The following is a 144,179-nucleotide window of genomic DNA, read 5'->3' as shown; positions in this document are numbered from 1 at the left end:
AAATTAAAAATGGAATCTTTTGAGTGCCTCCTGTATAAGCACACCGGATTTTACATTGGCGCAAAATCTTGCCACCATGGCGGTGACATATGGGTTGGAATCTGAAAGGAGCCATTTTGTTTTGAATTCTTCGAATTGCCCAGGGAGCTCTTCAAGTACCTTTGAGATAGATTCATTTCACAAGTCTCTATAAAGAAAGCAACGGAAGAATATATGATCAATGGTCTCAACTTCTCCAGAATTGCACGGGCAGAGTGTCTTCTAAGGGGACCCGTCTAAACTTCCCGTATAAAACAGCTGAAGGCAGAATGTGATACGTGGCCAGCATGAACGCCCTTCTGTGAGATGGTATTTCTAGTTGAGTTAGATATTCAGCTGGAAGCGACATGTATCTTCGTTCTTCCCGAGTTGGAAAAAGGGGGACCTTATTTAGGTCATTTTGCCTCTCAATATCAATTATCCTCTGTTTGGTGGAACACCTTTGATAAAGCAGGTTCTCTCCATAGGAGAGAGCATGGGTTGCGGCAGGGCTAACAAAACGACCCAGGGCCTTGGGGGTGGGTCTGATATTTGGCTTTGATTGGTGGTTTAATTGTTGCTGGGGATTTTTCCTTGTTGCAATTTGTTGATTGACAGCCCTTGCTTGGTTTAAGCTGAATGAGCAGTTTGTGCTACCTCTTTGCTGCTCGCTTCAAATCTCCCGCCCACCCTCTGCTTTATTTAGGCCCCTTTGCTTGACCTTGCAGTGCCTGTCTAGGTGGTCGCCTGTATTCAGGGGCCTGGTAGGAATTTTTCCACTTGACTGATTGGCTGGTGTCAGGTGGTTTTTGCTTACCATACTGCAACTAGTCACAACTTGTAAGGTTGCGGTTAGTCATTGGTTCAAATAATTGGTCGAGGGGTACGGATTTTGGCTGGGCCTGACCCTCATGTGATTGCTGCTGCCATATAGAAGTATTCCGTTAAAGGAATCCCGGGCTCCACATGTTTGTCTGTTTATCCCCGCTAGGGGTCAGGACCACGCATGAGCCTCGGGGAGCATCTGGGGAGAGGACAAAGAAGGGCTTGTGCCCCCTGCCCCGTCCTCTCTCAGGGGGTGCTTACTTACTGACTCCCCTACTAGGCTAGAGGGAGTCAGATCTGTCCCAGGCGGGAGACAGATGGCTGGGAACCAATGACTAAGCAACCACTCACATTTAATTGATTTTATTTTAATAAAAAAGTTGTGGCCAAATTTTAATGCCAAAAACCTTAACAAAAATTATGGTGTCTGTGTGAGTTATTGGGGGGTCCTCTTGGTGCCTCGGCACGCAACAAGAAACCAAGACTTTATCAACTTCTGTTTAAGCTTTTAAACACCCGCTGAAAACTTTTCCATAATAGCCAGCTGACTTTGTATTTTAATTTTTTATACGTGATTACATGCTTTTGTGTACAGTTGTAAACCTCTCTGTTTTTTTTCATGAACAGCAGTATCTAAATACTTTTTAAATAAATAAATAAAAACTCATACTCCTTCAACTGGATTGGTGGGGCTGTTTTGTTCTGCATTCAAAGCAGGTGCTCGATCTGTTGGGCTGCAACATTTCCAAACAAAGCAAGAGGGAAAACACGCCAAGACTTTGTATTGTGGTTTGGGGATTTTCTTATCTCCCATATGCATAGTTTGCATTGGGTCAACGGTGGAGTTACTCAAAGAGATGGAACAGAACTAGGAGAATTCCGTTTTGAAAACAGCCACGCCTCCTCCATGAATCACAAAGCAAAGAGCAAAATGAGAGAATATGAAAGGCGATCTACCAATTAGTAGAAGAGGCAGGTGCAAAGCTTGAGGGAATCAACTTGAGACACTGAACAAAAGGAGACAAGCAGCAGGGCGGGTCTGGGTGGTGGTGGTTTCAGGTCCCCTAGTTGCCTCCAAAGCTTCCCTTGAGGTTCTTCAGCAGCAGCAGCCCTGCCTAGGATAGCAGCAACAAGAACTGCAGCCACAAGAGCCAGAACTACTGGGACCACAGCAAGGGTGGCAGCCGCAGCAGCCGCAGTTGCAGCAGCAGCAGGGAGAGCAGCAACAATTGGAACCGCACGACATCTTTGAGATGAGGATGGAAAGAAGAGAATTTTTGTGAATTTGCCTCAAGAGACCCAAGGGAGCTTCTTCTTGCAAAGGATGTGCTCTACCACCGAGCTATGGCTTTTCATATTCCAACCCCACCTCCCAGCAGGGGCGGAGGAAGGGGTGCCCCGGGTGTCACCACTGGGGCTGTGTGACAAAATGCCGGGCGGCACTCACCGCAGGGCCTGTAGTACACCCGAGCCACATGTCTTTCCTGGGAGAGCCGCAGTAGCACAGGTTCCATGCTGCCCCAAATGGTCCACCCGCTGCCTCCCCCTCAGCTGTAGGGCGGGAGGAGGCAGGCAGACTCTGAGGAGGACCCGTGGAGCATCCTGCCCCGGTTGGCCCTGCCCCTGGGCGCAGGGCATGCACACCATGCCAGGCTCCCAACCTGCTTGCTCCACCACTGCCTCCCAGGCCTTAGGTCATGTAAGGGGAAACTGCAGCCTGCCATATGTTGTTGGACTTCCAACCCATCAGCCACAGGCACTGGAGATTGGGGGAATTGGGGCCCAGCAACATCAGGAGGGCCACAGCTTCCTCGCCCCTGCTTTATATGAAGACGATGGCTAATCCTATCACATTCTATGTTTATCCCTTTACTGTGAACAAAGATCTGCTGAGCAAAACACAGACCTTATTAAGCAGCTCACAAAGATTCCTCGAGCTGGACTTACCTTGTTAAGCAATGGGAAATGGCAAGGAGGGATGGATCCTATTGAGTGAATGAAGAGTTTTGCCAAGGGGGCGGGCAGCTTTTATACAGCTCTGTGACTCTTTCCCTTTGGAAATGAGACACCACTATGAAACGGCAAGGTCTTCGTTAAACATCAACACACATGGTCACCTGCCGTGACGTCTAATGGTTCATGGCGCTTGACTCAACCCCCATTTCCCATTCTTCTTTAGAAGTGTGTTTGTACTATGTATGATTAAAGCTTTGTTTAGATAATAACACAGTTATTCTCGGTGCTTACCAGGAGGCACAGAGAGGAGTATTTTCTTTTTTAAAAGGGCACACTATGGAGTCTATGGATGTTGAAGGGTCTGCTTATTGGGAACATGTGACTCTTGGCTATTGATTATTATCCAAGGTTTAGTGAGGTCACATCTCACCCCTGGGCCAGAGGTTCCCCACCACGGCTGTAAGGGGAAGAAACTTGAGTTTTGTTTGTTTTAAGACTTGAATAGTAATATAATCAATAACAATATTCACATAGTCTAATAGGGTTATATCCAACCATGAACTGTTCATAGAAGAGTGGAGACACTTTTGGACTATTTGAAGAATTGTTACAGTCAAAAGAAAACATAGGCAGATTGGAATTATGAGCAGTGGAATGAAAACAACAATAAGTGAAATAGATGATAATTGTATTAGATAAAAGTATGTTATATAAAGCAGAAGGTATAAGGTGGAAATAAGAACATCATAGAGGTAAGGGTGGGAAGTCAAAATTTTAAGAAAAACATTCACTGAAGTGAATGACCCCCCCCCCAAAATATATATATATATATTCAGTGGGTCTACTCTGAGTAGGGCTAATACTGGATACAACCAACAAACAAAAAGCTAATGAAAACTTTAAAAGAGGAACATAATCCAGATAATTACAAAGCATTCCTAAAATTTAGGGATGCATCCAATGTAAAGCCTACTCAGAGTAGACCTAATGGAATAGATGAGAATGACAAACTCAGGTCCATTATTTTAAATGGGCTTACTGTAAGTGGGTGTTAGTTGGCTGCAGTCCTTAATTTTGACTGCAGCTACAACCCCTAAGCAATGTCCTGCCATGATTATCCATTTGGAGTCCAATAACATATGAAGGGCACCATGTTTTTCCACCTGCTTTAGACCTTGCTGGTTGCATTCATTATGGAAGCAAGAACCTTTACCACCCCCAGATGTTGGCCACTGGCCATGCTTGTTGGGGTTGATGGCAGTTGTAGTTCAGCAACATCTGGAGGGCCGAGGTTCCCCATACCTGTGATAATCTGATGATGCATCAAAAGGACGCAGAGTCCAAAGAATTTGGGGGATAATGGATATTTAGTCATATGGTCCCCACGAGGAGAGCATTGTAGCACTAATGTTCCTCCTTAGGTTTCATATTTTAAAATCATTCATGTGCCTCCTGGTCTTGGAATTGCCACGTTGCTAACTCAAGATCCCTTTAATCACACACCACGGGGAAGTGCTCTTTTAATGAGAAATGGGCATTCCTTCGAGGAGCATGAATTGGATGATGGCATAAGGAAAGGAAATGTGTTTTGATGATGAGTGAAGGCTCTGCCGTTCCACGGCGGTGCCTCACTTCCTACAGGAAGGTTTGGGGAAAATATATAAAAGGTGCCCCCATCCCCAAAGATCTTCATTATCTCACTTGGGTTCATTGTCGTTAGACCAGCTTCAACCTCTCCGAAAGGTAAGTTGAATTTGACAGGTCATTAAGGAAATGGGAAATGGTTTACTTTTAGATCAGGGGACGGTAACCTGTGGCTGTCTGCATTTTGTAGAATTCCAGCTCCCATCCAGTGTGGAAAATGTTCAGGGATGGTGGGAGCTGTGGTTCTTCAACATCTGGAGGGCCGCGGGCTTCTATTGTGGCTTCTAATGCCCAAAGTAGACTATAAACAGTAGTGAATGTGTTGTTTGCAAAATATGATGCTTTTAAAAATTACTAAATACTGGATGAGGGTAAATAAACTCAATCCTGATAAGAAAACTGATTATGGTAGAGGTCTAAGTAAAATTGAGCAATGCCTCAATAGGATCACATGCTTCTATAGGAACCGAATTAATTGCTAACAGGTTACTATTGGAAGCATCCTTACTCCAGGATTCCTTGTTATTGGAAACATCCTTGCTCCAGGAATCTTTGTTTGCTTGCTTGCTTGCTTGCCTTTTCATATAGTTCATAAAATTTATATAATGCTTGATTGTAAAAACAACAACAACAAACCTCAAAGTGGTTTACAAGAAGTTGGTGGCTAAAGTCCAGGATACTTTTATCAGCACTGGCTTATTTGTTGGCTATGCCCAACACTGAATGACAGAAGCCAGGACAGTGTCATTCATGCTTGTTGACGTCCAGATTAGACTACTGCTGTGTGCCTTATGTAGGGCTGCCCTTGAAGGCTATTTAGAAAGTTCATTTAGTGCAGGCAGCTGTGGCTCTCTTGAGCCACCTATATTAAAACAGAGCCATAGATTTCACCCCCCCCCCCAAGTCATTTAAATTTTAAAACCCTTAAAAGTATATTTATTTTATTGTCTCAGAGAAGCACCTCTAACATGACTGTTCCGCTACCCCCCCAAAAAAAATGGCCTCCCAGAAGGTTCGACCTTATGGACTTCAGTAACATTAAATGACCTGTTCTGTTGAAGCCCCAGAAGTCTGGGATTCTTTATTGTAGGAAATTGGAGCCTGCTTTTGTAAGGACACCCACCCACTCTTACACGTTTGCTTAGGAGACCAATTGAACCTTGGTGCTTCCAACATATCTTCAGTGGTTCATGGTTAATGTGCTTCCGACTTCAGCCAGGGCTCTGCAAAAGGTGCTGTCTCAAAAGTTACTGTTATAAACACGGCTGAATTTCAAAGAGCAGTTGTCCCCAAAGCTCCGAGTTGCCTGATCTATGTATCCAATTTTTGAAAACCACATCGTTCATCTAAAAAAAACTGGCTACCCTACTAACCATGGGCTGGATTGTAAAGAGTGCTATTCTCAAAAGCTCAGAATTTGCTAAGTTTTTTATAACACACACACACACACACACACACCATTTTCTATCAATAACCCATCCCCCCTTTGCTTTACAGAAATGGGAAACGGTGGTTCTTCCTGCTGCGATTGCGGTGGTGGCTCCGGCAGTGATACCATGATTGTCTGCACACCCTCCTCGGGTTGCCAGCCTTGCTGTGCTCCCTGTTGCTGCGCCCCAATGTGCTGCTCACCTTGCTGCTCTCCCTGCTGCTGCCGCCCAGCTTGCTGCTCGCCCTGCTGTGCTCAGTTGTGCTATAGGAAATGCTGAGCCCAGCCCAGTGCTACACCGTGAGGTGCCTTCTCGTGGGTAGCCATCCCCTTCCCCCATTACTACTCTACGGGTAGCCACCCACCCACCCCCGGCCTCCACCCTTGTTGCATCCACTTCCCTGTTTCCATCTCAGGTTCCTCCACTCCCCCATTGCTGTCCGAGGTGTGTCCACTCCCCTCTGTTTCCATCCCAAGTGCAGCCACTTCCCCCCTGTTTTGACACCATGTGGAGCCTCTCTCTACCCTGTTGTCCTTCCAGATGCAGCCACTTCCCCATTGCCATCTAAAGTGTAACAATTCATCCTTGTTCCCACACCCTGGCTGCAACAACTCCCCCCCCCCCGTTGCTATGCTTAGGGTGACCACTCCCCATTCTGCCATACTGAATGCAGACATTCTCCCCCCACATTGCTGTCCCAGATGCCCCCTTCCATTTCCATTCCAGGTGTTATACACTCCCCTCACTGCCCTTTGCTTCCATGGCCAATCTTCCCTCTCCCCTGTTCCTGTAACCAGCCATCCCCACTTTGAATATGGTTGAGTTCCCCGCTGTCCCTAGTCTCGTCAATCTGCCTGTTCCGGCCGCTCCAGATACTTCTCCAATGGCTGCAGATCCAAATGCTGAAATCCTCTTCAAGTTGCATGCCAACTTCAACAAAAGGAGAATCTGGCATGGAAGCTCAAGTCTGCCATCTGCCAGAATAACAGCGGGGAATGAACTTCAGCAACACGACGTTCCATGGTGATTTGAAGACTAGTTGATTCACTTCCATGGCCTCCAACTTGCTAATTCGCCTGCCTGAAGCTCTTTCTTAAATGACAGATCCCTCTTTGGCCACAGGGACATCTGGGAACGATACATCCCATGGTCTATTAGCTGTAATTTGAGAGGCTCGATACAATAAAATATTGGAATGATTGAACTCGTGTCTTGTCATAGAATTAAGGGGTCATGTGGTGGTGAGGGTTGTTGGCAGCCGAATCCCACCAAAGCAACATTGGCTGGGATTCTAAGGAGCTGCTGGCTGCTGTTGGATTAGCTCTTTTGATCACCTAGGGTGGAGATAAGGGGCAAACAGAATGGCTTACAGCAGGGTTGGGGAACTTTTTTTCAGTTCAAGGGCTACATTCCCTTCTGACCAACCTTCTGAGGTTCACATGCCAGTGGTAGGCAGGGTGGAATAATGACTGGAAAATTTCTCTTTGTACAGTAGGCTACTTTCTACAAACACAGACACCCCTCTCTAACCTCCATAAAGGCAAGCAAGAGTTTAAGTATACTGTACATTCTAGTCAGGCAGCCCCCCCCCCACAACGCACACATACACACTTGGGAGTGTGAATCAGGGCCAGTGATGTATGTGGCCTGAGGAGAGAGGGGATGGGTGAGGAGAATTCCTAGATTCAGGTCTCAAAGCCTGAGATTCCTCACCTATGGGCGTACAGAATTATGGGTTGGAGAATCCACACAAGGTGAAAAGCCAGAGTCTGGAAATGGGGAGAAGCCTAGTAAGTGTAGTATGGAGGAGTGTGAATAAAATGATGGGATGTGGGTGTGGTCTGGAGGAATGAAAGGCAAAGGGGAGGATATCAGTTTCCTCCTGTTGCTGCATTTTTTTGTCCATAGGTATCCAAATCCACTTGCAAAGGGGCTATGTTCATCAACCTTGGTCCTCATATCTTGTTGGACTACATAAGAACTTAAGAACATAAGAAAAACCTCCTGGGTCAGGTCAATAGCCCATCTGGTCCAGTATCTTGTTCTCACAGATGCATTTGGGTATACCTTCAAGTAGGACATGAGCCGAACAACACTGTGCCTACCTGTGATTCCCTGAAACTGGAATTCAGAAGCTTTACTGCCTCCGAATTACTGAGTACAGCTCCCATCTCCTTAACCCCCCCCCCCAGTGTTTAGCTAGTGTTCAAGTGTAATAGGAGTTGTAGTCCAACAACCTCTGTGGACCCAAAGTTGAAGAACACTGACCTGTGGAATGACTACGCTACAGATTCAGCCTTGTTCTTGGTGAGGGATAAACTACCTTGGCTTTATGAGGTACTTATGTTTGTGGGTGTTGGAAGGAGGAAAAAGGAAACGAGGAAGGAGGACATCTGAAGTATGCAAAATAGCATTTATCTGAGCCTAAGGCCCAGAAACTCCTGTGCTTATATATTTGAAAGGATGTTTCAGCAGCTTGTTGGGACAATGCTCCATTTTGGGAGCCCAAACTTGTCAGTTGTAGGACAATGCAAGAAGCAAATGGGAAAGGATATGTGTGCCCTTGTAAAAGGTCTCTCCTCTGCCGTGGAAATGTGTTTGGCTTATAATAAAGGCCATTTTATTTTTAGCCTGCCAGTTCTGCTATCCCAGTTTTGTGCTTAGAGTGAAGCCATTCTTTAGATGGAAAACTTCTCCATTCATAATAAAACCCACTACATGAAATATAACCATATTATGGGACCTAAAGTCCATATCCGCCAACATTTCTCTGATAAAACAGGGGCATCCTATTTCATAATAGTTACTTTATTATTTATACCCTGCTCATTTGACTAGGTTGCCCCAGCCACTCTGGGCGACTTCCAACATATATAAAAACATAATAAAACATTAAACATTTTTTTAAAACCTTCCCTATACAGGGTTGCCTTCGGGTGTCTTCTAAAGGTTGTAGAGTTACTTATCTCCTTGGCTCGGGGGTCGCGTAACTCCACACCCACCATCCTTTCTCTGATGGAAATAGGGACATCCTAAGGAAAGGGGGTACATTCCAGGATCAAATCAGAAACAGGGATGGGTTCTGTAAATCCGGGACTGTCCCTGGAAAATAGGGACATTTGGAGGGTTGGAAAGTCCTCTTTCTGACGTGTACATTTTCTACTGAGTCCAGGCGGAAATTGCTAAAATGTTCAGTAAAATTCGGACATATGGCATCTCATTTTGGAAGTGTAGATTTTGGCGGTTTTCTTTAAAAATAGCTGAAAAATTCAAACAACAACAACAGCTAAACTCTCAACAACTTTTGCATCCAGATTTTCACTTTTTGAAATGGCAACAACCACAGAGCCTAGGGCTTGCTGATCAGAAGGTCGGCGGTTTGAATCCCTGTGACGGGGTGAGCTCCCGTTGCTTGGTCCCAGCTCTTGCCAACCTAGCTGTTTGAAAGCACATCAAAGTGCAAGTAGATAAATAGGTACCACTACAGCGGGAAGGTAAAACATATTTCTGTGTGCTGCTCTGGTTCACCAGAAGCGGCTTTGTCATGCTGGCCACATGACCTGGAAGCTGTACGCCGGCTCCCTCGGCCAATAATGCAAGATGAGCGCCACAACCCCAGAGTCAGTCACGTCTGTACCTAATTGTTAGGGGTCCCTTTACCTTTACTGTTAAGTATAAAGTCTTCTCTTATTTGAATTTCATGAACCAGAGTTAGAGAGGTTTCAACAAAGGTGTGACCCCAGATTGCCAGCTAATAAACAGGGAGGGTGACCCTCCAGATGTTATTTGACTCCAGCTACCATCTTTCCTGTCTATTGGCTGGAGCTGGTCAGAATTGGAGACCAGCAACAGCTGTCGACAAATTCTGTTCATAAGAAGAACCTGCTGGATCATGCATCCTGTTCTCCCAGTGGTTGACTGGATACCTGTGGGAAACTCACAAACAGGGCCTCAGAACAAGATCACTCCCTCCTGTGGTTACCAGCAACTGAAATTCAGAAGCACTGATGGCTTGGTTCGTGGGGACAGAGTATAACCATAATGGCTAGTGATGGTTCGTAGCTTTCTCCTGCATTAATTTGTCCAATTAAAGCCATCAAAGTTGTAGGCCATCACTGCCTCCTGTGAGACAGAGTTTCATAGTTTAATTTTGTGGTGTGAAGAAATACTTTCTTGAATCTTCCCACATACAGTTTCTTTGGATGGTTACAGGTTCTAGTGTTTTGAGAGAAGAAGAAAAGCCACGGTCTGTTTTATGCATAGTTTAATGAACTTCCATCATGTCACCTCTTAAGTGCCCTTTCTCTAAACTAAAAAAAAAACTCTAAATGCTGCAACTCTTTCCTCAAAGAGGAGTTGCCCACCAGAACAGCCCTGCTGAATCAGGCCAATGGCCCATCTAGTTCAACTTCCTGTTCTCACAGTGGCCAGCCTCATGCCTGTGGGAAACCAGGAATTAGGACCTGACTGCAACAGAATTCTCTCACTTGTGATTCCCAGATACTGGTATTCAGAAGCATATTGCCTCTTACAGTGGAGGACGGACATTGGCTACCGTGACCGACTCTGGGGCTGCGGCGCTCATCTCGCATTATTGGCCGAGGGAGCCGGTGTACAGCTTCCAGGTCATGTGGCCAGCATGACAAAGCCGCTTCTGGCGAACCAGAGCAGCACACGGAAATGCCGTTTACCTTCCCGCTGTAGTGATTTAACCCACAGTGCCACCCGCGTCCCCGGGTGGTTACTTAACAAGAAGGCTGGAAATACTGCAATGAAGGCCCAATAACCTAAGCCACTCGTAAGTCAGAATCACAAGCAACCTGAAGCACAGTCACCAAGATACTCAGAGTCAAAGCACCCCAATATTAATCTTTTAAACACAGACCTGTGACTGCCTTTGGGGCTGGCCTAAGAATAATCCTGTTATTATCCAAAGATAGCTTAATTGCCTACCCTACCAAAACAAAAAGTAAATAAATATTTGCCTGGTGAGCTGTTTGAGCATGGGGCTGAATTATCATGAATATAGGGCACGGGATTTTCCACCTGTTGTTTATATCTCTTTTGTTATTTTATTTCATGATTAGTTTTGTTCTAACAATATAATCATCCAATATTGCCCTGAAACATTTCATTCCACAATATTGTACACATGTAGCTCATCACAACACATATTTAAAGCACATGGACTTGTCCCAAAGACTCCTGGGAAGTGTAGCTCACCGCTCATTGAGCTACAATGTCCATAGCTTCCAAGTACCCCATTTTCTCCGGGAAACCCCCGTTTTTACTTACCTTTTCCCGGTGGTCCCCCGTATCACTTCGTCTCCCATTTTTCTCTGTTATTTTCTCCTGCCGGTGGCCTTTTTTTTCTTTCTGATTTGCCCTTCTATGGGCACCAAAAATGGCCGCCGCCAGCTTCAAAAGTCGCATCTACGCATGTCCGGAAGTGCATAGACGCGACTTTCGAAGCCGCCACCGGCCATTTTTTGTGCCCATAGAAGGGCAAAACGACACCGGAAGTTATGTCGACGCAACTTCCGGTGTCACACGGCTGCCGGTCCCGGGTTCTGCAGTCCGGGACTTGGAAGGTAAGAATTCCTAGCATCCTAAACAGTTCCCAAGATTATTTGGCTCAGTCATGCATTTCAGTTGTTTGTTATTTGAACGTACAGTGTATCTACAACTTGCATAGGATCAGCCTGCAATATTTTGAGACCTACATCTAGACCTGGGGTAATCAAGAAGGTGCCTTGCAGGACAATGCTACCATTGAAAAGTTGCTCTAGCACTTCAAATGTCTATGAATTAACTCACCTCTCCTTTCCTCTTGAGATGGTGAGGGTAGTTACCGTGTTTCTCATATTATAAGACATGTCTTATATTTATTTTTTCTTCAAAAAAACACACTATGGCTTATTTTCAAGGGATGTCTTATTTTTTTCCTCCTCCTCCTGCCGTGCCCGGCATTGCTGCTGCGCTTATCACTATGTCTTATTTTCGGGGTATGGCTTATATTCCTTGAATGCTTAAAAATCCTGCTATGGCTTATTTTATGGGTATGCCTTAAAATATGAGAAACAGGGTACCTCCTCCCTCCTACCCATTGAAAACTACTTACTGCTAAAGGAGGAAGTTGGGAAACTCTTCCTGTTTCAGCTCTATGTGCCTTTCAAAGCTCAGGCCTATACCTGAGAAGCTGAACAGAAATAGCAGCCAATACAGTATAATATCCATACTGAGCTGGGTTGGTTGTAAGCAGGAAGTCAGGTGGGTAGGGACTGGCTGACAGCTGGCTGAGGTTGGTGGGATGGTACCCCATTCACCCTAATGAACCAACCTCCACTATTGTAAGCCAAGGGGAAGCACATTTGATGGCGGGGCAAACCATGTGTTATGCTAATTGCAACATTTGCAGCATTCAGTGGGAAGTTCGGATATAGTTTTAACCATTTCCCTCGAGACCACAATGCACAGGGAGGGGAGACTTGAGCCTTCCCTTGCTGGCCATGATCTTGACAAAAAAAAACAACAACACTTGGCTGCCAATCAGCTCAATGTCTTCTCCTTAATATATAAAGTCCAGAACAACTCAGGCCAGGTTACCTGAAACACCACTTGTGTCTGTGTTGACCTGTAAGTTCACTTAATTTTTCTGGGAGAATCCTACTCATAGCACCGTATCCTACAGACTGTCATCATGTGATGACCTGGAGACATGCTCTTGTATTGCCCCTCTTCTGTTGAATGCCCATCCCTCTGCCTTATATGAAGCAGTCATCACCAGCTGCCTCAGGTATCTTGTGTGAAGGCTTAGCTTTTCCCATAGGCTTTCCCTGAACTCTTAAATTCAGACCCTGTTTTTATTTGTTCAGATTATTATTGCACCCCAGGGAGGTCACTTTGGTGCTGCTAGTACAGCAGATTAACTTCACCCCCCCAGAGGTGCACTCTATTATCTCTCAAGACAGACAGACGACGACAACGACAACAACAGCAACAACAACAACAACGTCTGCCATTCACTGATCAGAAAATAAAGGTTTCTTTGTTGTTCTTCCTGAAGCATATGGAGAGGGGGCAACACAGTCAGAAGAATACAAGCAGATTTCCCCATCCACATTCTTATACAACCCTGTACTTCTAGGGTGGTGAACCTTTTGCAAGCCTTAGAAAGCTGTCACATAAAAAGGGGAAACAACTGGCTATAGGGGAAAAAAAGTCCGCTATCCACTCAAATGGCAGATTTAAGAGAGAGTCTTCTGATGGATTCTGTCCCAGATTTTGAGGTTATGTTTTGTCAGATATGTCGCTGGCACCCATAAGCTTTGTAGAATTCAGCTGTGGAGATCCCAATGAGCAGAGCCAACAGCAGACATTCACTCCAATATTCTGTAGTTGAATTTTGGGCTAGTTTGGAAATTATTATTTTTAAAAGATTTTTTATTAGTTTTTACAATTTAATATCCAACACATCATATAAAAGAAAAATAATAAAAATCCACATCCAAATCCCCACCCTGTGACTTCCCTCTACTTCCCCATCTGGTTCTTTAAATATTTGCTACTTCTGCTTAATTTGTTTTTCCTTAATTTTGTAATCTTTTAAATAAATGCTCTTATATTCTTACCATTTTATACCATGTTTTATTTCAAATTGCATCTTACACTTGTCTAATTTCCATATTATTGTTTCTTAACCTTTACATTTGTTTTCTTAGTTGTAAGTGTTTACTCAAACCGTGCTAGTGAGTCCATTTCTTTACAATATTTCTGTAAATATAGCATGAACGGTTCCCAATCTTTTTTAAATTCTCTGTTGTTATTGTCTCTGAGTCTTCATGTAAGTTTTGCCATTTCTGCGTATTCCATAACTTTAACTTGCCATTCTTCTTTCTTTGGCATCTTGTCATCTTTCCATTTTGGGGCTAGTAGAATCCCAGCTGGGCTAGTTTGAAAATTATAATGTTAGCTGATGACTGGTCTCATTAACAGCACCATTAAAGGAGCATAATTTTTAATGGGAGTTGAATTGAGCCAGGAAATATAATCAGGAAGAAATAATGATGCCTTGAAGGTTAATGGAAGAATTTTCAACTTTTTGATGATGTGTCACTTCCTAGAGGAAGGACAACTTGAGATGTATAAATAAGGTCCGCCATCCTGCAGAACTTCATTCAATCCACTTGGGTTCATCGTTACCGGCTGCTTCTGCTAACCAAGGTAGGAAATATTCCATTGATGTTCAACTTTGGGTGGTTTTCTCATTGGTTATTTACTGATTGCAGGGAAAGCTATTACCCTCATGCCTAGCTTGCAGGCTCTGACTGCCATGGGGAACTTTTATGATAAGACTAGATGGATCTTTGGTCTGATCCAGCAGGACTCTTCCTGTGTTCTAATGAAGGAGGATGAGGTTAGGGAGGTGAGATGCAAACCTCCCTCTCTCTGGTTGAAGAGCCATAGCTCATTGCTATGCAAACCTCCCTCTCTCTGGTTGAAGAGCCATAGCTCATTGCTATGCAAGCCTCCCTCTCTCTGGTTGAAGAGCCATAGCTCATTGGCAAAGGACCAGCCTTGCATGCAGAAGGACCCAGGTTCAATTCCCAACATCTCCAGCAAGTATTAAGGATTTCTGCCAGAAACCCCAGAGAGCCACTGCCACTCAGTGTTTTCAAAATACCACAAAAAGAGGCAACACGTCAACCGATTCCAACGGGCGAAATATATATCTATTTTTATCTTTATACACTATAACGATATGCAAGACAGTGATCCAAGGTAATCGTACTGTTTCGGTTTGGTCTTCTTCAGTTTTTTAACTGCAAAAAAATAAATCAAATAATTATATATCATTAATTATGTCATACATTATATTAAGGCCAATGGCCAGCATGAACGCGAGTCTATACAGTCCATAATATCTTAACACAGAAAAAAGTACAGAAAAATTCAACATACCTTAGTGTTTGTATACAATCTGCGGAACAGGGTTCATACACATATGTAACCCCTGCTGCCTGATACAGGAAATGGAAAGCTTAATATACAGTTCCACCATAGGTAACACCCTAGTTAATCAAGGCTATTGAAATTTTAAAGTTACATGCAACCTCAAGATCCTGAAAGTAATATAATTAGATGAAACAATTCAAATCTAACTCAGAGTTCAATCCTTCTGAACAGGTTGTGTTGAACAGGTTGAAGAAGACCAAACCGAAACAGTACGATTACCTTGGATCACTGTCTCGCATATCATTATAGTGTATAAAGATAAAAATAGATATATATTTTGCCCGTTGGAATCAGTTGACGTGTTGCCTCTTTTTGTGGTATTTTGACTCAAGTCTGCAACACAGGGGTTGTTTCATTAGCATAGTCAGTATTTTCAGGCAGTACTCGCTAGATGGATCAATGGTCTGACTCAAAATGAGGGAACTTCATATGTTCCTAGGAGACCAAAGTGTGTGTGTGGGGGGAGGGTGTGTGGATTCCACCCTCTTCCTTCTCCTCCAAACCCACTTGATCCCAATCTCACCATTTGGTCCTTGAGACTTTTCCCAGCCACACCCCATCTTCCCCACCACACTCCTCACCTGTCCTATTTTAAATCCTCGAGTGTTTTTACCTGGCTGGAATGTGTCCTTGAACTTTGATCATGCCCCTTGCTTGTCTGGATGGAGGACAAAGAGTGTGTGAGCAGAAATAAACCTGCTATACAAAGCTGTGTTGCTCCATCCACTTCTCTCATTCACCCACTGTCATGTGGCCCCCATAAAGTTTCTCAGAAGGGTATGCGGCCCTTGAAATGAAAAAGAAATAGTTCCCCATCCTTGAACCGGAAGGATACCCATTTTCAACCAGCAAGTATCTCTTTTTTGTTTCTTATGGTAACCATACCTAACTGAGGTGTATTGATTTATCTTCCAGCTTTTCATTCGCTCAACAAAGATGAGCTGTTGTGGCTGTGGTGGTGGTGGCTGCTGTGGTGGCAACGGAAGTGGGGCAACCATCATTTATTGCCCAATGCCCATGGCACCCCAGCCTTGCTATACACCCCAGTACATCCCTGTCCGAAGCTACTATCCTTCCATGCAATCTTGCTGCCAGTCTCTGCAATCCTCCGGCGCCCCTGTGAAGTCCTGCTGCCAGTCTCTGCAATCCGCCTGCGCCCCTGTGAAATCCATGGGTGGTGCCATTCCCCTTCAGCAGAGCTCGGGTTCGGCCAAGATTTGTTAATGGAACACCTGTGGATATAAAACCCAGCCTCCAAGTTGCTCGTTCATCAGATGGATTTGGAGTATCACCAACTGAAGACTTCCTGGTATATCTCCTGCCCGCATCTGGCAACGACTATCAGCTTTCTCACCCTTCTCTGCTAAACATCTCTTCTTCTCTTTGCTGGAATCAGTACAATATTTATCATAGCTGTTATTAAGAAACAGAAGCTTCACTGCTGAATAGTCTTCTTGATATTTTCCCTTGATAGGTGAGCTAAATTGCTTTCATATTCCTCTCCTCTATAGCTTCCTTCTTGTATGAGGTACCTAGAGTGCAATAAAGCTTACATGTAATTTGCACAATTTCCTGTTTGTTTTGCTGCAAATCACTTTGCTTGAAATGGTCTCACTTTCCTTCCAGATGAATTTCTGTTCCTCGATGGGAATGGGTCAGGGTAGAGTTAATTCTGGAGATAAAAGGCCCCTACAAACTAGTGTTTTATTACAGTGTATTCTACAAAATGCTATTGACATAACAGCATACACACAATCTCCAATCTTGTGGATACAGTCACACCTCTAGTTGCAATAGGTCAGGCATCCCCAAACTTTGGCCCTCCATATGTTTTGGACTACAATTCCCATCACCCCTGACCACTGGTCCTGTTAGCTAGGGATCATGGGAGTTGTAGGCCAAAACATCTGGAGGGCCGCAGTTTGGGGATGCCTGCGATAGGTTCATGTTGTGGATTTTCGGGTTGCAAACGTGGCAAGATTTTCGGGTTTCACCACGCGCATGCACAGAAGCGTTCTGCGGGCTTCGCGCATGCGCAGGAGCGCTCTATTGCGTCATGCATACGCACAGAAGTGGCACTCTACTTATGGACTTTTCGAGGTTTTGAACGGCATCCCGGAACGGATCGCGTCCGTAAGTAAAGGTACCACTGTATTCTAAATGCATTGTGATTTACCAACGACATTCATTTTTTAAAAAATAACAATGGATACTGAGAGACCCGCCAACACCTGGAAGGCCTTGAACTGAACTCGCAGCAGAGCATTAATCATGGATTTATTCAGATTTAGTTTCTTCTGTGATGCTTCCCCAATGCTGTACCGCATTATTGCTGCCTGGAAGGTCTACAGTGTAGCAAAAGCAGGTCAGAAATAAACCAGAGTATTTGTGGCATAAGAACTCTCAACAGACAGTGTGGTATAGTGGTTAGAGTGTCAGACCTGAGGAAGACCAGGGTTCAAATCCACACTTGTCTGTGAAGCTCACTGGGTATGATATTGGGCCAGTCACTACTTCTCAACCTAATCCACCTCACGTGGTTATGGTGGGAATTACACGAGGAATGGGAGAACTATGCACATTACCTTGAGCAATTTGGAGAGGGGGAAAACATAGGATGTAAATGCAATAAATATGTAAAATAAATAAATGGATTCAGCTTGACATTTGTGTCTAGGAAAGAATAAGGATTCTATCTCAGTCTGAATAGTGCTTCTGTGAATGGCTTGCAATTTCTGTGGGAGAAGAGCTAGAATTTCTAGTTGTCCAAATGATGTTCCTGTCCCTCAGACCAGCTGGGTAATGGGCTCTTAATTTCCTTAAGCAATTACAACAATCAAAGGGGTGATCTAATTGGCCGAGGATGTTCCTTAAACCCATTGGTCACAAATAAAATTAAAAAGAATTCTCCACCAAGAATCAGGGGAGGCCTAAAGGAAGGATGGGGGTGCTGTAGCCGTCCCTATGTTGCTAGACTGAAACCCCAGTCATTCCTGATCATTGGCTAGGTTGGGAGAGCCGAGAGGGGAGAAAGAAAGGCGTGACAGGGCCTGGAGACTGCCTCCTCTCAGCACATGTTTGGCCACCCTAAAAGTGGAATAAAAATAATAAATAAATAAATAAATAAATAAAAATAGAAATAGAAAAATAAAAAATAGAAAAATAAAAAGTAGAAAAATAAAAAATAGAAAAAAAATAAAAATAAAGCAAGAGTTCATTGGTTGTTGGTGAGGGGGAGGGGTAAAAAGCAGTCTCTTTACCTTGTCAGCTAGCGGCCTTCCCTGTTTCTGGCGCGACCTTCCCCTGACTCCTCTGGAGCCCGATCTCAGTGCGCTAGCTGCTGGAGGAGTCGGCTTGAGTGAGCGAGCAGAGAGGGCACCTCCAGGGTCGTCCTTAGGCTCGAGCTGGGTGGCGCAAGTCACCAGGGCGCCTGGACATCAGGGGCACGGAAGGGGCGCCGAACTCAGCGGCTTCAGGCTGAGAGGCGCGGCGCAGCGGCCCCAGGCTCGTGCTCCCTGCGCACCTCTGGAGAGCAGCCTGAAGCCACTCAACAGCTGAGAGGCGCGGAGGAGGCAGCCGGGCCCCAGGCTTGCGCTCCCTGCGCGCCTCCAGAGCTTTGTGTGAGGAGCGCGAGCCTCAGGCCGCCTCCACTGCGCCTCTCAGCTGTTGAGCGGCTGCAGGCCGCTCTCCAGAGGCATGCGGGGAGCGCGAGCCTAGGGCCGCCTCGCCTGCATTTCAACTCTTCAGTGGAGGTGGCCCCAGGCCCACACTCCCTGCGTGCCTCTGGAGAGCGGCCTGAAGCTGCTCTACAGCTGAGAGGCGCAGTGGAGGCGGCCCCAGGCAGCACTGGGGGGTGGGGGCGGCAGGCTGGCCAGCGCCCCCTCCATTTCGGCGCCCTAGGCAGCTGCCTAGTTCGCCTTAATGGATGTGCTGGCATAGCTGCCAAGTTATCCCTTTTTTAAAGGGATTTTCCCTTATGCTGAATAGGCTTCCTCGTGAGAAAAGGGAAAACTTGGCAGCTATGTGTGCCGGCCCTGCATCCCCCCGCATGTCAGGATCTGATGTGGGAAGTCGCAGGGACTGTTTCCCAGACATCAAATGAAGCCTCTGTGCTAAGGTTGCTATCTGGGTAAATTACCAAGGTTCATGGTTCTTACGGTACATTCCAGGTTCCTATGCAATATTTTTCTTTACAGCATTGGACTTTCCTTTCGCTTCCAGGCATATCTGCAACTGAGCGACTTTTCGGCTTTGGCCCAGCCGCTTCATCAGCTCTGAATCTGCTTGTACTTGTCCTCCGCTCTTCCTCAGTAGCATGTTGGACGCCATCCAACCTGACGGGCTCATCTTTCAGCATCATAACTTTTATATGCCTGTTGTCTTTGTCCATGGAGTTTTCTTGGCAGGGATACTGGAGTGGCTTGCCGATTCCTGCTCCAGATGGATCATGTTTAGTCAAAACTCTCCACTATGACCTTTCTGTCTTGGGTGGCCCTGCACAGCATAGCTCATAGCTTCTCTGAGTTATTTAAGCCCCTTCACCACGACAAGGCAGTTATCCATGAAGGAGGCTGAAAATCCTATCCCTGTGCAATATCCAAATTAGATTTGTACAATTAGTTGGCTCACAGGACAACAAATGAAAAGTGTGCAGAAATTCTAGCCAGATCCGTGCCATACATTTAAAGCAGGAACATAGCACTTCAAACAGACAAAGCTTTCCCTCAAAGAATCCTGGGAACTGTAGTTTGTTAAGCATCCTGAGAGTTGTCAGGAGACCTCCCCATCCTTTTCAACAGAGCTGAATTCCCAGAATTGTTTAACCATAGAACCCTTTTCACAGAGATCTCTGAAAGGGATTCAGATTGATGGATCTGTGCTAGTTAATAATCTTTATAAAAGTCTATTGGGTGGCATTGGCAACAGAGGGGGCAGGGGCATCGTGAACCATAAAATGTCCAGATAAGACCCATGAGCTGCAGAGTTACCCTCCCCCCATGTTGCTGCTAGGGCTACCAGGAGTTGCAGTCCAACAACCCTTAGAGGACAACAGGCTTCCCATCCATGTCTTAGACATACACCAGGATCTGTGTATGTCAATCCCTCTTCCCAGGGAACTCTGGGAACCCTACCTTTCACAGAGGTAGGGTTCCCAGAGTTCCCTGGGAAGAGGGATTGATTGTTCAACCAATCTGAGAGGGTAATCAGAGCTGGAGTCCGTGTCAGACAATGCTGAGCCAGGCAGTCCAATGAGCTGACTCATTAGAACAGGCTTCCTCAACCTTGGCCCTCCATCTGTTTTGAGACTACAATTCCCATCATCCCTGACCACTGGTCCTGCTTGCTAGGGATCATGGGAGTTGTAGGCCAAAAACATCTGGGGACCAATGTTGAAGAAGCCTGCAGTAGAAGGTAACTTCCTTCAGTGATGCCTAATTTGCATGATTTGCACAGTGCATTGGCCATACCAGTTCACACACACACACACACACACACACACACACACACAGCATTTCACCACAAACCAAACCACAGCAGCTAAATCAGCTCATTATCCATTCAGCTGTCATTTCAATGATAGCATTATTAATATTCACATCCATATTATTACTATAATTATTGGTATTATTTCTGGCATTTCTGTCGATCTAATTGTTGCAATTTATTAGATTTGTGTTCTGCTATTCCTCCCAAAGGAGTCGCTCGTGTTTTTTCAAAAGCTGAAAAATCCTGACCTTGACAGTCAACTTCAGACTCGGTGACAAATGAGAAAATTAAAATTTGTGAAGTACATGGTTTTTGTTATTTTTTTCATTTTAACAGAAGATGTTAAATCCTGGAGTTTTGAATTGAAGTCTTTGAATTTATGATGTTGGGATGCTGCAGTGCTTGAAATGGTAGTTTCTTCAGCCTTTGGTATGACCGGATCCTGGGGAATACATGTCATCGTGTTTATAATGCATGGGTGCTGAAGGATAAGGTTGAACAGGGTAATTCTGCCTTGCTGGAGAAGGTCCAGAATGCCCCAACTCATGGTGAGCAGGTTGTGGTCTGCTGCAACAGCAGCAGCCGCCGCCGCTATGATGGTCTCTGGGCTGCTTTGGCACACAGGCTGCATTTCTGCGAGTTTCATGCCATTTTCTTTCATCATCCCTCCTCATACCACTTCCACAACAGCCCATCTTTCCTGTAGCTGTGGTGGTGCTGGAAAGGGATTAAAAGCATTTGACAAAGGAGCAGTTATGACACTCAAAATCTCCCACATGACTCTTCCCTGTCTCTGCAGAAGTTGTCGTGAATTTCACCACTGGCAAAATTTCTATTAAACAGAGGCTGGCTGGCCACCTTTGAGGGACCTTCCAACTCAATTAGATCTCATGAGTCATGTAGATGTCTATCTGAATGTGGTGCTTGAGCTGTTTCAAATAGGTTTGCCATCCACAGCCTCACATATCTCCACTGGAGGTCAGTCTTGTCCACCTAAAGGCTTGAGATGTGGAAGACTAATTCCAGCTTCCTCCTCCTCCTCCTCTGCTCTGTCTTGCTACTTCAGAGGTGAGGGAGGGAGGTGCCTCACCTCCTCAGCCACCTCCTACTAATGACCATATCCGGCATAGCCAACATAGTGCCCTTCAGAAGTTGTTACAGACTATCAGCTCCCTTCAGCCCCAGCCAGCATGGCCAATGGTCAAGAATGATGTGAGCTGTAGTCCAATGATATCTGGAGTGCACCACAGTAGGTACTCCTGGGCTAGATGAAGGTAGTATGAATAGGCAGGCCAGAGTCTTCCAGCCACTCTAGCCATCTTACAGAGCTGCTCAGGAGCTTAAAAGCCACTCATTCTTTTTACAGAAAAGTCCCTTCCACCATAGAAGGAGGAGAGATTGTGGGCACCACGAGCCCAAGCACGTGCTGGGGGAATGGTTGCCATCCTCCCAGCCCATTGGCTGGCTCCTGGACGCAGCGCTCCTTTGGCATGTCCAATCCGGACGCTCCAGGGGGTCGTGGCTCGTCGATTTAAGCAAGTGCATGGCCGGGGGTTCAGCCTTTCTTTCCTGACCCCCAGCCGCTTCGTTTTCCCCCACCCACCCTCCCTTTATGCAGGGCTCTCCTCTTGACATTGCTATGGACCTCGGTTGGTCACCGTTGAGGGGCCTGGTAGGAATTTTCCCACTTGGCAAATTGGCTCTGGCCTGGTGGTTTTCGCCTACCTCGTAGCAACTCGTCACAACTTTGGTTGTTGGCGGTAGGCATTGGATTATCTCTGAAAGGGTACAGGTGGGGGGGGGGAGGTTGCTGCCATCACCTCCCCCAAAATGCTGAAGGGTACTCCCTTAAGGAGTCCAGGGGTATGGCCATGTCCGAAGCCGTGGTAGGTGAGGGCCTAAGGCACACCCCCTGGCGGTGGCCCCAGGGTGAGTTCCTAGTTGATCTGCATTGCAGGGCTCACCCAACGGTGGTTAACCTTTCACAGACTGCCAGCAGAGCGGGCTGGAGTCAGATATAGACGGTTAGATCCAATGCCTAAGCTAATACCTCTCTACACCCGTAATCAATAAAGTTGTGGCCTTTTGCACCCATTAATCTTATGCAATGTGTCCTGTGTCTTTATTTATTCTGGGAGGGATCGGGGTATCGCCACACAATGCCATTTTGAAACAACAACAGCCATTGTTTCCTGATACAGTAACACACCAAAACAAGTTCAGAAAGGAACCTAGTGTTCCCAGTTGAAGTCTTACACCTATTACTTTGAGCATTTAGCATGGTGGTCTCTCAAAACCAAACCAAGCCCCTTGACTTTTCATAGGGCTTTCTCTCTGCATATAAGCCCAAACACAAATTTGCATTCATGGCTGACAGATGGAATCCATCGCTTCTCGTTTTCCCCGAACAGAAAGTGCTATTCCCTTAGAACACAGTCAATGCTATTTTTCTAGAAAGAGAGGTACCAGAACTCACCATGAAAGTCTCCCTTGTTCTCTTATATTGGCAATGGTGACCGCCTAAGAGGTGCTAGAACTGAGTTCTGGCGTGTTTTGACTTTTAAAAAGCCCTGGAACACACATAGGGGGCATCTATGTCCTTCCAGGTGTTGCTGAACTTCCATTTCCCAACTCTCATAATCACTTATAAGGCAGGGATGGGGAACCAGTGACCCTCCAGACATTATTGGATGACAGTTCCTGTCATCCTTCATCATTGGCCATGCTGGCTAGGGCTGATGAGAGCTAGAGTCCAACTACATCTTGAATGAAAAAGGTTCCTTGCCCTAGTGAATGGTCAGAAGTGTCTGATGAGAGTTGGAGCCCAGCTGCATCTGCAAGGTACACCAGGTTCCCTGCCTCTGCTTCAAAAGAAGACTCCTACCAGAAACAGGGATGCGGGTGGTCTAAACCACGGAGCCTCTTGGGCTTGCTGATCCGAAGGTCAGTGGTTCGAATCCCCGCAACGGGGTGAGCTCCCGTTGTTCAGTCCCAGCTCCTGCCCACCTAGCAGTTCAAAAGCACATCAAAGTGCAAGTAGATAAATAGGTACCGCTCCGGCGGGAAGGTAAACAGCATTTCCGTGTGCTGCTCCGGTTTTGCCAGAAGCAGCTTAGTCATGCTGGCCACATGACCCGGAAGCTGTCTGCGGACAAAGGCCGACTCCCTCGGCCTATAGAGAGAGGTGAGCGCCGCAACCCCAGAGTCATCCGCGACTGGACCTAACGGTCATGGGTACCTTTACCTTTTTACCAGAAACAGAGAACCTTTGGATCCAATCCAATGTACATTGGGTTGGATGCAAACACATGTAAGCAAGCAAGCAAGCAAGCACAAGCAAGTGCAAGCAAGTGTGTGTGCGCACACACACATGGTAGGGGCTTCCACCCTTGCTTGCCAGCACCATCTACCCCTCCCTTTACACCTCACTCAAACCCTATTTCCTCAAAGCTTCTCCAAGCCTCTCATCCCCCAACAGCAGCTTTCAGCCTCCCCCACCCCGTATCTTCAAATATAACAAAATCCATTCATGCTCACCCTTTATGGCAGCTGTGCAGCAGAAGGCCAAAGTGATCTGAGTGAATTATTTGGACCATAGGACAACCATCATTTTATATGGCGCCATGTCCCTCCCCCAGGACGTGAGGCATAGCCCCAAATTGGGAAAGCCTTAACCCGAACCACAGCAGTCTTTTTGTGTCTTCATCCAACATCTGATCTTGGGCTCATTATTTTAAATGGAATGACAATTCAGACCTTATTATGAACAAAGAGATTGTTTGTACTACCTAGCACTGAGAATATTCATACTTCGTGCTACAGAATGCTAATGGTTTTGTTTGTTTGTTTGGGTGTCTGTGAAACTTGCGAGAAGGTATGGAATCGCATATCCTGGAAGAAGGCATGGCTGGGGTACTTAACACTCCATCCTGCAGCACTGCTGGGAATCACAATTTGGGAGAGTTGCTATTGACCTGCTCCTGCTTGTGGACTTCCCATTTGAGCACCTGACTTGCTGCTGTGAGAACAAGTTAGTGAACTGGACAGTCCTATAGCCTAATTCAACAGGGATGTGAACATCAATCAATCAATCAATATACTTTAGTCGACCGATAGTCAGAACAAAAACATTTCTCAATACAAAGATAAACATATAAAACTGAAGGCATCAGGGGGATACATAAAAATATAAAAATATAAAACTGAAGACATCAGTGGGATACATAAAAATATAAAAATATAAAACTGAGGGCATCAGCGGGATACATAAATGGGGTATGACCGCACTACTAAACCTCCTACAGGTAACCCACATCAAGACATTCGATTATACGTTTCCGACACTTGAGCGCCAGGAAGAGGAATTTAGCCACAGAGAAGGTTATTTTCCCAGTGGGCTTGTTTAGCAAATATGCTGCCTGCCGTTCTCTTAGTCGGGAACTAAACTGAGATAAATACGGGGCTATAAGACATTGCCTTAAATTATTATAAAAGGGACAACTCAGTAGAATGTGTTCTGTAGATTCTGATGTGAACATCATTTCTTGGGATTCACAAGTGGGAAGAGTTGCTGTTGCGCTCACATCCTGCTTGCAGTCTTCCCACTTGGCCACTGTAAGAACAGAATCCTGGACTAGATAGGTCACCCTTGTGTTCCTATGTTGAAGGCCCTATTTGTCTCAGATAATGCATCATTTGCGGGACTGCTGCCCAGAAAGGTTGGATTTGGGGGCAATCTCATCACATGTGGAGGTATGTGCCTGTAGAGGTCCAGCCTCTCCAGCATTTTGGTGAGCTTCCTGCGCATATCAGCACCAATTTTCATGGTGCTAGGTACCAGCTATAGGTAAGTTTCAATACTACCTCCCTCTGCCCCCTCTCCCCCCCCCCACCTTATACAACATCAGTGTCTCACATAGAATGGAAGTGATCTGTAGAAAAAAACCTCTACGATCTGAAAATAGAGACTGTGTGTATGTTTGTAAACCAAGAAAACCTTTAATAAAAACCATTTTGAAAAAAGAAAATACAGAAGAAGAAGAAGAAGAAGAAGAAGAAGAAGAAGAAGAAGAAGAAGAAGAAGAAGAAGAAGAAGAAGAAGAAGAGGTATCTGGATTTGATATCCTGCTTTATCACTACCCGAAGGAGTCTCAAAGCAGCTAACATTCTCCTTTCCCTTCCTCCCCCACAACAAACGCTCTGAGGTGAGTGGGGCTGAGAGACTTCAGAGAAGTGTGACTAGCCTAAGGTCACCCGGCAGCTGCATGTGGAGGAGTGGGGACGCGAACCTGGTTCACCAGATTATGAGCCCACCACTCTTAACCACTACACCACACTGGCTCTCTACAACATGAAAATCATTCATAGGTACAAATCACAAAAGGTCTCTGCTTCAATTCCTTGCATCTCCAGGTCAGGCAGGAAAGACCTCTGTCTAAAATCCTGGAGAGTCATTTCAATTTAGTGTTGACAAGGCTGAACCAGAAGGACCAGTGGTCTGACTTGGAATAAGGCAACTTCCTGTGTTTGTTATTAATAAGAACGAAGTAATTGCCCTGTTAACAAGCCCAGCAAGTATTATATTGGAATTCAGGGATTTATCACATCATTCGACTACCAACTCACTTCTTGATCATGTTGGGATGAGTCCACATGTCTTCTAAAAATTTATAGAAAAGCATCTGAACTTAAGTAATTATACACACATGATAAACACAAACACACCTGTTCTATTTTCTAATCTTACATAATGAGATAAATGGTGTGAGAAAAGGAACATGGCAGAACAGCTGGTTTACCACAAGGGCACAAGCCAGGAATGGTTGGATTCCAAACATGGTCACCACATCATGACCACGTCACGAGAGGTGGTTCTGAAACCAACGTGCCTCAAATTTGATCACCTCCAGTGCTAAACAAACATGGTTGCTCCCAGTATCACCATGGAATAAAACACACATAAAAAGACAATGTAGGTTAGCTCTGGGTTTTTTTATGGTGCTCAGGTTGTCATTATGTAGGAATGGAAGCAGATTGAAAATGTGTGAGTCAATGTGTTGAATGTTGTATCAAGGGAACAACAAATTACCAGGGATGACATGAGGAATGAAAGGCTCACATACAGCAGAGTCTCTCATTATTGAGGATCTCCTGAACCCTATAAAAAGACCATGGGTCCCTCATACGATCGCCCTTCATCGCCTCACAGAACCTTGACTATCCACAGGGTAAGTCAGACCACACCAAGAAAGCTTTAGTTCAAGGACAGGGAGTCTTTTTGGACTCCAACTTCCATCAGCCCCAGTCAGCATCGCCAGTGGTCAGGGATGATAGCATTTGGATGTTCCATAAATTGCTCACCCCTGTCCTAGAAGCATGACCCAATCAATCAGGGAACATGTCTAATGCACTTGCAGAGTTGGGGAACCCATGGCTCTCCAGAAAGTGTCTGGCACACTAACAAAGCTGAGTTTCGTATGGGAACAACTGAAGTAAACTTTATTGGCATGGCCAATGGTCAGGGATAGCGGTGGCTATCTGGAGAAATGAGGAGAGATGTTGAGAATCTCTGTAGTTGGCAGATTCTGGGTTCCTGGACATGTGGCAGGATGGAAGACAGAGAAGGAAAGCTTGTGGCTCTTCAAGATATTGTCTGGAGGGTCCTTATACAGGAGCTCCATAACAAGATCAAGCATCTATGTAGGATCTTCTCCCCCAAATTCTCCAAGTCCTGACTCTAAACTTCATCTCATAACATGCAAACATGTCTTCCAGTGAGGTTTAAACTGCTTCGAGAGGTTCACAACAGAGAGTGATTATAATCCAATGGGTGCACAGAAATCCAAGTGGATTGTTTTGCCAGAGAAATAAGACAATGGCTTCTGAGTGTCAGAAAAAGCTCTTCCAGAAGGGAGAAGGTAGGGTTAACTTTCAGCTATGCTCAGAGTGCTGGCGAATGGAAATCATTTTAAGACACTTCTTGAAAGTAGCATCACAATTAACTTTCCACACATCAAAGTGTTGCTGGTAATTATTGTAGCAGACGTGAGTCATATGCAGTTATAACAATCTATGGGAGATGAGGATAGCTTGGACTTCATGATTCAGGCATAAGGAAGCTTTTTCTCCCTTTCTCATAAAGCTAGAAGTGCTTTCAGATTACCTGTTTATTGAGGAATATACATTCATTGTATTTTTTATTTTTATTTTAAAAATTAACACTATATATTATAGTTTGTTGATATTATTGTTGGCATTTGTTGATCTCTTCTGGCCATGGGCTAGAAGTTTTTTTTAAATAAATCATCTCTCTCTCTCTCTCTCTCTCTCTCACACACACACACACACACACACACATCAGACTTGGCAGGTTGTGTCACCACCAATAGGTAGCCTTGCCAACTCCAGCATGACAAATAGCAAGAGTTTATGTGTGTCTTTCTTAATGGAGAGGGGAGAGCACATCACTGAATAGCTTAGCATGCCATTCTTTGAAGCAATCCTCAATCAAGTGTTGCTGTGGTGACGTTAAATGGAAGGAGAGAGACACTTCACACAGCGGTTTAGGAAGCCACTGTGGGAAGCACCTCCTCCCTCTTTGAAAAGGGGCTGGGAGGTAAGGTGAGCTGGGAGAGGAGGGGCAGAGGCTTGGGGGAGCAGTGGGCAGAAGGGATGGGACAAGCTGGGATGCAATAGGTGAAAAGTGGGTGAGGTGTAATGGGAGGAAGACGGGGAAGGGGCATTGGCAAAAATGTTGGCAGGTAGGGAGGGTTGGCAAGTGAAGAGAGCAAGGGCAGAAGCTCCTAGTATGCGTATATATAGATATATGGTGTAGAAATATATGGTATTCAGTTTTTTTGTGTTTTTTTGCACTTACTAGTTCAAAATATCTTCAAGGTTCATTGTGTCTATTGAGCACCCAACCAGATTTGTTTGAAAGGAGATTAGATGCCATGTTGGCTAGTGGATGTTGTTTGGGACAAGCAATGGTGGAGAAATTTGCTTCAGCTTGCATTGAAAAGTCAACTTACCAAATTTGCACTTTCAGAATTGATACATGAACTGAAGCACTGCCATACAGTACTTTGAAATTTGCACTTTTCTGAATTTTGTAATGCGATTCTCCATTCTAGTAATGTGCACCAAGAAAGGGGGCATATGCTGGGAGAAAGTATTTCTATACCAGAGGTGCCAACTTGAATCAAATATTTTTTTGGGGGGGCAGGAAAGCCCCACCTAGCATAATCAATCACATGATGCAGTGCAAGCACGCCATTTGAATGGCAATGCCAATCAACTTTGCTCCCCCTGGCCCCCTCAAATATTTCATGGGGGGGGGCAAAGACCCCCTCAGCCCCCAGGAGTCGGATCCTATGTTCTACACATTTATATCTTAGTAAAAATAAACTCAAATAGGAAAAAATGCTTTGGAAAAATGTACACATTAGGGGAAAATGCATTAAAATGTGTGGTTTAGCAGAAATTCGCACTAGAATGCTGATGAATTTTCAGAAGGATTCTTTTTTAATAATAAAAAAGGAAAATGGAAGTTAGCAATTTACCCTAATAAAAAGTGTTTTGGTGTGTTATTTTCACCAATACATGCATTTTTATGTACACTGCAGTCTATGCATTTTTACGAACTGCATTGCAAAGTTCAGAGAGGTGAAAATTTCAAAGGATCGTTGTCATTTGGTTTGCATATTGTTTTAGAAAATGCAGATTTGGCAGCTTTGCCTTTAAAGACAAACTGAAATCCATTTCGTTCCCACCCCTACATCAGCCAAATGTCCACCAGTGCCTTGTGGGGCAGAGGCATTGCAAAATGTGAAGCAGAGGGAGGCATTGGCCATGCAATAAATATGTTGGCCACTCTGAGAACAGGATGCTGGACTAGGTAGGACTCTGGCCTGATCCACCAGGGCTCTTGTTAGATATACAGTGATCTATCGTTTAATTATTTCTGTGGTTTGTGGAAGCAAAGCTATGCTTGACCACTTGCTAATTTGTTTTCTATTCTTCCAGCCCCACCCCACCCACTCATCTGGATACATAATGACCTGCTCTTCTGGAAGAGAGTCATACTTCAACTTGAACTCAGTATGGTACGACCCTGCAGGTTCTTGGCTGGATACCCGCCGCACGCCATTTTGCTATGGCAAAAACACAGCCTGTATGACTTGCTGTAACAAAGATCTGCCCATCAAAGGAGGCCACAATTACCGCTGCTATGGCAGTCAACCTCTCTGCACTGGTACAGCCACAGAGTACTGCTGCCAAAGAGGGTCATGCTGTGTCCGCAGGCCTTCAGGAGGCTGTCGGGATTATTGGGGCCGCCCTGCTGGAGAATGCCAAAATGGCGGGGGATTTGCTTGTGCCGAGAGCTGCCATGGAGGCTGTTGCAGCACTGCAGGACCAGTTCACGAAGAAGAATGCAACAGCAAGGCATAATAAAAGCCCTTCTGGATCAGGCCAAAGGCTCATCATAGTCCAACATGTCATGGAATTCTACTCAGTATTGATCCAGGGTAGATTCCAATGTGGAGTTAGCAGAGTAACAACTTAAACATATTGCAAGATTCCCCAAAAATAGACCAGAGGCAATTAATATTCCATCTAGCAGAGCTTTACTGCAACTGAAGGCAAATTAGCATAATGGTCACAAATCCAATACATTCAGGATTGGTACTGTCTATAAGAAATCCAGTTGCAACAGACTTAAACTTACAAAAACTTATAACAAGTCTAAACCTTAACACTAAGCACAATATGTACAGAACACCACACCAGAAGGAAAAGAGATAGAAAGAGAAAGTGAACCCCAGGCTCCTTCAGGCCCTACGTTTATAGTCTGCATGACCTTGAAGAAGAGATAACAGAAACAGAACCAGTTTAAGCCAGCTGTACTAGGCTTCTCTGAAGGAATAACCCAAACATCATGAACCTTCTGCTTGTTTCTTTCACACAGAGAAGCTTCCAGAACCCTTTTGAATTAATTAGAATAGGAAAGATCTCTACACATCAGATCAATACTTTCTGCACTAAGAAATGCAAAGTGGCACATCTCATCCAGCATCGTGTTCTCAAAGAGGAACTGTGCGAGAACTATGGGAACTCTGCAAGCACAATCTGAACGCAACAGTCCTCTCCCCACATGTGATTCCCAATAACTGGTATCACACTGAGAGGCTTCATGCTTCTGACAGTGGAAATAGAATGTAGCCATTGTGTCTAGTAGGCACTTATAGCCTTATATGCCATGCATTTATCCAATTCTCTTTAAAGCCAAGTTGGTGGTCATTACTATCTTTTGTGGGAGTAAATTCCATAGTTTAACTGTGCACTGCACAGTTTGTTATTGTTTGTTAATTGTTTTTGTGTTTATATTGTAAGCCACCCTGTGATCCTTGGAGAAAGGGCAGTATAGAAATTTTAGCAGCAGCAGCAGCAGCAGCAGCAGCAGCAGCAGCAGCAGCAGCAGCAGCAATAATCCATTCTTAATGGATGACTAATCCAGCCTCTGCTTAAAGGTATTCAGCAAGGGAGAGTCCTCTATAGGCCATTGGTTGCATTGCCAAACTGCTGTGTCTGACAATAGGTTTTCCTGTCCATTGTGCCAATCAGACCTAGTCTCCGCCCTCTGGGGCAGTAGAGAATATACATTTGCCCTGTATTCACCATGTATTTCTATGGTTTAAAAAAGTTTCACCGCCACTGAAGCATAGGGGATGCCTAAGGGGAAAGCCACTTGTATTCTTATTGTGTTTCCTCCTGTCCATATACCATTCAGGAACAGAAACAAAGCATTGTTATTTCCTGATCAGTAAATGGCAGACTAAATATAGGCAATGAAAACAGTGCTGCGAGTGACATTCAAATACTGCTGATGCCTCAGGGTGATTGCAAGCAGCTCAGGGTTTATTACAAGCAACCAAAGGTTATAGGCAACTTACTTTACAGGCTGGAGCCTGCAACACTTGGATATCAGCAGGCCAGGCCAGATCTCTGGCCCAGTTTTCAGTGGTGCTGATTTTACCATGTCTGGGTTCATGCTTGCCCCAAAAGGGAAATAGGACTCTCTGTGAAAGGTATGGTTTTGCACCCCAAGAGATTGTATTGAATAAACATGAGGCCCACTTAAATGTGGATGGGGAAGACCATGTATGTCATCTTGAGCCCCTTGGATAAAAGGTGGGATATAGATGATATACTATTAATAATAATCACAATCAAAGTAATAAATATAGAGAGAGGCCCACTCCAATTGCATTTGTGATTTGTTTTAAGCTGTTTTAATGCTGTATTTTATATTGCTGTAATCCACCTCAGGACCTTCTAGTTTTTGTTGAATGGTTTAAATATTAAGGTTCATTATTGTTTCACAAGATGTGTATCCCTTTAAAAGCCAAAAATAAATATCATGACCTAGTTGTGCAGCTGTGAGGCAGTTCAGCAGGTGCTGTTAAGGTTGTGTTAATTAAGCTGTGTCAGCAATTGGATATCTATCTATCTATATATAAATGTAGGCATTGCGCACGCGGATGTAACAACCTTTCTCCGTAACCGCTGAACCGTAATGTAACAAATTTGGCCACAACGTTTCATGCCCATCAGTGAGGGATCTGGCATAATTTTCCCCCCAAAAAAGCAAAGCTTTCATACCTAAAATAATGATTAAACACAAAAACTGGTGTCCAAATTAGACATCACCAGCAGAAGCTCTGAAGACTCCAGCAGCATCCAATAGAAAGGCAGATCGCCCACTGCTGCCTTGAAAGCCGCACCACCAGATGAAATCACAAAATTCCACAGCAACCAACTGAAAACAGACCTTTTGCAGCAACAAGGCCCAACCAACTGAAAACAGACCTTTTGCAGCAACACGGCCCAACATTGCCAAGTGGAGGTAGGGGCCTGCCTGGGGGATGGGGGGGCAAATAGGGGGCAGGGATAGGTAATGGGTCAGAACAGGGTGGGGGGAGACACAGGGATTAAACCTGCCCTCTCCACAGTATCTCGCCTCGGTTTTGCAGACTAGGCTGAGTGGATTTAGGGGCCTGCCTGGGTGGGGGTGGGGGGACGAATAGGCCGCAGCATAGAATCAACTGAATATGGGCCTTTTACAGGGCCATGCCTTTGGGTAGAATAAATGTTCACATAACACACGTGGGTAGGGGAGTCAGGGTTGGGACAGGGCAAAATTTTACAGAACACGTGCATTGGGAGAATGATTGTGTGCAAAATGAACGGGTCACAGGGATAACCGGGGGGGGGGGTTGGATGGAGGAGAGGAGGGAAATCACAGGGATAAACTGGGGTGGGGGGAAGAGGGGGCATAATAGGTCATGGATCAGGACAGAGTTGGTGAATTCACAGGGATGAGGGAGGGGGATGAGGGGGGAATCACAGGGATAAGCCGGGGGGTGAGGGGAGGAGTGGGGGAATCACAGGGATACGTCATGGATCGACACAGGGTAGAGGAAATCACACAAATTATATTTATTTATTTATTTATTTATACCCCACCCATCTGGCCGGGTTCCCCCAGCGACTCTGGGCGGCTTCCAACAAAACAGAGATTCTAAAATACAGAAATCCATCAAACATTAAAATACAGAAGTCCATCACACATTAAAAGCTTCCCTAAACAGGGCTGCCTTGAGATGCCTTCTAAAGGTCTGGTAATTGTTGTTCTCTTTGACCTCTAGTGTAACCCACAGCAACGCGTGGCAGGGCCAGCTAGTAGTATATAAGGAGTGTTGTGTACCTCTCTCAGGGCCTCTGGTGGGTGGGTCAATGGATGGGTCATGTTTTGTTTTGTAGAGCTAATGTAACTTCTGTTATTCTCTATAATTAAAACCAAGCGGAAGATTTATTTTTGCATTCTCTTAATTATGCACAGAACATGTAGTCTCCTCAGCCCATTTTCTGCAGCGCAGTTACTCAGTTTAAATTTCATAACAGTTTTTACTACAGGTAATATATCATAATCATCTCACCAGTATTATTTTTCTAGCATCTGAGAATAAAATATCAATTAAAGAAGATTGCTGGCAAACTTCCAGGAAACAGCATAAGCAAACGTCAGGGGCACAGGAGTTGCAAGCTGCAAAATTCAGCATTGTTGGCATCCACAAATGCAATATATTGTAGGGGCTGAGTCCATCTATTCTTCTTGAGTACACTGGAGGAGGCAAACAGTCATCCTGGCTACATTATTTTACAGTATATTCCTTCTCACCATAGGCAAGTGGCAATATGCAATATTCTAAAGCCTCAGGGCTGTGGTGGACACACTTTGGAGATGCATAATGAGATGTGTGGCTAGATAGCACATACTTCTTGCATGGTCTATGGCTCCCTCTCCTCCATACTGTACTTCATAGTGCTGCCTCCTCACTTTACATGGCACCCATGCATATGGATAGATTTTTAATTATTCTGAATGTAATGGATTGGTTTATATGTTTTCTAATATTATTGGAAGCAATCTTGGCATTAAACAGAGCAACAACAAACAATGTTCTGTGAAGGGCTAAATTGCAGGGTTATCCTCCTTGAAATCCAACCACTCAAATACTAGAGTCTTCATGTGATGTACCCATCTTCAGGGTACAGCCAAGGTTAACAGGTCCAGGAGCTCAAACGAAAAGCTGTTTTATCTATCTATCTATCTATCTATCTATCTATCTATCTATCTATCTATCTATCCCCTTTATTTTAAAAAGCAAGGTTCATTGGAGAAAGAGAATTTCAAAGGACAACACAAGTTAAACCAACTCAGAAGCAAAGAAAACAACAAAACTATCTGATCAGGCTAAAGACTAACAACACTTACACAAAATACTGGAAATTGAGCAGGAAGGCGAACTTCAGTCTGGCATCATGGCAAGCAACTACACCTTCATGATGAGAACTACCATACAATAGCCCAAACCCCAAAATGTAAGGGAATATTGCATGGGTGTAGACAGGGGGGGGCAGGAGGGGGCAGCTGCCCCCCCCAGAAGCAAAAAATTATTGTATTTTACAGACCATAACCAATACTTTGCCCCTCCAAAAACTGAAGTGGAAAGGGCTTTGCTTTAGCAAGAGCAGCTCTCCACTTGCTGGGGGCGGGAACACAGCTGTAACAAAAACACATCAAATAAATAAAGCAAAGTGGCTACCAGTACTTAATATCCCTTCAGGCAAGGTCCACCCTAGTCACCCTATTGTTATTCAGTGGGAGTTGTTAATGGGCATTCAGGGATCACATTAACAGTTCTATTGGCGATTTAATGAGGGTGCAGAGGATTCAATTTGACTAAGGTGGCCCTGCAAGGCTAAAAGGAAGTGAATAAGAAGGGGGGGGGCCTGTAGCTTTGATAGACACAGTGATGTTTATAAAAAGCATTGGTGTTCCAGTCTGCCCCTCCTCCTGCATCTGTATACTGTAAATCAGGGGTGGCCACCTCCCAAGAGACTCTGATCTACTCACAGAGTTAAAAACTGGGAGTGATCTACCCCCTTTTGGGGGGTTCAGGTCAAAGCTGTTGAGTTTTTTTAAGGAAGGGAAGCCCTGTTTTGGGGGTTTAGGTCAAACTTGTTGAGCTTCTTTTAGGAGGGAGGGAGGCCCATTTTTGTTTAGGGCTTCAGGTCATAGTTCAGCTTTTTTTAGGGAGGAGGAAAAATTTGGGTGAGCTTTTTTTAGGGGTGCCAGTGATCTAGCAGTGATCTACCACAGACATCCAGTAATCTACTGGTAGATCACAATCTACCTGTTGGACGTGCCTGCTGTAAATCAAGCAGAGAGAAAGCTGCTTACAAGGCTCCTGTACAGGTGTACCGGTATCTTCCTCTTGCTGCAGAGTTCTAGCATCACAGCGTCACCCAGAGGCACCCACAAATGTGAGTTATCCCTCTCTCTATTTCTTCCTTCCTTTCCTCCCTCTTCCATCCTCAATAAAATACTTGGGGGGGGGAAGATAAGCCCCACATAGAAAGCCCATCAACATGGGGGGGGGGGAGGACTCTTTAAAATACAGTATTTACCAGTAATTTCTTTTGGGAGGGGGGAGGCACCCAGGCCTCTAGGAGTTGGCTGCTATGCCTAGGACAATTCAAGAAAGCAGAATCATGCATATGCTATGGTAATATATCAATAGAATCATGGAATTGTAGTCGGAAGGGACCACAAGGGTCATCTAGTCCAACCCCCTGCAATGCAGGAATTTTCCCCCAATGTGGGGCTTGAACCCACAACATGGTTGAAATATTATGCTGATATGCAGCAACGCCTCGGAGCCATCGAGACTGCGGCCCTGTCTTGCCTCGCCCTCGCCTGCCCTGCCACCCCCTCTCCCCTGCCCGACCCTCCCATCCTCTTGCTGCAGAGTTCCAGCTTCACAGCATCACCCAGAGGCACCCACAAATATGAGGTATCCCTCTCTCTATTATTCCTTCCTTCCCTCCCTCTTCCATCCTTAATAAAATACTGGGGGGGGGGCAGATAAGCCCCACATAGAAAGCCCATCAAAATGGGGGGGTGACTCTTTCAAATACGGTATTTACCAGTAATTGGGGGGGGGGGGTTAGGCACCTAGGCCTCTAGGATTTGGCTGCTATGCCTAGGAGTAGGACAATTCAAGAAAGCAGAATGATGCATATGCTATGGTAATATATCAATGGAATCATAGAATTGTAGTCGGAAGGGACCACAAGGGTCATCTAGTCCAACCCCCTGCAATGCAGGATTTTCCCCCCAAGGTGGGGCTTGAACCCACAACATGGTTGAAATATTATGCTGATATGCAGCAACGCCTCGGAGCTGTCGTGACTGCGGCCGTGCCTTCCCTCGCCCTCACCCGCCCTGCCACCCCCTCTCGCCTGCCCGACCCTCCCGTCCTCTTGCTGCAGAGTTCCAGCATCACAGCGTCACCCAGAGGCACCCACAAATATGAGTTATCCCTCTCTCTATTTCTTCCTTCCTTCCCTCCCTCTTCCATTCTTAATAAAATATGGGGGGGGCAGATAAGCCCCACATAGAAAGCCCATCAACATGGGGGGGATGACTCTTTCACATACGGTATTTACTAGTAATTGGGGGGGGGGAGGCACCTAGGCCTCTAGGAGTTGGCTGCTATGCCTAGGAGTAGGACAATTCAAGAAAGCAGAATGATGCATATGCTATGGCAATATATCAATAGAATCATAGAATTGTAGTCGGAAGGGACCACAAGGGTCATCTAGTCCAACCCCCTGCAATGCAGGAATTTTTTCCTAAGGTGGGGCTTGAACCCACAACATGGTTGAAATATTATGCTGATATGCAGCAACGCCTCGGAGCCGTCGTGACTGTGGCCGTGCCTTGCCTTGCCCTCGCCCACCCTGTCACCCCCTCTTGCCTGCCTGACCCTCCCGTCCTCTCCAGCCAAGCAGGGTAGCCGCCGCCGTTGCCAGCCCCAGAAGCACAAGGTGGCCGCTGCCGCCGCTGCCGCCACCACGATGTCGCCAGGCCAGCTGGCCCTGTAGCCCCGCCCACGTTCCCACTTTGTGGCCCCGCCCCTGAATGATCATGGCTTGCCCCCCCCTAGTTTTGATCCTGGCTACGCCCTTGGAATATTGGCCCAAGTCTCATAACCTGAGGCAGTTAATATGGCAAAGCCTTCAAGAAAATGGGCATTCAGCCCTTCTATTGTAAAGAACTTGCACCACAAGTTCTTAATTAACTAATTTTCTTAGTGTTGCCCTTGAGCACCTCATAGGGAACATCTGCACTTAGATTCAATACTCTAGAATGTCTAGCACAGACATCCCCAAACTTCGGCCCTCCAGATGTTTTGGACTACAATTCCCATCATCCCTGACCACTGGTCCTGTTAGCTAGGGATCATGGGAGTTGTAGGCCAAAACATCTGGAGGGCCGCAGTTTGGGGATGCCTGGTCTAGCAGCTTCTAACACAAACTAACAAATTAGGCTTGAGGTGGGGGGCTGTTTCTCCACACTTCATTGGAATGTTCTCCCCATCTCTGAAGGTTGAGCTGGTCTGTTTCGCCTGTGGTGCAACAATTTGTGTTCACTGCATCTGTGTTTGGGTTTAAAGAGGCAAGGTAAATCTATTCATTTGTTTCCTTGTGTTAGAAATTTCCAGACGAGGTTGTCTCTAAAAGCTGTTTGCAATCAAATAAGCATATTACATTTTTAAGCACACACACACACACACACACAAGCATTTATAATCTCCTATTATGCCAACCTAGCAGTTCGAAAGCACGTCAAAATGCAAGTAGATAAATAGGTACCGCTACAGCGGGAAGGTAAACGGCGTTTCCATGTGCTGCTCTGGTTTGCCAGAAGCGGCTTTGTCATGCTGGCCACATGACCTGGAAGCTGTACGCCGGCTCCCTCGGCCAATAATGCGAGATGAGCGCGCAACCCCAGAGTCGGTCACGACTGGACCTAATGGTCAGGGGTCCCTTTACCTTTATTATGCCAGCAAAATAGAAAAATCATTAAAGACCAAGTGGCCCGCTGAAATCTATGGCATGATAAAGGTAAAGGTAAAGGTAAAGGGACCCCTGACCGTTGGGTCCAGTCGTGGACAACTCTGGGGTTGCGGTGCTCATCTCGCTTTACTGGCCGAGGGAGCCAGTGTACAGCTTCCGGGTCATGTGGCCAGCATGACTAAGCCGCTTCTGGCGAACCAGCTGTAGCAGTACCTATTTATCTACTTGCACTTTGACATGCTTTCGAACTGCTAGGTGGGCAGGAGCTGGGACCGAGCAACAGGAGCTCACCCTGCCGTGGGGATTCGAACCGCCGACCTTGTGATCGGCAAGCCCTAGGCTCGGTGGTTTAAACCACAGCGCCACCCGCGTCCCTTTTCTATGGCACAATATGGCACAATATTCACCATTGGGGGGAGACCAATGAACTGGAGTCAAATCCATTTGCAAGAAAGGTGTCTGGCTGAATGGCTAAGTAAAGAAAAGAAAAATGAAATTGGGAAAAAAGACTTACTGTAAACACTGTGAAGGCACCTCTGTGGCTGAAATCAACTGAATGGGGAACACAGTGGTGGGATAGGTTTATGTACCACCTGCCAAGCCCTGTTCCGATTCTGATATCTAGTCACGACCAGCATCTAAACAAAGAAATGCTTCCATTCAATGTTTTCTTCAGTCACCACAGTTCTCTTCTGAGTCATCTCTTCTGATGTTTATCTCATCTTGTATGCCATTTGTCCTCTGCATGTTAGTCCAAAACTAATTAAAGGGCGGTCCCCGCCTTTGACACTTTTAATAGTGCTCTAAATTAATTTGAGGCTTCTGCTTGCAACTGTGTACTTTATTGGGACTGAGAATATAACTTAGGAGGGCAATTTAAATTTGGTGAGATTTTGGCCTACCTAACCAGTCACACTACTGGCTCCTAGTACGTTCCCGAGCACAATTCAAAGTGTTGGTGGTGACCTTTAAAGTCCTAAATTGCCTCAGCCTAGTATACCTGAAGGAGCGTCTCCACCCCCATCGTTCAGCCTGGACACTGAGGTCCAGCTCTAAGGAGGGCCTTCTAGTGGTTCCCTCACTGTGAGAAGGGAGGTTGCAGGGAACCAGGCAGAGGGCCTTCTTGGTGGTCACGCCCACAGTGTGGAATGTCCTCCCAGCAGATGTCAAGGAGACAAACAACTATCTGACTTTTAGAAGATATCTGAAGGCAGGCCTGTTTAGAGAAGACTACATCACAGGATTGTCATAAGCCAGTGTAAAGCCATCTCTCCATCTCTCAGCCTCATCTCCTCCACCCTGCAAAATGTGGATAATGAGCTTCATTAGCATTGGGATCCACACAGGGCTTTCTCAACCCCTGAAGTGCAATCTCTAATGACAAAATAATGTGCATGCAAATGTAAATATTTCTGTTCACGTCTCCCCAAATCCTTTGCAGTGCCAAGGAGGATATTGGCATACCACGAAGAGAGCCACCATTCCTTTTCTTCACAGGAAAGGCAGGTAGAGGCATGTCATCGTCCTCATGAGAGATTATTGGATGAGGAGACACCTCAGTTCATTTCCAGTTGCAGACGCTTTTCGAATTCAGGTATTGGTCCCAATGTGCAGATACCATGATATTCTGTGGGGACGTTGTCTTGCCCAATTTCCTTTATTTGTAAAAAGAGTAAAAAATAGTTTGGTTTTGGTTGTCTCTTGAATTTGGAGAGCAATGCTATCAGTTCTAGGGTTGTCATACGTCTGGAGCCATACATTAACAGTGTCCAGGTGAAAATCGGCCAAATGTCCGGAAAAATCTGGACATATGGCATCTCATGTTGGAAGTGCCAATTCCCCCTTAAAATAGCTCAAAAATAGGAACTTCCCCCCCCCCAAAAAAAACCTCAACAAATTTCATGTCCAGATTTTCCCTGTTTGAAATATGGTGACCCTATGCAGCTAGCCACTATGGATGGCCTCTGCCTCCACTGTCAAAGGCAGTAGCCCTTTGAATACCATTTGCTGGGAATTGCAGGTGGGCAGAGTGCTCTGGTACCCATGTCTTGCTTGTAGGCTCACCCCAGACATCAGGGTGATGGACTAGATGGGCCATTGGCCTGATCCAGCAGGGGACCTCTTATGCTCTTTCCAAGATGGATTAGCTCTCACCCCATCTGCACCTTACATTTAAAGCAAATGTGATCCAACTTTAACCACTTGTGTTTCCCGTCAAAGAATCCTGGGGACTTAAGTTTGTTAAGGAGTTTGTTAAGGAGTTGTTAGGAAATCCCTTGCCCCCCCCCCTGTACAGAGTTGTATTTCCACACATCTCCACACACCAGGAGGTTCTGCTCATTCCTCTGGCACTCAGAGATTTCTTCAGACACTGCTGGTTTTTAAATACCACATGGGGTCACTAGACTCTTGATTTTATCTCATTTTTAGGGCATAGCTGTCAAGTTTTCCCTTTTCTCATGAGGAAGCCTATTCAGCATAAGGGAATTTCCCTTTTTATAAAAAGGGAGAACTTGACAGCTATGTTTTAGGGTTCCCTCAAGATGCTAACATAGGTCTGGAGAAACGTTGGCCCTTGAGATGCTGCAGAACATCTGGAGTGCCAACAGTTCCCCTTTAACTCACAAATGCACACACAAAGAAAATGTTGAGTTGCAGCAGATGTAAAAAAGGAACACCAGTGTAAAGAACTGCAGCATACAGTCTTAACTTAGCATATGATTTTATTGGTTACTGTTGTCTAAACAGGGACCAAAGCAGAAAAGGGATATATATTTTTCTTTTTCAGATCACATTTCAGAATGAATAAAAGACGCTGGGATTTCTGTTCCAGACAGAGAAACTATCTGATACATTTTTATGCAGGGAGTAAGACATGCAATAGGTTCTGGGGGATGTTCCGCTTCTTTCAGCCAGAGGCAACTCACAACAGAACATGTTGGCCCTTCAGACACCAAACTGGTCTTCCTTGGGAGACATGTCTCCTTTACTTCATCTGGCATGGCCACTGGGGAGTTTGCTTCATCTGTTGCTGGCAAGGGGGTGGGATGACCACGGGAGGTTGTTTTGGGCACGGTGATGGGACAACCTCAGGAGGGTTGCATGGAGGTGGGATGACCACGGGAGGTTGTTTTGGGCACGGTGATGGGACAACCTCAGGAGGGTTGCATGGAGGTGGGATGACCACGGGAGGTTGTTTTGGGCACGGTGGTGGGACAACCTCAGGAGGGTTGCATGGAGGTTGGATGACCACGGGAGGTTGTTTTGGGCACGGTGAAGGGACAACCTCAGGAGGGTTGTGTGGAGGTGGGATGACCACAGGAGGTTGCTGTTGGCAGGAGTCCTGTGGTTTGTTGTGGCATCCTTTATCATTGCGGGAACCCATCTTGATATTGGTCAAATCTGGAGTCCTGTGAGAAATGAAACAGCCTTTCAGAAAAGGTCTAGCACAAGCATGCTTTTCTTAGTCTTCCACTCAAAACAGCTCACAATATAGTGGCCTTCCTTCCCTGTAGGAGGCATCTATAATGTTCTGTTTGTGTTAAAAGCTCAAATCGATTTCTAAATGGAGCCAGTGTGGCTTAGTGGTTAGAGCACCAGACTAAGATCTAGGAGACTTGAGTTTAAATCCCTACCCAGTCACCAATCTTACTGGGTGACCTTGAGCCAGTCAAGTCCTCTTAGGCCAAGCTACTCCACAGAGTTGTGAAGATAAAATGTATAAGATGAATATTATGTATCTTGAGCTCCTTGGAGGAGGAATGATGATGCGATTCAAATGTAAGTAAATAAATAAATGGTTTATGTGTTGTGGGTCTCACCCAGTGTACACCCAACGTACACTGGATATCTAAGTTTGTAAAACAGGAATGTATAAAGCTTCCTTTTTCTGAATCAAACCATTTGTCAATCTAGCATCTCCTGGTAGATTTGGGATTATCCCTTTTTTGATCCCTGGAAAACCACTGCCAATCAATGCCAACAGTTCTAATCTAGACTAGTCAGTTTAGGCAGCTTTCTGTGCTCCTGGTAGCTGAGGCCAACGTGTACCTATATTGAGGTTCATAATGGGGGAAACCATCACCCCCTTTGTTGCTCCTTGACTGAAGATACAGTATGCTCATCTGGCAAAGCAAGTGATTTAGACCAGGGGTGGCCAACTCCCAAGAGACTGCAATCTACACACCGAATTAAAAACTGGCAGTGGGGTTCAGGTCAAAGTTGTTGAGCTTTTTTTAGGGAGGAGGAAGGCCCCGATTTTTGGGGATTCAAGCCTAAACTCCATGGAGAAAGGGGAACAGCCACTCACCAACAGATCGCTGGGGAAACAAACAGTCTCACTGAGTAGACTCCATCTTCCATTCTGCAGATTGTGCAACAATGGAGGGCGGGGCAGGATTCTGTTTTACCAATGCTAAGAAAAGGGACCCAGAGATCAACCGTGATCTACTAAAAACCCCTGGGGATCTACCAGTAGATCATTGTCGACTTGTTGAACATCCCTGATCTAGACTAAATGAACTCCTGCCTTAGGTGACAATGCTCCCTAATCTCTTTAAGGGAGAAAATCTGCCTTGGACTTTAGTGCCTTCAGGGCTAACCTATCCGTGAAAATAGGAAGTGGCCACATGCTGAATCAGATCATTGATCATTGAGCCATTTCTACATTGTCTACAGTGATTGGCAGTGGATTTCCAGGGATTCAGGCAGGGGGTGATTTCAGCCCTACCTGGAGATGCCAGGAGCTGAACCTAGGGCCTTTTGTATGCAAAGCAGGTGCTCTACTACTGAGTTAAGAACATAGTCAGAGATTCTCTTGACTCCTTCGTTCACCAATGCCTACAGTCCATCAATTACTTGCTAGCAGATTTCACTTAAAATCTCTGCCCAGGGATGGTTTTCAAAGCCAATGCTAATTGGAGACAATCAGCGTGGCTAACATAGGTTCATTCATCTCATTGTGTCTACTCTAAGTAGAATGTAGATAGATGCAACCCAAGGACACCTAATCTGGAAACAAGGTTATCCTCATACATCTTGAAGATTCAAAGTTCAGACCTCCCACAAATATATCTCCAGACTTACCCCAAATACCAGCTGGAAAAACTGCAGTACCAAAGATCAGAAGTGTATGTCTGGATCCTTGGAGGGTGAGACCTTTTATACGGTCCCCCTTGCCTTACTTCTGGAAATGAAATTCCTCTCTTGAGCAAGTGTGAGCAATGTTGTCCTTCAAGCCATGAGCAAATCTTCGATGGATGGGCCCCACCCCATGGAAAAGTGTCACCAGGAAATAATAGGATCATGTATGTAATACAGCAGGCGCCAGATCACGTTCCAGGGGGTGATTCTGTGCCATGTAATGTAATTAATTGCCTTTGTCGGAAACCAGCATATCAACAAACATTGGGCAACTTTTGGGATAAAGAAATACAATGCCTGGCAGGACAAACCTTTCAAAGGACGTCTTACTGGATTTTTTTGAAGACAGATCATGGGGAAGATAACCATCAGTGATGAAGAAAGGCAATATCCGGTAGGACAACCACTTTGGGTGACGTTTTACTGTATATTTTTAGACACATCATGGAGGTGATTGTTTCTTTCAATGTTTCCACACACTTTTTGCCTTAGAACTATGTCTGACTAATGCAGTTTGCTAAAACAGCTAGTAAACCCACAGACCTAAGTCTAGTGTGCACCTGCAACCTGCTACAGACCCTCTGAGTGTCCCTATTTTCCAGGGATAATCCCAGATTTGCAGAAACTATCCTGGTTTCTGATTTGATCCTGGAATGTCCCACTTTTCCTTTGGACAACACCCCTATTTTCATCAGAGAAATGTTGGAGGGGATGGTGCTAGAGTCCCTGACAGTGGAGGAGTCCCTCATTACCCAGAATAGGGGCATATCCATAGCTGCCAAGTTTTCCCTTTTCTCGCGAGGAAGCCTATTCAGTATAAGGGAATTTCCCTTAAAAAAAGGGAAAACTTGGCAGCTATGGGCATATCTGATGCCAAAGCACACTAACATTATTACAGGAGAGTTTGGTTGCTGTGAGAATACAGCAGTGGGTTCTGGGCATAAGGGTTTGTAGCCATTGTTTTTAGTTCTGCTTCATTGCGCTTTTGCGTGTCGAGGTACCAATCTGAAGAAGTGTGCATGCACACGAAAGCTCATACCAAAATAAAAACTTAGTTGGTCTTTAAGGTGCTACTGAAGGAATTTTTTATTTTGCTTGAACCCAAGAAAAGTAACACTATTGTCAGGGGATTGTTGTGTCTACTCTCGAGTTAAGACGCTCCAGTCCGCTCTGTCTTTCAGAGTTTGATTGTGCATATTATTTACAGTGCAGAGATATCAGACAACATGATTGCCTAGTCCGATTCAGAACCCGGCAATGGCTGCTTCCGGCTCTTTGGTCAGCATAAAAGCCTGGGCACCCCAAAGCGCCTCCCCCTAGCCCTGCGTGTGGGCGTGCCCTCAATTTGGGCACCGGAAGGGGCTGCGTTCCTTCTCCCGTCCTTTGGCTGGAGCGTTGCAGAGGCTCCGGCACCTCGCTGCGTTGTCCTTCCCCCCTCTGGCCAGCTGGGTCGGTGCCTAGGCTCTGACACGTCTGAGAGCCCCCTCTCCACTCCGCTCCATTCCTCATTCCCTCCTCCTGACCCGCTGCTAGCGCTGTCACTGGGCGACGTGCTGGTCAGGATGACTGGGGGAGGGTCCCTGTAAGGAGTCCCCCTGAGAACTATTGAGATGGTGATTTTCATGATAAGATTTATGGCCTGCCCTTCACCAGAAGGTCCCAGGGTGGGTTCCCACAATATAAAAAATACATCGTTAGAAGCAATTTAAAACAAATTACTAGCTCAATGAGGTTGCCTCCCCTCTATATATATTCTTGTGGGGTCAATCTGAATCCCTTCCAGTTATTGGGGGTCATGTACCCAATGTGGGTTAGAATCTAATACAGGTTTATATATTATATCAGACAAGTTTCTTGTTAGACAATGACCACAACTCGGCACATGTGCCTTCATGAGCATCCCAAAAGAATGAACTAAATTGAAATAGTTACAACTAAATGATGACCCCACCCCCACCCCGGCTAATGGGTGCCCCCTACATCTAGCTGCTAGGTAGGAGAACAATAGTCAGAGATAATGTGTTTAGCTGAACTGAAAGCAGGTTGGAAGCTGGAGGCACAGAGACACACTTGATCCAAAGCTAAAGGTTATGAGAAGCAAGCTTTTGTGGGGTGTTAATGCTGTGAGCCCCTCCATCCTATGCTCCAGTTATGTACATGTGTAAGCAGCCCAGTCGCCACTGACGTTCATTCCAAGGAAACTGAACCTGGGTAAGCACCTAGAACCACGGGATTCTCTCACCACTTGCAGTTTGGGATGGTTTGTAACACCACATATCAAGTGAGAATGGCCATAGTCAAGAAGTGTTTCTTCAGCATATGATGAAAACTATACAATGAAGGCACCTCTGTGGGAAAGGAATCCCACAACTTAAAAGCTGCCACAGAGAATGCCCTTCCCTGGGTCACACATCCCCAACTTCTGAGGGTGGTAGAGCTACCACAACAGGCCCTCCTCTGCTGATCTGAACACCTGAGAGAGTTTCTAGGGAAGGGGGTGGTCTTTCTGGGGTCTAAGTCATTTGTGGCTTTAAACATGAATGTGAACACTTTTGAGTTGGACCTGGAAACAAGCTGGAAGCCAATGCAGCTGCTGGTCCTGAAACTACAAAAAGAACACAGCCCCATTAAGATCTCCTTAAATGTCTTCATCATAGCTGCCAAGTTTTCCCTTTTCTCAGGAGGAAGCCTATTCAGCATAAGGGAATTTCCCTTAAAAAAAGGGATAACTTGGCAGCTATGGTCTTCATGTTGGTGTATAGGTGGTCAAGATACTTTTTTGAATGCAGTGGAACTGCTTTTGCCTTAAGAGAAGCTTCTTCATTGAGGATCATCTCACAGAGAACCTGAATCCCAACTGAGGGCATTCAGAATGTGAGACGCTTTGGATTAATTTTGCCCTGGGAAAATGCCTCGCATTCCATTCCAGTTCACAAGTCAGTGCATGAACTGTGTGCGAGTAGTTTGCATGGGGAAAGTAACGAAGGAAAATAGGAAACTGCCTTGTACCTAGTTTTATGCCTCACAGAGATACAATTCCGGGGGACCCTTAACAAGTCTCCATTATTCTTTAGGGAAAGTCATATTCTTTAAAGATACTATACAGATCTCCCCACACTCAAACCAATTGATCCATCTAGTTCAGGACTGCACAGACTGACCAACAGCCCTTACCCAAGATTTCAGATGGAAATTTATGGAGACCTTGATATTTTTTAATAATAATAATAATAATAATAATAATAATAATAATTAGTTTTTGCACATATTTTCCAGCATAACATCCTTTTAAACATCGTTTTGAATTTTTTAGCTAGCACAGCCTAAGACTTCCTTCAACCTCGACTGATGGTTTTCTAAAGTCTTTCTAATTATATTCTATAAACAATTTCCAATTTCCCCCCGCTTTCTTCTTTCTTTATTCCTTTATATATAATATATTAAATGCCAGGTGGAAAAACCCAATCTCTTCTCAGAATATTAAAGGCCCAAATAAATGAGAGATAGAAAGGGGGAAAAGGAAAAAGAAAAAGAAGAAGAAATTGAAATTGAGGATTAAGAAAGAATCAAGGAGGATCAAAACTACCAATATTCAAAAATTATAGTGTGTAGATGAAAATAGAAAACTTAATGCATAGCGTAGTGAAGGCTGAGAAGTAGAAGGGGAGACAGTATGGGGGGAGGGGGATGTAAATAAAGACTCAAACAATGAATACACAATATGTATTGAAGTTTTATTTATTCATTGATGTTTAAATATTGTTTCATTTTTATTTATGTAATGTATATCTCGAAAATTAATAAAGACTCATTTTTTTAAAATAAAAAATAAAGTCTTTCTAATTATGCATTTTGTTACTATAATTATTGCTATAAACTCAAATTTCCAATACATCTATTCTTAATTCTTTTCACAATAATTTATAAATTACTGAGACCTGGAGATTCTAGGGCAGGAAATCATCTAAAACATGCAGGGCATCTGTAAACATCTAAACCTCTGAAACGCCACCCACCCTCCTTTAAACACTGCTTCAGTGATGTTTGATCAAGCCATTTTAAAGCCATCTCTTTATCGCTGAGCCTCATCTTCTCCATCCTGCAGTATGTGTACATTGAACTCCAATAGCACTGGAATCCACATGTACACAGCAGCAGCAGCAGCAGCAGCCCCATGCAATCTCTAACGATAAAATCATATTTCCTGCCAATGCAAATTCTTTTTTGTTTATGTCTCCCCAAATCCCTGGCAGCACCAAGGAGGATATTGTAATACAACGAAGAGAATCATCATTCCTTTCCTTAACAGGTATAACAGGAAATACAGGTAGAGGCATGACATCCTCCTTACGAGATATTATTGGATGAAGAGAAGTGAAGCTACAGGGAACCAGGCAGAGGGCCTTCTCGGTAGTGGCGCCCGCCCAGTGGAACACACTCCCATCAGATGTCAAAGAGATAAACAACTATCTGACCTTTAGAAGACATCTGAAGGCAGCCCTGTTTAGGGAAGTTTTTAATGTTTGATATTTTATCGTGTTTTTAATATTATGTTGGGAGCCGCCCAGAGTGGTTGGGGAGGTCCAGCCAGATGGTCAGGGTATAAGTATTAAAATATTAATATATTATTATTATTATTATTTCCTGGGTCACACATCCTCAGATGAATTTCAGCCTTTAAAATGATTTCCCTCCCCCATTTATTTATTTATTGATATCTCAATACATATACAAAATGTTTAAATAATATTACATATACACTTTACTTGTAAATTCACATTTTTCATTCCATTATCTATCAACATTTACTCATTTCTTACTTACTTCTTGGTCTCACCCTATGTCTTCCTTCCACCTGTGAATTCCTAATTTTTATTTTATAACTTTATTATTGTGATTGTATTCTTGTATCTTAATACCGGTAATTAAACATACATTCTTGTATATCTATTTAAATTCACTTTGTGAGATCAGTCTATACATATCAATAAATTTTTGTTGGAGCATCTTTTAATCATGTATTTGTCTACACACTTCCATTCCTGTTTGAAATTTTGGTTAGATTGCATTCTAATGGTTGCCGTCATTTTTGCTATTTCAATCATTTCAAAAAGAATTATGTTGCCAATCTGCCACGGATGGTACTTCTTCTGATCTGCAATTTTTAACAACCAATAACCTAGCAGTGGCTGTTGCATATAGAAAAATTCTCTTCACATCCCAAAGACTTTCAAAATGTTTTTTTAAAGCCTGAATTTTAGTCTCTCCCAAACAAAGCCCTTTTGTTCTCTTGCACTTTTTTTATTCTGAGTTATTGGAAGGTTTATCGCTCCTCTTTCCCATGCAACCAGGCAACATATATTTCTGAGGTATTTTCCCTGCTGTAATTTTGATTCTTTTTGGCATTTAAAAATTATTTTTACAATGGATTTTCAAAATCCCATCGCTGCTCATAGCCCCTGACTGCACAGACTGACAGACAGTAACTTTAGCCAATGGAGTCATTTCTTGCATCAGACAGGAACAGCCTAGTGATGATGAAGCATTAATATGCAAATGGGAACAGCAGGATGATTCAGCTGTTATTACAGATAGACTTTCAGACTCTCAGCTACTTCAAACCAACAATTGTGAGACAGCTGCTCAGATGATTGACAGTTTACTGGAAGCCTTTGGATTTACAAGTAAGTGTTTTCAGTGACTAGTCAAAGTAATGCTTGAACCCAAGAAAGACTGCAACAGTCGTGTGACACAGTTTTTAGCTATTTTTGAGAATCGGGAACTAGCAGATTTTACACTTGTTGATGAACTGAAAGTTTGCAATTGGGGGGGGGGGTCACTTGGACTAAAGTTTGAGACATTTGCCGCTCTCATGGCAACAGCCTATATTCCCACATTTTACTTTGCTGCCTTTTTTGTGATTTTAAATCTCCCTTGAGTTTCTCTCACCCAAGAGGACTTGCCCCAAACCTAGGTTTGCTATATTTTGAAGTGAAAAAAAGAGGATGCTATGACAGCCATTCAAAGCCAATAAATGCAAATTGGCTCAAATTTTACCCCTGAAAAAGAGGAAGCCTCCTTGAAAAAGAGGACGCCTGGCAAGCCTACACCTGGACCTTGACACCCAGAGAATTCTTCTTTTTTATATATATACCCACACCTGGGCAAACCCTTTAAGCCACAAATGCACAAATGAAATGTTGAGGAGTTAGAGATGCAGGCTTAAGCACAAATGTATAAAGGGACACCAGTATGCCCAGAAAATGCCTTTGGATAAGGTTGCCATATGCCTGGATTCCCCCGGACATTAGTGGGATTGCAGTGGTGGAAGTGATGTCCGGGTGGAATTTCCCCAAAAGCAGCAGTTCGTCCTGGATTTTTGGCAACATAACCAAAAACTTGAGCGGTTTGTGCATTTGGGAAACTTCTTTAAAAATCTCGACAATTTTGGTGTTTTTTCTAAAGAAGAAAGAAATGCTCAACAACTTTGGCATTTTTATATATAAAAAAGTTCTACAATTTGTTTGTGTCTGGATTTTCATACCCTCCAACATTTCTCCAATGAAAACAGGGATATCCTAAGGAAACGTGGACATTCCAGAATCAAATCAGAAACTGGGATGGCTTCTCTAAAACAGAGATGTTGCTGGAGAATAGGGACACTTGGAAGGTAACCCTATGTAAAACTGCAGCAAACAGTTAATATTTTACACATATTTTACATACTAAGGGGAGTAAAAGGCCAGAGTATTTCTGTGCCATTGAGAAAAGAAGATTTTTGTTTGAGGAAGATGTGTATCAATATTTTTCTTTCTTTTAGCCAAACACAGCTAAGAAGTCAATGTTGCCCTTCACCCACTAAACACATTGTTTAAAGTCCTTATGGACTAGAAGCCATACTTTCTCTTTAAAACAAAGAAGAGTTCAAGGTTCTCAATAGGCCAGCTCATTAAGCCACAAATATACAAAAGAAACAGTGCACCATGTCTTATTTTTGTATATGATTTTAATTATTACTGTTGCCCAAATAGAGGCCAAAACAGAAAACAGTTAACTTTTCTCACCAAATTATATTTCAGGATGGATAAATGACACTAGGAAGTGAGTGCCCAACAGAGAAAATATTTGAAACGATTTTATGTAGAGAGAAAGGCATTCAACAAGCTATCCCCCAGCCATTTCTTTTAGCTAACAATGACTCAGAACGGAAGATGGTGACCCTTCAGCCAACAAACATATCTTCCTGGGGAGTCTCATGTTCTCTACTTCTGCTGATGTGGCCACTGGGGGGTTTGCTTCGTCTGCTGCTGGCAAGGAGGGATGCATGGAGGTGGGATGACCACAGGAGGAATGCATGGAGGTGGGATGACCACGGGAGGTTGTTGTTGGCAGCCTCTGTCCTCATGGCAGGAACTTCCACCTCTGTGGCAGGAGTCCTGTGGTTTGTTGTGGCAGGAGTCCTGTGGTTTGGTGTGGCAGGAGTCCTGTGGTTTGGTGTGGCATCCTCTATCGTTGCGGGAGCACATCTTGATATCGGTCAAATCTGGAGGTCTGTGAGAAAGGAAGAAATAGCCTTTCAGAGAAGGTCCGGCAGAAGCATACCTTTCTTAGTCTTCCACTCAAAGCAGCTCACAATATAATGGCCTTCCTTTCCTGTAGGAGGCATCTATAATGTTCTGTCTGTGTTAGATAATGAAATCCATTCCTAAATGGAGCCAGTGTGGTATAGTCGTTAGAGTGTTGGACTAGGACCTGGGAGACTCAGATTTGAATCCCTACTCATCTATGGAGCTCACAGAGTGACCTCCGGCCAGTCCCACACTCTTGGCTTATAGAGTAGTTGTGAGAATAAGACAGGGGGAGCAGAAATATGTACACCACCTTGAGCTCCTTGGAGGAAAAGTGGTGGGATACAAATGTTAAGTAAATAAATCAACATTTTTAACTGTTGTGGGGCTCACTCAATGTACCCCGGGTTTGTAACAATCTACTCATCCTGCAAAGCAAGTAATCCGGACTAAAGAAGTGTCTGTCTTAGTTGACAATGCTTCCTAATATCTTTAAGGAAGAACATATACCTTGAACCCTAGTTCTTTCAGGGCTAGTTTCAGGCAGGAGGCCATTTCAGCTCTACCTTGAGTTGCTGGGAGTTTACCTTGAGATGCTCAAATTGTTTAATTCGGTTTTTGAATCATTGGCTCTGTTTCTAATTGGATTGTAATTTGGTATTGTGATAATGTGGCTTTTATTGGATTTGTATTAAAATTAATAAAAATATTATTTTAAAAAAGAGATGCTGGGAGTTGAGTGTGGGACCTTCTGCAGGCAAAGCAGATGTTCTACCACTGAGCTGTGACTCTTCATATGTCCCTGTGTGTGCCACTCAAACTGTTGGCTAGATGCATTCTCTTTAATTGAAAACTCAACTCTTATTTAGTCAAAGATTCTTTTGATTCCTTAGTTCACCAATGCCTACAGTTTGTTGGTTTTCAAATATTTGTACCCAATGCCAATCCTTCTCAGAGTAGAGCCAGTGAAGTCAATAGACATGGCTAACAAAGGTTCATTCATTTCAATGTGTCTACTCTAAGTCAAATGTAGTTAGCTGCAACCCAAATACACCTAATCTGGAAATTAGGTTATCCCCATGCATCTAGAATAATCAAAGTTCAAACTTCCCACAGATACAATCAATAGAGCAGGTGGTATCTCCAGACTTACCCCAAATGCCAACTGGAAAAGCTGCAGTAGCAAAGATCAGACGTGTATGTCTGGAACCTTGGAGGGCGAGACCTTTTATACGGTCCCCTTGCCTTACTTCTGGAAATGAAATTCCTCTCTTGAGCAAGTGTGAGCAATATTGTCCTTCAAGCCATGAGCAAATCTTTGATGGATGGGCCCCACCCCATGGAAAAGTTTCACCAGGAAATAATGGGATCACTTTTGTAATACTACAGGCACCTGACCATGTTCTGATTCTGTGCTGTGTAACTTAATTAATTGTCTTTGTCGGAAACCTACAGATCAACAAACATTGGGCAACTTTTGGGATAAAGAAAGGCAGTCTCCTTTTGAACAATGTCGTTCTGGATGCCTTTAAGATACATCATGGGGAAGGTGATTCCATCCAAATCTTTCCACACACCTTCCATTTTAGAACTATATGTGAGTAAACCATTTGGCTACAACACCTAGCAGACCCACAGGCCTAAATCTAGAGTGTGTGTGCTAGAGTCTCTGATGGTCCAGGAGATTGTAAAACCATGGAATATGGAGTTAGGCAGCTGTGAAGGTACAGCAGTGCGGAGGGACTGTGTGTAAGAGTCAACAAAGGGATTTAACTTACCATTTTTATCTCTGCTTTATTGTGTATACAGTCATACCTCGGTTTAAGTATGCCTCGGTTTGAGTACTTTCAGTTTAAGTACTCCGCGGACCCGTCTGGAACGGATTAATCCACTTTCCATTACTTTCAATGGGAAAGTTTGCTTCAGGTTAAGTACGCTTCAGGTTAAGTACGGACTTCCAGAACCAATTACACTCATACTTCGGGTTAAGTATGCTTCAGGTTGAGTACTCCGTGGACCTGTCTGGAACAGATTAATCCACTTTCCATTACTTTCAATGGAAAAGTTCGCTTCAGGTTAAGTACAGACTTCCAGAACGAATTGTGTACTGAAACCGAGGTACCACTGTATCGGGGGTTGTCAACCTGGTTCCTACCTCCCACTAGTGGGCGTTTCAGGATTCTAGGTGGACAGTAAGGGGTTCAACAGCACAAGCTGAATCCTCCTTCCATCAAGCACTGGTGGGGGTGAGGAAATTTTACCATCAAGAAAGATGCATTAGTGGGCGGTAGGTATAAAAAGGTTGACTACCCCTGGTGTATATGTTGAAATGTTGTATTTTAACTTACACAGTATGTTGTGTAGCAACACACTATGATGCCATTGGGATGATGGGCAGTTAAGAAATGTAGTAAATAATGGAGGGTAATTAATGAGCAATACGAGCCGGGGGCGGGGGGGAAGCCCCTTGTACATTTAGAGCAATATATTGCCATTTTAAATAACCATGGCTTTCCCCCAAAGAATTCTGGGAACTGTGGTTTGTTCAAGGTGCTGAGAGTTCTTAGTAGACTCCTATTCCCCTTACACAGCTACTATTAACAGAGTGGTTTAATAATCAATCCCTCTTCACGGGGAACCTGGACCTTTATACTGAAAGGCTCTCAGACTGATGGGTCAGTGTGTCTGGCTATTAATGAGAAGGTTGGTGGTTTGAGTCCATCCAGGGATGGTTGTGAGATTCCTGTGTTGCAGGGGGTTGGCCTAGATGACCTGACGCCCAGGTCCCTTCCAACTCTACAATTGTATGTTCAAGCCCGAGTTCTTTAATTTACAGGGTTGCATCCCACTAAAGCTATGGGACCCAGGTGGCGCTGTGGTTAAACCACTGAGCCTAGGGCTTGCTGATCAGAAGGTCGGCGGTTCGAATCCCTGTGACGGGGTGAGCTCCCGTTGCTTGGTCCCAGCTCCTGCCAACCTAGCAGTTCGAAAGCACATCAAAATGCAAGTAGATAAATAGGGACCGCTACAGCGGGAAGGTAAACGGTGTTTCCGTGTGCTGCTCTGGTTTGCCAGAAGCGGCTTTGTCATGCTGGCCACATGACCTGGAAGCTATACGCCAGCTCCCTCGGCCAATAACGCGAGATGAGCGCGCAACCCCAGAGTCGGTCACGACTGGACCTAATGGTCAGGAGTCCCTTTACCTTTACCTTTATCCCACTAAAGCTACATTCACATTTGCTAAGGATGTTGGGAATTGTAGCTCAGTGAGGGGGGAAATTCAGTTCCTATGATTCTTTGGGGGAGGACATGTGCTTTAATAGGGTTGCCATTAGCAGGATTTGGCTTCCCCCTCCCCTAAAAAAAGGTCCACAATTTGTTTGTGTCCAGATTTTCACTTCTTGAAATATGGCAACCCTAGCTTTAAACATGTGTTGGATGCAGCGGCGTAGCGAGCTGCCGTGACGCTCGGGGTGGCAAATTGCCATGCACCCAGGGGGGGGGGGGTTCGCCCGCTACATAATGACACATGCATCACTACGTAATGACGCATGTGTGCTACGTAGAGGGGGATCGCGCCACACGACTTTGAAACAGAGCCTAAATGGAGCGTCCAGGCTCCAGGTAGATAGCCCACTGACTCAGCACGCCCGCTACACCAGTGGGCTATCTGCCTGGAGCCTGGACGCTCTGTTTAGGCTCTGTTTTGAAGTCGTGGGGGGGGTGCGATCCCCTCTACGTTGTACGCATGTGCAGCATCCCACTGCACATGCGTGCTACAAAGAGGGGATCACGCCCCAGTGACTTCTAAGCGAAGCTTAAACGGAGAGTCCAGGCTCCAGGTAGATAGCCCACTGGCGCAGCGTGCCGCGCCGTGCCGAGCAGGCTTTTTACCGGGAGGCTGGAGGGGCTCACCTTGGGAGTCGCTGGGTGGGGCACTGACTGTCACCCCCCCATTGTGGAACCCGGGGCGGCCCGCCCCCTATGCCCACTAGCTCCGCCCCTGGCTGGATGAGCTTTCAATGTATGGTGATCATTCCCTTATTTCCCTACAATTGACTATTGGGGAAGAGGGAGGGAGGGAGGGAGAGAACAAGCTTTTGGAAGAAGTGGATGACATTTGCAAATTCTACTTTGGGACTATTCTCCATTCTTCTCCCAAAGATGTCTTTTAAGAATCCAGTAAGAAGACCCTGAAAAGGATTGTTCTGTTGGACCATGATTGGTCAATGTGTGTGATTGTTGATACATAGGAATTCTAAGGGCAATTACATTATGCAGTGCAGAATCAGACCCTGACTTGTCATGAGTTGCACGCTGCATTGCAAAGGTAATCTCATTATGTTCTGGTGATACCTTTTCCATGGGGTGGGGCCCATCCAGTAACACATCCAACTCATCTCATGAAAGTCCCGTTTTGCTCACTCTTGCCCAAGAGAGGAATTTCATTTCCGGAAGGCAGGTGATGTATAAAAAGTATCTCACCTCAAGGATCCAGACAAGACTCCAGTGACCATTCCTATCATAAGGATTCCAGTTTACATTTTCAGTAAGTTTGGGGATTCTACCTGTTCTGTGGATAGAATTGGAGGGCAGGGGTTGGAGCTGATCTTCTTAAATTGATGGATGGGGTGATTTATGTCAAGGGAAGCCATCTTGGTGTCCCCCAGATGACAATGGACAACAACTCCCATCGTTCCTGTTCATTAGATGAGCCAGCTGGGGCTGATGGGAGTTGTAGTCCAACGTTCCGGAAAGCACCACTTCGTCCATCCTTGGAGCTGTGCAACTCTGAGTCCCTTTAAAGGGGAACATTGTGAACCTAAGCCAAGGGTAGCCTAGGTGGTATCTTCTAGATGTTTCAGACTACAGATTCCACCAGCCCCAGATATCATAGCCACTGGTCCAGGAAGATGAGAGTCTATAACAGTTAGAGGATATTTTTCAAACTGTGTTTTTGTTGAACCTTCTTGTGAGATATTTTTTCTAGTTCACTTGAACAACGTTCTTTCTTTCCCCGCAAGGTCTCCATGCTTTTTTCTAGGAATTCTGTTGGATACCGTAAGGCACTGGTTTTTTGTTTCTTTCGCTTTACTTATTTTGACAATTTATATGCTTCTTATAATTACAATCATCTCCTTAGGTGATTATTGCTCAAAATGCCTAGACGGTTTGAGAAGCCACCCTAATCTACTTAAAATGTGAAGACTTAAGAAATAGACATTTGCATTGGACCTGTTCTCCACAGGACTCCAGATCTGACTGATATCAAGATGTGCTCCATTTAGGAATGGATTTCATTTTGTAACACAGAACGTGATAGGTGCCACTCACAGGGAGGAAAGGCTGCTATATAGTATGCTGCTTTGAGTGCATAGCTGCCAAGTTTTCCCTTTTCTCGCGAGGAAGCCTATTCAGCATAAGGGAAAATCCCTTAAAATAAGGGATAACTTGGCAGCTATGTTAGAGTGAAGGAATAAGAAAGGTATGCTTCTGCCGGACCTTCTCTGAAAGGCTATTTCTTCCTTTCTCACAGGACTCCAGATTTGACTGATATCAAGATGTGCTCCCGCAACGATAGAGGATGCCACAACAAACCACAGGACTCCTGCCACAACAAACCACAGGACTCCTGCCACAGAGGTGGAAGTTCCTGCCATGAGGACAGAGGCTGCCAACAACAACCTCCCGTGGTCATCCCGGCTCCATGCATTCCTCCCGTGGTCATCCCAGCTCAGTGCCCAAAACAACCTCCCGTGGTCATCCCACCTCCATGCATCCCTCCTTGCCAGCAGCAGACGAAGCAAACCCCCCAGTGGCCACAGCAGCAGAAGTAGAGAACATGAGACTCCCCAGGAAGATGTGTTTGTTGGCTGAAGGGTCACCATCTTCTGTTCTGAGTCATCGTTGGCTAAAAGAAGTGGCCGGGGGGGGGGGAGGGAGGATAACTTATTGAATGCCATTCTCTCTACATAAAATTGTATCAAATATTTTCTCTGTCGGGCACTCACTTCCCAGTGTCATTTATCCATCCTGAAATATAATTTGTGGGACAAATGTTACTTGTTTTCTGCTTTGGCCTCTGTTTGGGCAACAGTAATAATTAAAATCCTATACATACAAAAATGAGACATGGTGCACTGTTTTCTTTGTATACCTGTAGCCTAAAGGGCTGGGCTATTGAGAACCTTGAACTCTTCTTTGTTTTAAAGAGAGAATCAGGTTTCCAGTCCATAAAGACATTAGGTGTTTGGTGATCAAAGGGCAAGATTGAAGGAAGGAAGTAAAAGAAACCTCGATGAATGTCTTCTTCCGTAAACAAAAACAATATTCTCTGGTTGGTACTGAGATACTGTTACCTTTTACTGACCTCTTGACATGTCACGTATAAAATAGTGACTGTTTGCTGCAGTTTTGTTACATACTTATATTTCACATGCATTTCCATAGCACATTTGTGTTTCTTTTTAAAACTGTGGTTGTGAGGGTTGAATCTGGGGTAATTCCCCCCCCCCCAGTAGGTGCTGCCACCCACTTTGGAAACAACTGTTTCCAAAGATCTGGCATGTGTGTGTCACTTCATCACATGAGATTCCTAGCAGGCGCGCCAAAGGCTGTATCAACACAGGTTGCCAGGTAGTCCTTTTTGGCACACCCAAAAGTGTGTGGGCCATGGAAAAAGCATGTCACTGTGCTGAGGCTTGGAGCCAGGGTGGGGTAGGGAGGGAAGCAAGAAGAAACTGCAAACCCCTCCCTCTCGCTCAATATTAGAAATCCAGGCAGCTGGGTGTCAGGAGATCCAGAGCAGACAAAATTATATATAGTTTGGATTCAAGGCCTTCGAGCAGCAATTGTTGATGTCTCCCCAATCATTAGATGTCTCACCTTAGCTATCAATGCTATCAGTCGAGATGTTTAGCCACAGCATCAGTTTTAATTTTTATGTTATGCAAAAACTAGTCATTAAGGCTATAGTCTTAATCCTACTTACTAAAGTCTTAGAGCAGTAGTTCCCAAAGTGGGTGGCACTGCTTTTGGGGGTGGGGGTGGGACAGTGGGATTACACTAAGAGGCAAGGGGGCAGCAGAGGGGGGAGGGAAACTGGAGGTCTTAATGGCTGAAAGACTGGTATCACTCTGTCAAGTTAATCATTTTCTTTTGACTCAATTAAACTAAATAGTTTTAAATGTGCAATTAATTGCTTCTGTTCTGAATTTTATTTTGTTATTTTCTTCCTTCTGGTCACACAACCTGCTGTTTTGAATAATGCTTTTCACAGAGTAGGGAAGGGGGCACGAGGGATTAGTTTGTGGAACCAAAGGAATGCTGGCTACAAAACATTTGGGAACCCCTGTCTTAGAAAAAGGGTGTATGAAATTATGAGCTGTGTGGAGACAGCGAATAGGTTTCTCTCTCTCTCATAATTCTGGAACTCAAGAACATCCAATGAGGTTGAATTTTGGTAGATTCGGGACAAACTGATGGTGTGGAGACCGTGGATCCACTCTCATAATCACAGAACCCATTGGGGCTATCGATCGAATCTGAACGAATCTGGAATATTCAGGACAGACAAAAGAAAGCTCTTCTGCATACAGAGTATAGTAGTGACAGTTACCCACTTGGACAGCTTTCAAAGAGGATTCCATAAATTAAGGGACCAAAGGCTATGACTGCATGACACAAGCCTTTAGGCAATGGTGTTAACCAGATAATTTTCCTGCTACTGAATGTCAGGATGTTCTCAGCGGCTCCCGGCTGGTTGCCCAGGAAACTATTAAGACAATGAAAAGTTTCTTACCATCCTTCTTTATTTCAGACTTTACAGAGAGAGGCTATAGAACCCAGCCTTTTGGATAATGGTGTTGTCCCAAGTGAATCTCCACCCAACCCCCCACTTTCTTGTCACTTCAACGGGTGCTGCTGTCTTTGAGCTCTTTGCTCTCCTGCTTTTAAGGCTCGCCGGGTTCTGGGAGATGGAGGGTCTGGAATGCTTTCTAATGACAACGTGTCAGCCAGGTGTTGTTCTGGCTGTCCCACAATTTCCTAGCTTCCATGACACTGAACAGGGAGATCAGCCTGTTTGAGGCATGGGTTAGTTTCACATGTCTCCCTTCAGAAGTCCATTCTGTTTCCTCATTCATTTGCATTTTTGTTAAAAAAGAGAGAGTAAATATTTGTTTTATTGTATTTCTTTGAGAATATATATGACTCAGTGAAAGAGCTATCTCTTGAGCATCTCTAGGTCAGACTAGGTCTTCCTTACAACCTTGTGCATGACTGAAGGGAAGGTAGAGAGGGGTTTGTGGGTGAAAATGAGCTCATGGTGCAAAGATAACACAGGACAGGCAAATCAGTACCATACATTTAAAGTTACAGGTAGGTTGCTGTGTTGGTCTGCCGTAGTCGAAACAAACAAACAAAAAAATCCCTTCCAGTAGCACCTTAGAGACCAACTAAGTTTGTCATTGGTATGAGCTTTCTTTCTTTTTTTAAATATAATTTTTATTCATTTTTTTTTTTGCACAAACAACAAACAAAACATACATACAACTAACACATAGAAATTTCCCATAATTGTTCACATTGTTATTTTCATGGTATGGAGACTTCCCTCAGTCCCCATTGGTAAGAGCTTTCATGTGCATGCACATTTCTTCAGATACACTGAAATAGAAGTCACCAGACCCTTATATATAGTGAGAGGCTGGGGAGGGGTATTACTCAGAAGGGTGGTGGGAATGGGTGATCGGCTGATAGGTGTGGTAAACCTGTTGACGACTGTTAACGACTGCAATTGGTCTTACAGGAAAAAGCAAGCGCTTTATCATGTATAATGAGATAAGAATCCAATGTCTCTATTCAGACCAGGTCTCTCCATGGTTTTAAGTTTGGTAATAAGTTGCAATTCAGCAACTTCTCTTTCCAGTCTATTTCTGAAATTCTTTTGTAATAAGACAGCTGCATTTAAAGTACATTCAATGTGCATTTAAAGCACCTGACTTCCCCCAAAGAATCATGGTGACTGTAGCTTGATTCTTTAGGCAAAGCCATGTGCTTTAAATAGGCTGCTCCTCTTTTCTTTTTAATTTCTTTTCTTTTTGGAACAGAGTCCATGTTGTGATGCAACAGGCGCCCTCTAGCGGTACTTTCCTGACGCATCTAAACAGATGGTTGTTTTGAGGAACGCTTCCAGCGGCATGAAAAGGTTTCCGAGGACTGGAATCGTGCTCTGTTTTCAGGGAATGAATTGTAGCTCAGTGGTTGAGCCAGTGCCAGATTTACGTATAAGCTAAACAAGCTATAGCTTAGGGCCCCACTCTCTTGCCCCCCCCCCAATTAAAGGAAAACATTTACAAAATATAAGATAAAAACAATTAAAATAAAACCTACATACAGCAACAGTGTTTTTTTAAAAGGTTTTTTATTAAAGTACGAGAATTTTTACATACATTATATTCTCTCCTTCCAATTTTTAATTTCCCGTACCATTTCCCTTTCCCTTCCCACCCCCTCCCCGACCCATAATCCATTGGAAGGGTTCAAACAGTTGTCCTCAGCCACGGGCACAATATCTTTAATTTCCACTGAATGTCTTCTGATCCAGTAGTTGTTGTCCATTGAAGATAAGGGTTCCATCTGGTTCTAATAATAGTAGACTTGGCCCTCCATGTTATTTCCTGTGACGTTACTGCCACAATGTCTGACTGAATAAATTCAAACAAATAATTAGTCCAGACCTCTACTGTCCATTTTTCTCTATCTTTCCAACCTAAAGCTATTGTTGCCTTTCCTGCTACTATCATTGCTTTGAAGGTGTGCTGGTCACCTTTCTCTATGGCCGTGTTTCCTAATATACCCATTGTCATAAGATTGAAGTCTATAGGTAACTTCACTTTAAAAACTTCATTAATAACCTTAAGGATTTTATTCCAAAATCCCCTTACCTCTGGGCATTCCCAATACATATGGGAGAACCATCCCTTGGCTTGTTCACAGTGCCAACAGTTAGGGTTCAATCCTGGTATCATATTTGCTAGCTGGGCCGGAGTTCTATACCATTTTAGTTCGAGCTCCCTACATTTGCACAGCAACTGTGTTTTGTGTTGTGTAGGCTCCTATTAGGTCCATAAATTACCATATGGCATATATTCAACACAGAAAAACCAGCAACAAATTTATTGTTGACAAAGGACAGCTGGACATATAAAGGACTGGGAATACCCCATCTGAAACTCTGGAGAGCTGCCACCAGGCATTGTAGGCAACATGGAGCTTGACGTTCTAGTGGCCTGGCTCTGTATAAGGCAGTTTCCGATGTCCTTAGAACTGTCAGAGTAAAGGATAGATACAGTAGGATGATGATACATCAAATCATAGAACTGTATTGTTGGAAGGGACCTGGACAGATCGATCCTCATTAGCAAGTAACAATTCTCTGTTTATGTGGACCTTTGCTAGATGTTTTGACTGACTGATCTGGGGTCTCCTCTCCCCTGACCATTTAGCATGTTCCTCCAAACCTGGAAAGAGGAAGTTCCTCAGTCTTCTTCCAGCTGCTGGAGTGCCATTGCCCAATTGCTTCTGGCTTCTGGGATGTTCCAAGATCAGTATCAACAGGTGAGGTTCAACATGACCCACTTAATCCTGTGGCTTCCTGGCACCTTACCACAGAGTACCTGAGTGGAACATCCAAATCCAAGAACAGTTTGACCTAAAGCTGGATGAGTCATTCATTCCAAACATGACAAGCCTGCAGGAACATTCCATTCCTGTTCTCAACCTGCCTTCTGCTGCTAAATAATGTCAGTCCCTGCCCCCCCCCAATACACACACACCCCTTGACTAGTGGAGGTTGTTCCTTCTTTTTGGCCACTAGAGGGTGAAGGAGACAATGAAACTTGGAGAACAGTTCCAGCATAAAAGAGTGGCGCAGCAAATTACTCCATATCCCTTGGAGATAAATCGCTTCATTGCAGTTAACATAATTTATTATTCATTTGTTTATTCACTCAATCATTAAATTGGTATAATGCCATTCATCTGAAGAACACAGGGCAGTTCACAGCATATAATGGCCTAATGACACAAAAAGACCTCTGCTGGGTCAAGCTAAGGGTCCATCTAGTCCCGTATTCCATACCCTCCAACATTCCTCAGATGAAAATGGAGACATTTCTCCCCCACCCACCCCCATCCCCATTGACTCTCCTTAACTCACCATTTTTGTCAGAAGAAGTGCCAACACCACTTGGACATAGGACACATGCCCTCCACAATCCTGATGGAAAAGCCCTAAATCCCAATTTTATTATATTTTATTCCAGGCATAGGCAAACTCCGGCCCTCCAGCTGTTTTGGAACTACAATTCCCATCATCCCTAGCTAACAGGACCAGTGGTCAGGGATGATGGGAATTGTAGTCTCAAAAACATCTGGAGGGCCGGAGTTTGCCTATGCCTGTTTTATTCTTTGGTGGATCTACAAAAGGAAGAACACACACCAATAACTAAATATCAGAAAGAGGCCAGATTAGATGAAGACACACAGAGCATTTTTTAAAATATAAAGAAATCAAGACTCTTTGTACTTCACTCTCGCTTTCTTCCCACCCCCTGCTTGCCCCTCAGAACCAGCACGTCCTGTGGGGCTGGACCTCAGAGGCAGCAGCCTCTCCTCTTCCTCACCGGCTCTCCAGCAGCCACTACAAGTTTCCCTAGAGAGGAGGCAAGCAGCAGAAGCCATGAAAAGGCAAAAAAACAAAAAACAAAAAAACAACAACAAAGGGCATAGGAGAAAGGGAGGGGGGAAAGGGAGGTGGGGGGGGGGGTAAAAAAGAAGCAAAAGAAAGTTTACAAAAATTACAAACAAACGGGCTTCCGGTTCAGCGCCAGCGCCGATCGGCGGGGTCCCGTCTCGTCTCTGAGACGGCCCGTCTCTGCTAGGAGTGGGGAGGCAGCGAGAGCGACGCTGCGCCCCTTAGAACCTCGGGAAGAGCGTCCCGGGGGCGAATTTTGCTCGGCAGAGCCCCAATCTGGACTCCCCAACTCTCCGGCAAGCTCTAATAAGAGCTCCGGAGCGAGGAGGGTAGAAGTCGCGGGGGCCATTTTGAGCGACAACGTTACCCTAGCGGAGAGAGGCTTCAAGCCGAAGGCGGAGAGCGCTGGATTCTTCTGAAAAAAACGATTGAAAATAAGAGTGTAAGTAATTTCACGATTTGGATTATAAAACAATTTGGATTTGGGAGAGAGGGGGAAAAAGAGGAAGCCACCCCCCCCACGGCAATCTAAGAGACAGTAAATAGAAACCCGAAGCTGTAAATAGAAGATTTCAACTTAAAAGGTTCCCTCAAAGGCATCAAAGAGGAACTCCCCTAGATGCAGGGTAAAAGGGGAGAAAGACTGCGGTTGTGAATACCCTGCAGAAAGAGGTTAAGATCAAGAAAGACCTTTCTTTTCCCCGGGAGCCGGCAGCCCAGACAACCCAGTGAGCTGATCAGGATCTATAAGTGGAACTTTATTTTTATTTCTATTTTTGGACTCTTTGGAAATCTTTTTTTGGTTTATATGCTTTTGAAATGTGAGTCTGAACTTTATTTCTAATAAGATTTGGAGAATGCAGCCAGCTTGTTAAAATGGAGTCGAGAAAATAAACTGTGACCATTTTCCACCCCATGTGACAAGTTTTGACCTTGACAGGATTGAACTATGTCAACAAAAAGGTACTCGCCTGAGTTTCAGCGGACTGTTTTGACCATAATGTGGGAAGTAAGACTAGGACTATGTCAAGAGGAGACACAACAGCAAGAGTTAAAGCAACAATTCCAGATGGTGATGGCAGAATATGAATTCTTAGAGGATGAAGCTGCTGAAACTGAGGAAGAGGAGTGTGAGAATGACAGTGACAGTGATTTGGAGGATTTTGACAATGATGGGGACTGTGACTTGGAACGAAAAGATGAAGATGAGGACTGTGACAATATAATACAAAATGAAGCCCACCAGGAAAGAAAAGATGATTTTACTCTACAAAAAGTTAGGTGGAGTGCCCCTCCTTTGAGGGGGGTACGATTGGATTTACTAGAACTCCAGAATACCCACAGGGAAGAGGGAAAAAATAAGCAGAGAAGAGAAGAAACTCAGGGGTGCTGTATGGAGGCCTGGATGGCAAAATACTGCAAAAAGGGGGTGGGGTGAAGGGAAAGTGAGGTTGTGATTAATAGGATGGATTATTAGGATGAAAACTGGACTGCTGACTACGGAACTTGCTGGATTGGGGGGTTGGAGCCGGAAATTGGGGATGAAAGGTTAGATTGGGAATAGTTATAGCTTAAAAGTGAATTGATTTTGGAAAAAGGTGAAATTATGGAGGCTTATAGAGGGGGAAAAATTAGGCATGGGAAGAGAAAATGGGAGTTTGATTTTTCAGTGATTTGGATATTTGGTGAAAATGATAATAGCTAAGTTTTTAAGTAGTATAAGGTATAAAGGTAATTATTTCATAGAATAAGAAACTGTTGAAGAGGATAAAAAAGGGATGAAAACCGGGGAAGGGGGGAGGTTGGGGAAGCCCACAAAATATGGATTAGTAATTATGAATGGAAAAAAGATTATTTTTGTCTTGTTTTGTTTTTCCTTTTTGTCTCTTTTTCTCTCTCTTTTTTTCTTTTTTTTTAACTCTTTTTTGGTATGAGAACAGATGGTTGGATGGATGCCTTCCTGCGTACTGCCCTGGTTTCCTGGAGCTCTCTGGTGGCAGGGGGGGGCCTTTGGGGGCAGGGGAGGGGGAGGAGGACAGAAATCCAACCATAAAATGGACCATCTCTGACTGTTCACCTGCGTGGGACACTTCTGTGGCAGGGGAGGACCCATGGAGGGGGGCGGGAAGAAGGTGGAAAAGGTGTTCATGTATGTACCGTTTTTTGTAATTTTGTAATTTGTAAAATCAATAAAAATTATGTTTTAAAAAAACAAAAAAAAAACAAAAATTACAAACAAACAATACATAAAATACCAACAACGTCCAAATCGTGTTTTTTTTTTTGGGTGTCCTTTTATTTTTATTTTTGATTTTCGAGATGGAAAACCCTGCAGAGGGTCTCCTCGTGATCCACAAGGACTCTCCAGCTCGCTTCCACAATTTCTGGGTTTGAATTCAATTATTTAGTTATTATTTTATTATTTCCTGGCGCCACATGAATACACTGAGCGATACACCAGACGTGGTGCCTTTTCCTTCCCCCTGTACTGTCTCCTAAGTTGCTGGGATTTCCCATAGCCTAGCTCTTTACTCTTTCCCTTTCCTTTTACCTCTCCTGTATCATGCATTTCTTCCTCTCTGATTGGAATGTGCTGGCTTTTATCTTCCAGCTGGTTGAGCATGTGTGGTTTTTTCCCCCTTTGGACCTGCCCTGCCCAGACTCTTCTGGTCAACTCACCTCTACAGCATGAGCATAAGAACAGAAAAATTTAAAGTAGTCTGCTGGTTTAGGGCAATGACTCATCTAGTTCAGCATCCTGTTCTCACGGTTCCCCAGATCCCTCAAGAGGGAACCCTCAAGAAGGATTCAAGCATACCAATGACAAACTTAGTTGGTCTCTAAGGTGCTACTGGAAAGAATTTTTTTTATTTTGTTTCAAGCACATCTGTGGTCATTGAAGCTGATATGCAGAAATATTACTGCTGGCTAAGCCAGGTGAGAGTGGCTATTGGTGCTCTAACCCTCTGTGAGTTAGGGACTTCTCCTGCATGCAAAGACAGGCTGCGGCAGATGGACTGGAGGAGACCTATGGTGGGTCCAGAGGTCAAGAAGGCTGTTTCTGCGTGTGCTGCAGAGGGAAATGCGGGGCAGATGGGGCTGGTCAATGTGGCAAGGTAGCCGGTCTAGGAGAAGGAAAACTCTGATCCTAATCCTCCACTGGCTTCTGGGATATCTTCAGGAGAAGAAAAGGCTAAGGCAGGCACCCCCAAACTGTGGCCCTCCAGATGTTTTGGCCTACAACTCCCATGATCCCTAGCTAACAGGACCAGTGGTCAGGGATGATGGGAATTGTAGTCCAAAACATCTGGAGGGCCGAAGTTTGGGGATGCCTGGGCTAAGGAGTAAAACCTATGCAAATCCAGATTGGAGTCCCTTAGATGGTAGGATGGTGCGTAGTATGCCGCCTCCTGGCAGCCAAGCTGCTGCCAAACGAATTACTCTGCTTTCCTTTGGACCACATAAGTGAGACAGACAGGGGAGTCTTGTCATCTGGGCAGCCCAAGACCTCAATACACACTGCCCAGGCTTGCACCCCAGGAAGGTTGCTTTGGTGCTGCTAGCAGAGCAGATTAACTTCACCCTGGAGGTGCACACTCAAGACACATGGATGCCAACTGCCTCTTAGTGTGGAGGTACAGCACAATCATCATGGCTAGCAACTATTGATAGCTTTCTCCTCCACAAATTTTCCCATGAATTTTAAAGCCATCTTTGCCTTCTGTTCCAGACTTTAACTGTGTTGCCCTGAATATTGCAACATTCAACTTTATTGAATGTCCATAAGTTCTAGTGCTATGAGAAAGAAAGGGGGCGGGGCTTTTTTCTAACTGCAGCACCAGCTGCTCCTGACAGTGATTTTATTACTGCATTGTGGGATGTAGTTGTTGTTTTTTATTTAAAAAACAACAACACAAAACTTTGGTTGGGATAATGTTGAGACTTTCTCAGCAGAAAGTGGTGCACAAATTTAATGAGGCTGAACTTAAAAGAGGCATGTGAAATGGATTGTGACAATGGAATTGGGGTGGCGGAAAAAGACATCACAGATGTGTTGATTTTGAGATAAGCTTTATTCTCTCCCATGCATTAAGGGAGATTGAAACAAGGAAATCAGCAGCGGCGGGCGGGTGAGGAAATTCCCATCCACACACACACACACACATACACATAAATTACATTGAAGAATGAGCCACACATTGAACATTAAATGCCATTGAAGAATGAAAGGGCATAGAAAGCAACATGCAGAAGTGTCCTTCGCTTAACATGTCGTTGTCAGGATGCTGATGCGAGCTAGCAAATTTAGCTTTTCTTGGGTTGCTTGGCAAATGTTGCATTTTACTTGGTGCTTGGAAATGGGCAGACCTGCTTCGTTTGCCCGATGCATGGAGGGACGACAATGGGGCACTTGGTCTGTGAGGATCCACCACCAGATCCACCGCTGCTGCAACAGACAGCTCCACCACTGCCGCTGCTGCAACAGACAGCTCCTCCTCCACCACCGCCACCACTGCTTCCGCCAGATACGACAATGGTTTTCCCACCTGATCCTCCTCCACTTCCTCCACCAGATCCTCCTCCAATCACCTTAACCCCACCTGAGCTTCCACCACCACCGGATGAGCTACAACAAACCGCACCACCACCACTGCCGCCCCCAGAGGAGCTGCAACATACTCCACCACCAGATCCCCCACCACTTCCTCCACCTATGATGATGGTTTTCCCACCTGATCCTCCTCCACCTCCTCCACCGGATCCTCCTCCAATCACCTTAACCCCACCTGAGCTTCCACCTCCGGATGAGCTACAACAAACCGCACCACCACCGCCACTGCCCCCAGAGGAGCTGCAACATACTGCACCGCCACTGCCGCCGCTAGCTCCACAGCAAACCCCTCCAGATCCTCCACCAACTACTATGGGGATCTTTTGCTGGCCACCTCCATACCCACCACCCATTCCACCACCCATTCCACCACCCATTCCACCTCCAACGCAACATCCAGAAGATTGGCCACTGCCGCCGGATGATCCACAGCACACTGCACCGCCGCTGCTAGCTCCGCAGCAAACCCCTCCAGATCCTCCGCCAACAACCATTGGCATCTTTTGCTGGCCTCCTCCATATCCACCTCCGCTTGGTATAATGATGACTCCACCAGACTGTCCGCCGCCGCCAGATCCTCCTCTACAGCAGCCTCCACCTCCGCCTCCGCCTCCACCTCCACCTCCAGAGCAGCAGCAGCAGCCACCCCTTGAACCGCCACAGCAGCAACAGCCACCTCCGCTTTGTCTTTGCTGGCTCATCTTTCGGCTTCTGTGTGTCACGTTAGACCTGGAAAGTGGAGAAAGCAGAGTTAATGCACACTGCTGGCTGCAATGGTCATTTCTCAAAGCGCGTCATTCCCATGGTGGTCACCTTGTGTCCAGGCGGCAGCACCAGAGAGTACAGGTGGCCACTGTGTTGGGTCACAAGGCTGAATGCATGCATGTATACCTAAATACACACACAAACCCATCACCTTATTCCATATTTTCATCTGAGGAATGTTGGAGGGTAGGCCCTTCGGGTAATGGTCACAAAGAGGACGCAGGTGGAACAAGGAGTCTGACCCAGGTGAAAACAGGAAGGGGGAGGAGGAGGCCATAAGCAGAAACTCAACATGTGAAGAGACACCGCCCCCTACTGGGATTCAGCCAAACAGCAGACCCGCCACCTGCACTCGTGCTGCACCTCAGCCGCAGCTCTGCTGCTATCCCTCTTGTTCCCCAACTAACCATAAAAGACTGCTTATTTCCTAGTGTGCCCTTCTTTGCTAGGGTTGCCAGACTCAACAGAGGACAGGACTTCTGTGCCTTTAATTGCCCTGCGATCTTTTGAGTCTGGAAACCTTAAAGAGAAACCAGCAGACCCTTTGTTTAATTTCCAAGGAAAGGGTCTGCTGGTTTCTCTTTAAGGTTTCCAGACTCAAAAGAGAGCAGGGCAATTAAAGGCACAGAAGTCCTGTCCTCTATTCTTTGCCAGGGCCATTTTTCAATCAGACCACTTCCCCTCCCTCACTCATGGATTCCATGCCTCTCCCCGGGATCCAAATTATTTTCCCCACCTCTTCTCAGATTACTTGGCGGTTCCCCCTGCATGAAAGACACTGTTGCAACAAAGGATTCTTATCACAGAGGATCCTTCCCTTAGGTGATCCTGGGCCTGTGATTTGAATTGGTGCAACTCAGACACTATTTGACCACCTCCAGAATCCCTAGCTTCAACTCTCTTGTTTTCTGTACTTTCTGCCTAGAATCTGTTCCTTCAGTGCTACCTGGTTGGCTGCCAGCTAGCAAGCCAAACCATATATCTGGTGTAGATATGGAGGCCAGATAATGTGAATGACATCGCTCCCCTGCACCAGTTAAGCAGGTTGGGCCCTGCAAACTGGGCATGGATGCATAAGGCCTCTTCTGGGAACAATTCCTCAGTGAACCTTTGTCTGACAGATTTATCCCTTGATAATCATAAAGGATTAAGGTGCCTCCTGGAACAGGTTTAGGGTAAGATGTACTCTCTGGCTTAGCTGCAGCTATCATTCAAGCATTGCTGTTGGGGAGGACACACCAATTCATTTGCTGTGACCTCAGCTGCTCAGGTACCCACCCCCCCACCCCCCAAATACATCAATCTTCTGCATGTTTGTGGATACAGTAGCTACACTGTATGCCTGCATTTCACCTCTAAACCTTAGCAGCAAATACATATACAGTGGTGCCTCACAAGACGAATTTAATTCCTTCTGTGAGTCAATTCGTTTTGCGAAAAAATTGTCTTGCGAATTGCGGTTTCCCATAGGAATGCATTGAAACTTCTTTTTTTTGCCCATAGGAACGCATTAATTAAATTTCAATGCATTCCTATGGGGAACCGCGATTCACAAGACGAATTTTTCGCAAAACGAATTCGTCTTGCGAGAAATTCGCCTTGTAGGGCATTCATCTTGCGAGGTACCACTGTACCCAGAAACAAATCTAGGCTCCTTTGTGCCCTAGGTATGGAGCTGCCCACCCCATCTCATAAAAAACCCCAACATATCATAAATGACTCTCAAACAGGACATTTAACAGAACAAGCCTATAAATGACTACTCAAAGGCAAATTCCACGGAGTTCAATGGGGCTTACTCCCAGGAAACTGGGTACACAGGACTGCAACCTAAATCTGGCAAGCCAGAGACAGAACTTCTGGCAATATTTGAACTGGCTCTTTGTTACCTCTGACAAGGTGCCAGCAGAAAGGCACTAACTCAGAGGTTGCACACTTTTCTCAGAAGAAAGTCCCACTTAAATCAACGGTCCCTATCTCCCTGGCAAACTTGCAATGGTGTGTGTGAGTACTGGAAACTGGTCAAAGCGGGAAAGAAACAAGGGAAAGCGACTCAGCTATGGTAAATTAAGAGGCTCTCCTGACATTTCTCAGCCAGCACATCAACTGAAAGGCTGCTCTCAGGGTAAGCAGGGGGAGTGGAGTGCGGGAAAAGCAGGCATTCTAGGATATATGGCCCTGTAACGGAAAGCCCCACTGCACAAGCTAACCATCCGCTTTTCCAGCCAACTGGGGAAGGGACTCCACAGGGCTCCTGCGATAGCCCATACAACCAGCCAGATTCTTCCGCCAAAGCACCAACGGAGGTGAAATTTTGCACATGGGTGGGTGCAACCTAGCCAACCTCTAGGTAATTCCCTGCCTGAACAGGGAACAGAAGAACTCTCCACAAATTCTCCTGTTCCTCATTTAAATCTAGAAGGATGTCCCTCTCCCTCCACTGATTGTAAGGAATTCTATACTGTATCAAGAATTCAGATCAACCCTTTGCACCATGACCCTACAAAATGAATATTATATTTGTTAAAGCTGCAGGTGGTTCCGTGCATTCAAGAGAAGGAGGATTATCAAGGATCTAAGCCTTCAACTTACCTCGTTGGACAAATGTGGCAGAAGGAAGGAAACGTCGCAATGGATTCGAATGATGAGCTTGCAAACCACAGCTCCTCTTTATACCCATTTTCCAGCCGCTCCTATGGGAAGTGAGGCACCCCAGGAATGGTGAGTGACACAGTTAGAATCTCCCTTAACAACCTGCCTCATCAATCCCAAGATGTCAGACACGTCATAGGAGATCCATATCTCTCTTTTGTATCACTCGTTATTTTATGGGACGTAAACAGTTTAATAAGGGCGCTACACCTAATGAGTAAGTTCCTGCTTTGTAGCGGTGCCTCGCATATTTGTGGGGGCTCTTGATGCAAAGACTGGTTTTCTTTAGGAAAGGGGGTGGTTTCCGACAGGTTTAGGCAAATCAGTCAAATTAGGCAAATGACCAAGGTGGCTTATTTTCCTCAGTTCCGGCACCTCTCAGGTGGGTGCCAATGCTATTCTAAGAGAACAAGGCTGGTGTTTGTGGTGAGTTCTGGAAACTCTTTTTCTAGAAAAAAGGCACTGGTTATTACTGCACTTATTTATCCGTAAGATAAGAGACAGCGGTAATGCAATATTTAGAATGTCGGACTAGGACCTGGGAGACCAGGGTTCAAATCTCCACCCAACTCCGAAGCTCACTAAATGTGACCTTGCGCCAGTCACTGCCTCACAGCCTTGCCTACCTTGCAGGGCTGTTGAGGGGATGGAATGAGGAGGGTGAGGACCTTGTAGGCCACCTTGAGCTCCTTGGAGAAAAAGGAGAGATATAAATGCAACCCACTAATCAATCAAATCCCTTCCCTGCCATTTCTACGCTAATCTGCATAAAGAAAGAAAGAAAAGAGCAAGAAGATTTGCTGTTAAACACTTTAGGTCAGGCATAGGCAACCTGGCTCTCCAGATGTTTTGGAACTACAACTCCCATGATCCCTAGCTAACAGGGCCAGTGGTCAGGGATCGTGGGAGTTGTAGTTCCAAAACATCTGGAGAGCCAAGGTTGCTTATGCCTGCTTTAGGTTGCACCCTGTTAAATTCTGCTTAGATTAAACCTATTGAAAACAGAGGGCATAAATTTAGTCATTAGTATCAGTTGGTATACTCTGGATATGACTAACATTCGATTCTCTGAAGCAAAGGATATGTTCACACATTTCACAGAGCACAAGTGCCAGCTGCTTCTACACACATACACCGGTTGTGTGAAAGAGTGTACACTTGTTAATTTGTACGGCTCAGCAACTGATACGTTGCCTGTGCACTAATTAAATGTTACATATGCATGTGCAGACCAACTGTTTGTGTGCATGGATACACAGATTGTGTGGACAACCCTAATGTCCTCAAAAAGACATAGCAGGTCAAGCTACTTCTAATAAAGTATGAATCTGAAGTGGGATAATATGAAACAGAGACATACAGTTTAATTGGGTATTTTTAGAACTGTGCTAGCCCCAAGTATGATTTGGAGCCTGACTGAGTGCTAAGCATTCCAGTGGCCCCAGTCTGATACAGATCCCAAAGCTGAAGCAAACTGGGGGGGGGGGTTGTCTTACCCAGTTTTAATTAGGGTTTGACCCCCTAATTAATCATGTGAGGGTGGTGACACAGCCTGTTTCTTATTCTCTGACTCTCCTGCTGTTTAACAGTCCTAAATCACTCCAGCTTGACAAAATCTGATTTGTGATTTCCTCAACCTTCTCTGGCTGAATCTCAAGTTGATCTAAACTGATCCAATTCAGTTTGAGATCTGGGATTACAGCCCCACATTAATGCTTTTGAATAACAGCTGCTCGAAATCACAGAAGGGGAGAGTGCTGTTTCACTCATGTTGTTGTTGTTTAGTCGTTTAGTCATGTCCAACTCTTTGTGACCCCATGGACCAGAGCACGCCAGGCACTCCTGTCTTCCACTGCCTCCCGCAGTTTGGTCAGACTCATGTTGGTGGCTTCGAGAACACTGTCCAACCATCTCATCCTCTGCCGTCCCCTTCTCCTTGTGCCCTCAATCTTTCCCAACATCAGGGTCTTTTCCAAGGATTCTTCTCTTCTCATGAGGTGGCCAAAGTATTGGAGCCTCAGCTTCACGATATGTCCTTCCAGTCCTTCATGTTAATCTTACACGAAACAAAAAGGGAACACGGTAAGAGGATAGGACATTGAGTTTTTTCTTACATTATTCACATTGCCATCGAAAATATATGAATAATAATTTATTACGGTCAACGACCAGCACAGCATATTAAAAAACATAAAATCAATCAAGAATACAATTTAAAATAGATTCTAAAAATTTAAACTAAACGAGATTTGCCATAATTATTCCATTTTGTAAAATATGATTGGTTAATTATTGCACTACATAAATTAAGGCATCGGCAAATCGGGTTCTTTTCTAGCTCAGATCAAGAATTGATTTGGGTGCCACCAATTTGTGCGGACCGAATCTTAATAGCATTGGCACAAAATTTTGCCACCGCAAGTGTGCCAATTGGATTGGTATCTGAGAGAAGCCATTTTATATAGAATTCTTCAGAGCGTCCTGTAAAATCAGTATCGTAAAAATAAGTTCATTTCATAAGTCCTCATAAAAACAGCAGCAGAGGAACACATGCTCAATAGTCTCTATTTCTCTGGATTTACACAGGCATAGTCTATCACCCAAAGGGACCTGTCTGAACTTCCCATGCAGTACAGAGAATGCGATATCGAGCTAGGGTGAACGCTCTTCTATGAGGTGGTACCTCAAGCTGAGTTAGATACCTAGCTGAGAGCGACACGTATCTCCGTTCTTCCGAAGTTAAAAAAAGAGGAACATTACTTAAGTCGTTTTGTCTCTCAATGTCTGTTATCCTCTGCTTGATTATATTCTTAGCTATATTGTAACCACGAGAAATAAGATGGGTTGGATGAAGACCTAAACTCGACATCTTGTTTACAATGGCCCTACTCCAAAAGGATCGATGTTTATCTTTCAGTACCAGCGGGGCCAGGCCCTGGGGGTTGAGATGTACTTTCAGCCAAAGGTTACAAGCTTGTATCCAGACTCTGGCCTCCACACAGATCATACCTGTTTCTAGCTGACAAGCACAGGGGCATTTGGAGAGCTGCTCTAATGAACTTTGACTGGACCCTTTCAAGTAGGGTCAGATTTGGTGGAGGAACACATAGTTGAGCCCCGTAGAACAATTGAGCCATCACCTTTGCCTCAAAGAGTTTTAGGGCCACTGTTTAGATGCATTTTTTTGTCATTTCCTGATTTGAGGAATGCCTGGCATGTGCAAAATAGAAATACAATGGTACCTTGGTTTAATAACAGTTTAGTTTATGAACAACTTGGATTAAGAACACTGCAAACCTGGAAGGAGGTGTTTTGGTTTGTGAACTTTGCCTTGGAAGCAGAACATGTTCCACTTCCTGCTGAGTGTAAATTGAGTCCCCCACTGCTATGGGAAAGAACGCCTTGGTTGAAGAGTGCCTTGGTTGAAGAACGGACTTCTGGAACAGATTAAGTTCATAAACCAAGGTACCACTGTATCTCCAATTACCAATGTTTGCTGGGGTTTATTAATGGACCATCTGCTTTGAGCGCTTCACCACCTCCTGCATTATGGAGGGAATTATTGGATCCTTACAGAAAGCAGAATCTACAGTTTTAAATGCTTTTAAAGGTTTATGTTCAGGAACTCAGAAAGGTGTGGAACAGGGAATTATAATGTGTCAAACAGCCTATACAATGGAAAATGGTTTTAGAATCTAAAGTATATGAAATAGTTCCTTAGACTTGAGATTGCATTATGAGCATATTAGACTAAAAATGTTTGTATAGAAATCCACTGTCCAATACAGATAAATGTTGGAGGTATTGACTTGTTGAGGAGTATAATGTGGGGCTTGTTCCCTGATATATTCTTCTTTGTTCTAATACTGTTGCCTAAATCAATTTTGTATTGGTGAAATCCATAGTGTTTGCAGGTGCTCATGTTCTTGGAAATGATATTCCTCTAGTTGCCGATTAATGGCAGGACTACGAAAAGAAACAAATAGATTTTTACTTTGAGTATAAATTCCCTACAATCCCAGAGTTTCCTGTGAAGAAAGATGAATTGTTAAATCACTCTGGAATCTGTAGCTCTGGGAGGGGAACTGAGTCGCCTAACAATTCTTAGCACCATTAATAAACTACAGTTCCCAGAATTATTGGAGGGGAGAGCCATGACTGTCTAAAGTGATATCATGCTGCTTTAGAGAAATGGTGTGAATGTGGTCTAAGTCTCAGAGGTGATGGCTCTCAAATCTTTTGCAGACTTTGGGGTACCCTAAGGCTGCTGATAGGGACGCGGGTGGCGCTGTGAGTTAAACCACAGAGCCTAGGGCTTGCTGATCAGAAGGTCGGCAGTTCGAATCCCGGTGACAGGGTGAGCTTCCGTTGTTCGGTCCCAGCTCCTGCCCACCTAGCAGTTCAAAAGCACGTCAAGTGCAAGTAGATAAATAGGTACCGCTCCAGCAGGAAGGTAAACGACATTTCCGTGGGCTGCTCTGGTTCGCCAGAATCAGCTTTGTCATGCTGGCCACATGACCCGGAAGCTGTACGCTGGCTCCCTTGGCCAGTAAAGAGAGATGAGTGCCACAACCCCAGAGTTGGTCACGACTGGACCTAATGGTCAGGGGTCCCTTTACCTTTACCTTTAAGGCTGCTGATGCCCACCTCTTGTCTGTGGATAGGACCATTGCCACCATACCAAAGAAGACCCGAGACAAGACAACGCCCCCACTCCTGAGCCAACTACCAGCTCAGTGACCATGCAATGAGGCTCAAAAAAAATCTCCCCCACCCCATGTGTTCCTTCAGTGCATGAACCTGACAGGTGCATCATAGCCCTGTTAGTCAACATTCACCCCAATGTGCCTGCCAGGATGCTTTCCAGCAGCCTGAATAATGGCTTCCTCTTCCCTTGAAATGCCTTGGAAATTTATGTCTCAAAATGTTGCTTTTCCTGAATGTGCATCAATTCTCATCCCAGATCTCAGCTTGTCTCATTGCACAGTGAGGGCTTTCAATTACTTCTGTCCTCAGTAATGCATCTGGTAAAGGCCACAAGTGGAGGACAACCCACACTGGAACTTGAATAATGACCTATATACGTGTCTTGCCCACATATAGGCACAGAGAACAAAGGCACAAAACAACAGTGCATGAATTGAAATATTGGCCACAAATTTATGGACCTGATGTACAGCATTCTTGACTAGTACAAAACAATATTTCTAAACTCAGGTCAGGTATGCTTACTTCCAGGGGGTAAGACAATCAAAAGAATCGCTGGAATCACTGGAATAATTTTCCTCCAAGGATCATAGAAAGCTGCTTTATAAAGTCGGATCACTGGTCCATCTATCTCAGTATTGTTTCACAGGACTGGGTGTTCATCAGTATGCAGATGATACCCAGCTCTATCTCTCTTTTAAATCAGAACCAGTGAAGGCGGTGAAGGTACTGTGTGAGTGCCTGGAGGCGGTTGGAGGATGGATGGCAGCTAACAGATTGAGGTTGAATCCTGACAAGACAGAAGTACTGTTTTTGGGGGACAGGGGGTGGGCAGGTGTGGAGGACTCCCTGGTCCTCAATGGGGTAACTGTGCCCCTGAAGGACCAGGTGCACAGCCTGGGAGCCATTTTGGACTCACAGCTGTCCATGGAGGCACAGGTTAATTTTGTGTCCAGGGCGGCTGTTTAAAAGCTTCATCTGGTACACAGGCTGAGACCCTACCTGCCCGCAGACTGTCTCACCAGAGTGGTGCATGCTCTGGTCATCTCCCGCTTGGACTACTGCAATGCGCTCTATGTGGGGCTACCTTTGAAGGTGACCCAGAAACTGCAATTTATGCAAAATGCGGTAGCTAGACTGGTGACTGGGAGTGGCCGCCAGGACCACATAACACCGGTCCTGAGAGATCTACACTGGCTCCCAGTACGTTTCCGAGCACAATTCAAAGTGTTGGTACTGACCTTTAAAGCCCTAAATGGCCTCGGTCCTGTATACCTGAAGGAGCGTCTCCACCCCCATCATTCGGCCCAGACACTGAGGTCCAGCGCCGAGGGCCTTCTGGCGGTTCCCTTGCTGCAAGAAGTGAGGTTACAGGGAACCAGGCAGAGGGCCTTCTCAGTAGTGGCACCCGTCCTGTGGAATGCCCTCCCATCAGATGTCAAGGCAATAAGCAACTATTTTACTTTTAAAAGACAACTGAAGGCGGCCCTGTTTAGGGAAGTTTTTAATGTTTAATGCTGTATTGTTTTTAATATTCGGTGGACGCCTCCCAGAGTGGCTGGGGAAACCCAGCCAGATGGGCGGGGTATAAATAATAAATTATATTATTATTATTATTATTATTATTATTATTATTATTATTAATCTCCCTATGGTTTCAGGTGTGGGGCATTCCCATACCTCAAGCAGGTATACCATAAAACAGTGGTGGCCAATGTTGTGTCTACCAGACTCCCATAGATATTACTGATGCACTTCTTACCAACCTCAAGGGGAATGGTCCTGGTTACAGCTTAGCTTTTAACCCAACGCTCAGGGGACTCAGCTAGATTGGTAAAGAAAAAGTGTTTTATATGCGTTGTATATGCAATATAACACTGTGACACCAGATGGCGCTGGGGAGTCCCATCTTTCCCTACTGGATTTCCCTGTATAAGTTTACAATGTGTTTAACTGAATCGCTTTTTTGACGTGTCTAGATCCAGTGCTTTCTCTACCCCTCTCCCATTTCCTTGACTCCCATTCACCCAGCTCTCTCCTCCCAAGTCCCCTTCCCAACATCCCAACACTTATCTCCCACTTCTGCATTCCTTTAAGCGCTCCCTTCCTCCCCTCTCGTCCCTACCCCCCACCCCTCTTGCAAAAGAAGGAATTCTGTTTTTCTATCCTTCAAGCCATATTCTGCTATGCTTGTGTACTGTAGTGTAAATCACACCAATTGCTTAGTTCTGAAATTAGGGCACCTCCCATAGAGGGAATGTGCTTTCTCCAGTCAAAACCAAACAAATTGTAACGTGAAGAGGGGAACAGCTGAGCCCATGGCGAAGACCAACACCCTGGGTCAGGACGTTGCCAGCACTCCACACATCACCGCTGGAGTCCACACACTTGTGGTGGTAGATGATTGTGTCTTGTTGATCTAAATTTAAATTCAAACATAAATTATTCACTTCGAACCCAGCTTCCCCATTCATCATATTACCAACACTTTATATCACTTCCATGTTATATGTCATCATTACAATGCATTATTGGTAACGTAAGAGGGAAAATGACTATTACTCATACTTAATCTAAGCACAAGGGATACTAATTAGGCATTTCAGCTATGCGATGTTGAATGTTAGCCCTGTCCTATCCTGTTTCTGCCCTGTTTTCCTTTTTAAAAAATTTAAGCAACTCCATGAACGAAGAACTTGTACATTGACCACTAATAATGAACAATATGTTTTAGATATCATTGTGAATTTATTGTGCTATTTTTGTGATGTACAAATGACGTAGAAGACTATTTATCATTTCTTATTCTTATGAAATCTGTTTATAAATGCTCCTTGTTTAAAAGGTTTATATACATTCAGGCTATATTTCAACATAATATTGTTGAATGAGGACAGTGAAAGGGTGGGGAGATCTGACTTGAAGGACAAGTGGGATAATAATAGTGAACTCCCTCTTCCTACTGATATTACGCTCACCTGGTGCTGATATTTCAATTGGACCATTAGTAGATGTCATGTACACTCCGGCATTCCACAAATGTTTATTGGTTCCTCCATCAAAAAATGTGTTTGTTGTGACACTGCTGCTATGTTTGAATGACATTCATATCTCGCAGTGATATTTTCATTTCAAAATTGCACACATGCCTTCACACCCTTGACTTATTGGCCTCCCCAAAAATGATATTGATGTTTATTTGAATATCAAACCTTCCAAGTTGCTGACTATCTCTTGCCTTGGCCTGAAAGCAAGATGGGCGCTGCTATCCCATAGTCGCCTTTGACTGGACTTAACCACCCAGAGGTCCTTTACCTTTTTACCTTCACTTGTAATTAACTGATTGATTAATGTATATAAAAATGGGGGGAAGCCTCCCCCCAAATGTTTTTATTAAAGATTTTCTTGGGTTACAGAAGTACAAATATAGTCTGTTTTGAGATTATAAAGTTCTTTCTACAGATTCGATGTGAGACATTGATGTTGTATATTGTATGAGAGCGGGAAGGTAGAGAAATGGGGTATTAACTTTCCTTCTTTTACATAGTGTATGTGCAGTTTTTTTCCCCTTCATGGATCAATGCCTTGTCGTGGCGAAGGGGCTTGAATAACTCAGAGAAGCTATGAGCTATGCCATGCAGGGCCACCCAAGATGGACAGGTCATAGTGGAGAGTTTTGACTAAACGTGATCCACCTGGAGAAGGAACTGGCAAGCCACTCCAGTATCCCTGCCAAGAAAACTCCATGGACAAAGACAACAGGCATATAAAAGTTATGACGCTGGAAGATGAGCCCCTCAGGTCGGAAGGCGTCCAACATGCTACTGAGGAAGAGCGGAGGACAAGTACAAGTAGATTCAGAGCTGATGAAGCGGCTGGGCCAAAGCCGAAAGGACGCTCAGTTGCGGATATGCCTGGAAGCGAAAGGAAAGTCCGATGCTGTAAAGAAAAATATTGCATAGGAACCTGGAATGTAAGAACCATGAGTGGAGGTAAGCTGGATGTGGTCAAAAATGAGATGACAAGAATAAATATCGACATCCTGGGCATCAGTGAACTAAAATGGAAGGGAATGGGCGAATTCAGTTCGGGTGACTATCATATCTACTACTGTGGGCAAGAATCCCGTAGTAGAAATGGAGTGGCCCTCATAGTCAACAAAAGAGTGGCAAAAGCTGTAATGGGATGCAATCTCAAAAATGACAGAATGATCTCGATACGAATCCAAGGCAGACCTTTTAACATCACAGTAATCCAAGTTTATGCACCAACTACCGGAGCTGAAGAAAGTGAAATTGACCAATTCTATGAAGACCTACAACACCTTCTAGAAATGACACCAAAGAAGGATGTTCTTCTCATTACAGGGGATTGGAATGCTAAAGTAGGGAATCAAGAGATAAAAGGAACAACTGGCAAGTTTGGCCTGGGAGTTCAAAATGAAGCAGGGCAAAGGCTAATAGAGTTCTGTCAAGAGAACAAGCTGGTCATCACAAACACTCTCTTCCAACAACACAAGAGACGACTCTACACATGGATATCACCAAATGGGCAGCATCGAAATCAGATTGATTATATTCTCTGCAGCCAAAGATGGAGAAGCTCTATACAGTCAGCAAAAACAAGACCTGGAGCTGACTGTAACTCAGATCATCAGCTTCTTATAGCAAAATTCCAGCTTAAACTGAAGAAAGTAGGAAAAACCACTGGGCCAGTAAGATACAATCTGAATCAAATCCCTCATGAATACACAGTGGAAGTGAGGAACAGGTTTAAGGATTTAGATTTGGTGGACAGAGTGCCTGAAGAACTATGGATGGAGGCTCGTAACATTATACAGGAGGCAGCAAAGAAAACCATCCCAAGGAAAAGGAAATGCAAGAAAGCAAAATGGCTGTCCAACGAGGCCTTACAAATAGCGGAGGAGAGGAGGCAAGCAAAATGCAAGGGAGATAGGGAAAGATACAGGAAACTGAATGCAGATTTCCAAAAAACAGCAAGGAGAGACAAGAGGGTCTTCTTAAATGAGCAATGCAAAGAAATAGAGGAAAACAATAGAATGGGGAAAACCAGAGATCTGTTCAAGAAAATTGGAGACATGAAGGGAACATTTCGTACAAAGATTACCATAATCAAGGACAAAAGTGGTAAGGACCTAACAGAAGCAGAAGACATCAAGAAGAGGTGGCAAGAATACACAGAGGAATTATACCAGAAAGATATGGAGGTCTCGTACACCCCAGATAGTGTGGTTGCTGACCTTGAGCCAGACATCTTGGAGAGTGAAGTCAAATGGGCCTTAGAAAGCACTGCTAATAACAAGGCCAGTGGAAGTGATGATATTCCAGCTGAACTATTTAAAATTTTAAAAGATGATGCTGTTAAGGTGCTACACCCAATATGCCAGCAAGTTTGGAAAACTCAGCAATGGCCAGAGGATTGGAGAAGATCAGTCTACATCCCAATCCCAAAGAAGGGCAGTGCCAAAGAATGCTCCAACTACCGCACAATTGCGCTCATTTCACACGCTAGCAAGGTTATGCTTAAAATTCTACAAGGCAGGCTTAAGCAGTATGTGGACCGAGAACTCCCAGAAGTGCAAGCTGGATTTCGAAAAGGCAGAGGAACCAGAGACCAAATAGCAAACATGCGCTGGATTATGGAGAAAGCTAGAGAGTTCCAGAAAAACGTCTACTTCTGCTTCATTGACTATGCAAAAGCCTTTGACTGTGTCGACCACAGCAAACTATGGCAAGTTCTTAAAGAAATGGGAGTGCCTGATCACCTTATCAGTCTCCTGAGAAATCTCTATGTGGGACAAGAAGCTACAGTCAGAACTGGATATGGAACAACTGAGTGGTTCAAAATTGGGAAAGGAGTACGACAAGGTTGTATATTGTCTCCCTGCTTATTTAACTTATATGCAGAATTCATCATGCGAAAGGCTGGACTAGATGAATCCCAAGCCGGAATTAAGATTGCCGGAAGAAATATCAACAACCTCAGATATGCAGATGACACAACCTTGATGGCAGAAAGCGAGGAGGAATTAAAGAACCTTTTAATGAGGGTGAAAGAGGAGAGCGCAAAATATGGTCTGAAGCTCAACATCAAAAAAACCAAGATCATGGCCACTGGTCCCATCACCTCCTGGCAAATAGAAGGGGAAGAAATGGAGGCAGTGAGAGATTTCACCTTCTTGGGCTCCTTGATCACTGCAGATGGTGACAGCAGTCACGAAATTAAAAGACGCCTGCTTCTTGGGAGAAAAGCAATGACAAACCTAGACAGCATCTTAAAAAGCAGAGACATCACCTTGCCGACAAAGGTCCGTATAGTTAAAGCTATGGTTTTCCCAGTAGTGATGTATGGAAGTGAGAGCTGGACCATAAAGAAGGCTGATCGCCGAAGAATTGATGCTTTTGAATTATGGTGCTGGAGGAGACTCTTGAGAGTCCCGTGGACTGCAAGAAGATCAAACCTATCCATTCTTAAGGAAATCAGCCCTGAGTGCTCCCTGGAAGGACAGATCGTGAAGCTGAGGCTCCAATACTTTGGCCACCTCATGAGAAGAGAAGAATCCTTGGAAAAGACCCTGATGTTGGGAAAGATTGAGGGCACTAGGAGAAGGGGATGACAGAGGACGAGATGGTTGGACAGTGTTCTCGAAGCTACGAACATGAGTTTGACCAAACTGCGGGAGGCAGTGCAAGACAGGAGTGCCTGGCGTGCTATGGTCCATGGGGTCACGAAGAGTCGGACACGACTAAACGACTAAACAACAACAACAACAAATGTGCAGTTTTTGTGTCAGCATCATGTGGGTAGGTTCTCTTTTTATTCATTTGCTAGTTTTCATTGGTGGTGAGAGAGATAAGGGGGAAGGCCACTCATTGACTGCAGTGAGTTGCGATTGTGTATGTGAGGGGGGAGGGGTTGTTGTGTCAATTCAGCCGCATTGATTTGTATGCTGTTGGTGGGTTCTTGTTCTTCTTGTCTTGTTGGGCTGTGTGTGTAATAAAGGGGAGCCACGCCAGGAGGCCTAAGGAGCACTTACAAGGACAACACTAAGGCTAAGGAGAAGGGAACTGGCCGTTGGGGTCATTCCAGACTGGATCTTCACTGGATCTCCCTTTTCATCTATTCCATTTGTGGGATATAAAGAAGAAGAAGAAGAAGAAGAAGAAGAAGAAGAAGAAGAAGAAGAAGAAGAAGAAGAAGAAGAAGAAGAAGAAGAAGAAGAAGAAGAAGAAGAAGAAGAAGAAGATGATTTTGGATTTGATATACCGCTTTATCACTACCCGAAGGAGTCTCAAAGTGGCTAACATTCTCCTTTCCCTTCCTCCCCCACAACAAACACTCTGTGAGGTGAGTGGGGCTGAGAGACTTCAAAGAAGTGCGACTAGCCCAAGGTCACCCAGCAGCTGTATGTGGAGGAGCGGAGAAATGAACCTGGTTCCCCAGATTACGATCCTACCGCTCTAAACCACTACACCACACTGAAATATGGTCATTTTGGAAGTGAAAATCACTACCCTTGGTAATGTCTTCTTCTTTGGCAATCACTCGTAGCCAAGTAAGATTGTCTTCCATAAGCACGGTTTTAACAGTAAGTCCGTAAGTGACCGTGGAGGCCAATTCTGGATCCACTCTACTATTCTACAGTGGGGACATAGGTTTCTGGGTAGGAGTTGATCATGCTGAGGGTTTGCCAAGTGTGCCTTCCTCTTGGTACGTTTCTTCCTTTCATCCTGACTTCGAGCATCTTCAAAGTCCATGACACCTTTGGTAAAGGCTGCTCTCCAATTGGAGAGCTCACAGGCCAGTGTTACCAAGTTGTCGGTGTTTATACTACTTTTTTATATATTTTTAGATTTGCCTTGAGAGAGTCTTTAAACCTCTTTTGTTGACCGCCAGCATTAGGCTTTCCATTTTTAAGTTTGGAAAAGAGTAGTTGCTTTCGAAGATGATAATCAGGCATCTGCACAACATGACCAGTCCAACGAAGTTGATGTTGAAGAATCATTGTTTCTACAGTGGTGATCTTTGCTTCTTCCAGTACACTGGCATTAGTTCACCTGTCTTCCCAAGTGATGTGTCAAATTTTTTTTGGGAGACACCGATGATGGAATCTTTTGAAGAGTTGGAGATGACGTTTATAAATGGTCTTGAAAATGTAGCTAGCCATAAGCTAAATTGGTCAATTGTTTGAAAGACTGCTGTCCTCAGGTAAACCAACACACTTGGGCAAGGAAGCCAACTCTCTTCCTAGGGGAGAACAGAATGTTTTTCTTTAAGATTCACTTAATTGGTGTGTTTCCCGGGCTCATAACAAGCCAGAAGGCTAAATGCCTTTCAATACATTTCAGTGTTGTTCCTTCCAGTCCTACTGTTGAGGTAAACTTGAGTGGATGCTTGAGATTCTTCTTGAGATTCTGATTTGTACCAACTTGATCTGCACCTCCCAGACTAAGGGGTGAATCCAAATTTAATCCTCCACTTTATGAAATTTTGAAAATTGCTAGTATTTCTTGTTTTGACAGAATATGGCATTTAAAATATCTGTTTAAATGCATTGTGTGTGCTTGAGTGGTGTGGAATCTGGAGTTGGAGCAGTCAGCAATAGTTTAGCAAAGGCAAAAATCAATGCTCCTGGCATTTTATATCAGACCTGACCATTCCAAACATTCTGTTCCGTCTCCCAGACACAAGATGGTAAATGTGATGTTGAATATACACCTGGGAAAGAGTGTTAGGTAATCCTGGGCCTCTCGCTCCACTGGATCTCAGCCTAAGAACCTGATGCCTAGCCTTGACCTGGTACTGGACACAGAATCCTCAGAGGATGAACCAGACACCTCACAGGTCAACATAGCTGCCAAGTTTTCCCTTTTCTCATGAGGAAGCCTTTTCAGCATAAGGGAATTTCCCTTTAAAAAAGAGAGAACTTGGCAGCTATGCAGGTCAATAACTTTGAGTAGCACAGTATCCAGGGCCTTCTAGGGAAAGGAACCTGCTGAAGGGCCCTTGGAGATGTCAGAGGAGGTACTGGGTCTGGCTGCATACCCCAGTCTTTGAGAATTCTGGAGCCAACAGGTCCAGACTGAATACTGCCAACATAGCATGTGTTTACAAACTCAGAATTGCCACACAACTCATGAGTAAGCAATCTCTAAAGGGCCATCTCTTACCAGCACTTGGTGCTATGGTATTGTGGGGCTCCTTAGGGTTCAGTTTAATCCTCCATGCTGTCTAACATCTTCATGAAGCTGCTGAGTGGGGTCATCTTGTCCCCATGTGAAATAACGCAGACCATGCCATCATCATCTGAGGCCTTTCTTCATGTGCCTCCTCCGTGAGAGGTCTGGAGAATAGCAAACTTGAGAACAATCCTTTTCTGCCTTGGCTTCCCACTTGTGGAATGCTATCGCTAGGGAGTCTCACATGCCACCCTTGTTGCATTTCTTTAGGCGCCAGTCAAAAACATCACTCCTGACTCATTACACAATTGATGATCTTTTAAACTTTGTGTTGGGGGGGTATTGTTTTTGCTTGTTATTGTGGTATGTATTTACATATTTTTATATTGTAAAGTGCCCTGTGATCTTCAGATAGAGGGTGGCATAGAAATTTAATCATTTTTATTAATAATAGCAACTCTCTACATTTGGGATTCCTCGCAACTAGTATTCAGAGGCATATTGTCCCCAACTGTGCAGGTGGAGCATAGTGATTGTGAACCACAGTCAAGACAAATTAATAAAGAAGGAATGTAGCTTAGTTAGTGAGCATGCCTATTGGAAGCCCAATAATTGATTCTAAGATGATATGTCCATAGGTCTTGATGACAGATCTATCCTCATTCCCAAGTAACAATTCTCTGTTTATGGGCATGCAGAGCTTTGTTTGATGTTGTGACTAACTGATCATGGGTCTCCTCTTGCCTGAGCATCCAAACCTGGAAAGAAGAAGTTCCTCAGTCTTTTTCTGGCTGTCTAGCACAGGCATCCCCAAACTGCGGCCCTCCAGATGTTTTGGCCTACAGCTTCCATTATCCCTAGCTAAGAGGACCAGTGGTCAGGGATGATGGGAATTGTAGTCCAAAACATCTGGAGGGCTGAAGTTTGGGGATTCCTGGTCTAGCATCACAGCTGCTGAAGTGTAGTTGGTCAATTGCTTCTGGATTCTGGGATGTTCCAACTTTAACATCAAAAGGTGAGGTTCAACATGCCCCACTTAAGCCAGTGGTTTCCTGGCACCTCACCGCAGAGTACCTGAGTGGAACATCCAAATCCAAGAACAGTTTGACCTGAAGCTGGATGAGTCATGAATTCCAAACACGGCAAGCCAGCACCACTGTCTGCTTGCTGGGACATTCCATTCCCACTTCTGACAAGCCTCCAGCTGCCAAATGATGGACGTTTTTCATTCCCTGCTTGATTGTTGGGGGTTGTTCCTCCTTTTGGTCGCTAGAGGGAAAAGGAGACAATGGAGCAAAGAATTCAGGCCTCACCATGGGACTGAAACTGCCTTGGTCGCGCTGGTCGATGATTTCCGGCGGGCTAGGGACAAAGGTGAGAGTTGTTTCCTAGTTCTGCTGGATCGGATCTCTCAGCGGCTTTTGACACCATCGACCATAACATCCTTCTGGACTGTCTAGAGCAGTGGTCCTCAACCTTGGGCCTCCAGATGTTTTTGGCCTACAACTCCCATGATCCCTAGCTAGCAGGACCAGTGGTCAGGGATGATGGGAATTGTAGTCTCAAAACATCTGGAGGCCCAAGGTTGAGGACCACTGGTCTAGAGGACTTGGGAGCTGGGGGCACTGTTATACAGTGGTTCCGCTCCTTCCTCCTGGGCCATGTTCAGAAAGTGGTGGTGGGGGATGAGTGTTTGGACCCCTGGGCTCTCACTTGTGGGGTGCCTCAGGGCTCTTTCCTCTCCCCCATGCTTTTTAACATCTACATGCAGCCCCTGGGAGAAATCATCAGGGGGTTTGGGCTGGGTGTCCATCAGTATGCTGATGATACCCAGCTCTACCTCTCTTTCAAATCAGCACCAGTGAAGGTCCTGTGTGAGTGCCTCGAGGCGGTTGGAGGATGGATGGTGGCTAACAGAGGTTGAATCCTGACAAGAAGCTGCCCAGAGTGGCTGGGGAAACCTAGCCAGATGGGTGGGGTACAAATAATAACTAATAATTATAATTATAATTATCATAGAACTGTAGAACTGGAAGGAACCCCATGGGTCATTTATTCAACTTGTATTGAATTGGATACCCGAAGATTGCAGGGCAGTTCACAATGTAAAATGGCACAAGAAGAGCTCTGCTGGATGAGGCCAAAGGTCCATCTAGTTCCGTATCCTGTCCTCACAGTGGTAAGCTACAAACCTATTGGAAGCTCGCAATCAGGATCCAAGAGCAACGCTGGATGAACTCCCTGTTAGGTAGATTTATAGCTGGTTCTGACACAAAGGGGGATCCGTAATGCGGGGAAGATCCAAAACCAGGAAGATCAAGTATTTTTAAAAGACTGGAACAAATTTTAAATTTATTTAAAAGACCACTGTAGAAAAATCATTGGCAAAAATCATTGTAAAATCATTGGCAGAGGTGTAATGTCACTTGTAATGTGGAATGGTCTAAACCACAGAGCTTCTTGGGCTTGCCAATTGGAAGGTCGGCAGTTTGAATTCTGGTGACGGGGTGAGCTCCCATTGCTCGGTCCCAGCTCCTGCCCACCTAGCAGTTCGAAAGCACGTCAAGTGCAAGTAGATACATAGGTACCGCTCCGGTGGGAAGGTAAACGACATTTCTGTGCACTGCTCTGGTTCACCAGAAGCGGCTTAGTTATGTTGGCCACATGACCCGAAAGCTGTCTGTGGACAAACGCCGGCTCCCTTGGCATATAGAGCGAGATGAGCGCACAACCCCAGAGTCGTTTGCGACTGGACCTAACACTCATGGGTACCTTTACCTTTACCAATGGACATACAACAGATGGACAATGGTAAAAGATGCAGCAAATTTAATCTGAAATATGGAACCCATGGAGGGAGGGAAGGTGGTCCGAAGGTTCAAGAGAACCTTTTATTTTAATGTTTGAAATGGTTAAAGTTAAAATGTAAAAAAAGTGATATTTTTTTAAAAAAACAAAAAACAAAAAAACCTGAGAGCTCATTAATGGTTCCGTCTTGATCCAGGGACAGGGACAGCCTAACTAGTGTTGCCTATGCTCTGGTAACGTCAAGGTTAGATTACTGCAATGCATTATACATTGGTCTGCCTCTGAAGACGGTTCAGGAACTTTAGCTGGTACAGAATTTAGCGGCCAGGTTGCTCACCGGAGCAAGACGGTTTGAGCTTATTGCACTAATCCTGGTCCGACTGCACTGGCTACCAATTAGTTTCCGGGCCCACTTCGAAGTGCCGGTTTTGACTTATAAAGTCTTAAATGGCTCAGGACCGCAATATCTCAAGGACTGCCTCTTTCTATATGAACCTACCTGGACCCTGAGATCATCTTCTGAGGCTCTCCTTCGTGTGCCTCCTCCTTGAGAGGTCCGGAGGGTGGCAACACGAGAACGGGGCCTTCTCTGCAGTGGCTCCCCATCTGTGGAATGCTCTCCCCAGGGAAGTTCACCTGGCGCCTTCATTATACACCTTTAGGCGCCAGGCAAAGACATTCCTTTTTAACTAGGCTTTCGGTTGATCTGATTGACATTGCATGCCCTCTTAAAATGGGGGGGGGGGTTGCGAGGGGGGTTATTGGGTTGATGTTTTTATTTTGATTATGTATTTTGTTGTTTTATATTTTGATTTTATTCTGTGAACCACCCTGAGACCTCTGGGTATAGGGTGGTAGGTAGGTAAATAAATAAATAAATAAATAAATAAATAAATAAATAAATAGCAGAGTTTTCGACTAGATGACCCTCAGGGTCCCTTCCAACTCTACAATTCTATTTCATGATTCTTCCCATCTGTGATTCCTAGCCATTAGTATTCAGAGGCGTACAGTGGAGGCAGAGCAGAGCCATTGTGACCAGTATCTACTGGTTGTATTATCCTCCATGAGAAGTTCATAAGGAAGGAATATAGCTTAGCTGGTGCACATGTGTTTTTCATGCAGAAGGTCCCTGGTTCAATCCCTAGAATCACCAGGTAGGACTGGAAATTTTGCTTGCCTGAAACCCTGGAGACAGACAGAAAACGAATATACAGTGGTACCTTGGTTTATGAACTTAATCCATTCCGGAAGTCTGTTCTTAAACCAAAACCATTCTTAAAACGAGGTGTGCTTTCCCTAATGAGGCCTCCCGCTGCCGGTGCCCTTCCACTGTTTGTATTCCGTTCTTAGACCGAGGTAAAGTTCCCAAACCAAGACACTATTTCCGGTTTTGCGGAGTTTGTAAACCAAATTGTTCTTAAACCGGACTGTTCTTAAACCGAGGTACCACTGTAGAGAAATCTGAACTAGATGGACCAATGGCCTGACTCAGTGTAAGGCAGTTTCCTCTGTTCCTATGCTCATCTGAACCTATTTAACTAATATGGCTAATAGCATTTCACAGCTGGAAGAAAGAGGATGAGGACAGAGGAACAGCCCTGCAGATGGATCAGGCCAGTGTCCTATCTAGTTCAGCATCCTAAAGACCAAAACTCACAGTGGCCCATCAGATTCCCCTGGGAAGTCTGCAAGCAGGATCTGACTCTTCCCACAGGGAATGTTGTAGGTTTCTTAAGCTATGTAGACTCTGAATCATGGTAATCATGGTTTTGCTATCTCTAGGGAGGCTTCCCTGGTGCCCTTACTAAACATCTTTAGGCGCCAGGCAAGAACATTTCTCTTCTCCCAGGCCTTTGGCTAATTAAACGATCTATGGTCTTTAAAACTGTGTGTGGTGGATTATTGTTTTAGTTTGTTATTACGGTGTGTTTTTATATTGCAAAATTCCCTGTGGGTGTATGAGACACTGCCCTATGAACCTCAGACTCTGTAGTCTCCCACATGTCTGCCTACAAGTCCAGGGGGTTGCCCTTCTTGTCGGCTTCCTCGTCCTTAGCCATCAGTGCCATCTTGTAGGACACAACAAGGAACAGAATGAGGACCAAACTAGCATGTTCTTTCATATGTGGTTAACTTGTAAAAGGGTAAAAGAGTACAGTATTGGGATATGATCCATAATGAATTGAAAAAAAAATGTTTAAAAATACCCCCCCAAAACCAGAGTCCTTTCTATCGGGGATAATTCAGACTGAAATTTGCATGTGTCAAAAAAGATTATTTATATGCCACTACTGTGGCCAGTGTTTTGCTAGCCCAAAAATGGAAAACGAGTGAGGTCCCAACCAAAGAAGAATGGGAACTTCTTGTCAGAACATGCACAGCTTGCAGACTTAACATATAGAATAAGAGAACAAGAAGAACTTACGTTTAGAGGAGATTGGAAAACCTTTATTGAATATATGGGAAATAATTGTGCACAGCTGAAATTGTTGGCAGCATTGAGATGAATTCAATAGTGTAAATAAGTTTTGATGGATGCAATAAGCGAATACTGAATTGTATAGTTTTTGTAAAATATGCAGGGATTTATGATATGTAAAATGAACCATGGAAAGAGAAGAAGGGAAGTCATTGATATTTTAGGGGTGAATGGGTATTTTAAATTGTCAAACAGAGAATTTAATAAAAATTATATACGAGAGAGAGAGAGAGAGAGAGAGAGAGAGAGAGAGAGAGAGAGAGAGAGAGAGAGAGAGAGAGGACCAAATAGGATGAATTGACTCTTCCTGACTGACACAGTCTACTGGAGGCTTCCCAGCCTTCTGCCCTACCTGTCCCAATGGGGACCAATAACCATTGCTGTCTAGGGTTGATGTATAAACACTGAAAACTGAGAATCACTGGCCTGCGAGCCAAAGGTGTCATGGGCTTTGAAGACACTCAAACTCAGGACGCAAGGGAGAAACGTGCTAAGAGGAAGGCACGCTGAGAGAAGTCCATAAGAAGGTATGAGGAAATGGATCTTCTCCATTTATGGATTTCTCTCACTATAGATTCCCACCTGGCAGCTGCTTGCCTTCCTTTTGGTACCAAGTAATATTTGTTGTTGTTTTTTGTTTGTTTGTTTTTAGAAGACTGGCAGCTGAAATTGATGGAATATGCAGAAGTTTAACAAGTAGAATTAGAGATAAGGATGAGGCAGACTTTAAGGAGTTGTGGGAAATGCTCATAGACTTTTTTTAAAAACCTTCTGTAAACTTGTTAAAACACAAGTGTGTTTTGAATAAGAACAGCAGGAGATCTTATCTGTGTTGAAGATAAGGTGTAGAATAACTATACAATGTAGCAACATTTGAAAAAGTTGGGGAAACCATGGATGAATTATGACAATGGCAATGGGGTGAAGGACGAAGACACTGCAGATGTGTTGATTCTGAAATAAGTTTTATTCTCTCCCATGCATTATGGGAAATTGAAGCAAGGAAATCAGCAGCGGTGGGTGGATGAGGAAACTCCCAACGACCGCAAACACACACACACATTCATAAGTTACACTGAAGAATAAGTCACACATTGAACATGCAAACATAAAATGCCATTGAAGAATGAATGGGCATAGAAAGCAACATGCAGAAGTGTCCTTGGCTTAACATGTCGTTGTCAGGATGCTGATGCGAGCTAACAAAGTTAGCTTTTCTTGGGTTGCTTGGCAAATGCTGCATTTTACTTGATGCTTGGAAATGGGCAGACCTGCTTCGTTTGCCCGATGCATGGAGGGACAACAATGGGGCACTTGGTCTGTGAGGATCCACCACCAGATCCACCGCTGCTGCAACAGACAGCTCCGCCACTGCCACTGCTGCAACAAACAGCTCCTCCTCCTCCACCACCACTGCTTCCGCCAGATACGACAATGGTTTTCCCACCTGATCCTCCTCCACCTCCTCCACCGGATCCTCCTCCAATCACCTTAACCCCACCTGAGCTTCCACCACCCGATGAGCTACAACAAACTGCACCACCACCGCCACTGCCGCCAGACGAGCTGCAACATACTCCACCACCAGATCCCCCACCACTTCCTCCACCTATGATGATGGTTTTCCCACCTGATCCTCCTCCACCTCCTCCACCGGATCCTCCTCCAATCACCTTAACCCCACCTGAGCTTCCACCTCCGGATGAGCTACAACAAACCGCACCACCACCACCACTGCCGCCAGACGAGCTGCAACATACTGCACCGCCACTGCCGCCGCTAGCTCCACAGCAAACCCCTCCAGATCCTCCACCAACTACTATGGGGATCTTTTGCTGGCCACCTCCATACCCACCACCCATTCCACCACCCATTCCACCACCCATTCCACCTCCAACGCAACATCCAGAAGATTGGCCACTGCCGCCGGATGATCCACAGCACACTGCGCCGCCGCTGCTAGCTCCGCAGCAAACCCCTCCAGATCCTCCGCCAACAACCATTGGCATCCTTTGCTGGCCACCTCCATATCCACCTCCGCTTGGTATAATGATAACTCCGCCGGACTGTCCGCCGCCGCCAGATCCTCCTCTGCAGCAGCCTCCACCTCCGCCTCCGCCTCCACCTCCAGAGCAGCAGCAGCAGCCACCCCTTGAACCGCCGCAGCAGCAACAACCACCTCCGCTTTGTCTTTGCTGGCTCATCTTTCGGTTTTTGTGTGGCGCGTTAGACCTGGAAAGTGGAGAAAGCAGAGTTAATGCACACTGCTGGCTGCAATGCTCATTTCTCAAAGGGCGTCATTCTCATGGTGGTCAGCTTGTGTCCAGGATGCAGCACCAGAGAGTATAGATGGTGGTTGGGGGAGCTGGATCACATGGCTGAGTGTGTGTGTGTTTGTGTTTGTGTTTGTGTGTGTGTGTGTGTGTGTGTGTTTGTGTGTGTGTGTGTGTGTGTGTGTGTGTGTGTGTGTGTAGGGAAAGACAGTTCAGGACCAGATTCCTTTCTCCATAAATGTCCATTCATTTAATTACTTTGATCTCTGAAACTGGCACTCACAATGGTAATCATTGTGCATTTATAAGAAAATGATATTTTAGTCTTGTGCCACCCACACTTCGGAACTCCCTGCCAATGGATATCAGGTAGCCATCATCACAGTAGCATTTTCTGCCCCTGCTAAATAGCTTTGTTTGATTTTTTTAAAAAACAAACAAACAAACTGGAAAGTTTTACTGTTCCATTTTTTTAAAAAAACAAACAAACAACAACCCTCTTTTGCAAAGAATTGAATATCATACAAATTTTAGTTGCAGGTAGGTAGCCATGTTGGTCTTCCGTAGTTGACACAAACAAACAAACAAAATTCCTTCCAGTAGCACCTTAGAGACGAACTCTGAAGAAGTGTGCATGCGCACGAAAGCTCATACCAATAACAAACTTAGTTGGTCTCTAAGGTGTTACTGATACAAATTTTGAGAGCTATAGCTACGTAGGTAGGTTGGTAGATGGATGGATATGATTCTAGCTGTCATGTAAACGTATGTAGCCAGTGCAAAAGAATTCCCCACATGTAGAACATAAGCATGTCAAGGCGGAAGGTTGTAATCTGGTCTACTCACTGACATGCCATGTTTCTCAGATTGTATTGTCCTGGATCCCCTTTTTTCTATATTGTTCCTGGTTTGCAGTGATAGAACTCAGACACTGATTGACCACCTCCAGAATCACTAGCTTCAGCTGTTTCCTGTACTATCTTCCTTGAATAGGTTTCCTCAGTGCTTACCTGGATGACTGCAAGCTAACAAGCCAAACCATCACCCCCCCACCCCACCCTCTGAATATACGTAAGGGTCTGGCTACTTCTGTTTCAGTGTATCTGAGGAAGTGTGCATGCACAAGAAAGCTCATACCAAAATAAAAACTTAGTTGGGCTTTAAGGTGCTACTGAAGGATTTTTTTTAAATTTTGTTTTGACTCAGACCAACACGGCTACCTACCTGTAAGCCAAACCATTCATCTTGTGTTAATATGGAGGTCAGATAATGGGATAACACTGCTCCTCTACACGAGTTAAGCAGGTCTGGCCCTGCAAACTGGGCATGGATGTATAAGGCCTCTGCCGGAAACAATTCCTTGGTGAATTTTTGTCTGACAGATTAATCCTTTAATTTAAAAGGATTAAAATGCCTTGAAGAAAACTTTGGCTTAGCTGCAGCTATCATTCAAGCATTGCTGTTGGGGAGGACACAACGATTCATCTGCTGCGACCAGGTACCATCGCCCAACTCCAAATACAACAAGCTTCTGCATGTTTGTGGATACAGTAGCTACACTGTGCACCAGTATTTCACCCCAAACCTTAGCAGCAAATACCCAGAGAACAAAGGAAGAACTCCCAACAGATTCTCCACTCCTCATTTGCATTGAGAAAAATGTCCCTCTCCCTCCTTTGATTGGAAGGAATTGCACACTGTATCAAAAACCCAAACCAACCCTTTGCGCCATTAGCCTCCTACCCAAATAGCATTATCGTTGCATCAGTGCATAGCTGAAGATGTTTCAGTCCATTGAAAGAGCGGAATATTATCTAAGCCTTGAACTTACCTTGTATAGCAAATGTGCTGGAGTGAAGGAGAAGACTCAAAGGATTCGAATGATGAGCTTGGGGAGCAGAGATCCTCTTTATACCCATCTTCTGGCCACTCCTATAGGAAGTGAGGCACCTCAGGAATGGTGAGCGACACAGTTACAACTTCCCTTAACTGTCGGCCTCATCAAACCCAATGTGTCTGACAAATCATGAGATCCATATCTCACTTTTGTATCACTAGTTATTTTACAGAGTGTAAATAGCTTAATGAAGGTGCTCCACCTAATGAGTAAGTTCCTGTGACACTGCTTTGTAGCGGTGCCTCACATATTTGTGGGGGCTCTTGATGGGTGACGTATTCAAGGGTGGGCTTTTGCTAGAGATAAGCAAATCAGAATATGTCAAATCCCAATTGTTACTGCACTTGTTTATCCATAAGTTAAGAGACTGTTGTTGTACAGTCCTTATAGTGTTGGACTGGATGTGGGAAACCAGGGTTCAAATCCACTTTTGACAATGAAGCTCACTGAGTATGACCTTGGGCCTGTCACTGCCTCTCAACAGGATTGTTGTAGGGATAAAATGAGGAAGGGGAGAAACATGTAGGCCACTTTGAGTTCCTGGAGGAAAAGGCAGAATATAAATACACTACCTGTATATCAATCAATTAAGTCTGTTCCCTGTCAGTTCTAGGTTAATCAGATTTTTGATTTGTTTTGTGTGGATTTGTTGATAAACACGCAGGGTTGTTCTCAGCTAAGTTCTACTTGGAGTAAACCTATTGGGAACAAGCAGCCTAAATTACTTGTGAAGGATCTACTCTGAATAGGACTAACGTTGGGTTCTTTGTAGCAATGGATGTGTACACAAATTATGTTGAGCAGAAGTGGAAGCTTTTTATACGCCTGTACATCAGTTGGTGTGAAAGAGTGTACACTTGTCAGATACCCTCCAACATTCCTCAGATGAAAATAAGGACACTGGGCTTTGAGACGCAGCTTCTTCTCTTGCTCCAGACAACTCCGCCCACACCACTCCCACTCCCCTACCTCCTTCCTCCCCCTTCCTCCCCTTCCTCCCCTCCCCTCCCCTTTCCACCCTCTTTACTTCCTACACATATCTATGGTGCTATAGATTTTGAAGGGAGCCCCCCTAAATCACAAATACTAATCAATGGTTGGATTTTGATTATTTGGAATATGACGGGAAAATCCAACCTGCAAAGAAATCCCCCCTCTAGCCTATGTAAAACAACCTAGCTGGGTTAGGACCATCAGCGATGGAGCTTCATGCTCCGGCACCGGGGGAGGGGGGAGAGCAGGTGGGAGCGGGGCTGGCGCGCGTCCCAGAGCGGAGCACGCCACCCCTATGGGCATGGCATGTGTGTTCTGGGGGTGTGGCGCGCCGCCTGCAGGGGCGTGGTGCACGTTCTGGGGGCGGGGACAGCTGCGATGGCGCCCTACCAGGATTGCGCTGCCCAGGGTGGCGCGCTCCCATCGCCCCCCTCTTCCTACGTGCCTGAGGACCATCAAGGAAAAATAAAGGGCCATTGAAAGCCATTGACAATGCAAGAGAACTATCCCTCCCTGCTGTTCTGGGGTGTCAAGATAGAAAGGTGATTTGGACGTTTCACAGAGTAACTGGGTATGAAGTCATATGAAGAGTTTGGGGCCTTTTTAGCACAAGGCTTGGGACAGGAGAACGAAGACAGAATGATCTTGGTTGGCTGGCTGAAGGCAGGTGGTAAAGCAGGTAAAGGTACTGCACTGTGAGGTAAAGCAGTGCAGCTCTTTTGAGATGACCATGCTATAACATCTGCCAGTGGCGCCAACTCTAGCCCCCCCCCCCCCGGGGGGGTCCTAACATAAGGTTACCAGTTTTTTTCCAATTTTTCATTCCCCCCCCCCCAATTTTTCAATTTGTTTTTAATGGTGGGCTGGGACAGGGTGGGAGTGGGGTGAGGGGTAGTAATGGATGTGACTTTCTTGATTGATTTAGATCAGGCATCCCCAAACTTCGGCCCTCCAGATGTTTTGGACTACAATTCCCATCATCCCTGACCACTGGTCCTGTTAGCTAGGGATCATGGGAGTTGTAGGCCAAAACATCTGGAGGGCCGCAGTTTGGGGGATGCCTGATTTAGATGGTCTGAAACTGGAACGACTTATGGAACTCGCTGAAGAATCTGGGAGACCCTAAGTTCAGGGGAAGGGGGGTTAAATTTGTTAAAATGGGTTTAAATGTTAGTATGATATAAGAATCATTATTTAAATTTAAGTTCTTGGAAAAAATTCTAGGCTATGGGGAGAAACAGAAGATACAAGGAAGGGAAAATAATTTTTTATTTGGATAAATTGATTAATTATTGGTGGTGGAGAATAGATGATATTTATAGAATAGAATATTCGAGTGTTAATGATAAAATGTGTTAGATTAATTTAAGATATAAGATGAAAACCGCTTAACTGGAATTATAAAATGGACCCAGTGAGGGGGGAATTGAGGAAGTCAACAATGTTAAGTAAACAATATAAGATTAGAGATGTTTTTTGTTTTGTTTGTTTTTTCTTGTTCTGAGTTTTTGTTTTGCTTTTTGTGATTTTGTATTTGGAAAATGAATAAAAATTATTTGGGGGGGGGAACACCCAGATTTTTTTTCTCCAGTGAATCCAGGGACCCTTTTCAACTTCAATGGATTTTGTATGGGGACTGATTTGTAAATCCAGGGACTGTCCCCGGGGAACAGGGACGTTGGGTAACCTTATCCTAGCACCCACAATGTTTTTATTGAGGGCGCTCAGACCCTACAGCCTCCGCCACCACCTGCTGTGCACTGCTGCTGGCAGAGGAAGAAGGCGGTGTGTGTGTGTGTGTGTGTGTGTGTGTGTGTGTGTGTGCAGTGCGCACTGGGTGTCAACCGTGAGGGCGGGTGACATCGCCGCACCACACATACCCCGCTTGCCATGCGGGCGGCACCCCTGGACGCTCGCTGCGTGGTCGGCAAGCTGCTAGGGACACTCCCTGTGCGGGAGGCTAACAGCACCCGCCACACTCGCCATGCAGGTGGCGGGCGGCTAATGCGCTCGCCATGTGGCCGGCTAGGCCTGCCCCCACACCGCGCCGGGTGCTGGGACAGGTTTCTCCATCCCTGGCTGTGTACCGCTGTTGCCACTGCTCCCTCACTGCTGCTACACTGCCACTGTGTGGTGCCTTTACTGTGAAACGGGGGCCCACCACAGCCTCTGGAAGGCTCCCCAGTGCTTGTTGGGGCCTCTGGAAGGCCTGATGAGGCTCGTTGGGCCTTCCGGAGGCTGTGGTGGGCCCTGTCGGGCCCTCCCACAACCCCGCTGGGCCTTCTGTAGGCCACAATAAGCCTCGTCAGGCCTTCTAGAGGCCTTGATGGGTCTCACTGGGCCTCCTCCTACCGTATGATGTCACACTGTGTACCGTGTGTGACATCACAGGCCCAGCACCTCTGACATCTGCAATCCCTTTATCCTAATTCAAGTGTAAAGATGTGAATGAATCAGATTTCAAACCATACGTTGACCAGGTGTTTATGAGATAGTGTTGGACATCAAATTATATAATGAGTGCTCTCCATTTGGAAGTTGAAGTCAAATTCATGAACGGAATGCTAGGCAACAGCCAGTTACAACTCCCCAGCTGTTTACAGATAAGCATCTTCGCATCTTCTTACTGTATTCTTAATTATCAGGAAGAACTTACTTCCTCAACCACAAAAAACAAAAACAAACAAAAACAAAACACTTCTTGTATCTCGGACAGTTGCACCACTTAAAATCGCAGTGTAAGCTTCTGAGAACAGGGAGCTGCCTTATCTGTTTGTTATCATGTTTATTCCAACTTAACCACCGCCTCTTCCATTGGATTTCTTACCACTCCTTCCTCACAAAGCCCCATGGTTAGACTTGCCATACGTCAGGAAAATTCCTGACATATCCTGGTTTTTGGGTGCAAAAATGGCATCAGGGAGAATGTTGCTGAATCAGAAAAATGTCATGGAAAACCCAGCTGTATGGCAACACAATGGAAAAATCAGTGAAAGGAACTCCATAATTTTGCTGGTTTCCTTTTAAAAAAAACTAAAAACATTCAACATCTTTGTGTTGTTGTTGTTATTTTATTTAGTCGTGTCCGACTCTTCATGACCCCATGGACCAGAGCATGCCAGGCACTCCTGACTTCCACTGCCTCCCACAGTTTGGTCAAACTCATGTTTGTAGCTTCGAGAACACGGTCCAACCATCTCATCCTCTGTCGTCCCCTTCTCCTAGTGCCCTCAATCTTTCCCAACACTAGGGTCTTTTCCCCTTCATGGATCAATGCCTTGTCGTGGCGAAGGGGCTTGAATAACTCAGAGAAGCTATGAGCTATGCCATGCAGGGCCACCCAAGATGGACAGGTCATAGTGGAGAGTTTTGACTAAAGTGATCCACCTGGAGAAGGAACTGGCAAGCCACTCCAGTATCCCTGCCAAGAAAACTCCATGGACAAAGGCAACATCTTTGTAGGTGTCAGGAATTTTACTCCTTGGAATATGGCAACCCTACCCATGGTGGTTTCCAAGATTTTAAAAAACACAAGATTAGAACCAGTTAAAAGAATATATAAACAATCAGAAGGACAGCAGGAGTCATATATGCAACTTGGATGGCTTTTGAAAAGTAACCAGCAAATTCATGGTACATAAAGCTATGAATGAAGACTCATAGTATGTACAGTGGTATCTTGGGTTACAGTGGTATCTTGGGTTACAAGCACCTCAGGTTACAGACTCTGCTAACCCGGAAGTAGTAGCTCGGGTTAAGAACTTTACCTCAACAGTGGGAGCCCCCCCCCCCATTAGCTAAAGTGGTACCTCAGGTTAAGAACAGTTTCAGGTTAACAACAGACCTCCGGAATGAATTAAGTTCGTAACCAGAGGTACCACTGTATATACCAGGGGTCAGCAAACATTTTCAGCAGGGGGCCGGTCCACTGTCCCTCAGACCTTGTGGGGGACCGGACTATATTTTGGAAAAAAATATATGAACGAATTCCTATGCCCCCACAAATAACTCAGAGATGCATTTTAAATAAAAGGGCACATTCTACTCACGTAATAACACCAGGCAGGCTCCACAAATAACCCAGAGATGCATTTTAAATAAAAGGACACGTTCTACTCATGTAAAAACACGGTGATTCTCGGACCATAAGCAGGCCGGATTTAGAAGGTGATTGGGCCGCATCCGGCCCCCGGGCCTTAGTTTGGGGACTCCTGGTATATACAGAGTTGTCAGGTGATTTGTGAGTAAGGCATCTCCTCGCAACTGGTATTATGGTGTGGTCTAAGAGGCCAGAGTAAGTAAAATCTCCCTCTGGACCCTTCTCACTTCTGGAAACAAAATGGGCCTCTGGCTCCTGGTGCTTCTGGACCTTGCCTCTGGATGTCAATGATTTTGACTTGGACTGATTCTCTGTGCTTGATGTTGATTTGTTTGGACTGCATTGCAACTCAAACTCTGCATTTTTTTGGCGGGCCTATTGCCAAGAGGTTTATACTTTCCAAGACTGGGATGCTAGCCCCTATGTATACTGAAGGAGCGTCTCCACCCCCATCCATCAGCCCAGACACTAAGGTCCAGCACCGAGTGCCTTCTGTTCATTCCCTCAGTGTGAGAAGCAAAGTTACAGGGAACCAGGCAGAGGGCCTCCTTGGTAGTGGCACCTGCCCTGTGGAACACCCTCCCATCAGATGTCAAAGAAATAAACAACCAAATGACATTTAGAAGACATCTGAAGGAAGCTTTTAATGTCTGATGTTTTAATGGATTTTTAATCTTTTTTTGGAAGCCACCCATTGTGGCTGGGGAAACCCAGCCAGAAGGGTGGGGTAGAAATATTATTATTATTATTATTATTATTATTATTATTATTATTATTATTATTATTATATCCATAGGAGTGTGGCATTCTCCCCACTCTGGATGGTCCTATTAGGCAGCACAGCACTCTTCCACTCAGAACTGATTAGTGGCCCTTATGACTGGTACCAAACATCTTTCACTTCAAATTCCAAGAGTGTCTGAGCTTCGTAGGAAATATAAAATAGCGGCCTATTACTGGGGCTCCACAGAGTTCTCACCATCAGTGGGCCCATGCCAGGGGACAGTGGCCCTAGCAGGTACCTGAGAATGCTGGTTTCTGATGGTTCAAGCCCTGTAGATCATAGTCCTTGATGACGTGTCATGACTTGTACAGGCTTGGCCTAACTGCTGTGTTAATCACAACAGAAGCCTTTCGTTAGGAGGCAGCATAACAGCCACGATGCACTTGTCTCCATGTGACCTTGTCACACGTTGACTTGTCACTTGATTTAATGTAACATGAGGCTCCATAGACCAGAGCAAGCTTGGTCAGGTTCCTGACAGATGATGATCTGTGCTCCGGATGATGATCACATATGCTATGCACCTGAACAAGCTCGTAGGGGCCACTTGGCAATGGATGGACATGGTTCCATCCCTGAGAACCTCCAGTTTAAAATGACCCAGGGAAGAGGAGTGTTGGAGGAGCTCTCTGTGCCCTGAGACATGGTCATGGACCATAGCTTAGTGGTAAAGAATCTGCTTTGTTTGAAGGAGATTCTAAGTTCCATCTCTGATGTGTTCAGGTAGGTCTTCAACCCTGAAGAGTTACTGCTGGTCAGCAAAGACACTACCAAGTAGATTAAGCAATTGTCTAGTCCAGTGAAAGGCAGATTCCTGTGTGACCAAGTGGCTGACTAGAAGTTCAATTACATTCTTATTGGTCAGAAGATTGAGCTGTGACCATCCAGATGCCACTCCCAAGTCCCATTATCCCTGACCATTGGCTGTTCTATCTGAGGCTGAAGCTGGGCTCCAATTAGACATTAGTCACCCCTGTTCTAATCACTAGACCACACTGCTGCTCCTCATTGTTGTAAACTTTCCATATAGTCTTTGGGTGTTTTATGCGCCACCCCATTGAAGGAATTAGGTGTCTTGCATTTTTTTTAAAAAAATAAAAAATAAACTAGGTATGGAACCACCCTTGCATCTATATTTCTATTACCTTATATTCAACACTGGAAATGCTTTTGATTCAAGAAAGGTTTGAACGTCATTTAGTTCCTTGTAGCTTCCACCTTTTTTTATGTGGAGCTAGGGCAGGAGTGGTCAGCTCCCACTTCAGTTGCCTGATTCTCCCCCACCCCCAAAGACCAATTTGGGCAGTGGTATCAAAAAGAAAATAAAGCACACCGGAAGATGCCTTATGTTGAGCCAGGCCCCTGGTTCATCCAACTCTGTATTGTCTGTCCTGATTAATTGTGGTTCTACAGGGTTTAAGGCAGAGAGACCAGGAGTCAAACATTAGGAGCTTTCCTTATCTTCTTATTATCCTGCCTTCCAGTTTACTCTGCAGTTAAGAGTCTGTATCAAGGGTGGGGAACCTTCGACCCTCCAGATGTTGCTGAACTGTAAGCAGGGCTTTTATCAGCCAGAATTTACTGGAGCTCAGTTTCAGCACCTCTTATGTGGGTGTAAGACAGGCATCCCCAAACTGTGGCCCTCCAGATGTTTTGGCCTACAACTCCCATGATCCCTAGCTAAGAGGACCAGTGGTCAGGGATGATGGGAATTGTAGTCCAAAACATCTGGAGGGCCGAAGATTGGGGATGTCTGGTTTAAGAGAACAAGGGAGGTGTTCAATGTAAGTTCAGGCACCCTTTTTCTAGAAAAATAGCATTGACTATAAGTCCCATCATTCCTGGCCATTGGCCATGCTTGGTGAGGCTGATAGGAGTCCAATATCATCAGGAGGACCAAAGCTGTACCACTCAGATTTACATTGAATGCTTGCAGCTTTTCACAAAGCTATCATGTTGGCTACAGTGGGTGCTTTATTAAAAGCTTGTGAAGATATGCCATGTATCTGAAATAGCCCTACCCAAGCACAAGATGGTGCTAACATCATTATGAGGACAATCCCAAGCTCTGGAGAAGAAACTTTAAAAGAAGAGAGAGAATGCAATGAAAATCCACAGAAAACCATTTTTTAGAATCATAGAATCATAGAGTTGGACGAGACCACAAGGGCCACCCAGTCCAACCCCCTGCCAAGCAGGAAACACCATCAAAGCATTATTGACATATGCCTGTCAAGCCTCTCCTTAAAGACCTCCAAAGAAGGACTCCACTACACTTCTTGGCAGCAAATTCCACTGCCGAACAGCTCTTACTGTCAGGAAGTTCTTCCTAATGTTTAGGTGGAATCTTCTTTCTTGTAGTTTGAATCCATTGCTCCGTGTCCGCTTCTCTGGAGCAGCAGAAAACTACCTTTCACCCTCTTCTATATGACATCCTTTTTTATATTTGAACATGGCTATCATATCACCCCTTAACCTTCTCTTCTCCAGGCTAAACATGCCCAACTCCCTAAGCCGTTCCTCATAAGGCATCATTTCCAGGCCTTTGACCATTTTGGTTGCCCTCCTCTGGACACGTTCCAGCTTGTCAGTATCCTTCTTGAACTGTGGTGCCCAGAACTGGACATAGTATTCCAGGTGTATAAAAAATATCCAGGGAGAACAGAGAATGCCATGCAGATGTGAATGCTGTCAGTTGGCGTGAAAGAGAGAGAAAAAAATGATGCAACGCAGGTGGGGTAGAGGGGGGAAGAAAACATGGAGTCTCATGGATGAGATCATGGCTGGAACAGGAATGATCCATAAAGCAGCTTTTTGCTGCTGTGCATATTAGGCACCGATGACTCCCCCCCCCCCCCAATTTTTTGAAGCAACCAGATCTAGTTTGTCAATCCTGGGTTTATACATGGGTCAAAAGCTCCATAACAACTTGGTTCCACAATTCTTTGAGACTCCATCATGAGAACTGTAGTTTGCTATGGGTGCTGAAAGTTGTTAGGAGGCCGCTACCGGGTATATCGCTCACAGAGCTATGATTTGCAGAGTTCCTGGGAAGGTAGATAAATTGGTAAAACTCTCTGGGAATGGCAGTTCTCCGAGGGGAGCAAGGACCTCTTAAACTACAACTTCCAGGAACTGTAGGGTTGCCATATTTCCAAAGGAAAAAGTCCTGAAAAAAAGGGTATGGCCTCCCAAAATTTAACTCCACCAAAACCCCAGACATTTGCTTCAAATCGTAAAAATCCCCCTGGGTGGGCATTTAGGCCCCCCAAAAGAGGACATGCTCAGGATTTCCCAGATGTATGGCAACCCTACTAAGTGCAACCCCCTCCACACAAATAAATACTGTATATGAATGAAGCAAAACCCTGTTGCCTGCCCCTATGTGGTGAGACATTGAACTGCAGGTGACAGCATCCTTGAGGAAGTACCTTCAGGCCCTGGGCTAAATCTGCCCACACAGACTGACTATTGAGCACTTCTGAGCTGGAAGGCTTCCTACTCTACTTAACTCTTGCTTGGAAAACATGGTTCTTCTGAGGTCTGGCGTATGCCATACCTGCCAAGTTGCTGTCGGAGAAATAAGGGACCGGGCAGAAGTAGCGCTGCTGCCATTTTCGAACTGGGCAGAGCATGCTCAGAAGTGACTTTTGATGCTGCTTTGCCCAGTTGCAAAATGGCCGCTGCGCCAGAAGTCACACTGCAGCCATTTTGGAACTGGGCAGAGCGGCATCAAAAGTCGCTTCTGAGCATGTTCTGCCCAGTTCCAAAATGGCCACCGTGCCAGAATAAACCGGGGGGGGGGATCCGTTTTTTCAGCTAGGAACAGCTGGAAAAACGGGGATTTCCTGGGGAATACGGGAGACTTGGCAGCTATGCGTATGCCTATATCTCTGGTTCTTCTTTGGTCTTGACTTCTACATTGTCCTACTTTGTCCTTTGATTCTCTTTTGTCCTATAAGCTCACTCAACAATCCTGCTGATGGATTTTTCTAAGAACATAAGAACAGCCTGGCTCTGCTGGATCAGGTCAAGGATCAGCTTGGAGAAGAGAAGTGTGACGTCAACACATGTCTCTCACATCAGATGCTTATCACTTTCATTTCCGGCCTCACCACCCCTGTCATTAACATGGCTTAACTTCAGGCAACAATGGGGCTGATGGAGACATTGATAGCCTGCTCCTCCATAAGGTTGTCCAATTCTCTTTTAAAACCATCCAAGTTGGTGGCCATCACTGCTCCTGGGGGAGTGAGTTTTACAGTTTAACTATGTGCAGTATGAAGAAGGACTTCCTTTTGCCTGCCCTGAATCTTCCAACATTAGGCTTTATTGGATTTCCACAAGTTCTAGTGTTTTGAGAGGGTGGGGAGAGAACCTTTCCATAAACACAACAGGGAGGAAGAGACAATTGGCTGGCTCTGCCTGTCATTAGCTCCAGTGGCGTCTACTACAAATCCAGCCTCACCTGTCCCAGTGGGCACAAGCCACCATGTAACTGAGCCATGTGAAAAATAAAACTGCAACCCATGAAAGAAATGTATTCTTAACTTAGGACCCCAAGGGGCTGCCTTTTAAAAAAAAAACTGGAACAGCAGCACCCCAACTTTTGTTAACTAGGCTCTCTGCTGTGCTTGTAGTTAGCAATGACCTTGAAGAACCAACTTGACCACTGCTTATAGATCATTCCTAGTTGCCAACCAAGACCAAATATACAAAAAATCTGACTGGATAGAGTGGAGGTTCTGGTCAAGACTCAGTTCAGTAGTCATCTGCTAAAAAGGATCCATCTCATTGTCTTTAAGAACATAGTTTCAGCAGATAGCTGTACTTAAAAACACCTTTCTATCCCACCCCCTGCAAGCCAGTTGTATCTTCTACTATGTTCTTCCACAGGTGAAAGGCATTGCTGGCCCTCCAGATGTTGTTGGATTCCATTTTCCATCAGTCCCATTGGTCAAGCTGATTGGCAGTGGAGGCTGGTCTATTTGGGTGAATGGGACATTGACCCCCTCCAACCTCAGTCTCCATTTGGCCAGCCCCCACGTGTCTGATGACATGTCCAGGAGATTGTCCGGCCTGTAAGCTTCCTCCTCTTAGTCTCTATGCCGGGCATCCCCAAACTTCAGCCCTCCAGATGTTTTGCACTATAATTCCCATCATCCCTGACCACTGGTCCTGTCAGCTAGGGATAATAGGAGTTGTAGGGCAAAACATCTGGAGGGCCGCAGTTTGGGGATACCTGTCATAGAGTGTCAGCTGTTATCTACGTTCCACAGATGCCACAAAGGGAAACCCTCAGGAAGGACTCAAGCAGAAGAGTCCTTTCCTCATTTGTGGTTTAAGGAAGTTGGTATTCAGATGCAGTACTGCCTCTGAGCTTGAAGGGAGAGCAGAATCATCATGGCCAGGAGCCACGTCTTCTCTTCCACAACCCCCCCCCCCCAATCATTGAAAGCCATTCAAGTTAGTGGCCATCACTGTCATTTATGGGAAGGCATTCCAGATTTTAACTATGCTGCCCTGAATTTTCCAATGCTCAGCTTCACTGAATGTCCACAAGTTCTAGAGTATTGGGGGGGGGGACCTTTCCTCTAACTGCTGACAATGATTTTATAACTGCTTTGGGTTAGTTCTTTTTTTAAAAAAAACAAAACAAAAACCTTTGGTTAGGATAATTGTGGGATTTCCTTAGTGGGAAGCAGTATACAAATTTAATAAAGCTAGACTTAAAAGAGGCATGTGGCAGATGGATTATGTTAATGGCAATGGGGTGATGGAAGAAGACACGGCAGATGTGTTGATTCTAAGTAAGCTTTATTTAATCCCTTGCATTAAGGGAGATTGAAACAAGGATATCAGCAGCAGTGGGTGGATGAGGAAACTCCCATCCGCCACAAACACACACACATTCATAAATTACATTGAAGAATGAGCCACACATTGAACATACAAACATAAAATGTCATTGAATAATGAAAGGGCAAAGCAACATGCAGAAGTGTTTTGGGCTTAACATGATGTTGTCAGGACACTGGTGTGAACTGGCAAAGTTAGCTTATCTTTGGTTGCTTGACAAATGTTGCATTTTACTTGATGCTTGGCATTGGGCATACCTGCTTTGTTTGCCCCATGCATGGTGGGACAACAATGGGGCATTTGGTCTGTGAGGATCCACCACCAGATCCACCGCTGCTGCAGCAAACAGCTCCGCCACTGCCACTGCTGCAACAGACAGCTCCTCCACCACCACCACCACTGCCACCACTGCTTCCGCCAGATACGACAATGGTTTTGCCACCTGATCCTCCACCTCCTCCTCCACCACCACCACCAGATCCTCCTCCAATCACCTTAACCCCACCTGAGCTTCCACCACCGGATGAGCTACAACAAACTGCACCACCACCGCCACTGCTGCCAGACGAGCTGCAACATACTCCACCACCAGATCCCCCACCACTTCCTCCACCTATGATGATGGTTTTCCCACCTGATCCTCCTCCACCTCCTCCACCGGATCCTCCTCCAATCACCTTAACCCCACCTGAGCTTCCACCACCCGATGAGCTACAACAAACCGCACCACCACCGCCACTGCCGCCCCCAGAGGAGCTGCAACATACTGCACCGCCACTGCCTCCACTAGATCCACAGCAAACCCCTCCAGATCCTCCACCAATAACTATGGGCATCTTTTGCTGGCCACCTCCATATCCACCACCCATTCCACCACCCATTCCACCACCCATTCCACCTCCAACGCAACATCCAGAAGACTGGCCACTGCCACTGCCACCGGATGATCCACAGCATACTGCGCCGCCGCTGCTAGCTCCACAGCAAACCCCTCCAGATCCTCCGCCAATAACCATTGGCATCCTTTGCTGGCCTCCTCCATATCCACCTCCATATCCACCTCCACTACAACACCCAGAAGACTGTCCGCCTCCGCTTGGTATAATGATGATTCCGCCGGACTGTCCGCCACCGCCGCCGCCACCACCACTGCAGCAACAGCAGCCTCCAGATCTTCCACCGCCAGATCCTCCGCAGCAGCCTCCTCCACCACGCATTTGCATCATTCCACCGCCTCCTCCGCCTCTTCCACAGCAGGATGAGCCTTGGCCTCCACCACCGCCACTGCCTCCAGAGCAGCAGCCGCCACCGCCGCCCCTTGAACCGCCGCAGCAGCAACAGCCGCCCCCGCTTTGTCTTTGCTGGCTCATCTTTCGGCTTCTGTGTGGCAGTTGCTTCTGTGAATTAAGCCTGAAATAGGACAAAGAATGGTTACGGCACACTGATGACTGCGATGCTCATTTCTGAAAGGGCCTAGTTCTCAGGGTGGTCACTGAGGCTGCAGCATCAGGTGGTGGATCACATGGTTGAATAATATATATAGCCCAGGACCAGTTTCCTTGTGAGATTCCCTCTGTATACATCCACTCAACAGCTTTGATCTGTGAGACTGGCACTGTTCCAGTTACCATATAATACTCATTGCACATTTGAAAGAAATTGGTCTTTCCCCCCGATTGATATCAGATGGGTGTCCTCACTGTAGTATATAGTCTGCCCCTGCTTAAAAATGTTACTGTTTAAGCCAGCCTATCCTGAAGCATAGAAGGTTGGTGTGTGTTTTAACCTGGCTTTTAGCTTCTCAAATATTATTTTATTATTCTTCGAATGTTTTTTAAATAGCTGCTTTTAACAGATTTTTTTCCCCTGACAACTTTACTGCCTCATTCTTTTTGTAAACCTCTTTTTGTAAATGATAAAATGGTACTGGTATGTAAATTTTGCGAGCTATGGATAGATGGCCAAGTGGATTGATATGATTCCACCTGCCTTGTAAGCATATGTAGGCAGTGCAAAATCAATCAATCAATCTCACACATTTAAAAAAATCAGCATGTCAGGGTGGAAGGTTCTAATTAACTCCCTAGCCTGCTATGTTTCTATGATTTTTTTGCCGTAGATCACTGCTGCATTCCCCCCCCCCCTGTTTTGTAGAGTTTTATCAACATTCTAATATTTTGTTTAAAAATGTATATTAAGGATTCAAAACATTTTTTTGCCATTGGTATTATTTTCTGTGCAACCTACATGAAAGGCAATGTCGAAATTAAATGGTTTTTTAAATAGCGGAGGATCCTTTCATTAGGTGATCCTGCCCCGGTGCTTTAAAATGGTGCAACCCAGTGACTGATTGACCACCTCCAGAATCCCTAGCTTCATCTCTCTGTTTTCTGTACTTTCTGCCTGGAATCTCTTCCCTCAGTGCTACCTGGCTGGCTGCCAGCTAGCAAGCCAAACCATATATCTGGTGTAGATATGGAGGCCAGATAATGTGAATGACATCGCTCCCCTGCACCAGTTAAGCAGGTTGGGCCCTGCAAACTGGGCATGTGTATAAGGCCTCTTCTGGGAACAATTCCTCAGTGAACCTTTGTCTGACAGATTTATCCCTTGATAATCATAAAGGATTAAGGTGCCTCTTGGAACAGGTTTAGGGTAAGATGCACTCTCTGGCTTAGCTGCAGCTATCATTCAAGCATTGCTATTGGGGAGGACAAACCAATTCATTTGCTGTGACCTCAGCTGCTCAGGTACCACCACCCATTCCTGAATGATTCTCCATTCCTCATTGACATCTATAAGAATGTCTCTCTCCCTCCATTGAATGCAAGGAATTGCACACTGTATCAAGAAGCCAAATCAACCCTTTGCAGCCTCCTACCCAAATAGCATTACCGCTGCATCAGTACATAGCTGAAGATGTTTCCATCCATCCAAAGGGAAGAGGATTATCTGAGCATTGAGCTTACCTTGTTTAGCAGATGTGCTGGAACGATGGAGAAGTCTCGATGGATTCGAATGATGAGCTTGGGGACCAGAGATCCTCTTTATACCCGTCTCCTGGCCACTCCTATGGGAAGTGAGGCACCCCAGGAATGGTGAGTGACACAGTTACAATCTCCCTTAACAGGTGGCCTCTTCCAACCCAAGATGCCTGACAAGTCATATGAGATCCATATCTCTCTTTTGTATCACTAGTTATTTTATGGAATGTAAACAGCTTAATGAAGGTGCTCCGCCTAATGAGTAAGTTCCTGCTTTGTAGTGGTGCCTCACATATTTGTGGGGGCTCTTGATGGGTGACATATTCAAGGATGGGTTTTTTAAGGGGAGTTGGTGGCTCCTGATAGGCAAATCAGTTTATATCCAGTCCAAACAAACAAACAAACAAAAATTCATTCCAGTAGAACCTTAGAGACCAACTCTAAGCTCTCTATGTTGGTCTCTAAGGTGCTACTGGAAGGAATTTTTTTATTTTGTTTCGACTACGTCAGACCTACACGGCTACCTACCTGTACCCAGTCCAAATTATTACTGTACTTATTTACCCATAAGTTGAGAGACATTGGTAGTGTAGTGCTTAGAACGTTAGACTAGGACCTTGGAGACCGGGGTTCAAATCCCCTTTTGGTGATGAAGCTCACTGTTGTGAGCTTGGGCCAGCCACTGCCTCTCAGCCTAAATTACCTCGCAGGATTGTTGTGGGGATGAAATGAGGAGGGGGAGAACCATGTATACTACCTTGAGTTCCTGGAGAAAAAGGAAGGATACGAATTCAGTATGTCAGTCAATTAAGTCTCTTCCCTGCCATTTCTGTATTTATCCAGCTAAGTTCTACCTAGAGTCAATCTATTGAAAACAGAGCACTTAAATTCATCTGTCTGTCATGAATAGGATAAGCACTGCATTCTCTGTCCCGACAAGTGCAAGCTGCTTCAATAATAATAATAATAATAATAATAATAATAATAATAATAATAATAATTTATTCATACCCCGCCCATCTGGCCGGGTTTCCCCAGCCACTCTGGGCAGCTTCCAACAAAACATTAAAATACAGAAATCAAACATTAAAAGCTTCCCTTGAGATGCCTTCTAAAGGTCTGGTAATTGTTGTTCTCTTTGACCTCTGGTGGGAGGGCATTCCACAGGGTGGGTGCCACTACTGAGAAGGTCCTCTGCCTGGTTCCCTGTAACTTGGCTTCTCGTAGTGAGGGAACCGCCAGAAGACCCTCGGCGCTGGACCTCAGTGTCTGGGCAGAACGATGGGGGTGGAGACGCTCCTTCAGGTATACTGGACCAAGGCCGTTTACATGCACACACCAGGTTGTGTGAAAGAGTGTATACTTGCTAATTTGCACCACTCAGCAATTGTGTATATTGACACATTGGCTGTACAATAGGGGAATATTACATTTGAATAATTTCATCAGTGTAGAGACTGTTTGTGTACATGGGTTCAGAGACTGTACAGTTGCTGAGTGTAATGTGTGGACACCCCATATCAGTGTTTGAGCAGGGAGTTCTCTTCTGCTGGCCTTGTGGCTCCAACGTATTTCCAATAAAACAGTAAAAATAAATAGACATAGCCAATTTTGTGGGATCATTTTCCAGCTCCGGTGACATATAATATAGTATGAAACGAATGTGAGATAATATGAAACTGAACCTACAGTTAAATGGAGTATTTTTAAGAACTGTGCACACGCACACACACGCACGCGCGCGCGCGCACACACACACACACACACAGAGAGAGAGAGACAGACAGACAGACAGACAGACACAGACAGACAGACAGACAGACAGACATCCCAGTACGACTTGCTGCCTGATTTAGGGCTTCAGAGTGTCCCCAATCTGAACCAGGACAACCTGGGGCTGACCTGATCCAGATCTCAGACCAGACACAAACTGGGAGTCTTTCACAGTCTTTAATTAGGGTTTAACTCCCTAATTAAATGTGTGCACAGGGAGACAGAGCCTGTTCCTCAATGTCTGACCCCCTTGCAGTTTTAAAGCCCTGGATCACTCCAGTTGGACATGATATGAACCAGGGTGATCTGTGGTTTCCTCAGCCTGCTCTAGCTGAATCCCATGCTGACTCAAATTGATCCAATTTAGTTCGAGATCTGGGGTCACAGCCACACACTAATGTTACTGAATGGTGGTTGTCGGAAACCACAGGAGAGGAGAGTGTTGTTGAGCTCGTGTCTACCTTTCACAGCAAGAAAAAGTGAACATGGGTAAGAGGCTGGGACATTGAGTTTTTGCTAACATTATTCACATTGCTACAGATAATATATGTACTTTGTGGTATTTCATTGCATGTTTCCCAAGCATATTTTCAAAAGATTAATATTTAGGAACATAATTCGGGATAATTGTCAACTTCGTTTTTTATTTAAGAGAGTGCAGCTGCCCATTTAAGAAGGCGGTTATGCCAGACATTGTTTTATAGCTTATTACTTTAGCCAATGTGATGTATTGATTCAAGGCAAAAATTCAAACAAATTCATGGAGGAGTACTGTAGGCTATCGATGGCTACTAGCCTGGATGGTTCTGCCCTGCCTCCATAGTCAGAGGCAGCAAGGCTTCTGAATCTCACTTGCCAGGAACTGCAGGAAGAGAGAAGGCTCTTGCGCTCTGGTCTTACTTGTGAGTTTCTCATTGAGGCAACTGGATGGCCACTGGGAGAACAGGATGATGGGATAGATCAGGCATCCCCAAACTGCAGCCCTCCAGATGTTTTGGCCTACAACTCCCATGATCCCTAGCTAGCAGGACCAGTGGTTGGGGAAGATGGGAATTGTAGTCCAAAACATCTGGAGGGCCGCAGGTTTGACATGCCTGGATTAGAGTGTTGGACTAGGACCTGGCAAACCAGGGTTCAATTCTCATTCAGTCATCAAGCTCACCGGGTGATCTTGGGCCAATAATTCATTCTTAGCCTAGACTTCTTCACAATGTTGTTGCCACCTTGAGCAACTGGAGGAAAAGGGGGATATAAATGCAACAGATAAATAACCAATAAAATGAATGAATGAATAACACAAAGCATATATTTCAGCACATACAGATGATTGGCAAGTTTCTTCTTCTATGAATAACCCAACTTGGGTAATTGTAAAGGTGGTTTATTTAAATCCCCTCTTTGGATGACTTGTATTGGGGTCTACAAAACAAGGGACCACCAACACGTTGAGTTTTAGCAACTAGAGAGATATGGAGTATAGTATTGTCTCAGCAGCTACAATTTGTCCCAAATAGTCATGCTAAATTTATTTTATGCTGTAATCCAGATTTGAAGATAAAGAGGCAGCCTTTTGTGTGTGGAAGAAACAGACTGGATATGAGATGCATACATTAGATCACCTGTTTAGATGGAGAATTGTTGCCTTTTCCTATTTTGCTGCTTGAATATAAATGAGAGGCAAGTGCAGAATTGAATTGCCATCATTTACTAGGGTCTATTTATGGTCTATCTGCTTTAAAACCTTCACCACCTCATACTATATTGTGGGGAATTACTGGATCCTTGCAGAATGCTAAATCCACATCTGTAGTTTACTGTAAAAGCTTTATGAATATTTTAAAGATTAATGTTCAGGAACTCAGAGAGACATGGAATAGAGAAATATAATGCGCCACACAGCCTAAATAATGGGGAATTGCTTTGGAATTTGAAGTATTTGAAAAATCTCCTTACTTTAAATTGTGTTTTATGCAGCAAAAAATTACTCCAAAATGTTTGTATAAAAAGTATAGAGGTTGTCATTTCCATACTGTCATCTTGGGGAGATGGGCCCTAGGACAGAAAGGAGGGGTAGGGTGTTTCTTTAAAACACACACACACACACACACACACATACACACACACACACACACCAGTGGCTATGGAGCCTTCCTGGTTTATGGCAAGTAGGGGGACCCCTGACCATTAGGTCCAGTCGTGGACGACTCTGGGGTAGCGGCGCTCATCTCGCTTTACTGGCACTGGTGTGCTTTTGAACTACTAGGTGGGCAGAAGCTGGGACAGAGCAATGGGAACTCACTTGGCCACACAGATTCAAATGGCCAACCTCCCACTCTATCATCTATCTATCTATCTATCTATCTATCTATCATCTCTCTCTCTCTCTCTCTCTTTCTCTCTCTCTCTCATCTATCATCTATCTATCTATCACCATATATCATCTATCTACTATCTACTATCTGTATGTGAAGTTTTAAATTCTTATAGCAAAATGTTTCAGCTTCCACCTTCATCAGTGATTAAGTGATTAATCATCTTAGTGATTGACTCCATCCTCCAGGATCCAGAACAAAGCTGAATGGAGTGCTGTTTGATGCTTTCATCACACAAACACTCTCCAAATGTGTGTGTGTGTGTGTGTGTGTGTGTGTGTGTGTGTGTGTGACTAACAGAGAGGGACCCAGGTGGTGCTGTCATCTAAACCACTGAGCCTAGGGCTTGCTGATCAGAAGGTTGGTGGTTCGAATCAGCATGGCAGTGGTGAGCTCCCATTTCTCTGGTGAGATGAGCACCACACCCCATAGTCGCCTTTCACTGGACCTAACCGTCCAGGGGTCCTTCACCTTTACCTTTTACCTCATAACAGAACAAAGTTGTTCCTGCTTTAATTTATTTACATGGCAAAATTGTTCATCTTCCACCTTCATTAGCTGCTCTGAGAAAATGAAAGGATGCTGTTTCCAAAATGGCTTTAGTAGAGCTTTGAGGATGCAATGATTAAAAGGGATTCATTCGCTGAAGCTGAGTGATGCATGTACTATCCTCCAGGTTGAGGGCAAGCTGTGTGAAAGGGTCCATACGTTCTCCCCCCTTTGCTGAGATTGTTAGATCTTTTGGCATCTTTATAGCAATTATTGCTAAGGCTACCTTCACATAGCTACGAACATGAGTTTGACCAAACTGCGGGAGGCAGTGCAAGACAGGAGTTCCTGGCGTGCTATGGTCCATGGGGTCACGAAGAGTCGGACATAACTAAACGACTAAACAACAACCTTCACATACATTTAAAGCACTTAGCTACCATTTAAAATAGCCATTGTTTCCTCTAAAGATTTCTGGGAAATGTAGTTTGTTAAATGTGCTGAGAGTTACTAGGAGACCCGTATTCCCTTCCCAGAGATGCAATTCCCAAAGCTTCCTGTGACGAAAGATGGATTGCCACTACACCATAGGAGACTTGAGACAAATTAGGGTAACAGATTATATTTATTAAAATATAACTATAGGTTTTCCCAGTAGTGATGTATGGAAGTGAGAGCTGGACCATAAAGAAGGCTGATCGCCGAAGAATTGATGCTTTTGAATTATGGTGCTGGAGGAGACTCTTGAGAGTCCCATGGACTGCAAGAAGATCAAACCAACCCATTCTGAAGGAAATCAGCCCTGAGTGCTCACTGGAAGGACAGATCCTGAAGCTGAGGCTCCAATACTTTGGCCACCTCATGAGAAGAGAAGACTCCCTGGAAGAGACCCTAATGTTGGGAAAGATGGAGGGCACAAGGAGAAGGGGACAACAGAGGACGAGATGGTTGGACAGTGTTCTCGAAGCTACGAACATGAGTTTGACCAAACTGTGGAAGGCAGTGGAAGACAGGAGTGCCTGGCGTGCTCTGGTCCATGGGGTCACAAAGAGTCGGACACGACTAAATGACTAAACAACAACAACAAAAAACAGGGCTGCTTTCAGGTGTCCTCTAAAATACTCCCCACACACTGTGTACTCCTTCGGTGCATGAACCTGACATGTGCATCATGATGACCCTGTTGGCCAACGTTCCCTCCATTGTGCCTGCTGGGCCCAAACTCCACTCCACTCCACACTACCCAGTCAATCAGAAAACACTCAACAGTGTGAAGATGGCCAAAAACCCAGTGACACGGGCCAACTGGTGTTACTCCCCCAAATATCCTACTCAGTCCCGCAAAAAGGGCAACTGAACTGTCCACACTGCAAAAGGTTGGGAGGGTGGGGGCTTCAAAGAGAAGAGGGGATGGTGCAAGGTGGAGCTGGCTTAAATAGCCAGATCTCCACCACCTGGCATAGGCATAGCTGCCAAGTTGTCCCTTTTCTCGCGAGGAAGCCTATTCAGCATAATGGAATTTCCCTTAAAAAAAGGGAGAACTTGGCAGCTATGGGCATAGGGTCAAATGCCCGTATGTTCGGGAGAGATTATCTCTCCCCTTCTAGAGGGGAGCACCATGTGGAAAATGTGCCCCCAGCCATTCAAGGGTGGTATGGAATGATGGCTAAATAATGATCAGCACTCGTAGCCTGAACTTTGGGGAAAAGAGGGAGTGATTAATCTTAAGGCAATCTAGAGCTACAAAGAGTAGACTTGCCCTGACACATTTTGGGAAGCCTTTCTGATGGTTTCTCCTTCCCTTGAAATGCCTTGGATGTTTGTTGCTTTTGGTTAAGTTCAGTCTCGACTCTCTTCCCAGGTCTCACCACCAACCTGGCTCATTGCACTGTTGAATGTGTTAAACAACTTCCATCTCTCAGCAATGTGTCTGGTGAAGGCAACAAATGGAGGACAACCCACACTGGAACTTGAATTATGACCTACAAACGTGTTTTGCCCACACATAGGTACAGAGAATGAAGACACAAAACAACAGTGCATGAATTTAAATATGGGTCACAAATTCATAAGCCTGATATGCAGCATTCTTGACTAGTTCAAAGCAACATTCCCAAACTTAAGGCAGGTATGAATGCTCCGGAGGAGGAAAAGTCAATCAAAAGAATCACAGGGGCTGGAAGAACTTTCCTCTAAGGATCAAAGAAAGCTGCTTTATGGAGTCAGAACAATGGTCTATCTAGCTCAGTATTGGTTACACAAGTGATGGCCAAACTTGGCCCTCCAGCTGTTTTGGGACTACAACTCCCATCATCCCTAGCTAACAGGACCAGTGGTAAGGAATGATGGGACTTGTAGTCCCAAAAATAGTTGGAGGGCCAAGTTTGGCCATCACTGGTTTACACAGATCAACAGCATCTCCCTATGGTTTCAGGTGTGGGGCATTCCCATACCTCAAGCAGGTATACCATAAAACAGTGGTGGCCAATGTTGTGTCTACCAGACTCCCATGGACTACAGCTCCTACCGTCTTGACTGATGACCATCCTGGCTGCGGGTGGATGGGGTTTGTTGCCCCTGCCAAATGGGGTTGGTTTGCGTAAGCCATGCTTTTCCACTCTGATGTACTCTGGAGTTAGCCCATGGTCTCCCTGGGACTTTCCCTTTTTTAATTTTTAAAAAAAGATCTTTATTTCAATTCTTTAAAACATTACGAAAGTATTACAGAAACAAGGAATTTACAAAATGTAAAGAAATTATGAAAATACCAGAAACAGAAAATAGAAATGAGTGATCAAAACAAAACAGAATTTCATCTAAACTTCTACTCAACACAATGTATAGCAAACATTGTGTGTGTGTGTGTGTGTGTGTGTGTAATTTAAATCAAAATGAAATCAAAATATAGAAATTTCAAAAAAGAAAAAGAAAGAAAGAAAAGGAAAAAGGAAAAGAAATGAATAATAATAAATATTTATGCTCCTAACGGGTGTAAAACCAATTTTTTAAAAAAAGCTGGGAGATCAAATGGGGGGGGATTAATGAAGAAGTAATTATCTTGTTAGGTGATTTTAATGGAGTGATTAATCCAGATTTGGATAGAAAGAGCAAAGGAAAGAAAAATAGAGGGCAACCACCAAGGAATTTCTTGCATATAATAGAAAATTTTGAATTAAAGGATGGTTGGTGGTTAAAAAATCCCAAGGGAAAAAAGTATACTTATTATTCAGGAGCGGGGGAAAACGGCGGCAAGGATTGATATGGTGTGGCTATCACAGCTGCCAAGTTCCGGCCTGAGAAATAAGGGACTGGACGGGAAGTAGCAGGCCAGAAGTACCGCTGTCGCCATTTTGGAACTGGGCGGAGCATGCTCAGAAGCTACTTTTGATGCTGCTCTGACCTGTTCCAAAATGGCCACCGCACCAGAAGTCGCGCTGCAGCCATTTTGGAACTGGGCAAAGCAGCATCAAAAGTCGCTTCTGAGCATGCTCTGCCCAGTTTCAAAATGGCCGCCACGCCAGAATAAACCGGGAGGAAACAAAAAAATCTGTTTCTTCGGCTGGGAACACCTGGAAAAACGGGTATTTCCCGGGGAATACGGGAGACTTGGCAGCTATGGTGGCTATCCATGAAATTAATAACAAAGATAAGAAAATGTGATATCCTAACTAAATCTATAACGGACCCCAACCCAGTGATGGTAAGATTAAAGGACAAAGATAGAAAGATAGGTAGATGGCGACTAGATGAAAGAATTCTATTTTTTTAAATAATAAATTTTATTGATTTTAGATAATAGAAAAAAGAAAACATACAAAACATATTGTCCACCTTATTCTAGCCCCCCCCTTCACAAGCCCCCTCCTGCCACGAGAGAGTCCCATGAAAAGTGGGCAGTCGGAGATGGTCCATTTTATAATTGGGTTTATCCCCACCCCTCCCCCCCAGAACCCCTCCCTGCCACCAAGAGGCTCTAGTATGGTAGGGAGAGATGCAGGCGAGTGTCCACCCAACTATCTATCTAAACAAACCTTATTGAATAAAACCCCAAAACACAACAACAAGACTGTTCTTATGTTCAAGTCCTGCTTGTGAGCTTCCTGATGGGTCATCCGGATGGCCACTGTGTAAATAGGATGCTGGACTAGATGGGCCTCTAGGTTGATCCAGTGGGCTGGTGTTGTTGTTGTTGCTGCTGCTGTTACAATTTATTACTTGCCCTTTACTGTAAGGTCCCAAGGCAAGTTGCAACAATTAAAGTACCACATTAATACTAATATATAATATCACAAAATATTAAAACCACTTAAAATTGTGAAAGTAAGTCGGGTCTTGAAAATATACATTTGTTCATAAGCCTACGATATAATACAGTGGTACCTCGGTTTGCAACCGCAATCCGTTCCACGGAGGCGGTCACTCGCCGAAGCGGTCGCTTCCCGAAGGCATGCTTCTGCGCTTGCGCAAAGCACTGATAGAGCATTTCTGCACACATGGACACTGCACAGATCACGTCTGTGCATCCGATGCTACAGAACCCGGATGTAAACGCTTCCGGGTCCATGGCAGTCGCTCATCGAAGCGCTCACTCTCCGAGGTAGTCGTAAACCGAGGTTTGACTGTATTTTTGGATGAAGACAGCGAAAAGGTGGGGAAGAACTGATTCGGGGGGCGTGGGATTACAACAGAGGCAACAAAGCTGGCACCAAACCACATATTTACCAGGTCTTTTTGAAATAGTGATGGACAAAAAACTATAGAAGGAGAGCTCTCTATTTGAAAGTCAAAGTCAAATTCATGAATGGAAAGTTAAGCAACAGCCAATTACAAGTCCCCAGCTGTTTAGAGATAAGCATCTCCTCTCTGTATTCTTAACTATCAACCACAAAAAAAAAAAAAACACTTCTTGTATCTTGGACAGTTGCACCACTTGAAATCTCAGTGTAAGCTTCTGAGAACAGGGAGCTGCCTTATTTATTTGTTATCATGTTGATTTCAACTCCTCCACTGCCTCTTCCATTGAACTCCTTACCACTCCTTCAGCAAAAAGTCCCATGGTGGATTGCAAAAATTTTAAAATGCAAGATTAGAATCAGTTAAAGGAATATACAATCAGAATGATGGAGAGGGTCACATATCTCATTTGAAAAGGATCCAGAAAATCTTTGGTACATGAAGCTATCAATGAAGACTGCCAACATAGCATGTGTTTACGGACTGAGAGTTGTCACATGATTCATGAGTAAGGAATCCCCAAAGTGTCTTCTCTATCAGCAGCTGGTGTTATGGTGTGGTCTAAGATGCCAGAGTAAATAAAGTCTCCCTCTTGACGCTTCTCGCTTCTGGAAACAATATGGCCCTTTGGCTCCTGGTGCTATTCACCTCCCTTTCCTTGCCATGTGATGCCTTGCCTGTACTCCCCATGACAATGACCTTGGACTGTATTGCATCTCAAACTCTGCCTTCCTTGGCAAGCTTTTTGCTAAGAGGTTTATACTTTCTTTTAGGTTGGGAGACTAGCCCCTAAGTTGATCCATGGGTGTGTAGCATTCTCCCCACTCTAGATGGCCTTACACGGTGCTCTTCCACTCAGAACTGGTTGGTGGCCCTTATGACTGGTGCCAAATAGCTTTCACTTCAAATTCCAAGAGTGCCTGAGCTTTGTAGGAAATATAAAGTGGTGTCCTATTACTAGGGCTCCACAGAGGGCTCACCATCAGTGGGCCCTAGCAGGTACCTGAGAATGCTGGGTACTGGTGGTTCTAACCCTGTAGCTCACTATGTGAGTCCTTCAGAATGTGCCATGACTTGTGTAGGCTTGGCCCAACTGCTGTGTAAATCACAACAGAACCCTTTTGTTAGGAGGCAGCATAACAGCCACAATGCACTTGCCTCCATGTGACCTTGTCACACGTTTACTTGTCACTTGATTTAATGTAACATGAGGCTCCATAGACCGGAGCAAGCTTGGTCAGGTTCCTGACAGATGATGACCTGTGCTCCGGATGATGATCATGTATGCTATGCACCGGAACAAGCTGGTAGGGGGGCACTTGACAACAGATGATCATGGTTCCATCCCTGAGAACCCCCAGTTTAAAATGACCCAGGGAAGAGGAGTGATGGAAGAGCTCTCTCTGCTCTGAGACTTGGTGATGGACCATAGGTTAGTGGTAGAGCATCTACTTTGCTTGAAGGAGATTCCAAGTTCCATCTCTGATGTGTTCAGGTAGGTCTTCAACCCTGAAGAGCTCCTGCTGGTCAGCAAAGACACTACCAAGTAGATTAACCAATTGTCTGGTCCAGTGAAAGGCAGATTCCTGTGTGACCTAGTAGCCAGCTGGGACGGAAGGGCATTGGAACTCCAGTTGGATTCTGGTTGGTCAGGAGAGCAACCTGTGGATATCCAGATGTTACCCCTAATTCCCATCATCCCTGACCATTGACTGTGCTGTCTTGGGCTGATTGGAGCTGGAATTCAAAGGCTTCTTTATGGTACCCCATTAGTCACCACTGTTCTAATTGCTAAACCAACCTTTAAGTGTTTTATGTGCTGAAGGAATAAGGCCTTTATTTTTAAATATATATATATATATATATATATATATATATATATATATATATATATATATAAACTGTGTGTAGCTCTATCCATGCATTTATCTTTCTTATTGACTCAACAGTGAAAATGATTTTAATTCAGGCAAGATCTCATTTCTTTCTTTATAACTTTCATTTTTGTTATGTTGAGCAAGGGCAGAATTGCTTAACTCCCACTTCAAGGGCCTGATCCACCATGCTTGCTGGGGCTGATGGGAGTTACAATCCGGTAACATCTAGAGGAACAAGAAGTTCCCCACACCTGACCTACATCGAACTCCTACAATTTTTCTCACAGATTATCAGATTGGCTACTTTGAGTGCCCAATCAGAAATCTTTGGTATATCTACGTGTAATAAATGAATTGATGTTTGTTTGCTTGTTTGCATGTTATGGATCCTAAGTAATTTTTGTGTGATATGTTACTTTACCGTAAACAGCACCATGGACCTTTATGAAATCTTTAAACCGCCCTTCATCAAACAAATATGTAAATAAATACTTCTCCCTGTCTGGAATGACTCATTGAAACAATGGTTCTTCATTGCCATTGCTATCTGCAGTTCTGTGGTTTCCCACAATGGGGCAGTCACACACACACACAAACATAGCTGTCAAGTTCTCCTTTTTTAAAAAAAAGGGAAATTCCCTTATACTGAATAGGCTTCCTCGCGAGAAAAGGGAAAACTTGACAGCTATGCACAAACAGAGACACAAACACAAACTTGAATGGTTCTCTTTATGTATCTGAAACCACACTACCCAATCCCACTGCCTCCCCCAGAGGGTGCTACCACCAGAGGGGTACCTAGGCTCCCTTGCATTTTCCCCTGGTCCCTTGCATCCTTGGCAGTTGCCAGCTCTCTCCATCTTTCTTAATGATTTTTGTACCCCCTGGACCTGTAACCTTGGTAGGGGCCAACTTGGCCAATCCCTCAGTATGCCACCAGCTACCAGCTACTATGGAAAACCATCAGACTAGTTGGTGAAGAGTTAGACGAGGGTCAGATCTTTCTTCATTAAGAAGGCTGCTTCTGCAGTTCTGTGGTTTGCCACATGGGGCAATGGCACGCAGAGAGGGGCAGGTGGGGGAGAAAGAGATTAATGCCTCTCTTTATGTATGTGAAACAACACAACTCAGCACTACCCAAGCATCCTCATTGTTAGGGAAACCCAAAGTGCCCAAGAAACTTTAAAAGAAAAAAGGGGGGACCCAAAGAAAAACCCCAGGAAAAATACATTAAAAAATGCAGTGAGGATCGAGAATGTTCTGCAGGTGTGAATAATATTAGCTGGAGTGTGAGAGAGAAAAGAAATACAGTCATACCTCGGTTTAAGTACGCTTCAGGTAGAGTACTTTTAGTTTAAGTACTCTGCGGACCCATCTGGAATGGATTAATCCACTTTCCATTACTTTCAATGGGAAAGTTCGCTTCAGGTTAAGTATGCTTCAGGTTAGGTACGGACTTCCAGAACCAATTAAGTATTTAACCTGAGGTGCCACTGTAATGGATAGATGGGAGAAGAAAATGGAATTTCCTGCATGAGATCATGGCTTGCTGGCATCCTGAACAGGAATGGTCCACAGAGCAAGTTTTTGTTGCTGTTCCTACCAGGGATGGAGGACATTTTTTGAAGCAACCAGGTCAAGTCTGTCAGTCCTGGGTTCATACATGGATCAGAAGCTTCATGTTAACTGGGTTCAGCACTTTCCTGAGGCCCCATCCTGAGAACTGTAGCATGTTCAGAGTGATGAGGGTTATTAGGAGGCCCCAGTTCCCCTCACAGAACTATCATTCCCAAAGCTCCTGGGAAGATGGATTGATAGTTAAACCATTCTGGCAATGCTAGTCCTATGAGGGGAGGAGGGATCTCCAAATGGCAAACTGCGGCTCCCAAGATTCTTTGGTGGAAGGCATGACTGTTTAAAGTGTTATGATGCAGTGCAGATGGGCACCTGAATTTTAGGAATGGAGATCCATTTCAAACAACTGCCTGCAGAAATCCATGTTTTAAACAGAAATTGTGGCAAAAATGCTTATTATGGGCACAGGGAACATGTAAAATGAGTATTTTAGGGTAAGGTGCATACAATGGAAATGAATTTCTATATATACAGAAAGTGGGGTTGATTGAGTGATTGGATGGAATGGTTTATGAGTGAACATATCTGAAATTAACATTTCCTGTTATTTTGCTCGTTGTTCAGAGATTTGCACAAAGAGTTAATCCTCCCACTGTAATGATTTCATCTGGAACATACATCTATGGAAAGCTGTATGGTTTTCTTAAACTCGAATTTGATAATTAATTTATTTCAACAGCAGTCTGCCACAGTAACTTCAGTGTCCCGGATTCCTAAAGAGGGTTGGTAGCAGCAGGTTTTAATTTAAGTACTATTACCATGTGAAATGTTGCCTCCTTGGCCACACCCATCTAATAGCATGATTACTTAAATCGGGAATTGGATCCATCCTTCAGCCCAGGGACTTGATCCCCCTGTCCACACAGGCCAAGTTTAGCAGGTGGGTGTGAAGCTTCAGGGGCTGTCACTCAGGGTTAGATCATTTGCTTTCCATGCAGAACATCCTGAGTTCGATTCTGGGGAAACAGTCCTGTCTCCAAACCTGGAAGACCAGGCCATGAGGACAGTACTGAGCTAGATGGACCAAGGGCATGACTCAGTATAACACAGCTTCTTTTGTTCAAAAAGCCTTGCTGTTGGTGCCAATCAACCAATCAGCAGTTACTGAGTAGGGTTGCCATATTTTGAAGAGCAAAGAAGAGAGGACACATCTGCCAACTTCTGCTTTTAACTATGGATCGCTGTGACGACTTTCATTCTAAATACCCCTACTGTCAGGGAATGGACTAAAGGGGAGGGCTGGGAATTGCCTCTCCGTCCTCTCAGCTCCTTTCGGAAGAGGAGGAGGAGGAAGATTCACACACACCCCTTTCTTCAGCAGTTTCAAGAGAAGGAGACAGGGTTGATTTACAGTTGCTGGCCGCCTCAGCATCTCGCTGCTCGGTCGTCCCCGAACTCATGGTGCAGAGCCGCCCATAGTAGAATAGCCCGCCGCAGTGCTCTGACCGATGGGCAGGCTCTTCCCCTGCCTCAACTCTTGGGCCCCAGACTCTTGGGCCCCTGAGAGCCCAACACCCGGGTGTCCCGCACCCCTAGTGCCTATGGGTAAGACAGCCCTGCTGCCAAGCTACAAGATAGTGGGAGAAAGGGGGGAAGTTGGAGAGCAGCCAGCAGACACATCCTTAGAGAGTATGGGGACTCCTTCTTCTCCAAGGACACACTGATCACTCAGAATTCAAGAACAAAGAACGCTGCGGAGATTGCATCCTGTGGCGTCCCGTAGAATCACAGACTGTTGTTTGAGAAGGAAAGGGAGGGGATCAGAGTGAGCAATGTCCTAATGGCGTTCAAGACTAGATTCTGTGTTCTGATCCACATGAAACCATAAAACTTCCTTGTTCCTTCTTTGATCCTGGAGGCTGCCGGGGGGAGGAGAGAATCCCTCAAGCCGGACACCTACTATACGTAGGCTATAGAAGCTGTGATATATTGCAAGTAGCAGTGCTATTAACTTCAAAGAGCCTGTCAGAGTAGAGCCGCGGGTGCCACAACCGCAAATGTTCATATGACCATGACACTGGCCTACAGCTGCCGCTCCTCATTGGCCCCGTCCCATTCATGAGAAACGGTAAGGGGTGGGAGTGCGATGCATGGGGCTTTTATAATTGTTTTTATTTTTTAAAAAATCTTGGGTTACTGTAAACAAAGCAAACAAACCAGAAACTCCGGACATTATGCCAAGTTTTAAAAATCTGCCTGCACAGAAATTTTAATCCTGAAATAGAGGGTGTGTTCCGGGGGGGGGGGGCATGTGGCAGAATCCTTTATCTTCTATCTTCCTTAATTGGGGGGGGGTGAAGCAGTGAACCACAACCCCTTGTGGCAGTGATACCAGAGTTCCCGTTAAAGGGGTCTTGAGGGGAGGCATTGGCTGTATGCCAAGAGGTTGTCATTGCTCTCCCCTCCAACGGGTGGGCTCTCTCCTTGAACATATGTTCTCCAGAGCCAGCCCAATCCCCACACATTCTGAATAACCCTCAGATATCCTCTCAGATCCCCGACTGGGGACTGGGAAGGATAAACACCCAATGCCTGAGCCAAGGTCTCCCTACATCTGAAACTTAATAAAGTTGTGGCCAATTTTAATCCCATAGCATGTTGTCTTGAGTCATTATTCTGCTCAGGGGTCGCCTGGGGTAGCGGGGGGGGGGGTTCCTGTCCACGCAAAGTTCTATTGCCATATGGTGAGAATCAGAGAAGGCATCAACTAAATAATGTGTTCATTGAGAAATTGAGTCTTTTTGTAACGTACTGGAGTAATAAGATACAGGATAATGTAAACCCATTTGTGTCTGCTAGAACCTTGTGATAGTAATCTTTAGGACTGATTCTGCTTTGGAAATGTGTCCCTATAAATATGTTCCTATAAATTTTGTTCTAGATAATCCCTTCTACATTTATTTAATTTTATTTTGCATCTGTTGTTATTCAGTATTATGAATAAAGATATGAAATGAAATATTTTTTCTTTTCACAATGGATATACAGTATGTGACTTCCTGGTTCAGAGGTGGGTTCAAAGAATGTCCCGAAACAGGAAACAAGGCTGGTCTCTGTGTGCCTTCCCCATGGGCTTCCCAGAGGCATCTGATTGGCCAGTGAAGGGAACAGGTTGTCCGGACAGTTGGGCTTTTGGTCTGATCCAGCAGGGGTCTTCTTACACAGAAAGAAGGAAAAACTCAGTAGTGGTTATTTTAGTTCTCAAGAAAGCTTTATTATCTCCCATGCAGAGACTGAAACAGGAAACTGTAGGGGCATACTGTCAATACCACTTCAGCATAAATAAACATTTCTTTCTTTCTTGGACAATAAAACATTGAACATGCAATAACAAACCAACAAAATGAAATACAGAGGATACAAGCAAAGGGATTGTGACTGAGACTGAGAAGAAGGCATGCAACATACAAAGCTGTTCCACATAAAGGTGGGATTTCACATCAAGGAGAAATAAACTGGCACTTCGGTCTCATTTCCCTTCTGGAAGAACACATTGTTGTAGAATGAAGCAAAGGACGTGGAAGCCTTTTACTTCTGGCTGGGTGGCCATTGGGAAGATTGCTTGGTTTGGGCTAGGCCAGGTGGGAGGCAAACAGGTTGCTTTGTCTGCATAGAGCCCCCACTGGACCCTCCTCCAATGCAGCACCCAGAATCTTGGCCACCTCCTCCACCACTGCCTCCTGATACGATAATGGTCTGACCACCTGAACCACCACCGCCACCAGAGCCTCCTCCAATGCAGCCGCCAGAGCTCTGGCCACCACCACCAGAGCCTCCTCCAATGTAGCCGCCAGAGCTCTGGCCACCACCACCACTACTTCCACCACATGGGACTATGATGGTCTGGCCACCTGAGCCGCCGCCACCACCAGAACCTCCTCCAATGCAGCCGCCAGAACTCTGGCCACCACCAGAGCCTCCTCCAATGTAGCCGCCAGAGCTCTGGCCACCACCACCACTACTTCCACCACATGGGACAATAATGGTCTGGCCACCTGAGCCACCAAAAGAGCCTCCTCCAATGCAGCCGCCAGAGCTCTGGCCACCACCAGAGCCTCCTCCAATGTAGCCGCCAGAGCTCTGGCCACCACCAGAGCCTCCTCCAATGTAGCCACCAGAGCTCTGGCCACCACCACCACTACCTCCACCACATGGGACTATGATGGTCTGGCCACCTGAGCCACCACCAGAACCTCCTCCAATGCAGCCGCCAGAGCTCTGGCCACCACCAGAGCTCTGGCCACCACCAGAGCCTCCTCCAATGTAGCCACCAGAGCTCTGGCCACCACCACCACTACTTCCACCACATGGGACAATAATGGTCTGGCCACCTGAGCCACCACCAGAACCTCCTCCAATGCAGCCGCCAGAGCTCTGTCCACCACCAGAGCCTCCTCCAATGTAGCCACCAGAGCTCTGGCCACCACCAGAGCCTCCTCCAATGTAGCCACCAGAGCTCTGGCCACCACCACCACCACTACCTCCACCACATGGGACTATGATGGTCTGGCCACCTGAGCCACCACCAGAACCTCCTCCAATGCTGCTGCCAGAGCTCTGGCCACCACAACCAATAGATTGACCACCCATTCCACCACCACCACCAGACCCTCCTCCAATGCTCTGGCCACCACTGCTCTGGCCACCCCCTGATCCTATAATCTTGATTCCACCAGAGCTGCCACCTCCCCCTCCCCCTCCACCACCAGATCCCCCACCGATAATCTTAACTCCACCAGAGCTGCCTCCTCCTCCTCCTCCCCCTCCACCACCAGATCCCCCACCTATAATCTTAACTCCACCAGAGCTGCCTCCTCCTCCTCCTCCCCCTCCACCACCAGATCCCCCACCTATAATCTTAACTCCACCAGAGCTGCCTCCTCCTCCTCCTCCCCCTCCACCACCAGATCCCCCACCTATAATCTTAACTCCACCAGAGCTGCCTCCTCCTCCTCCTCCCCCTCCACCACCAGATCCCCCACCAATAATCTTAACTCCACCTGAGCTACCACCTCCTCCCCCTCCACCACCAGATCCCCCACCTATAATCTTAACTCCACCAGAGCTGCCTCCTCCTCCTCCTCCCCCTCCACCACCAGATCCCCCACCTATAATCTTAACTCCACCAGAGCTGCCTCCTCCTCCTCCTCCCCCTCCACCACCAGATCCCCCACCTATAATCTTAACTCCACCACCTGATCCTCCTTCGGACCCTCCTCCAATACAGGAACCAGATCCTCCACTGCTTCCACCTGATCCTATGATCTTGACTCCACCAGAGCCGCCGCTGCCACCACCACCACCACCACCACCAGATCCCCCACCAATAATTTTAACACCTCCTGCTCCTCCTCCTCCACCACTGCTACCCCCTCCATAGCATATCCCTCCTCCACCACCAGATCCACCACTTGTGTATGGGATCTTCTGCTGGCTCATTCCACCTCCCTGCCCCCCACCAGATCCTCCTCCGATGCAGCATCCTGAAGACTGTCCACCAATGCTGCCTCCTCCACCACTTGATACTCCTCCATAGCAGCCTTGTCCACCTCCGCCTCCACCTCCGCCGCCTGAGACAATGACGATCTTCTGGCCGCCTCCACCACCGCCGCCTCCACCACCTCCTCCTCCACCGCCTCCACCACCACAACAGCAACAGCAGCCTGATGATCCTCCTTGGCCTTGATAGGTGATTGAACCTCCTCCACTACTTCCACAGCATGAGCTTCCGCCTCCGCCTCCGCCGCCTCCGCCGCCTCCACCTCCTCCACCTCCTCCTCCACAGCAGGAGCCGCCACCCTGCTTCTGCTGCATAGAACTCATCTTCCTAAGTTGGTGTGGAGGGTGTTCTTTCTCCTCTTTTGTTTCCCTTCTGGTGGTTTAGCTCTGGAAGATAAATAAAACAAAATCAGCCTTCCATGCACCAACAACCTTCCAAGGGTCACATGGCAGTGGGAGGAGGAGTCAGAAGCAAATTTCACCTTTGTGCCGTAGGCTGGTTTCTGCACACACTCCCAAACCACTCCCTAGTCTCACGAGAAGCATTCCCAGAGCTCAAGGAGACATTTCATCCAGAAAACAACAGGGAGCATACAATGGGTATAATGGCATTGTAATAGGGCAAAGCCAATTGTATTCACTCGGCTTGTTTTATATACCGAAATCTCAAAGTGGTATGCAAATCCAAACAAAAAAGAATCAATGTAAGAAATACAATATGAATTCCAGCTTCAAAAACAAACTGTTACTGCAAATTGATTACTCTTTGACTCATTGAAATAGGAAATGTCTATACAGAGTTATGGCAGCAACCTCTAAATGGAGCATTGAATTTGGTTTCAAAATCGATTCTGTGGTGCATCTGTGTCTATTTGCTAACCCTATCCATAACTGCTTCTTTGTTCTGCACTAGAAATATATTATCATATATAAATTTCTCTTAAGCAGTTGTTGGTCGCATCAAAACCCATTCTCTAAAACATCCTCTTGCACAACCAGAAGCTATTGTTTTATAATTGGTTCATCTTCCATATTCAACTCCAGCTGAATGACTTAATTCTGTTATTGGTCAAATGCATGCAAGCATACAGACTTGACTTACCGTCTTCAGCAGCAGGAACCAGCCGAGAAGTTGAAAGTGAGTGAATGAAGAGATCATTGGGTCCAGATAACTTTTTATACCATCTCAAGGCCTCTCCTACGGGATATGATACACCCCTAGGCATGGTGAGTTGCATATTTGCTCCCTGCCTAATGACTGGACTTTCTAGTCTTAGATGCATAACAAAGGCAAGAGATTGACATCTGTCATTGCTATAATTGTTGATAAATAAACATCATTAATTAATCAAGAGCTCCACCTAATTCCTTGGCTAAATGCAGCCTGTTTGCAGCAGTGAAAGAGTCCTTGCAGGTGTGCCAGAGATGTGTAAACCCAGTCTCCTTATTTCCATAATTACAACAACAACAATAATAATAATTGTATTACTTAAATGCCACCCATTAACTGGGTTGCCCCAGTCACTTTGGGCGACTCCCAACAAAATATTGCTACTAGAATTGAGCAAAGTATGTTTTTTCTCTCTCTTTCTTTTTATTCTCTTGCCAAAAGTTTATACCCAATACACCAGAATAAAAGAAATAATTTTAAAATCTAATCTAAAATGGAACAAGAGCAAAGGAAGGGGGGAAGGGAGGGTGAAGCAAAGAAAGAAAAAGGGAAAAAGAGAGAAAGGAAAGGAAATAGAAAAATATTTAAAAAGTCAGATAGATTTAATGTTCTCTCATTGACACCCAACTGTTCTATTTTCTATAAGCCAATATTTTTTGAATCTTCAAATCCAAATATTACAAGTTCATTTTCTCTTTCATGCATAAAGTCCATAAGAAGTTTCCAATTCTTAATAAAGGTCAATAAAGATATTTTTTTTCAAATTACACATTAACTTTGCCATCTCACCTAAGTCCAATAATTTTATCAGTCATTCCTCTGTAGTAGGTAGAGCTATGTCTTTCCATCTTTGTGAGTACAACCATCTTGCTGATGTAATCATATATTGGAATAATCTTCCATAAAACTTTCCAATTATGTATCCATTAACCCTAAAAGAAAAAAAAGTTCTGCCTTCAATTGGATATAAACCTTTAAAATCTTCTGTTTCAATGTATGTATTTGTATGCAGTATTATTATTATTATTATTAGCCTTTTCACATGTCCACCAAGCATGATAAAATGTCTCCTCAAGTTCTTGGTACTTCCAGAAAACATCTGAAACACCTTAGGACAGTATATTCTAAACAATTTCTCAGGAGTTAAATACAAATAATGCAATATTTTTAAAAAGTTCTCTTTAAGATTATAACACAATGCAATTTTTAACCCTTTAGTCCGCATATACTCCCCCTGTTCCATCTGCATATTATAACAAAAATATTTTGCCCATTTAATCATACATTCTTTAACTTGTTCTTCTTCGGCTTTGAATTTCAACAAAAGTTTATACATCTTTGCAGCAACATGTTGATCATCTGTTCTCAGTTGAATTTCTATATCTATACCAAATGTGTTTTTATCCAACTTAAACATCTCTACTAATTGCATATAAGAACATAACCAAAAATTATAACTTTCCTCTATTAGCTGTTCTCTTCTTTTAATTTTATAGTCTCCTTGATGCAATTTTAAAAATTCCTGGCATGTTGTACATTTCTCTTTGCATTTTATCTCTTTTCTGTAGAAAGCTTCTTGTGATAACACCCATAACAGTGTCTTTTGGCACAATCTAGGTTTGTATTTATTCCAAATTATTAATATGGCACATATAATAAAGTGATTTTTAAAATCCACTTTAACTTTAACTTTGTGGTGCCACAAATATCCATGTCATCCAAACTTTGGGTCACGTCCCCCTGTTTCCAGGAGCCTCTTATTTCTCAATCTCATCCAGTCCTGCATCCACACTAAACAACGGGCTGCAAAATACAGTTTTAGGTTTGGCACACCCAATCCTCCCTTTTCCTTTGCAGCTTGTAACATTTTAAAATGTGGTCCGTCCCCCCTGGCCTTCAAAACCTCAGTAAGTCTTTTTGCCATTGTTTGAAATGGCAATTTGATTTCCAATTTCCAATTTGAAATCCAGTTTTCTCAATTAAAGCCTTTTGATCTTCTGTTGCCATATGATGTATTAACATTCTTGGTTTTTTATGATTAACCTTAAAACCTGCTAGCATGCCAAATTCATTTAAATTAGCAGAGTACAATTATTCCCTCTTTCTTTTTTTCTTTCTTTCTTGAACAGGACTTTGTTACTTAACTCATTTGTATCTACCGGTAGCTCTTTTGTATCTCTATCCATTTTAAATTCCTTTTCACCTCTTCTTATAATTGTTCTCCCTGCTTTATATACAGTCATGCCTTGGAAGTTGAATTGAATCCATTCCGGAAGTCCGTTTGACTTTCAAAACATTTGAAAACCAAAGTGTGGCTTCTGATTGGCTGCAGGTAGCTCCTGTAGCCAATCGGAAGCCACTGAAGCCCCGTTGGACGTTCAGCTTCAAAAAATAGTTTGCAAACCAGAACAGGCACTTCCGGGTTTGCGACATTTGGGAGCCAAAACGTTCGAGACCTAAGCTGTTCAGAAACCAAGGTACGAATGTACATTATAAAGTAGAACATTTTTTTTTAAAAAAAAAGTTATCTGACTTTAAGGGATTTCCCCTTTCCAACCCCCACTACCTTCAACTGATAATCAACATGGTTGAACAACTGGGGGATGCCCAACAAGGAAACAGTGGTCCAGCTCTTGCTGAGGGATGACTTCCCCGAAATTACCAGAATTATGGCCCACTACTTGTCCAGAATTTATGTAATTAAAATCAATACATCTAGCCTTCAACAACGATAGCTGAGGATCCCTTGTGTGCCTTTCCCTCTTCCTGCTCTCCATTATTTCTGTATGATGTAGAGTCACTATTTATACTAATGACTTATATGTGTTGTATGTTTTGTCTTTGTTTTTATATTTTATATATATGCCAATAAAGGTGTTGAAATTGAACTGGGGGATGCCTTGATGTACACTTTCTGGTAAGAAAATGGCTGCAGATATTATCATGAATTTATATTGTGCCATTATATTGTGAAAGGCACAAATACAGGATGGGAGACACCTGGCTTGAGAGCAGTACATGTGAAAAGGATCTAGGAGTCTTGGTAGACCACAAACTTGACATGAGTCAGCAGTGTGATGCAGCAGCTAAAAAAGCCAATGCAATTCTGGGCTGCATCAATAGGAGTATAGCATCTAGATCAAGGGAAGTAATAGTACCACTGTATTCTGCTCTGGTCAGACCTCACCTGGAGTACTGTGTCCAGTTCTGGGCACCACAGTTCAAGAAGGATACTGATAAGCTGGAACGTGTCCAGAAGAGGGCAACCAAAATGGTCAAAGGCCTGGAAACGATGCCTTATGAGGAACGGCTTAGAGAGCTGGGTATGTTTAGCCTGGAGAAGAGAAGGTTAAGGGGTGATATGATAACCATGTTCAAATATATAAAAGGATGTCATATAGAGGAGGGAGAAAGGTTGTTTTCTGCTGCTCCAGAGAAGCGGTCACGGAGCAACGGATTCAAACTACAAGAAAGAAAATTCCACCTAAACATTAGGAAGAACTTCCTGACAGTAAGAGCTGTTCGGCAGTGGAATTTGCTGCCAAGGAGTGTGGTGGAGTCTCCTTCTTTGGAGGTCTTTAAGCAGAGGCTTGACAGCCATCTGTCAGGAATGCTTTGATGGTGTTTCCTGCTTGGCAGGGGGTTGGACTGGATGGCCCTTGTGGTCTCTTCCAACTCTATGATTCTATGATTCTATGATTCTATGATCTATGCACACCAGACCTTACAACATATCAGAGAACTTGTCCTTGATCTGTCGGGCTTATAATCCAGAAATGATTGCATGGAAGACAATAGAGCAGGGGGGAGGGAATCTTTCACCCTGCAGATGTTGCCAGATTACAGCTCTTATCATCGTTGACTATGGGCCATGCTGCTTGGTGACAATGGGAGTTTGAATACAGCAATACAGCAATACAGCAATATCTGGAAAGTCCAAGATTCTCCAACACTGCAAGAGAGAAAGGAAAGAGAAACAGAGCTATGGATAGATAGAAGAATGTGAATCCCCCACCCCCCTTGAACTTCATTCACATAGAACAGGGGTCAGTAACCTTTCTCAGCCATGTCCCTCAGATCATGAGGGCCGGACTATAGGTTTTTTTTTGGGGGGGGGGATGAACAAATTCCTATGCCCCACAAATAACCCAGAGATGCATTTTAAATAAAAGGACACATTCTACTAATGTAAAAACATGCTGATTTCCGGACCGTCTGCGGGCTGGATTGAGAAGGCGATTGGGCCGCATCCGGCCCATGGGCCTTAAGTTGCCTAACCCTGACATAGAAGCTTATTCCATGTTCCCAACATTCCCCTAATTGTTTTCTGTTTTCATATGACATAAAAGCTGCTTCTGGAAGTACACTGGAATAGAGCATATGTTTAGTGCTCATGTCCAGGGGGAAAAAACTGTTTGCAAATATGGAAATGAGGGCTAAGCTGTGGATCATGAGACTGAGATCAAACCAATAACTCCTTGAAGTTTCTAGAGCTATATCTGTGTATTACTTGACCCAAGGCCAGCCAAGTGCATAGCGGAACCTTTGGAGATGATGGCTAGTATTTCCTTATAGCCAGACAAGTAACTGTTATTAATGGAAAGGGCCCAATCAATCTGCCCTAATTCCTTCCAGGCGATATAATTAACTAATAAGAACCAACTAAGAATTCATTTCCACAAATTAAAGGAAGAGAGTTCAATTATCATCACCGTCAGTGTTTGTAAAGTACCGTTTGAGACGAAGAGAGAAAGAGGTTGATCAAGGTCAGGACATTAATTAGCCTTATTTTGTCTTTGCTCCATGCTGGTGTTTGTTTGTCCTGTGGATTGGGAAATATAGACCAAGGCATTCTTAGTCAAGCTCACAAGTAGGTGGCTGGGATAGATGGAAGATTGGGGAGAAGATTTCTGCGCAGCTGTTGGGTGTGTGGCCACAGATCAGCACATAGAATGAGTCATAGAATGAGGGTCATCTAATCCAACCCCCTGCAATGCAGGAATCTCAACTAAAGCATCCATGCCAGATGGCTATCCAATCTCTGCTTAAAAACCACCAGTGAAGAACAGGCCACCACCTTCCGATGGAGTCTGTTCCACTGTCCAACAGCTCTTACCATCCAAAAGTTATTCTTGATGTTTAGTCAGAATCAACTTTCTTGCAACTTGAATCCATTGATCTGAGTCCTACTCCTACCCTCCACAGTAGGAGAAAGCAAGCTTATTCCATCTTCCATGTGACAGCCCTTGAGATATTTGAAGATGGCTGTCAAATCTCCTCTCAAACTCCTCTTTTCCAAGCTAAAAACCAATTCCTTCAATTGCTCCTCATAATGCTTGGTTTCTAGACCCTTGATCATCTCGGTTGCCTTCCCATGCACACATTCCAGCTTCTCAATATCCTTCTTAAATTGTGGTGCCCAGAACTGAACACAGTCCTCCAGGTGTGGACTAAATAGGGCATAATTCAGTGGGAGAATGACTTCTCTTCATCTGGACACAATATTTTTGTTAATGCAGCCTAGAATAGCATTAGCTTCTTTTTTTGATGCTACCTCACACTGTTGACTCCCCTGAAGCTTGTGGCCTACTAAGATCCCTTAACAATCTAGTTATTCCCCATTTTATATTTGTGCAGCTGGTACTTCCTGCCCCTATTGAAATTCATTTATGTTAGTTTGGGCCCAGTTCTCCAAACTGTTATGGTCAACTTGAATTCCAATTCTGTCTTTTCAGGCATCTGCTACCCCCCTCCTCTGGTGTCATTTGCAAATTTGATGAGTATCCCTCAGTTCCTTCATCTGAGGTTTTTTTTTATAAAGATACTGAACAACTATGGGCCCAGGACAGAACACTGTGACAGCCCACTTGTCACTTTTTCCCAGGATGGCGAGGAACCATTAGTGGGTTTGGTCACTTAATAGCTGGAAATCCACCTAACAATAACTTTGTCCAGCCCACATTTTAATGGCTTCTCAGCAAGAATATAATGTGGCACATTGTCAAAAGCCTTACTGAAATGAAAATAAACTATGTCAATAGCAACTATGTCAGGTATCTGAAGAAGTGTGCCTGCACACGAAAGCGTATACCCAGAACAAACTTAGTTGGTCTCTAAGGTGCTACCGGACAATTTTAAAATAAAAATATTTATTTATTTATTTATTTATTTATTTATTATTTCGGCTGCATCAAACCAACACGGCTACCTACCTGAATCTATGTCAACAGCATTACTGATCCACTAAGTTTTTAACTCTATCCAAAATGTAAATAAGTTTCGTCTGGCATTAACTGTTTTTGAGAAACCTATGCTGGGTCTTAGTAATCACAACATCCCTTTTCTAAGTGCTAACAGGCCAACCATTTAATTATATGGTCTATGCCAGGGACGTGGCTGAATCGAATGCCTGGGAAGAGTCCAACTCTGGAGACGAAAGAATGCAGACAGAGCAGGAGTGGGTGAGCTCAGCCCCCCTTCACCAAGAGTTCCCTGACTCAGCTAGAGCAGCAGACTCAGACAGCTCACAAGAAGCGGGAGAGGGATAGTTAGATGGCAGTGAAACAGCATGCAGAGGGTTCTTCTTTTGAAAGTGGGGGGGATTCCATCCTCCTTCTCCCCGAACCAGAAGAGCTGAAAGGGTTAAAATGAAACAGAAGAGGAAGGACTGGACTTTGGCGCTCTTTTTGCTGTGACGGGGCGGAGATTCAGAGCGACCAATTCGTATCAAAGTGTGGCAAGCTGGGAGCCACGCTTTGGATGTAATTTATAAATAAACACACCATAAAACTGACGGAGAGTCGTTAACTCTTATCAGGACTTGCTTGCCTGCCTGAGATCATTACCTTCTAGGACCTTTCCTGATATCAACATCAACATGTTACCTGGGTCTTCTCCCTCCCCCCCTCAGATTTTAGCTTAAAGCAGTCGTGATCAAATTGCTAGAGCAGTGGTAGGCAACCTAAGGCCCGTGAGCCGGATGCGGCCCAATGGCCTTCTCAATCTGGCCCATGGACGGTCCAGGAATCAACATGTTTTTACATGAGTAGAAGAAGAAGAAGAAGAGTTTGGATTTGATATCCCACTTTATCACTACCCTAAGGAGTCTCAAAGCGGCTAACATTCTCCTTTCCCTTCCTCCCCCACAACAAACACTCTGTGAGGTGAGTGGGGCTGAGAGACTTCAGAGAAGTGTGACTAGCCCAAGGTCACCCAGCAGCTGCATGTGGAGGAGCGGAGACGTGAACCCGGTTCCCCAGATTATGAGTCTACCACTCTTAACTACTACACCACACTCTTTTATTTAAAATGCATCTCTGGGTTATTTGTGGGGCATAGGAATTCGTTCATTCGCTGCCCCCCCCCCAATAGTCCGGCCCACCACATGGTCTGAGGGACCGTGGACCGGTCCACAGCTGAAAATGGTTGCTGACCCCTGTGCTAGAGCATATAGATAAAAGCCATACATCAGTAACTTCCTCATTGCCTTAGGAGGAAAAGACACTAATCTCCATAAAACAGGGGGGAGTGTTGTGTGACTATGCAAAAGGCAATCTCTCTGTACCATTTTTAAACATACATTTTACATTCATACCCCACCTTTCTCTTGAAGGAGACACACATGCTTTGGGGGCTGCATTTGGGGCCCAAAACATTTTTTCCTGTTTTTTTCCCCCTCCTGTGGTGGCACTGGGGGATATATATACAGTGGGGGACCTGTGGCTCTCCAGATGCTGTTAGACTACAAATCCCATCACTCATAGCTATTCGCCATGCTGACTGGAACTGATGGGAGCTGGAATCCATCAATACCTGAAAGTCTATAGGCATAAGATGGCGAACCTACGACTCGCTAGTTATTTATTGGACTCCAGCTCCCATCAGTCCCATTCCAGCATGGCCAATGGTCAGGGGGGTTGGGAGTTGGAGACTGACAACAGCTGGAGAGCTTCAGGTACTGTACATCCCTAATGTAGAAGAATGTGCATGAATATTAGGATGCCACAAAGCGGCTCCGTGCAAACTGCCCACAGTTACACACCCTGCAGGACCTGCTGTTTATTTTGAAATGCCCATTACCTGTTATAGGGCAGTGATGTCACAAGGTTCATTTCAGGCAAGCAGGCGAGACAGGAAACCTTCTGACTCATACAGTTGGCTGCAGATACCTTTGTCAGATTTCTCTAGATGAAGCAGAAGAAAGGTTTCAGTTACTGTTTAACGTAAGAACGCTGGAAGAGACCAGCTAGATTAGCAGGAATGGTCGATGTCTCCCAGCATCCTGGTTCTCACAGTGGCCAATCAGATTCCTCTAGGGAGGCACCCTCATTTCTATCCCCTCCCCCAATTAGCACTGAAAAGTGAACAGTCACTAAAAGTTACAATTATTTACCAAGGTCAATAGCTATTGAAAAACCATGAATTAGTCTAATCCTATTTTAAAGCCATTTATGGTTGGTCTATGGGGGTCACAAAGAGTCAGACACGACTAAACGACTAAACAACAACAACAAGGTGGATTCATTAGCATGCCTTGGCACAGCAGATTTCATAAGTGAAGGTTGGCGCTTATGGTGATAATGATCATTAATTACCTGCCTTTCAAGCCAAGGTCACATGGCAGGTTACAACAATTAAAGCACAATGTCAAAAACAGTTAAAAACAACTTTGAATCATTTAAATAAATGAAAATGAAATGAAATGAAATGAAATAAAAAAATAAAAAAATGCATATTGCCTGTCAAAAAGCCCTTTCCTGGTTGTCTGTAACTTCACTTCTCGCAGTGAGGGAACCACTAAGAACAGGCATCCCCAAACTGCGGCCCTCCAGATGGTTTGGCCTACAACTCCCATGATCCCTAGCTAAGAGGACCAGTGGTCAGGGATGATGGGAATTGTAGTCCAAAACATCTGGAAGGCCGAAGTTTGGCCGAAGATTTATGTGTGATCTGAATTGTGGGCAACTACTACCGGTAGCAGAGTCAGCAAGGTTTGTGAATGTGGTGCAAGGAAGCAGATCATTTAATGGGATGGAATGTGTATCAAGATTCTGCATTTCAAGTGTGCAGGCACACCAGGCTAAGACAAACATATTCATTTTAATAACCAAGGAAAAGAATTCCGTTTGCAGCAGAATGGTTTCTCTCTCCTTCCATATAGCTACTCCGCCAAGAGCCAGTGTGGTGTGGCAGTTAGCTTGCCAGACCTGAGAGACCAGGGTTCAAATCCCGCTGTTAGGAGCCAGAGTCAAGCATAGGTCAGCCAAAAGCCAAACTCATTATTCAAGAAACCGAAACAGCAGAGGCCTAGTGATTCCAGCAATTCCAGTAGATCTTGCCCCAATGTGGCAGTTGTGAGGACTGAGGGTCCCTGCCTTCCCACCACTCTCTAGGCACCTCCTCTCCAGGTGCCTAGGTTTTAACCAAGCAGTCACAGACTGCATCTGCGCACCACCAAACTCTGCCCTTTTCATTTCCTTGCATGTTCTAGCAGACTAAGGATGGGGGGGGGGAGGGAGCTGATTGCAGCAGGAGGGGGAGACTCCCTGGATTTTTCAGCAGCCTGCCTCGTCAATGCCTCTTGGCCCTTCTCCTCACGTCACCTTTTCCTGACTAAGCCTGGACTGCTTTCTGCCCCAGCCTCCTCCCAGGGGCGTCACAACAGGGGGGTAGGGTGAGGGGGCGGGCCGCCTCTAGCTCCACTCTGTGGGGGGCAGCGAGGTCTGTGGGGGGTAGCGCCCCTGCTGTACCTCCACCACCACTGACACAGCCGCAGCCATCGTGGAGAGGCCCTGATGTTGCTGGCTGCCACTCTGTTGAGTGGCATGCGAGCAGCCAATGGAGCCCCTCGCCTCGCCCCTCCCAGGATCCACCGCGGGGGCATCCACAGCACACATGTGTCACGCCGTGTGTCATGACTGCTGTGCATACCTGCCAAGTTCCTTTGGGTGGAATAAGGGACAGACCGGAAGTAGCAGACCGGAAGTAGCGCTGCCGCCATTTTGGAACTGGGCGGAGCATGCTCAGAAGCGACTTTTGATGCTGCTTTGCCCAGTTCCAAAATGGCCGCCATGCCAGAAGTCGCACTGCAGCCATTTTGGAACTGGGCAGAGCTGCATCAAAAGTCGCTTCTGAGCATGCTCCGTCCAGTTCCAAAATGGCCGCCATGCCAGAATAAACTGGGGAAAAACAAAAAAAAACTGTTTTTTCAGCTGGGAACAGCTTGAAAAACGGGGGTTTCCCAGGGAATATGCTGCTGTGCCTCCCTCCTCCCTGCACGGAAAGAAAGCAACAGCTGCTTACACTTACACGTGTGTAAGCGGCTGCCACTTTCTTTCCGTGCAGGGAGAAGGGACGCACGGGGCTGCTGTGCCTCCCTTCTCCCTGCATGGAAAGGTTTGTTGTGGGGGTGTCGTGCGAAAGGCGTAGTGTGTCGTGATGCCGACGCAAGCGCGCTACGGACGCCCCGCCCCCCGGCGGGGTGCCTTCGGGTTTGCCACCCCGGGCGGCCAGGAGGCTAGCTCCACCGCTGCCTCCTCCTGCTCAGGAAACCCTGTTGCCCCTTTAGCTACCAACCCCTCCTCTTCTCAGTCTTCTCCCTCTGACCATTCATGCAGCACCAGTCCCCTGGCTCTGAGCTTTCATCCCTTGCCTCTCATCTTTCCTCTGCACTCAACCAGCCTATGACACACAGTCATAATGTTCACTGAGTGTGACCTTAGACCAGTTACTGCCTCACACCCTAACCTATCTCGCAGGGTTGTTGTGTGGATTAAACGAGAAGGGCGAAAGCCATGCATGCCATCTTGAACTCCATGAAGAAGAAGAAAAGGGAGATATAAATGCAATTAATTAATCAGTTGCTTTATTTATTTAATAAATAAAGACATTTGAAAATGGAGAATGCTCAAGATGGCAGAGAAACACAAGCAGAACGAGTGCATCCCTCCACAACCTGGTACCTTCCAGACGCCATTGGACTACAAATCCCATCAGACCCAACCAGCATTGCCAATGGCTAGGGATGCAGGAGCTGTCAACCTGCAGGTTACCAAAACATGGTTGCCAGAGGCCAGAGCATCCTGGTCCAGAAACAGCCATAGCTGTCTGACCTGCCGGTAAAGGGCACTTCTACTTTGATAGGAAGTAGAACCCTCCATTATTCAGCCCGGACACTGAGATCTAGAGCAAAGGGCCTTCTGGCAGTTCCCTCACTTCTTGCAGGCAGAGGGCCTTCTCAGTAGTGGTGCCCACCCTGTGGAACACCCTCCCATCAGATGTCAATGAAATAAGCAGCTATCCTATTTTTAAAAGACATCTGAAGGCAGCCCTGTTTAGGGAAGTTTTTAATATTTAATGCTGTATTGTTTAACACTCAATTGGGAGCCACCCAGAAACTCATCCAGATGGGTGGGGTATAAATAATATATTATTATTATTATTATTATTATTATTATTATTATTATTATTATCATTATCATTATTATTATTATCATTATTATTAACATGGGAAGCTACCTTATACCGAATCAAAATAGGGACACGATTGGCGCTGTGGTCCAAACCACTGAGCCTCTTGGTCTTGCCGCTCAGAAGGTTGGCAGTTCGAATCCCCATGATACGGTGAGCTCCCGTTGCTCTGTCCCAGCTCCTGCCAACCTAGCAATTCTAAAACATGCCAGTGCAAGTAGATCAATAGCTACCACTGTGGTGGGAAAGTCAGCAGCATTTCTGGGCACTCTGGTTTCCGTCACGGTGTCCCATTGCACCAGAAGCAGTTTAATCATACTGGCCACATGGCCTGGAAAGCTGTCTGTGGACAAACACCGGCTCCCTTGGTCTGAAGTGAAATGAGCATAGTCGCCTTTGACTGGACTTAACTGTCCATGGGTCCTGTACCCTCCTTTTTTTTTACCTTTTACTGAGTCAAACCATTGGTATACTGTGCCAGTGTGGTGTAGTGGTTAAGAGCGGTAGACTTGTAATCTGGTGAACCTGGTTCGCTTCCCCGCTTCTCCACATGCAGCTGCTGGGTGACCTTGGGCTAGTCACACTTCTCTGAAGTCTCTCAGCCCCACTCACCTCACAGAGGGTTTGTTGTGGGGGAGGAAGGGAAAGGAGAATGTTAGACTCCTTCGGGTAGTGATAAAGTGGGATATCAAACCCAAATCCAAACTCTTCTATCTAGCTAAGTATTGTCTACAAACTGCCTGGAAGCAGCTCTCCGGAGTTTCTCTCCCAGCCCTACCTGGAATTGCTGGGGATTAAACCTGGAAGCTTCTCCATGCGAACCAAATGCTGTCCTATTTACAGGTCCTTCTGGGCCACCAGGGGTTTCAATGGCAGGTGCTGATGCTGGGCCTGCTATTCTTCCTCATTTGAAATCCACCTACTTACAGATTGCTCATTACTCAAGTTTACCTGTGCCTGGTCTGTTTGTTTGCTTAATCCATGTTCTTCAGTCTTGCTTAACCCCATATTATCAGTGAGCACCTGATCTGTCACACATAATTTATGCCGAGCCTAGGTGACATTTTACAGGTGTCCCATGGAGTTGTTGCCCAGATATATATAAATTGTATTATATTTGGCGCATGTCACCAACTGTTCAACACACCTGGAAGAGCTGTCAACAAGCACACATGTAGTTCCTGTTCACTCCACAGGATTTTCTTCTTCCTTTTCTTTATATTTTCAACAAATCAAAAAGACTAGGGACGCTCTCTTTTTAATTTGAAATAGAAAATAGCAAAGGGCCCAGACCCCACATTCACCAGTTGAGTGTGTGTGGGCTCATGTCCAAATTGATTTGGGAAGATTCTGTCCCAAAAGGAGTTTTCAAAAGTTTTCTCTTTAACTTCCCATGCCCTCCCCAAAAAATAAAGACACCACAAGGCAGGAAACCTCTTTGTTTCAACCTCAAAAGGACAAGAAATTATTTTCCACAAGATGAATGGCTTGTCAAATCATGAGTGGGTTTTTTAAATAAAATATCATGTTTTATGTTTTCTCCCAGAACAGAAAAAAGAAATAAGGACAACTGTGGTGTGGCGAAAGGCAAAGTGAGACCTGTATATTATGTAATATCTTGCAAGCCAACTGACCATCAACGCTGGGTTATCTCTTCACAGTAAGCATTGGGGTTGCAAAGGAGAATCATGCGGATTTGGACTAATACCAAGCACAGGAACATCAGAAGAACCATTCTGGACTGGACCAAAGGCCCATCTAATCCTGTTTCCTGTTCTCACAGTGGCAGAACCAGATGACACGATGGAAATTCTGGAAGCAGGACCTGAGTTCTTAGTTATGAGAATGTGGAAAGGAAGCAGTCCACTTTTGACGCTGCCCCCAGCAATTGCCTTCTCTCTTCTTAACTCCAGGAGGTGCTATTTTGGATCTTGTGGACAGGATGGAGGTGCCTTCTTCTGTTGATCCTGGGGAGGTGAGCACGTTTTTGGTGGAGTGCAATCAGCATCTTGCTTTGGTGGTGGACATTTCTGTGGGTCGTCTTGGCATGGCTGTGAGTTGGTTGGGCACTGTGATTGCTGGGAAGACATCCTTCAGAATGTTCTAAAAGAGATAGCAGAGATATTTTTTATTATTGCTTACAGTCTTATTCCCTCCATCATAGAACATAAAGTAACGTACATGTGGTTGTATTCTGTACTACCTGCAGTTTCTCTACTGTCTCCAAAGGCAGACCCAATTATAACACATTGCAGTAATCTAACCTAGAGTTTATCAGACCATAGACAACAAAAGCCAGGTTATTCCTGTCCAGATAGAGTCACAGATGGATGAATACTGCCATTACTGTTACTACTTATAACTGTACACTGGGCAAGCTCAATGTTTGAGAGGGTCCTGTGCAAAGTGACCCATTGATGGGTCTTGATGGGATTGCCTGGAACTGGTGATAACCAGGAAAGCTCCAAGAAGCACCAATTGCCCAGTTCTAGGGGCTTTGATCTTTAGAAGCCCTGTGCAAAGTGCAGGACAAGAGAATGTTTCGAGAGGAACTTCTAAAGGTGTCACTGTGCTTTGAATGCAGCTTTCAATTGATTGATCCTGCCTGCAAACATCACTTCAGCCAAGCCCCACCTTTACCTGTACAATACCTAATGCCATATGCAATGTCAGATATAGGGTAGGTGAGCGTGGCTTGGCTGAAAAGTCCTTGTGGGCCAGATGGGTAGGCCACTTCTCAAAAGCCAAAAAGGATGTTTCTGGGTTTCTCAAAAGATCAAGTGCTAGGTGTCAATTTGGACACAATAGCTAAGCTCTTAAAGGCAACCATTTAAAAATCTGCATGACTAAAAACTGGAATTAAATGAATCCCTCAGCAGTAAGAAAGCAGTTTGGAAGAAAAACACCATAATATAATTGTTGTTGTTGTTTAGTCGTTTAGTCGTGTCCGACTCTTCGTGACCCCATGGACCATAGCACGCCAGGCATTCCTGTCTTCCACTGCCTCCCTCAGTTTGGTCAAACTCATGTTCGTAGCTTCGAGAACACTGTCCAACCATCTCGTCCTCTGTCGTCCCCTTCTCCTAGTGCCCTCCATCTTTCCCAACATCAAGGTCTTTTCCAGGGAGTCTTCTCTTCTCATGAGGTGGCCATAATATCATAGTGGTGATTAAATTTAGGCATTTTAGGAGAATCTGTAATGAGCAACCAAATAAATTTATGGAATCAATGGCTCTGGAACAACAAATACCAAAGCAATAAAAATATATTTTACACTAATGTGAAAACATTATAGGTAAGGATGTCAGAGAATTCCAACTAAAACTGAAATGGGGGAAGAAATTGCCCATGATTCTCATGTTATTTGTAAAATATTGGATGCACAAGTATAAATCACCTTTCACCAGAACACAATGGACACCACCGCCACCCCTCCCTGAAAACATAAAACATGCTAGTTCCAAACAACACTCATGTCTGTGACATTCTTTATCCATTCATCTTCTGAACAGACATTTGCCATTCTGATGAAAGATTTAAGAAGGCATTGCTTTCCGCTCTGATCTGTATGTGTCACACACAGCGTGGTTTTCCGCCTCCTGCAATTCATCTTCAGCAAAATCTATGTCCTTCATCTCACTCTCTGCTGTGGTAAATTTACTTACTTTGTGTTATTTACATAATTAATTGCATACATTATGCACATTATGTTGTCTTCACATTATTCTACTCTATTTGTTTCAATGTAAAGGAAACATGATACAGCCAGGGAGGAAACAATATCAACTATGTATCATTTGAGGACTGAAAGCCACAAGGGCCTCTGAAACTAATCATGGGAATGTAAGAAGAGCTTGCTGGATAATAATAAATACTTTCTTTTCACTGTACCACTTGTTTACAGTGAGATTAAACGAGCCCCCCGCCCCCACCCCCACAATCTCTCAGTCCTTGTTTCACTCTGGGTGGCTGGATGAGGCCAGTACCCCATCAAATCCTGCAAACTGTTCTCACAGTGGCCAACCAGATGCCTCTGTGGCAAATGCGCAAGACATACCTGAGCACAAAGGCAAATTTCCCTTTCTGCAGTTTCCAGCAACTGGTATTCAAGAGCATACGCTTTTTGTGGGTTTTTTTTTTTACTTGCAGCTATTTTACAGAGCCATCACCTTGCCAACAAAGGTCTGTATAGTTCAAGCTATGGTTTTCCCAGTAGTGATGTATGGAAGTGAGAGCTGGACCATAAAGAAGGCTGATCACCGAAGAATTGATGCTTTTGAATTATGGTGCTGGAGGAGACTCTTAAGAGTCCCATGGACTGCAAGAAGATCAAACCTATCAATTCTGAAGGAAATCAGCCCTGAGTGCTCACTGGAAGGACAGATCCTGAAGCTGAGGCTCCAATACTTTGGCCACCTCATGAGAAGAGAAGACTCCCTGGAAAAGACCCTGATGTTGGGAAAGATGGAGGGCACAAGGAGAAGGGGACGACAGAGGATGAGATGGTTGGGCAGTGTTCTCGAAGCTATGAACATGAGTTTGACCAAACTGCGGGAGGCAGTGGAAGATAGGAGTGCCTGGTGTGCTCTGGTCCATGGGGTCACAAAGAGTCAGACATGACTAAACGACTAAACAACAACAACAAATTTTACAAGTAGCTCAAATGTCTGTTGCTCGGCTGCCATCACTATTTATCTCTTTTATTTCATTTGTTG

At 44.9% G+C, this 144,179-nt stretch overlaps 4 protein-coding genes and 3 long non-coding RNA genes across 11 annotated transcripts; 1 reads left to right on the top strand and 6 right to left on the bottom strand.

Annotated features, from left to right (window-relative positions):
* Window positions 1-49,992: 49,992 nt before the first annotated feature.
* Window positions 49,993-51,758, bottom strand: LOC148683187 (uncharacterized). Its single transcript, XR_015947405.1, has 2 exons — window positions 51,726-51,758; window positions 49,993-50,555 (listed from the first exon to the last, which is right to left on the bottom strand). It is a non-coding gene; the product is annotated as an uncharacterized LOC148683187 (long non-coding RNA).
* Window positions 51,759-56,162: 4,404 nt separating this feature from the next.
* On the bottom strand, window positions 56,163-56,650 carry LOC148683186 (uncharacterized). Its single transcript, XR_015947406.1, has 3 exons — window positions 56,636-56,650; window positions 56,324-56,568; window positions 56,163-56,287 (listed from the first exon to the last, which is right to left on the bottom strand). It is a non-coding gene; the product is annotated as an uncharacterized LOC148683186 (long non-coding RNA).
* A 9,734-nt stretch (window positions 56,651-66,384) lies between these two features.
* Window positions 66,385-70,447, bottom strand: LOC118076288 (uncharacterized). The gene is made up of 2 exons (XM_035098936.3): window positions 70,300-70,447; window positions 66,385-67,671 (listed from the first exon to the last, which is right to left on the bottom strand). The coding sequence occupies exon 2, from the start codon at window positions 67,641-67,643 to the stop codon at window positions 66,672-66,674; it is 972 nt and encodes a 323-aa protein (XP_034954827.3). The 5' UTR covers window positions 67,644-67,671; window positions 70,300-70,447; the 3' UTR covers window positions 66,385-66,671.
* On the top strand, window positions 70,016-126,900 carry LOC148683185 (uncharacterized). Of its 2 annotated transcripts, none has more exons than XR_015947403.1 (3): window positions 70,016-70,153; window positions 70,237-70,428; window positions 126,788-126,900. It is a non-coding gene; the product is annotated as an uncharacterized LOC148683185 (long non-coding RNA). The 2 variants fall into 2 exon arrangements; XR_015947404.1 differs by lacking the exon at window positions 126,788-126,900 and adding an exon at window positions 114,941-117,565.
* LOC132591346 (uncharacterized) lies at window positions 90,505-93,787 on the bottom strand. The gene is made up of 2 exons (XM_060269647.2): window positions 93,661-93,787; window positions 90,505-91,788 (listed from the first exon to the last, which is right to left on the bottom strand). Exon 2 carries the CDS (start codon window positions 91,758-91,760, stop codon window positions 90,801-90,803), a length of 960 nt encoding a protein of 319 aa, XP_060125630.2. The 5' UTR covers window positions 91,761-91,788; window positions 93,661-93,787; the 3' UTR covers window positions 90,505-90,800.
* On the bottom strand, window positions 105,403-108,571 carry LOC118076441 (uncharacterized). Its single transcript, XM_035099201.3, has 2 exons — window positions 108,431-108,571; window positions 105,403-106,871 (listed from the first exon to the last, which is right to left on the bottom strand). Exon 2 carries the CDS (start codon window positions 106,829-106,831, stop codon window positions 105,692-105,694), a length of 1,140 nt encoding a protein of 379 aa, XP_034955092.3. The 5' UTR covers window positions 106,832-106,871; window positions 108,431-108,571; the 3' UTR covers window positions 105,403-105,691.
* Window positions 124,515-130,856, bottom strand: LOC148683184 (uncharacterized). 4 transcript variants are annotated; one of them, XM_088659352.1, is made up of 3 exons: window positions 127,927-130,856; window positions 125,519-127,211; window positions 124,515-125,200 (listed from the first exon to the last, which is right to left on the bottom strand). In XM_088659352.1, the coding sequence occupies exons 2-3, from the start codon at window positions 127,146-127,148 to the stop codon at window positions 124,854-124,856; spliced, it is 1,977 nt and encodes a 658-aa protein (XP_088515478.1). In that variant the 5' UTR covers window positions 127,149-127,211; window positions 127,927-130,856; the 3' UTR covers window positions 124,515-124,853. The 4 variants fall into 4 exon arrangements, with proteins under 4 accessions (XP_088515478.1, XP_088515476.1, XP_088515477.1 ...); XM_088659350.1 differs by having other exon boundaries at window positions 124,515-125,053; window positions 125,099-127,211; window positions 127,927-130,849; XM_088659351.1 differs by having other exon boundaries at window positions 124,515-125,242; window positions 125,363-127,211; window positions 127,927-130,849.
* Window positions 130,857-144,179: the final 13,323 nt, after the last annotated feature.

The sequence above is a fragment of the Zootoca vivipara genome, chromosome 16 (genome assembly GCF_965207765.1).
Source record: "Zootoca vivipara chromosome 16, rZooViv2.hap1.1, whole genome shotgun sequence".
Lineage (NCBI taxonomy): Eukaryota > Metazoa > Chordata > Lepidosauria > Squamata > Lacertidae > Zootoca > Zootoca vivipara.
The sequence above is the reverse complement of the archived record's forward strand: the minus strand, read 5'-3'. Positions and strand labels throughout refer to the sequence as shown.

Excerpts from the sequence above, each read along its gene's own strand:
- LOC118076288 (XM_035098936.3), bottom strand. The coding sequence starts at position 67,643 with ATGAGCCAGCAAAGACAAAGCGGAGGTGGCTGTTGCTGCTGTGGCGGT.
- LOC132591346 (XM_060269647.2), bottom strand. The coding sequence starts at position 91,760 with ATGAGCCAGCAAAGACAAAGCGGAGGTGGTTGTTGCTGCTGCGGCGGT.
- LOC118076441 (XM_035099201.3), bottom strand. The coding sequence starts at position 106,831 with ATGAGCCAGCAAAGACAAAGCGGGGGCGGCTGTTGCTGCTGCGGCGGT.
- LOC148683184 (XM_088659349.1), bottom strand. The coding sequence starts at position 127,148 with ATGAGTTCTATGCAGCAGAAGCAGGGTGGCGGCTCCTGCTGTGGAGGA.